General features: G+C 44.7%; 2 protein-coding genes across 4 annotated transcripts; one reads left to right on the top strand and one right to left on the bottom strand.

Annotated features, from left to right (window-relative positions):
* Positions 1–50,235: 50,235 nt before the first annotated feature.
* On the bottom strand, positions 50,236–109,994 carry GPAM (glycerol-3-phosphate acyltransferase, mitochondrial). Of its 3 annotated transcripts, none has more exons than XM_080640435.1 (21): positions 109,775–109,994; positions 82,707–82,837; positions 81,681–81,803; positions 78,741–78,814; positions 76,568–76,681; positions 74,122–74,268; positions 73,083–73,179; positions 72,023–72,159; positions 69,005–69,104; positions 68,486–68,698; positions 66,131–66,244; positions 63,951–64,036; positions 63,306–63,418; positions 61,371–61,441; positions 60,071–60,335; positions 59,364–59,506; positions 57,934–58,011; positions 57,173–57,313; positions 55,675–55,864; positions 54,524–54,582; positions 50,236–53,839 (listed from the first exon to the last, which is right to left on the bottom strand). In XM_080640435.1, the coding sequence occupies exons 2-21, from the start codon at positions 82,806–82,808 to the stop codon at positions 53,723–53,725; spliced, it is 2,484 nt and encodes an 827-aa protein (XP_080496561.1). In that variant the 5' UTR covers positions 82,809–82,837; positions 109,775–109,994; the 3' UTR covers positions 50,236–53,722. The 3 variants fall into 3 exon arrangements, with proteins under 3 accessions (XP_080496561.1, XP_080496560.1, XP_080496562.1); XM_080640434.1 differs by lacking the exon at positions 109,775–109,994 and adding an exon at positions 84,688–84,828; XM_080640436.1 differs by lacking the exon at positions 109,775–109,994 and adding an exon at positions 84,398–84,414.
* On the top strand, positions 64,858–65,737 carry LOC308233219 (nuclear cap-binding protein subunit 2). Its single transcript, XM_080640082.1, has one exon. The coding sequence runs from the start codon at positions 64,896–64,898 to the stop codon at positions 65,364–65,366; it is 471 nt and encodes a 156-aa protein (XP_080496208.1). The 5' UTR covers positions 64,858–64,895; the 3' UTR covers positions 65,367–65,737.
* Positions 109,995–144,179: the final 34,185 nt, after the last annotated feature.

Below are 144,179 nucleotides of genomic sequence, written 5' to 3'. Positions count from 1 at the left end.
CCACAGGGCTTATGTAAGCATTAAATGAAATGATGCATAAAAGCACTGGCCCAGGGTTAGGTTTTAATGTCTTCAATAAATATTCATCCCTTCCCTTCTTCCTCTTTAAATTAAGAAATTAGAATTCTTTAATGAAGTAGAATTGGGAACATGTTATTTCAAAAGTTAGTGGTAAAATTTCTTTTAAGCAGAAACTATTATTTAAGACAACATTTTTATATTGGTTTTAGAGAGAAACATTGATTTGTTGTCCCACTTATTTATGCATTCATTGGTTGATTCCTGTATGTGCTCTGACTGAGGCAACATTGATGTATCAGGACGATGCTCTAACCAACTGAGCTACCTGGCCAAGGTGAAAACCATCTTGCAGGGCCAGTCTGGATGTGAAAAGATGGGTTCTAAGCATGATATGGAAGATAAAGGAGATAAAAAGTAGTTAGATCAGCAGATTCAATGTTATTTAACATTCCAAAGGAAAGGAGAAAGTATCCTGGTAGAAATTGACATGAATTGGTCCTCAAGAAAAGGAAGACGGGCCCAGCAAAATTGAGGGAGACTAGAACTTGAGCAGGAAAGACAGCCTGTGAGATGTTCCTGGTAGTGGGAAAGTTCTAAGGGAAATTTACAGACCAGAAAAACCTAATAAATTATTCAAGTTTTCTGTCGGGGCTGTGTGCTGACTCCTCCTCAGTAAAAGTCTACTATATCTGCTATCTTGAGTTGGGGATGATTTAGCAAAATTTTTAAAAGGGTTTGTGGCACATGTAGGTGAACATAGGGAAAACAGAAATAAAAGTCAAATGAGGTAAACCCAGGTCAAGATCAAGAATTATTCAGTAACAATTATAAATTGGAAAGAGAAATGAGAAAGAAACCGTAAACCTCCTGGTGTTCATAAAAATATTAAGATTGAACCTGGGCTTTCACCACATGAGAGTGGGAGGGCAAGCCTTTTTTTCTTTGTTTTTAAATGTCAAAAGACAGGATGACCCCATAAGTTCTCAGGATGTGGATTCCTAAACAGCTCATACTTGAATTATTTATGTAACCCAGATATCAACTACGGCTCCTTGTCTCTCAACGATCAAACTGAACTTGGCTTGAACTCTACTTCCTGAGCATGAGAATCCAAAAAGCAACAGCACCCCTTTCTGTGAATCCCCAGCCACATTTCCTCAGGGTCTCTCCATTCCTGCTCCTTTGTCAACACCTCCCATCTCTGTTTTGTTCCCTATTTATTCTTATGAAAATGTCCTCTTGAGCTGATCATCTGAGTCTAACCACTTCACTGCATAGTGATGTTCCCACCGTGTTACGCCCATTGTTCACAAATGCTCCCCCTCACTGCCTCAGCTCTGAGATGTAAGGCCACCTTGCTCCTCTATGGGGACCAGGTTCCCAAGATGTTCTGCCCCAGCTGATGTAAGCAAGAATTTATACTTTAGGACACCCTGTATAAAAGCTTAAGAGTACTATTATATTTGGATATATATATATATATATATATATATATATATATATATATATATATTTAGCTTGATACAGAGAATCAGGCCAAGAGAAAGTGCTAATAAGAAATGGATCCATGAGAATAGTTTTTATGGTTCCAAAAATTTTCTCCCAAGCCCATCTGAGACTTCTCAGTACCTCTCTCTCTCTCTCTCTCTCTCTCTCTCTCTCTCTCTCTCTCTCTCACACACACACACACACACACACACACACACACACACACACCAGCCCACTAGTTTGTCCCTAAGTGAAATACAGGACAGCCAGGGCTACTGGACGTGTGTGCATCACTCTGACTAATGGCACCAGCCTGAGCTCTCCAGTTATGTGGTCAGCAGAGATGACATCCAGGACAAAGGCAAGGCAATGGAAGCAAAAGAAGACTCAGGAGCAAATTCATGTTTGTTCCTCTCTGCTCATGGTTTTCTTATCCCCCACTCTGAGCTGCTATGTGCTTGGCCAGCCCTTCTCCTGACATAATTCAAAGGGTTATTTGTTGCCTGTAGAATGAGTAAGGCTTGAAGAGAACTCACAGTCTTCCTCTTCCCACTTCTGGTCACATTCATAGAATCTGTAGTCTGCCTCTGCCTCTTCCAGGCCACGCGTTTCTGGATGAGCCTTGCTTTCTGAGTTTGTTTTCTCATCAGTAAAAGCTGGGAGTTGATGGGAGACACCTAACGTTCATCCCAGTTTTAACATCTTAGGACCATGATCTCAATGTTCACAAGCCAAATATTGAAACTTCTGTGCCCCCAGATGGGAGGAAGCACTCTGTTATAATTACTTAGTAATTTGTCTAGAAAGTTCTCAAAGAAAGGAGGCATTAAATCCTTGGATCAAGTATTCCCAACACAAATGCATGTGTGTGCATACACACCTGCCCTCTGGTACCCAGTTCTGCATTTCAAATATGTACCCTTTTGAAGTTCTTAAGGTTTTGTCATTCATATATATATATATATATATATATATATGAAATTCCTCAACTTCTGAGATAACGGTGACACTTACTACATTTTCTATGTGCCAGCGGGCACCGTCCTACACAGCAGACCTATGAGAAAGGCGTCTCCCCAAATGGATCCTGACAAAATGCTTGATGGACAATCAAGATGGACAGAGATGCCCTTTACCATGCTGCAGAGAATCCTCTATCTCTGTTTTGCCTGCTTGGGGTGCCTCCCTCTGGAAAAGGGAGGCCGGGAAGGGAGCCTGAGCTCTGCATTCTTGCAACCCCACGCTTCCCACACTGCCACCCACATCTGTACCCTAACATCACCTCTGACTTGCATGTCACTGCAGAAGCACCTGCCTCTGAGCCGATCTGTCCTCTGGATGCATATCTGTCAGTTACAAAGGTTGAGACCAGAGCTCAGGGGATTGCAAGCAGGAAGCTGGACCAGAGGAAGCACTCAGAGCTCACAACTGCGATCAGATAGAGAGGTTAGGAAAGACTAAAGGGATATGAATCTCCACTTCCCTAGCAATGCCTCTTTGCACTTCCTTTTTCATAAGCTTATTAGTTTATCTGTTTCCACCGCCTTAAATCTTTTTCATCTCATCTATCCCATCTCCCAAACTTTCCACAGGAAAGAAGGGTGTCTTCATAGTTTTCCTTAGAACAAATAAACCCTTCCCATTTCAGTGACTTATTCCCATCATTACCAGAAGCATTTCTTAAGTGTCTCGTGGTTATCTGCCCCCAGAATTAGGAGAATTCTAGAGCCCAGATGGTTGCCTCCTACAGTTACAGGTAGAATTAAGTGTTTATATGTGTTTGTTCCTATCATTTTGTTCCTTCCGCCTCTGGGAGGCTTTTTTCAAACTCCCTCCCATTTTCCGTGAAGACTTACTCCTTCTCTCTGCTATATACACACCCCCATTATTTTATGACAAATATTTGTTTACACATCTGTCTCCCCTCAAGCTAGATTTCCCAGTAGCAGTGACTATTTGTAAAATACATCTTTGAAATTCTAGGCCTTGGCATAGTTTATGACACTTGGAAGGTGCTCTGTAAATGTTTATGAATGAATGAATGAATGTCTATCCTTTACATAATTCTGTAACACACATTATGTCAACAGAAGTGTCTGAACAGTTTCCACTGTTCCAGCTGACACTAGTGTGTCCCATCCCCTATGTCCCAGATTTAGGGTCCTTTCTTTCCTTCAAGGTCATTTTTTGTGTGTGCAGTGTCTTTACTTTTCACCATGGTTGTCAATGGTTTATGGGGCATGGTGCTTATCCTGCTGCTGATGAAGTCATCAGCTGCCTGCATAGTACATTCTACAGATGGTTCAAGGCTAGCTTTCCCCAAAGTATGCCCCCTTCCCACCTGATCCTTTCCAACACCAAAATACCTCTCCAGCCAAGTTGGAACTGACATAAGAATTTCCAGAGCAGAAACTGCTAGAAGCTCTCCCATCCATCCACCCAACATACACAAACACACACAATTTCAGAGGGCCACTCTTATAATATTTAGATGGCAAGACCAGAAGTCACCTGCATGAAAGTCACCCTTGCTTATCATGAGTTAAATGCACAGACTGGTTTGTAGACCTTGACAAACAGAGACCCACTGTGGACAAATGCCGAGCCCAAAGAGCCCTTTGTAGAGAGAAACAGGGCCCCTATCTTGGAAGTGAACCTGACCTCGACCCCAGAGCATGTTGTCATTTCCATCTCTGCTCAGATTTTTCATACATGTTTCCCAGGGTTCCTTTAGTTGCCTCCATAGTCTGAAATCAAATCTGCCTGCCACACAAGAAGGGCGCAGCTACCCCACCCTCTGATGTCTGCAGCAATCATATTGCAATCTCTTCTAAAAGGGTCTGCCAGGCTTCTCAGAATTGTGCAGAGTCTTTCTGTGTTGGCAAAAAAAAAAACCACATTTCAAGCTAAAGCAGGTACTGTGTCTAAAAATTTAAGTGATTTCACATCTTATCATACTGGAAACAAGTGACAGAGTTGTAGATCTCCCTTGTAAAATGCCCAACTCAATGCATTTCTCTGCTTTCAAGGGCAGCCTCATAGGATTCTTCATTTGTGGATCATATTTCCTGCCATGAGGAGGCCCCCACATCCAGCCAGGCCCTTTCACAATAGATGAGTTGCGATTTGATGTTTTTAATGAACTGACACACATATTTCTCAAAATGCCCAATAAGCTAAATATGATTCCCATTTTACAGATGAATAAACTAAGGTTTTGATACTCCCCTCCCTGCAAGGTTCTACAAATAGAGAGGGCAGAACCAAATCTTGAATGCAGGCTGTGCACCCCAGCATCAGTATTCTTTCCACTGCTCCATACCCAGAGGTTTGGCATCCAGGATCTCCCTGAAGATCATGACTTGTTCCTTTTCTGGCAAATCTCTCCTTACTGCCAGATGACACCTTAAGCAACTAGGAATCAGGTCAGTTTTGACATATGTTATTTCCCTTAGGAACAAGCCTCCAGGATCTGGCTAGCCACTAAGTGCTCACCAAGGGTCAGGTATTTGTCCAGGCCCTGGGCTTCTAGCAGAAAGAAGACAAATTCCTCTCTTAACAGAGCTTCCTCTCAGCCTCCTGTTAGATGGACCTCATTCATAACATCAGGACTGAAGAGTAGACTTGCAATCATTTTCTTTACTTAATATACACTAACTTACATAGCAATTTCTATGTGCTTCATGCTATGATAAGCACTTCACATAGCAGTCCATTTAATTATTATAATAAACCTATGGAGTAGATGCTGTTGTTGTTTTCATTTTATAGATGAGGCAACTGAGGTGTAGAGCGGAGAAATAACTCACCCCAAATGACAGCTTTAAGGGGCAGGGCCAGGCTGCTAAGTCATGCATTAACCTCTTTGCAGTGTTACCTGTGACAGCTGGGGGCTGACCAGAGAGCATTCTGAACAGCATGGCTTCATAGTAGCATCTCTGCCAGCCATGACTGTTACCATCATAATATGAATGTGGATAGCACTTTGCATTATTTGATGTCATGGAAAGTCACTGCCATGGCTGATGTTGCCCAAGCTTGTGGCCAGCGGCTCATCTTACTCAGCATTTACTAAAAGTCAGGTGCTATGCCAAGAACTCTTCATGGAAACTCCAATTTAACACTAACAATCACAGTCCTGTGGCATAGACCAGTGGTCGGCAAACTCATTAGTCAACAGAGCCAAATATCAACAGTACAATGATTGAAATTTCTTTTGAGAGCCAAATTTTTTAAACTTAAACTTCTTCTAACGCCACTTCTTCAAAATAGACTCGCCCAGGCCGTGGTATTTTGTGGAAGAGCCACACTCAAGGGGCCAAAGAGCCGCATGTGACTCGCGAGCCGCAGTTTGCCGACCACTGGCATAGACTAACATTATCCCTATTTCAAAGATGGGGAAGCTGGGATTTAGGGAGCCGGGGTAGAGACTGCTAGAAGCTCTCCCATCCCTCCACCCAACACACACACACACACACACACACACACACACACACACACACACTTTTTCTTTTCTTCGTCTCTAGGAATATTTGTCTGAATGGATACACCACCTTCATTGCAGTGCCAGGACCATGTGAGTAGGGTCTAGCTGGTGATGTGTGAGCAGAGATGATGGGTGTGACTTCCGAGGGATAAAATAAAGGACATGTGCCCTTTTCCTCCTCTCTCCCTCCACCTGTGGCAGAAATGTAAACTCAGTGGCTGGTCATTTGACCATGGAAATGAAGGCAAAGTTGACAGAGGAGCAAGATGGAAGAAGCTCATTTTCCAGTGTTGCCAAGCCACCATACCTGCACCCCCCACCCCATACTGTCACATGAGAAACAATTGTAATACTCATCTTGTTTAACCCAATGTATTTGGGACCAGCAGCCAAGCCTGTGTTTTCAAAACTGTGTCAAAGATCTCTCAGCCACAAGCAGAGGAGCTAGGACTTAGACCCAGGTTGTTGCATATTTACCTTGACCTAGAAATCTTTCTGTCCCATATTGGACAGTTAGTTGTGCTGACAGGGTCAAAGTTATAGTCATGGCATGATTCATACCTTGGAAGCGAAGGGCACACAGAGATGGCATCCTTTCTTTCTAGCCCACTACCCTCCTCCTTTCCATCCTTGGCTCTCTCGTGCCCTGTCCTTACCACCAGCTGTTCTGGGAAGGGGCAGTTCTCTAAGCTAAGGTTGTACCTAGCTAGGTTACTGGCATTTGTGAAGGGTTAAGAGGCCCTAGCAGGGCTTGATTTCAAACACGTCTATAAGATACAGGTTCTCCAAGAATCTGAAATTTTCCAAACTTTGGGTGAGACACTTCGCATAAATCTTGGTGGATATTTGCAAGTTTAAATTTTGAGTTTGAGCATTGCTTCTATTACATGCAAGCAATATAAAATACAAATAATTGTATCCTAGAGCTGCCCCAAGATACACTTCAAAGGTTAAAAAATGAAAACAAAAACTGATGAATGAATGAGAAAATGTTTGTGACATGATGTAAAAAGATCAAAGCCATGGCATGGAGAACCCAAAAGAACTAAATTCATGTTGAGGGTGATGACTCAGTTTCAACTAGCCAACATCACCCAACATATTAAATACAAATAAAACTATAAACTCAATAAAATTCAACTCGAATAAAATGCAATCCTTTAATGTGTACTATAGCTTTCTAGGAGCTATAAAAGGGTTTATACAAAGTTTTGTTTTTACACATATTTAAGTAGCTTTATAGTGAAAATAATTAAGTTAGCATCGGAGGTCATCAAGTTTGAGAATCAATCTAATATTTCAGGTCAACCATGTAACACAGCAGCTGTGACTGTTCTCGTTGTTGCCTTGGAAATGTCTACATCACATGACCAAACGTTAGCCTTGGAACATCAATATCCTCCTCCCAGAGATACTAAGCAGACATACATCCGCCTCATTGCTAAATGGAAGCATTCAAGTCACTGCTCTTGGACCACTCGAGGGCAGTGCCCATCTGTGGCTTTCCAGACTTTCTCGTTCCAAGTAATTTGACATGAGAATAAACATCTTGTTTCATCCTTTTCAGTTAGGTATGAAATTGTTTCCTCTGGTAATTAACATGTGGGACATAAAAGGAAATTAACTGATGACTCGCAAACATCGATTCACCGCATTCAATCAATCTTCCTTCCAGAAAGCAAGCTATTGCCATTATCTTGGGACTCATTTTCGCTGGTGTTCGGTGACTCTGTTTGAATGGATTAGGCCAATTAAATGAATTCAAGAACACAATCCTACCAAGCCTACAAATCTATGCTAATCAAATTGAAGACACAGATTGGTTTCCCAGTCCTGAAACGAATAAGAAATAGGTGGAACAAGAACTAAAAAAAAATGATACAAAGTGGCTAGAATCTCAGATAAACCTGAAAGAGGCATGTTGCCCTACCGGCGTAGCTCAGTGGGTTAAGTATCAACTATGAACCAGGAGGTCACGGTTCAATTCCTGGTCAGGACAAATGTCCAGATTGTGGACTCAATCCCCAGTGTGGGGTGTGTAGGAGGCAGCCAATCAATGACTTTCTCTCATCATTGATGTTTCTATCTCTCTCTCCCTCTCCCTTCTTCTTTGAAATCAATAAAAACATATTGTTTTAAAAGAAACTGACTTCCTTCTCTGCATCCCCTATATATAGCTGTACTACATTATACAGACACACGATACTGCATTTCTAGTATAGAAAGCATGCAATTCACAAGCTGTTTTAATATATTTTCTGTAAAGTTTTATATAAAAGCAAAACACTTGTTTTAAAAGCAATATAAATTCATTACAAACAAAAATAAGCAAAAATAGATAGGCAAGATATTAAAGTTTTAAGTACCCATGATTTTAACCATCCAGAGCAAACAGCTGCCAGCACTGCAGTGTGCATAAGCACCAAGAATGAAGAAATGACCTGGAAAAATATACCCCAACCAGAGCACACATTGGTGCATCTCCTGGGAGAAAGCCACAGGACCAGCCTGGTGTCCCCACACACAGCCAGCTTTACTCGGGACCTGGACATGGGGGGCGTTAAATAATTTCACTTAAAGCATGATGCTTACATTAAAAACAATGCTTATTATAAGAGGTGGGACTCATTTCTAAAGGAATAAATTCATTCAGTAAGAAAAAAAGTTTGACAAGCACTACACTGTTTTCATGTGGGTAGAAAAATTATGGGTATTCTATAGTTTCTTCTTTGGGATCCTTTATGTTTGCTGATTTTTTTTTAATCCTGAAATCAGTCAGTACCATATTTATAAATAAAAATAATAAAACAGTATCTCTATCAAAAAGTAAAATTAATGACCCTTGCCCTTTCCCACCACTTGTTGACAAATTGGGACTAGCTCATGTTGAGGATGGTTAGCAGCCAGGATTCACCATGAACTTGACCCTTACTCCCACAACCCACACACTATCCACAGGCAGGATTCCTGGTAACCGTGGGTCTCTCCTCACCAGCATCAGGAATCTGGGGCAGCTTTCTGAGGCCCACTTTTCCATCAGGTTTGCCCAAAGAATCCCATCAGACTATGTCGGAAAGAACAATAAAAACAGGGCTGTTTGCCACAAATCACACAGTTGTAACTGTATGTTGTAATTTCCCTGAGAAGGAAAAAAAACATTTATTGAATGTGTACCATGTGTTCTATTACTTTCTCATTTCGTTCTCACCACAATCCTGCTGCACCCGTCCTATTGTTCAGATGGGGAAATTAAAGCTCAGAGAGGTTAAGAAACTTTCCCATAGTCACACAGTTAAGACAGGAACAGGATTGACATCCAGGTATGTCTGACTTCAGACCTGGAGTCTCTGTACTATCCCCACTGGAGAGCCTTGTCCCAGAAATGAGTATTTCCCCACCTGCCTTCTCTCTTACTTGTCCTCTCGCCCTCTTCCCTGTTCATTTTGAAAAGCAGCTTGCCTTGCCTTTCTCCCCAAGATGTTTTGTGGGGGTTTTTTTGCTAACATCTTTTAAGCAAGTGTGGGTATCCTCAAAGATTTCCAACATTAATGAAGTAAGGAGGCATCTTCTCACCTTTCACTGTTCTGATTTCCAATAAATGCTTCTAGTTTATTGAGACAAGACCAAAAGAATAGCCCAGCTGGTGTGGCTCAGTGGTTGAGCATGAACTTATGAACCAGGAGGTCACTATTCCGTTCCAAGTCAAGACGCATGACCAGGTTGCAGGCTTGACCCCAAGTAGGTAGTGTGCAGGAGGCAGCCAATCAATGATTCTCTCTCATCATTAATATTTCTGTCTTTCCCTCCTCCTCCCTTCCTCTCTGAAATCAATAAAAATAAAAATTTGTTAAAAAGACAAAAAGAATAGACACCCATATTCAATGCATGGCCTCAAAACCTCAGAAGTTCAACTCCATAATCACCTCATCACTGGGATCTACCCCCCACCCCCACCCAACAATGATACATCCACTTGCTTTTTAATTTTCAAATCCCATTCTATTTCAGTTCATCATTTTTTCTTTGCCTCCTTCTATCTTCAGAATTTGTCTCCTGCCCATGTAATTGCTTTAAAAAAATATTCATTTTTTAATCTGCCTTGTAACTGTCCTCTTAAGATAGCAACCAATAATTGCATTCTTTTGTTAAATGAGATTTGCTACTTAGAATAAGCTTCTGATCAGACAGGGTCCTCAGAACATTATAACTAATCTACAGACAATGTAATAGCAGAAACGGCAACGCTCTCATTTCTAAATGCTGTTTCATTAATAAGATTTGCATCTCAAGTCCATGATATTTTCAGCTCTACTTTACAGGCTAAACAAATAAAATTCTAAATCATGCTAAAGACAGGAGCAGCTTTAAACATGAGTGTCTGTTGGAAATACGAGATGTTTATCAGGCAGCCCCGAGATCCTGGCATGTGACATTGTAGGTCTTTTTTATTTATTTTATTTAAGTAGAGTTTGTCAACAATACTATATCCTGAATGTGCATCAGAAGGCATGGGTTTGCACCAGTAGGCAAAGCCCATAAGGTGTTTGTTTTTCCTGGCAGGACAAATAAAACCCACCTCTTCTTCCTAACTTGATGCCTTATGGGAATAACACACCTGAAAAGTATCTCTTGTTTAAATGGAACACAGGATGTTTGTTCTAGATTCTTCCTTACATTTTTTTTAATAAGAGGTAAAATGGGGAGAAAAAACTACCAAGGGGGAGTGTAGGAAAAGGAGAAATGGCCAGAAATCAGCCTATATTTCAAAGGTAGAGAAAGTCATTTCAGGGACTGGGGGAAGCATCCCTGCTGATTCTGTTCCCATCACCTGGAAATCACCTGGGGTCCTCAGACTCTACCATGCAGCTATCCAGGTAAATTAGGGAGCTGGCCACTTCATGAGTGGTTCAGCATGCCTATTTGTAGGGCTGGGCTAGAGCCAGTGTGTCCTATAGCATCTCATACTGGCTCCCAAGAGTTCCTAGTTAAATTTTTATGAATTTCAAGAATTGGTTGACATCCCATGGCTAGCTTAAAGTCATCCATGAGGGTGGAGGTAGGAGGATATTTACAAAGAAAGCAGCAAATACAACAAACCAGGTTGTTTTCCCTCCAGGGAACCCATTGTCCAACCTTCACCTGCACACCATGGCTTCTTTCTCAGACTCCCTGTGGCTGACCTTGGCAGATGCCCAGGCCTGGGAGCATCACCAAAGCACATTCACAGTGAAAGAAGAAAAGAAAAGTAGTTGCCACCCTCCAGAAGCTTCCCACTAACTGAGACAAAGCTGAATAAACACAGGGCAGACCTCAATGCTTTCTGGAGGAGTCAGGCTAAAGCAGGCCTGCCCAGCAGACTTCTCCTGGGAGCCAGAGTTTTCTAATTCCTCAGCCCTTGCCCATCCCCACACTGCCCTGAAACAGAAGTGTTGGCCCTCAGAGAGGCAGCATGTTCTGAGGTCCCAAGACATTGCTCTTACCCACTAGGGAGTTTCTCACAGGCCCCACACCCTAAGCCCTGGTTTTTCTGCTAGATCCTGGTCTTCTCTGCACCCTCTGCAAAGCAGACTCTGGCCTCCTTGGGCCACTCACTAACCATGTCAGTCCCATTCATGACATACCCAGAGGAGTGGCTACAACGAAAGAAGTGAGCAGCAGGAACCCGCCCCCCTTTTGCCCACCACTGTATACCCAATACCTAGCACAGTGCTGGGCATTTAGTAGGTGCACAAAACTCTTTGACTAAATAAATAAACTCAATAGGTAAATCTCTGATAAACTACTCATTGCTCACATCAGAAAATCTTGGTTAGGGAGAGTCATTTAAGAAATGCAAGACATTAAGAAACTTGGATTCTAGACCAGTCTTGGCAATTAACTTGCTTGTATATAAGTCCCCTGATTTCTTTTGACTTTCATCTCTTTCACCTGGTTTCTAGCTTTTCCATACTGGCTTCACCACTAAATAGCAGACAGATCTTGGCAAACTGTTTAACCTTTCTGAGCCTCAATTTCCCCATCTTTAAATGATGATAACACAACCTTTTAGACTCTCATGTGGAGTTAAAAGATATGTGCAGCATATAGAAGAATGAACATATAGAATGTAGCATCTAGGATGAGTTTATAGCTTCCCTTTCTCTTCTCTAGGCTGAAGAATTCATGATTCCACTAGACCCAGTCAAATTTTTCTGTGAATAAGCAGGATGAACTGGGCTTCGAAATGTTTCCCTGGATAGTGGCTTGGGACAGGCTGACATGGAAACCTATTTCTTTATTCCACTTCAGATATCACTAGTAAGAACATAAGGGTCTTCCTCTATACTTAAAAAGAAAAACTCAAGTTTAAACTCTAGGTCCCCATCTGACAGCTTCTTGCATCAGATAGGATGCCTTTAGCTGCAAATAACAGACAACCCACATTAACATCGCCAACACAATAGAGATGGATTAACTCCCCAATAAATGTCTAGTGGTGAGGCCATCACAGAGTTGGCTAATTTTGCAAATAACACCACAATGCAACAGCCAGATTTCTCATCTCTTCTTACAGCAGGTTCTCCTAGGAAAAGCGTTGGGACTAATTTTACTCTTGGTCCAAGATTTTGCTGCAGTTCCATGCATCTCGGGACTTCTTCTGCACACATATATTTTGAAGGGCAAATAAATTTCCCCAAGAGTCTCCCAGAAAAATTCTTTTTTTGTCTCATTGACCAGCACTTAAACCAATAATTATCAAGAAAATTGGACCATTATTATTGGCTTAGACCTATCCAAATTTATCCAAGTCACTTGATGGAGGGTGGAACAAAACCGGAGCTCTGCCAGCATGAAACACAGGGACAATAGGTGTTGGACTGGCAATATATACCATCTGGTGAACAATCCCCACTTCTAAACTACCCCCCAATACACATACACACACACACACACACACACACACACACACAGCTGCTACATGGACTTTCCAAATCATGTGATAGTTTGACCTAGTATTATTATCAACAAAAACAGAGATGAAATTGATACTTGTTGAACATCTACTATGTGCTGACCCATAAGCTAAAGCAATATACAATCCTATTTTTCATAAAACCCTATGAAACAGGGTTGATACCCATTTTATGAATGACAAAACAGTCATACAGTGGCCAAAGTAGAAAGATTTGACTGACTCCAAATATCATAATCTTTCTACTATACCAGACTCTCTCATGAATGAGAAGCTAGGAGTGATGAGCACAGTTTCTTTGGACTAAGTGCCATAAAAAGGGCAAGTGCTCAGCCCCCAGGCTCACTTGCCCTAAGCTCACTCTGAGTCCTGCCAATATATTGAGTTATTTTTTTTTACAGTAAGGGTTAAAAGCTTTGTGAGCCACATATCGCTTCTGTCCTTTCTTCTCTGGTTGCTATTTTGGAGTTTTCTTCTATCCATGCCATTTTTAATATATTCCTCTGTCTTGCTAATGATAGGAAACTTGCTGCTCCATGGTTCCATAAAACATTATCTCATTATCCCATTTTCCCTCTCACTGCAAAGCACTTTGTACGCTGAAAGTGGTGTAAGAAAAAAATTAATTTAATTAAATTAATGGAGAGTGTCATGACTGCTCTGTTATGACTCGGATGCATATGTAAAGGGGGTTGTATGCATCCAAGCTTGTCTTTTATTCTGTCGTTTTTCCTCCCACCTGCACCCACCAACCTTCCCCAGGAAGGATGCTGTAATTCTAAATAGCTTGCTTTAAAGAAAGATTGTCCCCAGCAACCTGGAAAAACCCAAATGTAAAACCTGACTTTATACAGTCAATCAACAAACTGCAGAGCCATCAGCTGCTTCTGCCATCTCCCTAAGACAGTGGTCCGCAAACTCATTAGTCAACAGAGCCAAATATCAACAGTCAACCATTGAAACTTCAGAGAGCCAAATTTTGAGAGCCAAATTTTTTAAATTTAAACTTCTTCTAATGCCACTTCTTCAAAATAGACTCGCCCAGGCCGTGGTATTTTGTGGAAGAGCCACACTCAAGGGGCCAAAAAGCCGCATGTGGCTCGCAAGCCGCGGTTTGCCGACCACTGCCCTAAGAGATATAAATGCCTGGCTGAATACATCACATTATAATTCACAGTAATGCATAAGATTACCCATGGGAATAACCAGCTCTCCTAGTCCTTCAGTATTCAAAATAATATTTTATAAAGTTGTTAACCCTTCCAAAGTGTTCACTTCCCCTTTCCTACAGAGTCTACTCATGCTTCCGGGTGTTTCTCAAGTGTCGCCTCTCCTAAGAAGTCTTCTCCATTGGTTCAAGCCCACGGCATTCTCCTACCTCTAAGCTTATTTATTCGTGGGTTCACAAACTATCGACTGAGCAATGAGAAATGCATACCTCTGGTCTAGGCAATAAAGGTAGCACCCAGAAAAAGACAGGTCGGTCCCTTCCCTCCTGGAGCACATTGTATCTGTACCACACAATTTACCCCCAACTAATGGTTCCCATCACCAAAAAGGAAAAAAAATAAAATTTTTCTGGAGAAGGTAGATGTCCCTCAACCAGTTTAACATAGTCTAAGACTTATAATACTCATCTTATTTTAGCTTCTATATGTGAAATCATTCCTATATTAGGTAATGCTGGCATCCCTATAAGGTTGCGCTAGATATTTGCACTCCATTTTTTTTTTAATTCCTTCAGGTGACCTTGCATTTCCTAATTCAGTTAGTTCTTGGTCACAGCTTTCCTGGATCCCCCAATTCTCTGCTTTGACTTCATGACTGAACACCATCTCAGGTCAAATACCCATTGAGTACCTGCTATGCATCAGGAATTGTGCTTAGTGTCCTATGGACACAATGTCTAATTTTCACAACAACTTACAAAGGTGATGATGCTCTCTGCTTTATAGAGGAGGAAACTGAGGCTTATCAAAATAAGGAATTTACCCCCAGGGCAGTCCACTCCTAGGTGGCAGCATCAGGATTTGAACCCATGTCTGTGGTGCTAGCCATCTATTATTCCTCATCTCTGCCTACTTATTCACATGCACAACAAGAAAAAGAATCCCCATAGAACCTTCTCATAAGGTAGCTATGATTATCAATTGAGATTTTTTAATAAAGGGGTGCTAATAACTCCTTTCTCCTAGCTTCTGAGTTCTAACCAGTAAAGATAAATATCCAAAGCCAAATGGATATCAATGGCTCAGCTTTGTTAACCATCATCTGATAACTAGGGTCCCCTAGTAAAGAAGCATTGCAGAATGTTACTTGGACCCAAGGCCAAAGGGTGATTCTTACTAATGCCCCTCCCTAAATCTAGGTAGGGATCTGACTATGGCAAACTCTGCAAATATGCTCTGAGTTTATGTCAAAGGCAATAATCAGCCTTTTTCTAAAACCCAGAAAGCAGAAGAATGAGAACCTGAGAGAATTAGAGATGGATGTTGTTACCTGTTCAATGCAGGGACTATGAACTCTGAGGGAAAATGTTTTCTCTACAATCAGCTGGACACTCATTCTCCCTTCAGGAAATGAATGGGGAATAAAGAACATGCCCCCTTCAGCACTTTCCTGTCATTTGGAAGGAAGCAGAAATCCCCTCCAGTAGAACCATGAGTAGAAAAGATCAGAGTTGCTCATAATGAAGATGGAAATGCCATAAGAATGCCATAATGGCTGTCATTTTCATATCACTTTTTCAAGACCATTCCTATTACACTCTATACAGTTTTATATTATATTGCTAAATAATTAGCTATTTTTTATCTGACTCCCCTATCAGACTAAATTTCTTCACAAAAATAATTTTTTATTTAAGTTGAAATACCCATGTCTAATACCAAGCCTATAGCATAATAGGCATGAAATAAATGCCTGTCCAGTTAATAAGTGAATGGATCAGATTGGTATATGAACACCAAACTCCATGGAATGGATCGTCTTTCAATTACAAAGCATATTCATATTGATGCTTCATTTTGCATTTTTTTTCATCTTCTCTGTTTACCTGTCTGCAAACAAGTTAAACTAGATACATAACTGTGTCCTTAAATCATTTTTTTAATTCCCTATCGATGTGAGGGGTTCCTGGTTCACAACACTGGGCTCATAAATTTGCTATTTATTTAATTATGCCCTTATTCAAAAAAGAAAAAGAATTTAAGAGAACATACAATATCGTAAAATAAAAATCTATTAAAATTAAGTAAGAAAAATGAGGCAAAGCTACCAATGATTTTTTTTATTTACATATAATGTTCTTATGGGGAGTGCTCATTTCTCTACTTTAGTGTCAAAATAGCATGGCGAACAACTTTTCAAGAACAACATTTCACAATTTATTCATAAACAACCCAACAACTTCTCAAAATAAGCTCAGGCAATGTTGACAGAGGCTGGTAGTAAGGTAACATGTTTCAGCCTTGTTAGCTATTAGCAAGTCTAGCAGACTTCACAGGGATTCTCTGAAGACACCAAACAGAGACGTTCTTAAAAATAAAACAGCTTTTAGTCTGAAAGCATTAAAAAAAAAAGAAGAAGAAGAAGAAGAGGAGGAGGAAGAGAAGCCAAAGGTCAAGGCTTCAGTGGGTCGATAAAAGCACTGTTCTCTTGAAGATACCCTCTTCCCTCAAGAGGCACTTCCTGTTCCCTATTTCCACTGAAGAACAGATGTCTTGGCAGTTATTAATGGACTTAGAGAGTCTGTGTGGGTTGGTTTGTTTGTTTTCTTTGCCAACAGGTCCAGAACTGGAACTCATAATGGTGCTACTTAGATCACACCCCAGTGGGCAATCCCAGTTGAGAAACCCAGAAATATTAGAGAAGCCAGATGAGGCTTCTGACGCTAGGAGGGGCCTGAATATGTATGTAGCTTGTGTTTGCTACAGATTGTTTTCATAGTACATGAAGGAGGAAGAAGAAAGAATCAAATCCCATAAAATCTTTTCAACTTTTATTGAGCTTCCTGAAAAGTTGACTAGAACAAGGTATCACTAGGGCATTTAAAAAAAAAAAAAAAAAAAACAACTAGGGAACATTTTGGAATTTGCTTGCTTCTACCAGTTATTTTTTGGAAAATGAGAGAAGGCAATTCAACTGCAGCCAGGACAATGGTGTCAGCACCCTTAGGAAGCCCTGATTTGTGGATTCCCTTTTGAAACACTAAGTAACACATTCTGTTCAAGAGAACAAGGGGCAAAATTCTACTTATTGTCTTCTGTTCATGGAATACTCTGCCTTCTCCAGCTGTGATACTTCTTCACAACAATCAGGCAGCATCTAAAGTCCATTCAGCTAATTAGATCAGTGGCCTTCAACAAAACAAATAACTGGAGCACTGCAATGGAAAGTTCACTGAACCTGGAGCCAAAGTCCTGGGATCCAGTCCACAGGTCACAATGTCCTAGACCCTCGTTTCCTCATCTTTAAATCAATTAAACACTTCTACTTATGTCCAAAAAACATTGACAAGGTCAAATAGGATGATGTATGACAATGATTCTCAACTTGGCTACGTTGTCCCTCAGGGGACATTTAGCAATGTCCAGAGACATTTTCAGTTGTCACAACTGGTGGGTGGAGAGGTCAGGGATGCTGCTAACCTTCCGCAATGCACAAAACAGCCCCAACCACAAAGAATTATTCGGCCCCAAAATGTCAATAGATATCACAATGGAAAAACCCTGATGTATGTCAAGGACTATAAAGGCACAATGATTTTATTGGTTAGCATTGCATTAAGCCAAAGTAACAGAAGTAGGTTAAATAGTAAAGTATTTGTTTTTATCACACAATAAGTAGTTAGGATGTAAGCAGGTCAAGACCCATGCAGTTGCTCAAGAGAGTTATCAAAGACTCATTTATCTCTATATTCCTGCTCTACTACCTTAGCATCTGGCTTTTGACCATGTGGTTGTGAGATAGCTGCTATAGTTCAAGTCATTGCATCCACATTCAAAACAGGAACCCAAGTAAGGGGGGTACATGAAGGATCTGTGCCTATTCTGGGAATCAGCAAGAACCTTGAGCTCATCTCTCATTGGTCAGAATTATATCACATGGCAACCCTTAAGTGCTAGGGAGTCTGGGTAAGTCTTTTATTTGGGCAGATTACCTACTCAAACAAAGTCTATTGGTAATAGAGAAAGCAAGATTAGCTGTTGAGTAGGCAACTAAAATGTCTGCTGCAAAAATTATAATCTCCATCTTCATTATCATAATGGAGAAGGAAGCTGATGAGGTGGTTAAAACAGCAGGAGTTGGTCAGGAAGATGTAGATTCATATTCCTAGTTCCACTATTCCCTCTCTGTCTAGTGAGTTGTTTAATTTCCAATCCCTGAGTACAACTCCTAGAAAATAGAGGTATCAAAAAGACATATATGAATGGAGTATTTTAAAGATTTAATAAATAATGTAAAATGTTTTCATTCATTAATAAATGGTGTGTATATATCATCATCATTTAAGCACACTGATTGGCTAACTCTGAGACACCAAATCACTCTTTAGTTTCCAATCTCTCTCTGTATTTTAATCTGAGGGACCCAATCTTGTCTTCCCTCTGATTTGTGGAGACCCAGCATTCAGGTCATAAAATAAATTTTAAAAGGGAGGCAATACTTTAGTTATTAACTCAAAGAAATCAATACACAAATAAAATGGGAAATATCTATAATACTATCCTATCTAATAAAAGAGTAATATGCAAATTAACCACCACTCCACTACACTCACAAGCCATGCCCACAAGCCAATCAGGAGGGAATATGCTAATAAACACAACCAAGATGGCTGCAGCCACAGAAAGCAGGAGGGAGGTTTGGATTTCCCTGGCAATGGAGGAAGCCAAGCTTTCTGCCTGCCCTTGCTGGCCCAGGCCTCTACTCAATGCTACAAAGTTTCAATTATAGAAGATAAATAAAGCCCAACAGAAATGGCGGCAGCCACGGAGCTGGAGAGAGCAGGAGGCTAGGGTTGCCCACGGCAATGGAGGAAGCCAAGCTTCTGCAGCCCTGGCCTGCTTTGGCCTCCGCTTAAGGCTATAAAGTCTCAATTATAGAAGATACATAAATCCCAACAGAAATGGCTGCTGCCACGGAGCGAGCGGAAGGCTTGGCTCCACTCCAGGCTACAAAGTTTCAATTGTAGAAGATAAATAAATCCCAGATCCCAGGGCCTCTGCTTGGGTCGCCAGGGGGCATGGCTGGCCTGTAAACCACCACAGGCCCCTCGCCCAGGCCACCCCATGCCCCAAGGGAACCCCCACCCTGATCCAGGACACCCTTCAGGGCAAACCAGCTGGCCCCCACCCATGCACCAGGCCTCTATCCTATCTAATAAAAGAATAATATGCAGATTGACCATCACTCCAACACACAAGATGGCTGCCCCCATGTGGTCAAAGATCCTGCTCCCATGTGGGCACAAGATGGCCACCACAAGATGGCCAGCAGGGGAGGGCATTTGGGAGGAACCAGGCCTGCAAGGGAGGGCAGTTGTGGGCAATCAGGCCAGCAGGGGAGGGCAGTTGGGAGGGACCAGGCCTGCAAGGGAGGACAGTTGGGGGCAATCAAGCCTGCTGGGGAGGGCAGTTAGGGGTGACCAGGCCGGCAAAGGAGGGAAGTTGGGGGTGACTGGGTCTGCAGGGAAGGGCAGTTGGGGGGGACCCAGGCCTGCAGGGAAAGGCAGGGGCAAACAAGCTGGCAGGGGAGTGGTTAGGGGGTGATCAGGCTTGCAGGCAGAAGCAGTTAAGGGCAATCAGGAAGGCAAGAAGGCGAGCAGTTGGGAGCCAGCAGTCCTGGATTGTGAGAGGGATGTCCGACTGCCCGTTTAACGGGCAGTCGGACATCCCTCAAGGGGTCCCAGATTGGAGAGGGTTCAGGCTGGGCTGAGGGACACCCCCCCACGCACGAATTTCGTGCACCAGGCCTCTAGTTTATATATATATAAAAAGCCAGCCACCAGAATGCTGTAACGGCTGGATGGTTGCTATGATGCCCACTGCAGCCAGCGAATGGTCCAATCGGGGGTGGGGCTAGCCAGCCAACCTCCCGTGGCCCCACCCTCTTCCAGCCCCGCTCCCAATCAGCCTCTCCCACCCCCATCAATAACAGGGCAGCCGACCAACCCCCCCACAGGTCCTCCCCCCCGCCCCCCGGCCGGCCCGGCCCTCATTGGGCCCCCATCAGGGCAGGCTGGCCGGCCAATCTCCCACTGACTCCTTCTCCCGACAGGCCCAGCCCCAATCTGCCCTGATCGGGGCTGGACCAGCTGGACCCCACCCATGCACAAATTCATGCATTGGGCCTCTAGTCAACAATAAAAAAAATACATTTTTTTTTAAAAAGCACACAAATGACATCAGTGTTACAGAGGTTGGGCTTGGTGCTTGTGTGATCTAACAGTCTGACCTATTGAATGTACTGTCTGTGTTTGCAAAAATGTCAATGCAAGAATATTGTCAGAGGGACAATACATTGTCTCACAGTTTACCTAAGTGAAGCTCTTCATGTTTCATCATTAGCACTTCATTAACTGTATCTATTTACCAAATTATTGTTCACAAGAACATTTGGATTGATTAACATCTACAGTTCATTTGGAACTCAAACTAGAAGCAATTATCAAGAATTATATAAAACCAACCACAAGTTGAGTCATCATTGGGAACTTGCAAGCATCAGAAGACTCGAGACTGGAATATGTGTAAAGGGGAGGCAGCAGATCTTTCAAAAGCATGCTGGAAGAGCGATGTTTCCAAAATATGACTCCCTCTCACAAGAGCCTACGATGGCTCCCTGTAGTCCACAAAATCAAGCAACAGCTCCTTTTTATATACCTTGGTTCTATCCCAACCACTAGAAATACTCACAGGAGCTGGGGCCATTTGTTCTTTTGTGTTCCTGTGATTGTGTCCTGCATTAAGGGGTATATCTTATTTACAAATCCCCCAACAGAGCCCCCAATGTCATTTCCCATTACCCCAGGATGTTCTCCAATCACTCAAATCCCTTTCCTTTCTCCTCTGCACAACCCGGCCAGTTCCTACCTCTGTGTCTTTACTGCTAAAGCTGCCCTGCCTTAAATGCCCTTTCCTTTCCCTCGAATTCCTACCATTTTATCAAGACCCAGCAAAAGGACCACTTGGCTCTACTGTTAACCTTCATTCCCTCATTTCCCTCTCAATAATCTGTCTCTTCTCTGTCCTCTCATAGCATCAATAGCTACAATACATGATTAAGTACTCAATGACTTGCCAACTTACAGTAGGGCTAATTGTTTCAGCACATATGTATGTTCTGTCTGTGAGTAGACTGTAAAGGCTTCAAGGCTATAGCCCAAATAGTCTACAGTTTTGCTAGCCCCCGGGGGAGGAGCATGGTCTGCATTATAGGCACTCAAACATTTCCTCCTCCAATGCTAACCTAGGAAATCCAATCAATAAATACTTATTGTGCATCTGCTGGAGACAAAGCCCTTCTCCCTGACCATTTCATCTCCTTGTTTACAGAAAATCACCACAGGTGAAAATTCAAATGAGCCTGAGATTAGGAAGACTTGGCCAATATTAACGCTCATGAATATTTAGCAGGGATGGCTCATTCACTGGGCTTAAAGTGGTCTCCCTTATAGTCACAGAGCTCTAATAACTGCTGGCATTTAATTGTGCTCATCTGGTAGTAACTAAGCTGCAGAGTTGTGTGAGCTGACAAGTTCAATATGATGTAGAGTAATGGTTTTCAAACCGAACCTCACACAATTCTTAGGTCCTTCCAAGGCAATTTAGAGGCTGCCTGGGGGGCTGAGGGGAGACTAGCAAGTGGTGATGTGATGCTCCATCCCCAAATCAACTCAGGCAGCTCTCTTCGGAAAGCTTCATATATTGGGCTTTGCTTGAGAAAAATGTTCTGTTGCTAAAAATATGGTTAAAAGAAGAGAAAACCCCTGTAGAGAAAGATGGCTTGGAATCAGAAGACAAGATCTTTCCCAGGCTCAGCCAATTATTGCCCATGGGAAACTAGACACACTGTAATTTTTTCTGAACCTTCAGGTAGAAATATGGCTTACACCAAACACACTGGACTGTTGTGAGGACTAAATGAGGCAACAGAGTATGAAAGCCCAAGGCACAGAGAAGGCACTTAAAATATATTACAGGAGAAGAGAGCAATCTCATTATCATCTAGGCAGTGGTCAGCAAACTGCGGCTCACGAGCCACATGCAGCTCGCGAGCTGCAGTTTGCTGCTCTGTTGACTAATGAGTTTGCCGACCACTGGATAGGGGCTTAATCACAAGGAACAACAACAGCCTGTAATTATTGGAATCAAGAGTCTAGGTCAGTGGTCGGCAAACTCATTAGTCAACAGAGCGGCAAACCGCGGCTCGCGAGCCGCATGTGGCTCGCGAGCCGCAGTTTGCCGACCACTGATCTAGAGTGTGGACATGCGCTGCAATTCTGGTCTTCAGACCAGGTGGGGAACAAGAGACCCCATAAATGCACTCAGAGCAGGGGGCACACCATGGTCATGTTCACCTGGCAACTCGTCCAGCCTCCAAATCCCTGGACCAGAAATACCCTGCCATGGCCAGACATCCATTTTATGTTTCCATGGCACTATGGCCTTTTCCATCACTCTACATCAGTAATTGATTATGTGTACAATTGCTTAATGTGCATCTCTGATTATATAGTGAGTTTACATCTGTCTTGTTCAGGGCTAGATTCTGACATCCGTACATACCTAGCATTGAATAGCCCTGAATGTGTCTTGCTGAAAAGCACTAAATAATTCAAGTCAGGATACCCCCATGGTGACACTGGAGACCTAAAAAGTATATAAGACAGGATTCCCTGACATTAAAGGGCTCTCCAGGTCCTGAGAATGACACAGATGGATGTGGATGCTATTGTTAAAATCTATGCCATCCAGAGGAATAAAAGTAGATTTCTATCTATAGTTGTTATCTCATGAAATGAAAAATCGCTGGACTGATTTTCCACAAATTTGTAGGACCTGTTTGGGACAATCTGACTTAAAACACAGGCTATACCCATACATGAAATTCACTCTGAATTTCATAGCTGAACTGGAGATGCAGTAAAAGGACTTTTCATCCAGAAATATAAGCCATAAATATTAAGTTGCTGTGGAAAGAGAAATGCCCTAAATAAAGGTCACCTGGGTGAATGCCCTGAATTGCACATGTGCTGTATAAATGAGCTGCTTTTCACAAAGGTAGCTCTGCTCACTGAGTCATGACCAGTCCTATCAGGAATCGATTATTTCATGATGGTTACTGCTTCTCAAGCAAGGCCAGATATCAGAACTAGCTATGATTCTTCCCCATAGCTACAGTTGAGCACCGCCTATCTATCTCTCATTCTCAGAACACCCCCTCCAGGCTAGGTATTATTGTGCCTATCATCCCAATGAGTTAAATCAGGATCTGAGAAGTTAGTTGTCTCGATGACAACTCAGGAAGTAGTTCAGTTGGTAGTTGAACCCCAAACTCTCTGATTCCAAAGCCCTAGGTCTTGCATTAGGTCATTCTTGTTTCTGGGAGACGAGGGAACTGGAACCTGAGACTGTAGTTTTGCACCAGACACATCCCAGGCACTGGAGCATTACCCATGGGATCTAGAGCTGGAGGCCTAAGAGTCCAGATCTGGGCTTTGATAGCTTCAATTACTGCATGGGCGCCAAGATTGGCAATAAATACGTAAATAAATAAGCAATGCCTCTCCTGGGAAAGCACATCAGTGGCCAATCCTTACAAGTTTTGAAGGAACTCAAGACATTTTCTACAATAAGTAAAAAACAGCTCTTCTGGAGTAAAGAGATGACCAGAGAAAACATGGAATTTCTGTAGAACCCAGTCTGTCTGCTTCTGGCCCAAAGCACACTCCTCTCTCCCTCCGACCTTCCCACCATCCTCAGAAAGAACCACAATCCTGAATTGTGTGCAAAGTTTTTCCTGTGCTTTTTAAGTTTCAGCACTTATATTTGCCAAGAAATCCATGTTTTTCTGACAGATTGAAGCCTTGGCAAATTTTATGCAGAAGGAAAAAGTGAGGCCAAGGTAGATGGTTTAAGAGGAATAGCCTTGATAGTCATGGTTACAATATACTATTTTCAGTCATACATGTTTTCAACGGTACATTTACCCCACACCCTTTATTAGGAAGCAACAGGAGAACGTTCCTCACCCAGATAAAACAATTAGCAAATGGCAAAACATGGCAGTTAGAACTTCCAATACCGAAGACAGGAAGCGGGAATCGCTAAAACAGTGAAGGAGATTTCAAAATGATGGAATCTGTACATACGTGTGTGTGCATGTGTGACTTATCAGTTGGAACTATACATATTTACAATAAGGAGAACACTGGATATTGATCTAACAAAAAATTTTAACTACTGAGAGATAAAGTAGAGGGGAAATCTCATGGTGAGACAATAATTCACTGTCTTCATTAATAGGAAGTCAATAGATAATATCTAATATTGAAAAATCAAAAAAAAAACAGTGTATATGCATGAAAGTGGTTGGGGGGTGAAACCAGTAGAGAACTAAAGAAGAAAGAAGTGGGACATGGGACTGCCTCTGTGTCATAAATCTTGCACCCAAAAGGTTGGATTTGCTAATCTGCAGTGCCCTGAGCTAATTGGGTGTTTTGGACACTATTTTGTAAAATGAGTTGAATTTGAATTCCAAATGTCTTACAGGGATCCCTCTTGCTCAAATATAAACCCTCTTGCCTCATCTTTTATGGAAGGAAACAGCTCATTCTTCCATAGTTGTGCTTGGGGCTGAAATCACACATAGCCCACAATGGAGCTGATTGGACTCCCACGTGATTATTTACAAGTTCCAGCTTTCAGGGTCCCTGTTGGAGCAGAGGTTGGAAGTAGGCTTGTGTATTAAAAGGAAATAAAGCCCATGTAGAGATGCCTTCGTGGAGCAGACCTGAATAATTAAGAAAGTTAAGCTACTTCTTTGAAAAAATAAATCAAAAACTCCTTTTTCTGTCTCATTCAGCCCTCAGTCCTGAAAGGGACCATGTGGAATGTCCTTGACCATCGTGAAGGAGGGAATACTCGCAGGACCCAAAGAGGTTCATGTCCTGGCTAATTTTATTTCAAATGGAAATTTTTCTCTTTAATGATGGAAAACAGGAATGCTAGCATCTCGCAGCTCTTGGCCTCTCGCCTGCCCGTGTCCTCACTGCAGCACAGTGCTTCATTCTTTCCCCACCTGCAGGTCCACTGACCTCCACGTGATGTCATTCATCTCCCTACCTGTCCCCCTCATCTGTTCCCACTTCTCTTTCCAAGGCGGGCACCCCTGGAAAGCAAACAGAGATTCTCTCCTACCCTGCAAATTGATTCCCTTGGGGAACAGGTGGTTTGATTGAGAGGCTTTGTGGAGGCGGCAAGAGGAATGGATGTGAGGGGCATTCATGCATGCTCTCACACTCGGGTACCCAGTTTCATCTTGGTAATGAAGATGCATGCAGTAGACGGGAATAAGTATCTCACTGATGTTCCCTTTGGTAGTGAAGGAGGTGCTCAAAATGCCAACCCCAAGGTACAGGGGTCTGGACTAACTGGGAGTGTGAGTGGCCTCCATAGGAAGGAGGGAGCCCTCAGCACAGCCCTGGTGGCTGAGACACATGCCTACTACCCTCAGCCCCCTTGAAAGCCCCCAAAATAACAGAAATCCAGCATCTGGTTTCAGGAATCTTTGGCTTAATTTTAAGGCAAATAGAACTTCTTCCAGCACAATTCTGGCTCCGATGCAGGAAACACAAGCATGAAACATGTCAAACATTGTCCCTGTTTCCTCTTTGAGTGTATAAAATACAACCTTATGAGCTTCTAGGCTTCTGGCATAAATCATCTCTCACCCCACTCCATACCCTCATCCAGTCACCTCTCCAAAAGATAAACTATGTGTCACCAGAATGCATTTTATTCGCCTATGATGGCTAATTAAATCAACGAATTTCTACACTGTACTTTCCAAGGTTTGATAGGTTTCAAAAATATTGATTGCACGAGGCTAAATGAGCCAAAAATATTAGCCTTCTTAGGAGAGTTCATCCCAGTGATGCCTGTGGGAGATGCAACAGCATCCAGGCTGGGTGCTTGGACAGAGAATGCTCACCAGACCTTACAGATTCTACTCAGCAACTGTTTCTTGGGGGAGGGCACTGTGCTGGACACTCAGGTTTCAGAGAAAACTTGTACAGACATCCACCCTATAACAAACCTATATGCCAGAGAAAAATGAAATAAAGTCTCCTAGAAAGTCACAGAGCCCAGGGGCATGACAAGGAGAGAGCAGTTCAGCCTGGCAGAGGGAGCCTGGGGCATGGAAGGCTGTTCTCGTCATCGTAACAGCCTTGGCAATCCACAGTACTTCCAAGAACTTGGGTATGAAGAGAAGGTGTGCCAGGCAAGGCATGATGGAGGCAAAGGTGCCGGGATGAGTGAACATGACCCACAGGGGAAGGCAAGCTGTCTGAAGCAGACCGCTCCATAGGCGTCAAAGAGTTAGGTTACATCATTGGTAAGGTCTCAGCAGCTTAGTAACTCCGGGAGGCTGGGAAGAGGGTGGAGGAGTCTGGAATTAGAGAGCCTCCCATGCCAGGATTAGACACCAGAGCTTCTCTGAAGCTGATGGAGGCCACACAGGTTTGTGAGTTGAGCTGCGTCCTGGGCTGGGCTGTTTAGAAGGCCACAGCCCAGAAGAAGGAGGAACTGGAGAGCCCAGATGTTGAAGGCAGAGGCAAGAAAAGGAAGAGCTAGAGCTCAGCTTGCAGGCCATGATACAAGGGAAAGCAAACTCCACCCTCCAATCCTTAAGGAACAAGGAAGGTAAAGAGCTTTACTAACTAGACCTGGGATGGGCATTGATCAAATGCTAGCTGTTCAACCCCCTCATTTCACAGATTAAGAAGTCAAAGGTCACATGAACTGCCAGAGGCAGCACAGGACCAGGATTATGTTCTCCAGGTTCCCAATCCCCACATTTCTCAAGGGGGTGCCAGGAGAGCGCATGGGCGCCTTATTCTGGTCCTCACTTTTAGTGAAAGAAAAGACTGGAGGCCCTCACAGGATGGGGTTTTAGGCTCAAACAATCTGGCACCAATGTCCTAAGAGCTTATAGCAGCGATGGAGCTCAGTGTGGTCTTCAGAACAACCACAGCAACAGCATCACCAAGGATCATGTCAGATATGCAAGTTCTCAGGCATCACCCAGACCCACTGAGTCAAATATTCTATGAGTGGGGCCCCTTAATCTGTGTCTTAACAAGCCTCGCAAGGACACTAATGCCTATTAAGGGTCCTGCACTGGGAGCATTAAAAAATTCAGATGCTCACTCCCCAGTCCAAAGAGTCTGATTGGACCTGACCTAGATGGGACCTGGACATCTGTATTTTAAAAGTTCCCCAGGTGTCCAGTCAAAGTGGCTCAGTTGGTTGGGCATCATCCTGTGTGCGGAAAGGTTGCCAGTTCCATTCCTGGTCAGGGCACATACCTGGGCTGTGGGTTTGATTCCCAGTTGGGGAGCATATGGAAGGCAACTGATCAATGTTTCTCTCTCTCTCTCTCTCTCCCTCTCTCTCTCTCTCTCTCTCTCTCTCTCTCTCCCTCCCTCTCTCAAAGCATATCCTTGGGTGAGGATTTAAAAAAGAAAAGTCCCCAAGGTGATTCTAACAGTCAGCTACAATTAAGAGGCACTGCCTTTGGGGTGCAAAGACCTGCTGTTTTGCTTCCAGACAAAGCTACACTTGCTTTCTCCTCCCCTTCTCGCCCCCCTTGTCTTGCTTCCCTGCACGTGGGTGGCTCCTTCTGCACTTAATCTGTATGTTCAGCCTCTGCAGGACTGACTGGGCAGGCCTGTCAAAAGCTTATGTTCAAAGGCTCCCTGAACATCAAGCTTCTTGTTACTCACAGTGTTTCTGCATTAGTTACGGTTGTTAATATCATCATCAAATCAAATCAGGAGATTTCACAGGCTTGCCGTGAAATTGTATCCGGATGTCTGCAACTCTAGCTGAAGTCCTAATTAGGCGAAGTCACATATGCTATCTGTGAGGAATGCATGCACTTTGCAGGGAAAGGACCTGCCGGTGCTAAAACAGAAAGGAGAGGCAGGAAGAACCAACAGACTAAGACACTGGAAGCTGGGCTCTGTCCACGCACCGTGTTCCTGCTGTTCATGGAACTCCACTTAAAACCACCTGTTTGGGGTGGACCCAGATCTAATCAATCAGGGCCAGGTGACCTATTGGGACTGAAACTATGTCTCATCTGTCCCTTCAAAACAATGGTTCTTAACATGAGAACATTTTTAATGACAAAATACTCCTCAGAGCCCCACCTACTGATAATTATGCTTTTAACTTCGTTGGGTTGAGAAAATCCACAAAGAAAACTACTCTGAATTAATGACTCTTACAAATAAATTTGTATTGTCCTTATCTCATGACGCTAAAGATTCCACCTGTGTATTCAATATTTAATTACTCAGCCTAGAAGCAATGCTTGAGGCCTAAATGGATTGCAGGGTCTCACTCAGGGTCACACCAGAGCAACCACTGTCTTGTAAACACGGACCCCTTCACAGAAGTAGAGACAGTGGGAAATTAGCAGCTGTTTCCTGTCAGCTTTTTGTACATAAATGTCACAGTTCTCTTGCAGCTACCACCAACCCGAGACCTAGAGCTGCCCAACCATCACCGGGCTGCCCTGTGTTGTCTAGAAAAGACCCCTTGATTACTGTCTACATTTTTCTGAACCACTCCTTCTTGAAAAATAAATCTGACCTATTTGAATTAATTGCAATTCCTTGAGAGAAAGAACCAAATAATTTAAGGTTGGCTCTTTTTTAGGGGGTAGGGTGGGGATGACTTGAGCCTCCATCTGCAAGTCTGGATCACACCATCACTCTCCCAATCCATTACCAGCCCCCTAAGGACCTCCCTGCCTCTTCCAGTTTCATGTCCTCCTGCAATCAGAATGAACATTCTAAAATGCAAGTCTTATAGCACCCTCTCCAGTTCCCTACCAGCCTTGGGAACATCCAAATTCTTGAACGTAGTATAAAACGTGCTTCATGAGCTGGCCCCTCCTCATCTCTCATCCTCTGCTCAGGACATTGTCTTGTGGCACAAGCTGGATCCTACCTAACCACTCTCAGTTCCCTGCATTTATCACCATCAGCTTTCTCCCACCTCCCTTTAACTGGTCAACTCTTGCTCCTTTTCCTGCCTCATCCAAGCCATCTGCTCCCCAGGGAAGGTCCCTGACCACTACTGGTCTGAATTAGGTTTCCCTCCTAGATGCTCCCATAGCCCTTTATCATTCCCCAATCATAGCACTTAATCATGTCATGTTGTATTTGCTTACTTTCAGTGGATCCTAGAATGTATGCTAGAGTATGAAGAAAGGAAAAATTGACTCAAGTAAGTTGTGCTCACGCATGAGGTGTAGACACTACAGTCCCCAGATAACTGTCTCCTTCTTGGCTGGTTCATTGGGATGTGTCTACAACAAATGCCAAAGATGACAGGACACACAAAGGCACTTCCATCCGTTTCCTCAGCTCCCAGTTCCCATTCTTACCGTCATTTGGGCAGGATATGACCAGGTTGGCCAGTCTTCAGGGATCGAGGAACTGGAGCTGTCCCAGCTGTCAGGAAGAAGTTAAAGGAATGTTTGGTTATATTTCTCCTTTTAGGGTTTGGGACCCAGAGGCCTCTCATTAATTCCTAGAATCCATCAGCTTCCACCAAGGGGGGAGAACAATCTTTGAAGAATAATAGAGATCTCATTTTCATGAAAGGGAAAAGACCGAATGAGTCTGTGACACTGGCCCTTTCCAGGGTCCTTCTTGATATTAAAACAGAACATTCCTATGGACAGTCCAAAATAACACACATTGAAGAGAACCATCTTCCTCTGGCAATCTAAATAAAGCCTTGATAACTGTGCAATCCCCTCATTATGTTCGATTCATGGTGCTTCAGGAAGATGTACATGCCATTTTCAGAAGCTCTGAATCACCTAAATTAATGTCCCAGACAACAAGCATGTCTTTCTTTATTTTCAAACAAACAAAACATTTATAGAACTGTTTCCATTGGAAAATAAAATGTGATTATTATATATATTCAAAAAATATAGACATACATAAAAAAATTAAACTCAAATTTCAACACCCAGAAGTACCAGTGTTACTTTTTTAAAAAACGACAAGCCACGATGAAGTTGGTTCATTTCCTCCAATCATGGGCTCTCTGCAACCTTTTCAGAAGCTATCCGTCTGTCCTCCCTCATGCACCCACACTGGAGATGTGCCCTGTGTGAGAATCGAACCTGAAACCCTCCAGTGCACGGGAGGATGCCCAACCAACTGAACCACACTGGCCAGGGCTGATAGGAGGAAATTTAATGCGAGAGTTTTCTTATGCCTTCCACCTGCTCCAAAGGTCTTTTGCTGCTTACTTCCTGTGTGTTAGCTGCATCTGGATAGTCCACCTCCCCAGGTTCATGACCTTCAGCTAAGTGAAGCCGGGTTGTTTTAGAGTATCTGTAAACTGCTCTTTAGTGATGTCAGCCAGGGGAAGAGATGCCATCCTGAGATAAATACCTCGCCTAGAAGAGGCCACGCAATAGACAAGTGAAACTGACATTTTCTGTGCATTGCCCAAAACCCTCTAGGAGCCGTGTGCATTCCAGCCCTGGAGAGGCTACAGTCCATCTATTTCCTGTCAAATTGGATTTACAGAGCTCGTGCTGTAAGCCCAGGACCATGCTAGGGACTAGAGAGAGGATAAGCCACGCTTTTCTTTTTCCTCTGGGAGCATTCATAGTCTCTTTTAATGACAAGATGTTTATATTAAAAGCTCTGAACCCCCAAGCTTCAATTCCCCACCCTATCGATGTACAAACACACTTGTGTTCACAAACAAACCTGACCCACCTTCTGGGAAAGCAGACGAGTCAGTACAGCGGCTCCCTGAAAATGATCCAAGGGCTTGGGAAATGACTGATTGTGTGCAGAAATGGGTCTTTGGGGCTACAGAACCAAGGCATGAGGAAGCGAAGCAAAGCTGGAGAGCATCATTCTTCATCTAAAGATAAGGATGACATTGTTTGTCAAGTCAGGATGCAGACACACAGCTGAGTAAAGCCTGGAGCTTCCGGGGCCATCCGACAGCGTGGTCTTTACACATTTTTTAAAGCTTTTTTTTTTAAAAAAAAAAAATGTCCCTGCTGTCTCCATGCAAATGGGGACTGGTATTCCCATCTCTGTAGTAGAGGTCATGAGAGTCCAACAAAACTGGAAGCAAAAACTGGACACGCAACCAACATGCACATTTTGACCCAGCACCCTCTTCTTCCTCCAAACTCTGCCTCTACTTCACACTTATCACCTGTTCAGGCAAAGACAGTGGGCACTCACAACATTCTCCATGCCCCCAATTCCATCAAATAAACGATTGCTTCGCTTGATGCTGAAAGCTCAGATTCAGTACAGCAAGTGAGAGCGTGTCTGGGCTGCAAGAGCCAACAGCCTGGATCTGACACATCCCCCCCTCACCCCACTGCCCTAGGGGCCCCCACCTCCGGGAACTGGGGCAGACTCCCCTCCAGAGCTAAGATCTGCCTCTGTCTTCCTATTTCCTAGAGCTGGGAGAAAAGGCCTGACTTCCACCTGCCTGCCCATAGCTCTTCTTTCTCACAGAGGCATGCAGACGGAGGCTGAAGCTCTCCCCGCTGTCATAGGTTACCACACCCTGCAAAGGAGGCGCAGACCCAGCCTCACCACAAATCTGTCCTTCAGAATAATGTCTGGTGCCCATTACCACACACATGCACAAGGCCCTGAGCCAAGAGCTTCACAAGCTCTGAGATCACATTATTACAGCTGAGGGAACAGGGACAGAGACATGCAGCAACGCGCCCATGACCACATCGCTAATGTTTCAGTTACTGCAGAGTTACAGGAACTCCTGAAAATGTAAGCCAGGCTCAGCTAGGCATTGCTTTCTCCCTTTGGCTAGGTTCCTCTGCTGTGTGTGTGTGTGTGTGTGTGTGTGTGTGTGTGTGTGTGTGTGTGTTTTAATACTTTATTGATTTTTTACAGAGAGAAAGGGAGAGGGATAGAGAGTTAGAAACATCGATGAGAGAAACATCTATCAGCTGCCTCCTGCACACTCCCTACTGGGAATGTGCCCGCAAACAAGGTACATGCCCTTGACCGGAATTGAACCTGGGACCCTTCAATCCGCAGGACGACGCTCTATCCACTGAGCCAAACCAGTCAGGACCAGGTTACTCTGCTTTTGCCATCAACGGCAGGTTGATGTTTCTGGATGTTTCTAGGCATCAGTTTCTGCATGTCGGCTGGCTGTGGTCCAGCAGGTTGGCTCTGGCCCATCCATAGTTTAGAAGCAGAGTTCATAGTGAAAGCAGAGTATATAAAACTCTTGAGTCATAGCCTTGGGATTCACACAACATCACTCTTCCCACGTGCTGTTGACTGGGGCAGGTCAAAGGCTAGCCCATATTCATGGGGTAGGAAAACACATTCTACCCCTTAAAGGGAGAAGCAAAGACCCATTGCAGAGGCAGGGATTGGAGGAAGGCCATGAATCTCCCTCAGCTGAAAGTAATGGCCCTGATGGGAGCCTGGCAGCGTGGACTTGAGCCCTGAACTCCGACCACCACATAGTCGAGTAGCTCCTCCCACACCCAGAGATCCAGGGTCTGTGGTTCTGGTTTGAGCTCCCCAAGGATTTTCCATCCAAGGTAAACTTCCAGGTATTAGGCAAACATCTGTTCATTGATGCATTAATAAACAATAATTTATACCTTAGGGAGCTTCTGAGCAGAGACATATTCAGTAGGCTGATGGATATGGGGTCAGAGTTCCTTACAACCAGCACTTATCAAAACAACAACGGTAATAAGCATTGGAAAAGGACTAATATAGACCTGAACACAAATCCCAAAGGCCACGGGCAAAAGCATGCTCTGCTTTCACCACACGGGGGCAGCACAGAGTCCCCTCCTCAAGCATCAGTTACTCTCCTGCTTCTTGACTGCCTTTGGTCCCTAGTTGGTGGCACAGAACACCAATGTCCAACTGCAAGATCGTTCCCAAGAAGGCCCTGTCCATTTGGCCTTCCCTCCTTCAACCAGGAGGCAGCCTGGGATAAAGCAGTGTTCCTCTCAGCAAATCCGTCCTGCCCATCTGAGCCCCAGTGACAGCTGAGGTGAACTTCCCCCTCTGTCTAAACACATTCCCTTGTAGAGACCTACATTGTCCCAGAGGTCAAGTTCACAGGGGTTCATGTGGCCACACGGTCATCAATAATTCCACAGGGCCCCGCATATTTCTCCCTTAAACCTTTTACAGTTTATAGCTACATCTGCACGTGATGATTTTGTCAACATCTCCCTACTATTTCTGCAAGGGTCTATGTCTGTGTGTCTCCCTCATTGTATCCTAGCTAACATATAACATTCAAGAAAATAATATTAAGAGCTTAAAACATGTCAGGTGCTGTGCTGGGTCCTAAGACTATATGGTGGGCTGGGACCCATCCCTAACGTCAAGTTGCTCATAGCCAACTGCAGATGATCCTGTCCTCATGATTAGCCAAGGACGTTGATGCTGACTCTGTCAGAGTTTTCCTCTGGTCTCCCTGCACCGGCCTCAGAGAGGCCTCTAGGTCTGGCCCCAGCACTAACGCCAAAGACAGCAGGGCCCTGGGAGAACGGAGCGCTTGGAAGTCATCACACTAGACTAGGCGAGAGCTGAGATTAGTAAAACACATTGAATTGCTCTCCTAAATGATAACATTTTTGATTCTCAAGTGGGAGAGAAATTGGACTTTAAGAGTCTCATTTGTCCTCTTCTGTTTTGAGCTGTGAGGTGCCTCCCAGTTCCTCATAATGAAAGGGCACCACCCACTTCCCACAGCAAACAAGGTCTCAGGAAACTGGACCATCAAGATGAAGATTTACATATTTGTCTTTGAAATTGAGAATTTTAAAACTTCCTCTTCAAAAACAAGAATTGTCATGAATTAGTATAAAGAATTAGAGACCTGCCCTAGCTGGTTTTGCTCAGTGGATAGAGCATCGGCCTGCGGACTGAAGGGTCCGGTGTTCAATTCCAGTCAAGGGCACATGCCCAGGTTGCAGGCTCGATCCCCAGTAGAGGGTGTGCAGTAGGCAGCCAATCAATGATTCTCTCTCATTATTGATGTTTCTCTCTCTCTCCCTCTGCCTTCCTCTCTGAAACAAATAAAAATATATATTTTTAAAAACTATTTTTAAAAAAGAATTAGAGATCTAACATATGATTAGTTATTAACTGGGGGGGGGGAGACATTCTACCATTATTACTTATGAAATAACTAACACTGGATCTTTTCTTTAGTTAATTTCTATAGTTCTCTCTCTCTCTCTCTCTCTCTCTCTCTCTCTCTCTCTCTCTCTCTCTCTCTTCATATATGTCCATTTTATTGAAATATAATTCACACCCTGTCTGGGTCTTCAGTTAGTTGAAATGTCATCCCATACACCAAGAGGTTGTGGGTTCAATTCCCAGCCATTACTCCAAGCTGCAACTCATGCCTAGACCCCCTCAGTCACCTTGATCCCACCCCAATGACCTTCCAACAATTCCTGGAACATACTAGTCTTGTCACTTTCTCGGAGCTCATTCACATGCCCTTCCCTCCGTCTAATAATGTGATCTTCACATGGCTGGCTCCTTTCCGTTTTCCAGAACTTTGACGGCATGTCCTTGGAGGACTCCTCTTGACCTCTATTGAAAGCAATATTGTCCTTCAATATTGTCCCTCTCAGCATCCTACTTGTTTTCCCCTCCTTCTCCCCTTCTCCCTGCCTCCTTCTTCCTCTTCTCCATCAATGTAACTAACATTCATTGGTTATTTATTCTGTGTTGGATGGAACTCTAAAGTCATGACAGGGTTTATCTCACTTAATCCAATACCAACCCTTGGTACCAATCAGGAATCTTGATTTCACACAATAGAAATCAAGCCCATTTAAGCAGAAAATTAACTGCCTCAGTTAACTTGGAGTGTTCTTGCACCTTTGAGGCACTTCCTTGCTCAGGTCAAAGTCTCGGACGGAAACATCCATCCTCCAAGCTCAGGCCAAGGCCCTTCCCAGGCTGCCCTGAGGTGGGATGTTATCTGACTACATCAGCTTCCATGACTGGCGATAAGGCTGCCCAGTGAGAAGCATGGGGGGTGGTTCCCACAGCATTTGAGGGAGCTTCTGACACTGCCCAGCCCTAAGAGTGGTGAGTCCCCACACTCGCTGAGTCAGTCAGAACATTCAAGTCACAATTTTTAAAAGTCCTTGCCAAAAGCAATGCCACCTCACTCAAAAACAAATACTGAAAGACTATCCCTTTGAAGAGGGGACAAATTATGAGACCAACGGGGGAAACCACACTTTTCTGTTTCCTTCTGCTGATGAGGATGAGCGGAGAAGTGTCTTTGATGGACACCTGCAGCCCGAGTTTCCCAGGAATTTGTGGTTTCTGCAGCAGAGCCAGATGCTGAGCCTTACTAATCTTTTTTTAAATTAAATTAAATATTTACTGTTGAAAGTATTACGTGTCCCCCTTTTCCCCCCATTGACTGCTTCTAGCCCACCCCCACTTCCCACCCCAGGCCTTCACCACCCTATTGTCTGTGCCCATGGGTTATGCATATATGCATACAAGTTCTTTGGTTAATCTCTTCCCACTCACCCACCCGGCCCCGCCTACCCTCTGAGATTCCACAGTCTGTTCCATGCTTCCATGTCTCTGGATCTATTTTGTTCATCAGTTTATTTTGTTCATAGATTCCACATAAGAGATCATATGGTACTTGTCTTTCTCTGACTGGCCTATTTCGCTTAGCATGATGCTCTCCAGGTCTTCCTAGTCCTGCTCCACGAAGTGCGGTCCCGGATCCAGCAGCAGCATTGCCGGGGAGCTTGTTAGACATGCGGGCCCCACTGCAGCCCTCCTGGATCAGAACCTGCATGTTAGCAAGAGCCCCGGTGACTCCCGTCCACATGAAAATTTAACATGGGCTGTTCCTGCACGGTGATTCTCACACTAGCTCACACACTGGAATCGCAAATTACTGATGCCTTATCCCAGGCCCAGAGATTTTGTTGTAACTGTTGCTAGGTGTGGTCTGGTCATCCAGTTTTTGAAAAGTTCCCCAGACAACTCTAATGAAAAGCCAAGGTCAAGAACTACTTAGGAAGGTACGATTACATCCAACGCAGAGTACCCTTGGACTAAACAGATATTCTTATGAAAACTGTGTCAACCCATAAAGTCATTCTCAACCTCTCCCCGCACTGGACTGGCTAACGGTCTACTCCTGGAGAAGTAACTTTAAGGGTCAAGGGCACTGCTTGGTCCCCGCCCCTCTGAGCTCCTTACTCTAGCTCTGGGAGGTTTAATTTTTTCCCTAAAGCATTCAATTCCAAAAGGCAGTCAAAGGGACCCCAGAGGTCATGGGGTCCAACCCTCTCATCTTACAGATGAGGAAACTGAGGCCCACGGGGAGGAACTGAGTCTTCAAGAATAACTGAGGAACGGAACTCCAACCTTCCAATTTCCGGGCAGTGCGTTGCGGCCACACACTCTGCCTCTCCAGTGACGATGAGCAAAGGATGTTTGATGTGCGCACATGGTCACAAGTTCATCACTAACGTGGTTATTAATAATAACGAGGTTAAAAGCTTCAAGGCCAACCCAGTGCTGGTGGCTCCCGGGAAAGCCATTTTTTTGGTCTGCTCTCATCTAATTATGCGTAGGTACGGTAATTGGAAACAGGCGATATCCGATGGGCAGGGTTGCAGGAAATGGAAACCTCTAACACAGTTCTGCCTGGGAAAGTCAGCCCCCACTCTCCCCTGCAGCTGGGACGCGCTCAGCTTTGCCCTGGGGAAAAGGAATAAAAGGAGTGGGAAAAGCGGGCTTAAAAGACAAGATCACCAAGGTCTGGGAAAGTTATGGTCCCCCCCCAGGAAAGCCATGTGCTGGGCTCCTGCGCTGGGGGGCACTCTGGGCTGTGTCAGCTTCCTGGGGGCTGTTACTATGTCAAGGGTAAGGTACACCCCTGATGGGTGTGGTTTGTGGTCTTGAAGTTACGCTGACTAGGTACTAGGTACTCGGTACCAGGTACCAGGTGCTGAACTAAGTACTGCTGATATGGCCCCATTTAATCCCGGCATCCATTCCATGAGGTAGGTGCCCGCCTTTGATAGAGGAGGAAACAGGCTTAAAGTGCTTGGGTCACTTGTACACAGTCCCACAGAGAGAGGAGGAGCCAGGATGTGGGTTCAAGTCCATTGGAGCCCAGAGCTCTCGCATCCATGATGCTCCGGGGTCATCCCTTGTGGTTGCACAGCCTCCGTCCCTCATCCAGACCAGCCTGGTCCTCGCAGGGGGAGGGAAGCAGGCGCACGGGCTCCCGGGAGCTGAGGGGCAGACGCTGGGCAGAGGACAGTGGACGTGGAAGGGAGAAAAGGACACACACGGAGTGAGCAGGAACAGTTGCGTCTCTCCGAGCGCCAGCCACGTGGGTTCAGCAGACCCAGGAGCTGCCAACCCAGGCATCTGCCACAGGCCATGGTCGCTGCCGTGGGGCCGAGGGACCACCGCCACCATCTGCGCCATCTGGCCGTCCGGAGGCAGAGATGGGCCATCCGCGGCTGTGCGTGGGCTGAACAAGTCTCCAGTGGGTACCACGAAACAGGCCGGTGGCTCGGCGTTTCCCAGACGGATTACTCGCGGCCCCAGGCCCGGGAGCCAGGCTCTGGGCAGAGCTGCAGGTGGTTTCCTGGGGCTGCCAGCAGCCTCATTAACAGGACCGATCTTCTGCGGACGGTCCTTTCCCCCTGTGCCCACCAGCGGGGCTGCCAGCACTGGGGGGCTGATTTCCACTCCATCTCTTTCTACCCCCCCCCCCCCTGCGTTTTCATTCCAAGCCAACTCTCTCATCAGCTCAAAACTCCATACTCCGTTTTGTTCCCTTTTTAAAAATATATTCTTTTTTATTGATTTCAGAGAAAGAGGGAGAGAGAGATAGAAACATCAATGATGTGAGAGGAGCATTGATTGGCTGCCTCCTGCACGCCCCCCCATTGGGAATCGAGCTCAGGCATGTGCCCTTGACTAGAACTGAACCTGGGACCCTTCAATCCAAAGGCAGACACTTTTTTTTTTTTTTAATTTTACTGATTTTTTTACAGAGAGGAAGGGAGAGGGATAGAGAGCTAGAAACATTGATGAGAGAGAAACATCGATCAGCTGCCTCCTGCACACCCCCTACTGGGGATGTACCCGCAACCAAGGTACATGCCCTTGACTGGAATCGAACCTAGGACCCTTTAGTCCACAGTCCTACGCTCTATCCACTGAGCCAAACCATCTAGGGCAGTGGTTCTCAACCTTTCTAATGCCGAGACCCTTTAATACAGTTCCTCACGTTGTGGTGTCCCCCAGCCATAAAATTATTTTCGTTGCTACTTCATAACTGTAATTTTGCTACTGTTAACGAATCGTAGTGTAAATATCTGTGTTTTCCGATGGTCTTAGGCGACCCTGCTAGCGGTTCTCCACCTGTGGGTTGCGACCATCAGAAAACACAGATATTTACATTACGATTCATAACAGTAGCAAAATTACAGTTATGAAGTAGCAACGAAAATAATGTTATGGTTGGGGGTCACCACAACGTGAGGAACTGTATTAAAGGGTCGCTGCATTAGAAAGGTTGAGAACCACTGATCTAGGGGCAATTTGTTCCCATTTTTAAGTCCAACCTCAAATTTGCATCAGCCAGGGGTGTGCAAATGCTCTTTTTTTTTTTTTTTTTTTTTTGTCTAATTAGGATGGTGGATGAACATCAGATAACTCAGGCCCACCCTCCTTTTTCCCCTGAAGTTGCACAGAAGGTTCCGGAAGGCCAGTGCAATGCTGAGGTTTGGTGGGGGGAGTGAGGGGACGGGCACCTGGACGTTGACATCATCGTTATGCAGGTCCTGCCCGAGGTCCTGTTGCTCTCAGAACCCCTCTAACATCATCTGCTCCTTTCCCATTTTAGGCTGAGGGTGGACGAGGCTGGCCGGGTGTTCCTCAGGAAGCCACCCTCCCTGAGGTCCTGCTGCTACTCTGGAACCAGACTTGAGTCTCCTCCACCCTCCGTCCCACAAACACCTCTGGCAATGTTGCCACTTCTCCAGGGCAGAAAGCCAGGCCCCGTGGGGTTCTCATGTCTACGCCTTCCCGGCCTCCCCTCCAGCTGCCTCCCTGCCCGCATCCCTGTCCCTGTGTCCCCTCCAGCTGCCTCCCTGCCCGCATCCCTGTCCCTGCATCCCCTCCAGCTGCCTCCCTGCCCGCATCCCTGTCCCTGCGTCCCCTCCAGCTGCCTCCCTGCCCGCATCCCTGTCCCTGCCTCCCCTCCAGCTGCCTCCCTGCCCGCATCCCTGTCCCTGCCTCCCCTCCAGCTGCCTCCCTGCCCGCATCCCTGTCCCTGCCTCCCCTCCAGCTGCCTCCCTGCCCGCATCCCTGTCCCTGCCTCCCCTCCAGCTGCCTCCCTGCCCGCATCCCTGTCCCTGCCTCCCCTCCAGCTGCCTCCCTGCCCGCATCCCTGTCCCTGCCTCCCCTCCAGCTGCCTCCCTGCCCGCATCCCTGTCCCTGCCTCCCCTCCAGCTGCCTCCCTGCCCGCATCCCTGGTCAGAGGCGGGAGGGAAAGAGGTCCTTTCTCTCGTGTGTCTTGTTTCCTTCTAAATACTTTTCCTCTGATATGAGGCCTTTCTGTTCCCCAAGGGTCTGAAACTCAAAAGCCAGGAAGAGAGTTCCTGTTCGTCCCCTGCCACCATGGGGAGGCATATGGAGAAAGACAGGGCTTTCACCAGCAAAGGGAAGGAAAGACCAAGAAGGAGAAAAAAATACAATTCACTAATATTCGATCAATATGATCCTACCACAGGGTAAGCAACAGGCTCAGAGACGTGGGGCACATTGCCCAAAGACACAGCGAATGCTTATGGAAGAGCTTGAACCAGAAATTAGGATCAAGAAGATGAGATGTGACAGAGCATCCGACCCCTTTCATCCAGTGGGCTCGGCTGGGAGTCAGAATCACCAGGCCTCACGTGGGAAATCTGACTTTAACAAGAACTCGGGGAAATTGAGGCGTCGCTCTACCCTTTGGAAACCGCTTCCCAGAGGAAGAGACCAAGGCCCAGGGAGGACATACTCTCACAGTTGGTTATAACTTACAGCCTGCCTACTTCCAAAGAGATCCAGGCCGTTCCTACCAAGTTCACGACCTCGAGACTGGAACGTCCTGCCTGGCTCAGGCTCCTTCTTCCAGAAACCAGCCTGTGGTCTCTTCTCCATCCTGTCTACTCCTCCTGGCAAGTTTTATCCACGTTTTAGCGTTTATAACCAACGCATTGCCCCAAATTATCCTGCCAGGACACAAAGTGACAAAAATACACAGAAAACATTCATCTGTCCCACCTTCCCGGGCGGTTGGGGGGGGGGGGCAGTCTCTGTGTGTTTGGGACAAGGAGGCTAATGATAATTCAAGAAGACTAATCTGCCCAGTAATCCATTACTCAATTAGACCCACGCATGCAGGCCCCACCTGTGTCCCTTCCCTGCAAGGAGTCGGAATTTTATCCCAAGGGCAATGGAAAGCCATTGACAGTTTCAGCAGAGAACTGATATGATTGGAGAGACTTCCATCTAACAAGCATCACCCCTTGCCCGGTCCTTATGGCTCAGTGGTTGAGCATCAACCTATGAACCAGGAGGTCAGGGTTTGATTCAGTCAGGGCACATGGCCAGGTTGTGGGCTCAGTCCCCAGTAGGGGGCATGCAGGAGGCAGCTGATCAATGGTTCTCTCTGATCATTGATGTTTCTATCTCCCTCTCCCTTCCTCTCTGAAATCAATAAAAATGTATATTGAAAAAATTAAAAAAAAAAAACGCTTTTAAAGTTGTTTGTGAAACGTGGACTATATGGGAATCGAGGTGTCAGCGACCAGTAAAAGGGCTTCTTTGAGGAGCCGGGAGGTGGGGGGGCCCCTGGGCTGAGAGGGTGGCCAAGGCGATGGAGAGCAGAGGGGCATTCAGATGGGCAGGGAGAACGCCCACGGGTCTCGGAGGTGGATTGCAGGAGGAGGAGAGATATTGCACGAGGACGACTATCAGGTTCCCCACCTGAGCAGGTGGGTGGGGATGGGCTCCAGGTCCTCCAGCTCTGAGATGCTACATGTCTGTAAGTGAGGGCGACTATGGGGATGCGGCATGTGGGTAAGTTCCAAAAAGAACCATCTAAACTGCAGGTACTCACACCACCCCTGCCTGTTCATGGTCACCCTTAATCAGGCACCATCTGTGTGCCCAGCACAAAGCCAGGATTTTAGGCCTCACCTGGTGGGGTGGGCAGTCTAATGAGATGAGACATCCGCAAGGTGAGTGAGGTCCCAGGCCTCCGCTGTGCCCACGCTGCCCTGCTGCCTCCACCCCATCGTCTCAGGTCCCCAGACAAAGGATCAAAGGGCAGCGAGGGGGGGCAGAGGCTGCAGACGGACAGTGTGACCCACCAGCATCGGCTATGGCCGTGGGAAAGCTAAGAAGATTTGAAAAGTTCCACTTTAAAATGAAATAGAACTGACACCCTTATTATCATTAAGTAAAAGCTGGGTCAGCTGGAGCGATTCAAACACCAAACTGGCAGAGAGCATAGGGGTTCTCCACTTGGATTTTGCTGTTTTTCTAAGAGGAGAGACCTGGGGGAGGCATGAACTTCCCCTTCTTCCTGCTGCTCACACAGTACCCCAGCTGCTGAGCCCATCCTGCAGGACCAGCTGAGCGCCGGGAGACCCACCTCCTCACCCATTCACTGTCTCCCTGGGCACCATCAGCACCTGACCCAGCAGCTGGCCAGGAGCCGACACCCAGTAGGCACGCAGGTCCAGTGGATGTGATGAGCTCCCATGAGTGCAGGGCCCAGCTAGGCCTGAAGGGCAGACAAAAGGACATGACAAATATGCCAAAGACAGGTTCTCTTTCCCAGGAAACTCACCATCCAGGGAGGAGGCCATAGGCACCCCCAGGCTCCTGGGCAAGCAGACCTGACTACACACACTGGGGCAGCTGGGGGAGCCTCTCTGATGTTCATCACAGCAGGCCAGGGTCCCAGGGCTCTGGCTAGGGTCCGCAGTCCCCAGGGTCACGCCAGCTGTGGTGGGTTAGAGCTGGTCTGTGGGATGTTCGAGGAAACAGCAGCCACATCTAAGCAGCACACGGGAGGAGGGGGTGCAAAGGGTGTGGGGCACCAGTTCCAGGCACTACAGTATTTCTGAGGTTCTGAGACACCTCGAAGGTCTCCCACTATCAGCAACTTGGAAGCGGTCACCCACCCTCCAGGCACACGGAGGGTGCAGGCGCCCTCTAGTGGCTGGAAGGGCCCTGCGCCCTGGGCTCCACCTGGAGCCTCCAGCTTTAGGACCTGCTTCCCTGTACCCAGAGGGAGGATTAGTTCCAGAGAGGCACCCCCTCCCACACCCCCTCCAGGGCAAAACTGTGAAGCACAGGACACTGCCTTCTGTAAGTAAGACTCAGTGTCCTTGTCAGAAGGGAGTCAGCCCCCAGCTGGCAAAGCCGGTTAGGAGAGAAGCGCCCGTGTGACTGACGCTAGGAGGTTTCTCCCCTCCTGCAGGGCGCACCCATCCGTAGGCCTCCTGAAGCCACTGGCACCCCACTCGCCAGAGGAGAAGTAGGCTGAGGGACCAGAAGAGGGGGGAGAGGGATTGGCACTCTCTGCTTCAGCAATAGCAGTGGGGGCCACGCGGGCTTAGGGTCCCGCTCACAGAGCAAAGGAGGAGCCACGGCCGCCCTGGCCCCCTCTGCCACCCTCTGCCACCGTTGCAGCATCCCTACATGCTCCTAAGACAGCCCGTGGCAGGCAGCGAGGGGCCTGCTTCACCCATTGGTACCTGTATTTCCAACAGTATCAAAGCTTTACGGAAGTTTGCCAAAGGGAGGCCGTGCCAGAAAATTCCTTTTAGGGATGCTTTGGTCAATCAAGCAGAGTCCCCGCCCTCAAGGAGCTTTGAGTCCATCAATCAAATGTGAAATCCATGGTCCACGCGATGCTGCCCTTCCCGTGCCCACAAGAGCAGGCTGCTCAAGCTGTCACTTTGCCACTGGAGTTGGTATGCAGCGTGACTCTGGACCCCATCCCTTTGGGATAAGGAGGACCTGCCCGTCCATCTCCAGAACATACCCAATCCACCTGCCTCCCCCCACCCTGTCCCAGGCGCCACCGCTCTCTCTGCACTGCAGCTTCATTGCTTCGCCTTCCCATCAGGCCACTGTGCACACCCTTCAAAACGCTGGTGCCTCCATGGTGTCCCTTCCCTGGCTTCCCTGCCTGTGCTCGGCGCCCTCTTGGCTCAGCTGCGGGATCCCAGCCTCCCGCCAGCTCCTCTACCGTCCAGTAGGGGGAGAGATTGTCCCTGTCCCCCTGCAGGAAGGACCCACACTCCCTGGCCCCTCCCCAAAGCTGGCTTTCTCAGCCTTCACCTTGCTGGGAGAAGACTGCCCCAGCCCACATCCCACAGTCACACCCTACAGCCCCCCCCTCTACTCCCCAACCCCCCACCCCCGCGCCACGAGGCTCAGCCGCTGCCCCCATCACAGTGAGCACTCCTGTCTGCTCCTCGGACCCGTCCCACCACCTAGAACGGGAGCTGCCTGAGAGGCAGGTGTCAGTACCCTTCATTGCGGTACCTCCAGCCCCTTGCTGCATACAGTCGGCGCTCAATTAATACTGCAATGAATGAATAAAAAAGGTCATGGAATGAGAGCTCAGCAGAAGGAACAGTCGCCTCCAGGTGACTCAAGGCCAAAGGTGGTGATGAACTGCAGCAGCGAAGGCGCAGAGCGGGGCTGGGGGGGGGGGGGGTTGGGGGGGGAAGGGAGGAGTGTCTGAGAAGCCCGGAGGGGTCGGGTTTGACAGAGGTGAACAGCAACAGCAAAGAAAGGACAAGGCATCATGGAGGCCTTCAGGGGGTCACTAACAGAGGGGCAGGAAGGCTCATGGAAGATGGACTGTAAGGCAGAGGTGGATAGGGGGACCAAAGAGGAGCTCACCCAGGCATCCCAGGGAGATGGAGATAACGAAGACAGGAGACCTGGGCCCCACGGCTGCCCCTCAATTCCCAGCTTCCCCACTTCTTCTCTTCCCTTCCCTTCACTCGGAGGATCCATCCTGAGGTCTCACTTGTCCGCGAGAAGCCCCACTGCTAAGGAGCACCCCAAGGCCCTCCTGGGAAGCACACTTTAGTCCCCTCTGCTGGGCCTAGAAGCCCTTGGTGGAGTTCTAGCGCCACCTGGTGGACAGAGCTGGAATGCGCGGCGTGGCCACACCCTGCACCCTGGGGCAGGTGGGCCAGATTCACGCAACTTCGCCTCTGAAATGTCCTGATGCCCAGGAGGCTGAAGAGGCCGGGGAAGCACAACGCACTCGTCCTGAACACAGCTGCCCCTGTCTCCACCGTGGCTCGCATAGCGTCTGTCAGAGAATTCCAGAAAACCCTGGCCGAGGGAGCCAGTGGGCATGGGGAGGCAGAAAAAGCAGAGGGCGCTGCGGAAACTTTCTGAGTTACAGGGAAAGACAGACTCTTAACAGAGCAAACATTGATAAAGCATCCACTATGTGCCAGGCTTGGTGCTGTTTCGTGAAGGTTCATTATGTCACTGTAACCCTCTTATGTGGGGGCAGCTAATCAAGAAACAGGGTCAAGGTCGCTTGGCTGGCGAGTGCAGAGCTGGGATCTGAACAGGCGGCCTCCGCCCGATTCTAGGCTGAATCACAAGCAAAAACCAGCTCAGCGGCAGGCACGTCACAAACACGGTTAACCCGAAAGACCCCGGACTCCTGCGCGGGACCCTACCTGTCCAAACTCTGATCTGTTGGCAGTTTGGGGTGCTGTACCCTAAGAAAGTCATGGAAATGGACTCACCCTTGACTTCCGGGGCACAGCCTTCTTTTCAGCTGCCCGAAACCCCAGTCATGGATCCGTTCATCCAGCACCTCCACGCCCGCCAGGCTGCCCCTCCCACAGCAGCTGTGGCCACTTCCCAGATTGCACGCTCAGGCAGATTCGTGGGTCCGGGGAGGTGGGCTTTAAGTAAAGGGGGTAATCAGGAAGCCCCACTGCCTAGGCCCTAGGGCATCACCCCCCCCCCTTACTTCTCCCTCCACCCCCATTCCTATCCCCCACAAATGTGGTGACCGTGACCCTGCTAATATCATTCCTGTCACAGGACTTCAGATTTAGAAGTGATTCATTCATCGCGTTGGAGAGAAGAATATACCCGCTGACCCGTCCAAGGGGCCAGGACTGCAGGCTGGGTGTACAGCGTGGTGTCTCCCTTGTTTTCCCACAAGACACAGCGGCTTTTCCAACCCAGTGAACACAGTAGAAGAATTCAAAGCGAGCCCTGCACTCAGACCACCTTCCAAAATAGCTCCATCTGCAGACTCCGTTTCAATGTGTTCTGTTCTCTCCTCCAGACCTGGACCCACCAGGGATGCTGAGGGCTCGCACTGAGCATTTGTAAAACGCAGTATTGAAGATTAAGTCTAAAAGCCAGCCCTCAGCCCCCAGCAGTGTGACCTTGAGTAATTGTTTTAGGGTCAGCATGAGGCTGGCACACAGAATAATAAAAATATTATCATATGGTTGGGTCTTAAACTGGCCCTCGTTCACAGAGTAAGGAGAGAAGGAAGGAAGAAGCCATCCGTCCAGGTGGGCAGGTGGCAGTCTTACTAAGAAAGGGTCTTACATACCAGGCTTGACCTGGGCAGCCACAAGACAAGCAGACCTCTGCACCCTCTTGGCAGAATCATGAAAGTCTACGTAGAGGCCTTAACTTGGCTCTTCGGTCACCTGCACAGTCCAGATGGTCTCAACATCACCTTCCTGTCTCAAGGCTGTGTCCTGCAAACGGCTGCTAGTGCAGGACTAGTGGGCGGGCCATCATTCTAAGGCCAGGGATGGGGAAGGAGGCCCCCTTTGCAGGATCCTGGACTCTGGTCAACCAGAGGTCTTGTCCTCCCGATGCCTCCCTCCAACACCTGTGCTATTCACTGCTGAGTTTTGGCTTTAAGAAACATGCAACACATGGGAGCAAATTCTAGCCATCTTCAACCTCAGAAGCACAGACTCAGAGGGCTTCTGCGAACTCCCTGTCACCTCGAGGAGCTTGGTTGTCCTCTGTGTTCTGTGAGAACCATCTCACAATGGATCCTGGAAGAAGAAATTGGGTGGGATGAAGGGAAAGAATCCTTACATGATCCCCACCACCACCACCCCACCCTGTCCTGAGAATACGTACTACACTCTGCACTGCCCCCCAGGCCTCTGTCAATTGACCCAGAGCTTGGAAAGCCCCAGGAAGAAGTGTGTCACCGTGGTCTAGAGCAAGTCTGGACTCTGCCTTAGCAGACATCTTCAGCCAGCCACGTCACCCTGAGCCTCAGTTTCATCCTTGGTAAGATGGGGCTACGAGCACCTGCCCCGTGATGCTTAGCACAGCGCCTAATTCAATACGCACAGACACCTCCTAGGTGGGAGCACGTCTAACACACTGTTTTACTGGAGCCAATTAATTTCCTTCCAGATGCACAACATGATGTAATTTTCCATGTTCCACACCAACACATGGATGATCTCTACTTCACTGGACAGGAGCTAAACATTCTGTTTATGTATTTGTTCACATTCCATTTGGCTGGTGGTCATGGGACTGAAAGTCAAACATTGATGCTCCTGTCTGAGACGGACTGTGGGAGCAAGGGATTTTCTCTTCTATAAACTTGAGGACTGGATACTTGGTGACTCTAATTTTACTTTCAGAGCGAAAATTTGTCCTAAATAGGAAATAGTGAAAACCAAATACCCTTGGTTGCAACTCTTTCATACATGCCAAACGCTTTCATTCCGCCTGATTTCTTCTTCAAGAATCCACTGTGAGGCCATCTCCATACAACACAGGGGACAACTGTGTTCGCTGAGGTGACGTGACTAGCTCAGGGTCTTCTTCCTGCACGTGCACAAGGGAGTCGGAGTCAACCCTAAGTTTACTGCTCCCCGAACTCCATGCTCTTTCTGTTATACTTTTTATTTAAAATACCAAAAACTGATTGGAAAGGCTATATAAAACTCACGCACAGAAAACTTGAACAAACTAGACTTTCTTTTCATAGACTGAGGGCTGGGAAGCACCCAGATGACAGGTCACACATTCAGGAGGCTGTGCTGTCAGCTGGAGAGATGGCTAAGCAAAGAACAGGTCCAAGACCACCGAGTCCCAGTGTAATAGGACCTGGACGTTCATCGAGGGTCCAAGCACCGTTGTCTTAAACCTCAATTTGGTCAAGTGAGCTTGGTGGCTTTAATTCTTCTCTGAGAAGAAGCCAGTTGGGAAAAGACGTTTATCCCCCTCCCTTGTTTCCACTTCCTGAATACACAGTGCAGAGCTGCGAGACTCCCGTTTTTGCCAAGGAAATGTGTCTAGAGCAGGGGTTCTCAAACTTGATGTGCATTGGAATCACTGGGGGATTATTAAGACAGATTGCTGGGCACTGGGGTGGGGCCCAGAGTATCTGCGTTTCCAACAAGTTCCCAGGTACGGCTGATGCTGCTGGTCTGTCAATCATGCTTGAGGTCCACTGAGAGACCAGTCAATCCCTCGAGTTGCTCATGATGGCTGTTCTACCTTCTTATGAAGAGACAGGCAGCTCTCTGCCCACCCCCCATGCACACCTAGAGTCACACAAATAGAAGTGGGGGTGTTTTGCTCACCATTGCAACAACAGAGAAATGATGAAGTGTGTGAATGCGGCCTCAAATCTTACCAAAGCACTAGATGAGGTGCACATTGTGGGGGTCTGTTAAGGGGAGTCATTACGGGGGGAACATCTGGGCTGTTTCTCTGCTGTCTCCCAATATGAGCCAAGATGGATCCAGAAGCAGCTGTTCGATGTTTATAAACAGTTCCTTCCAGGTAAATTTGAAGATGGTTCAAGTTCTCAGGTGATAAACACGAGGGTGTATGTGTATATATGCATGTGTGTGTTTGTATACATATAATCTATATCCAAACGTAGCCCCCATTGCAGGCAGACAAGGATCTAGGTGTAGGATGAGCCCACCTATAAAGACCCCAGAGAGAAGCAAGAGAAGGTGCCTATGCCGGCTCTTGCCTTATGCGGCCACCTCACGTCTACTGAGTTCTGTATCTCAGCTTTGTAAGTTGAGGGCTCTCAGCAGGTGTTTGAGGGCAAGTTCTTCTCCTTCTAATTTTCAACTAACCTGCAATATGAAGAGGCAGGCATTTTCCCAGAAGGCCGGAAGCTGACTTTGCTCACTCATTTATCCTAATCACTTGGAGTCATAAGCAGCTTTTACACCAGTACCAAGTCCACGGACAGCGGCAATACTGGCTTGTTTTGACAGAGGCTTTCCTTGACATGGGGAAGGCATTGAGCTGGGTATCAAAGGCTGACTCGGATGCCCACCGGCGGTTAAACATTGCCCAGGGGCCTCCGTAAAGCATTGCTTCGGACTTCAGCCCAGATGAGCATGTCAGCCTTCCCCCACCAGAGGACTGCCCTGGAAGGGGCAGCGTGAGCAGATCCTCCCCTTAACCTTTCTCCTGGGCCAGAAGGCATGAACTGGCAGCGAAGACAGAAATGGCCCAGAGAAGCAGTTTACATGATCCACATAGTTTGTTGTACCGACATGTAAACATTGGGGGCTTTCATATTTAAAAAATACGAATTTTAGACAAAACTTAAAAAAAAATAGAGAATCCAGCAGCAGCACCAGGACCGTCTTATAAAGGAGAGGAGGGGAGGAAGAGTTGGAGAAGAAAGTGGTCTGGACGTCACGGCTGCTGAAGCAACAGGGAAGAAAACAACCCTTTTGTCAAGAAGAAACATTGGAATTTTACTAGGCACACGAGTACAAGACACACTGCAAGGTGTTAGAAAAGGACTAAATTTAGTGAGTACAGGACTAAACATTAGACGAGGCTTCAAAATTAGTATCTACTTAGAGTGGCCCTACCTAGTTGGTTTGGCCCAGAGGGTATTGCGCCAGCCTGCAGACCTAAGGGTCCCGAGTTCGATTCCAGGCAAGGGAGGGACCTCGGTTGCAGGCTCCTCCGGGGCCCGGTTTCCTAGTTGGGGCGCATGCAGGAAGCAACCCATCCATGTGTTTCTCTCACATCGATATTTGTCTTTCCCTTTCTCTTCCACTCTCTCTAAAAATCAATGGGAAAATATCCTTTGGTGAGGATTAAAAATAATAATAATAGTGGTCATAAAAGTTAGAATTTTGCTATAAGGGAAGGTCATGTTTGGGGACAGCAAGAGAGTTGCTAAAGCAAAAAAAGGAGTGAGTGGGCCAAAGGGTGAAGGCATGGTCACGGTAATGACATCCAGAGGAAGTCAGAGGGGTTCGAGTCCAAAGTTCAGGGAGAGAGGCTGGCAGAGAGCGATGGGGTGGTCTTGGGTGTTAGGTTCCCAGCCAGGCCAGGCACCCAAAGGTCACGGGCAGCATCACAGGGCACATGTTGACCACCCCTGCCAGAGGGTGCTCACTTGAGGGAAGGCTGCATCTGAGTGCTTTATAAGGATCCACAGGAAACAGTGCTTTAATAAAATGCTTGCCTTCCTTAAACTAGTATTTTTGAGCAATTATAATGAATTAGTAGGAAAAAACCAACACTTCAGTACATATTTTCATAAACTTTATAAAACTATGACAGAAGTACCAAGTGTAAAGGAGTTTTTACAGACACCCAAAGAACGTACCTGTGATGTGAACATTTATTTTCTAAGAGGAGCAACAGCTGAGACGTAGCTATATACCTACCTCCCCGGTGTTTGATCACGGTTCCAGAGCTCTGAGTCAGTAATAAACCACTCACCGAAGGCTCGTAAATTTATGTAAGAGAGTTTCTTCTAAAGCATTTTAATAAAGTTCTGTGTGAAGTCAAACAAGAACAATTGTTTGTATAATGGATTACATGTAGGGGACTTTTAACTACAAATGCAAGACATCAAGAATGTATTTTTTTTTTTTTGGTTTATTAAAACAAAACTACAATTCTGTGCTTCTTACAATACATTATTAACAGGCATAAAAATCAATTAATGTTTCCAAATAAGTGTTGCTCACAAAATCACACAGTGTTATTTCACAGTGAGAGTAATTCCTTTTACAATTCAATGTTTCTTTGTACAACAGGCACATAGTTTAACACCTTCCCTCAGGGCATTTCTGTGCTTTAGGTGTTTACAAAGAAATTCAAAAGCCTCTTCCAAATGCAATCATTAGTTTGCATTAAACTAAAATGCCAGATGCCAAGTCTCCAGTTCCTAAAAAGAGTGTTTTAAAAAAAGATTTACATCCCAATTAAGTTTTATAAACTTCAGTCATAGGTCTTGTCACTTCTAAACACTAGAACTATCTGTGGATAAAAATCTACATTCAATTGTGCAATTTTTTTTTTTCTAAATCTGAATGAAAATCTTACCCCAGTTAATCTGTGTTAATTTCGCTTTCAGTGAAAAACCCGGGACCGCTGAAGGCTCATCTTCCCACTGAGGACAGGGCCTGACCACCTGTCTTAGTTTTCGGTGCTGTCAGTAGGGGAGGAAATAGCCACTAAATGTAACACCTGACACGAAGTTCATGCCTCATCGCCCTCTGTTACTGTTGTATCCCCTTAAAGAACTGCCTAACCTAGTGTTTCCCAAAATGTTTTCCAGGGGGGACCAGTGAGCGGTTCCCAGATGTCCTGAAGCTTTGGGAAAGGATCCTGGGGTCCGAGTTCGGAAACGCTGGTTAAACAAGCTGCAGACCCTGCGCCCTCACTGTGCTGAGTGCACGGAGAGTTCCCAGGAAGAGGACCCACGGCCAAACTTGCTTTCCCAGGGACACTTTCTCTTGCAGAACAGCCCCGACATCCCGGAGCACGCTCCCCGGAGAACTACGGGAAATGCTTTCCTCCAGGTGACGGGAATTCCACAGCTGAGCCTGCATTCCCGCCTTTCCCAGGTATTCTCTCCACTCAGGAGGAAGGCTCCTGGTATTTCTGTTACTAGTCCCACACATGCCACTCTAGTTCTTTCCCTTTGTTTTTCTTAAAATGTAAGAGATCAAAAAGTCCCTCCCTTTTTCTGAGTGACTTGGGACATTCTCATTTTCAAAGAGTGCAGTTTCATATCGTTTATTATTGGGTTTTTTTTGTTTGTTTTGTAACTTGACTCACAGCCTTTCCCTGGAGGCATGCATTTCAGGTTCAGAGAAATGCAGAGTAAACTGTAATAAATTATTTACAAGCACCTAGTTTGTTTTATCGTACATGGACGCCATCCGCTTCGGGGAAACAATGAGAATAAATCTAAGCAAAACTGGAAACCTTACTGTCATGATACAGGTGGTTCTCGCAATGAAGCCCTGAAGAATGGGTTGTGCTAAACAACGCGAGGGTCAGCTTGCTTGGGTGAGCATAACTTTGGTTGAGATTTTTCTTCCTTAAAAAGGGTTTGAAGCACCAGTTAATTACAAAAAAGGCATGCATATTTATTCTCACAGTGAGCTGAGTGGCGAGAGACCTAGTGAACCATACATTGCATTCCCCAAAGCATCTGATTAGATTCCTAGAAAACAAACCAACCGAGAGGGAAACAGAGCCAGAGAAGCTGAAGCCGTGGTCCCTGCTCGGGCTGGCCCAGCCGCGGCTCCAGCAGAATCACAAGCAGGGAAGCAGCGTCAGCCACTAGGAAGTCTGCCAACCGTGACATTCCGGAGAAGCAAGAGGCGGTTTGAGTAACCCTGTTCGCTAATTTAGGGGATGAATGCAAGAGTCTAGCGAAATGTTGGCTGGCCCACATAGGGAGCACCCGAGGGGATAACTAAGCCGCCCTGTGTGCTCCCCCCGATGCAGAATGCCCAGTTAGTAAAACGGAAGCCACAGGGTGAAGCCCACACTCCACCCGGAGCCAACAGCACTGACGGTAGCTGAACGGTACACAAGTTCCTACTAAGAAAGTATGTTCCAAACGGGGGATCTGCAAAGGGTGGAGGTTGCAGCAGCACAACCTTATTGCTGTGAGTTCCAAACGAGATATTTCGTTCAAAGTGAAATATCAGTCAGTGCCCTTCCCTCTCCCAAACACAGAATATTCATGAGATACGATTAGTGTTTAAAATCCAAGCTTATGAAAGCACAAACTTCATTCTCAGTACTTCTATATTAAATTCAAAGACGATATGCAATATTCATTAGGAGAGTTCCTCATTCCATAATACCTTGGAGAGGAGGAACAATGAGCTGTGAGAAAATGTTTTAATATCACATCTTTAAGAAATCACCAGAAATTACCAAAATTAATGAACACTTATGCTCCCCGCTCACAAAAAGGCACCTCTATTATGAACAGACAAGTTTTCATGATTTGCCGCTACGTGACGTCAGGGTTGAGGCATATATCGGCTAAATTTTTAAAGAACCTTCATTTTGCCTCACAGCTAAAGATCCATAAATGTCTCCAACCATTCACCAGGCAGCAGGCCACCACGAAGGCCGCACGGGTGGCACCCTGCACGCCCCGAGTGGGTCCCAGGCCCCCGACCAGCCTCATGCACACACTGTCTGCAGCACAGGGCGCCCTGCGCTGGCAGCCTCAGCCAGAGCCCTTTCTGCCACGAGTCTCCCAGGCCGAGCCAACCACACCGCGACAGCGGTATTTGTGAGAGGCAGGGACCACCTGAGGGGTGGGGGAGGGCACAGCCATGAAACGGAAGTCATTCCTAAATACTTGCTGGTCATTTAAAACGCAGTGGTACGTTTTTATCTGAGCAAAAGTTTTCCAAGTCAGTTTTCTGGCCAAGTTCACCTTGAATCTTGCCAGCCAAAGGTACTTCATGTTATCTCCATCACGTTATGTCATCCTGTTATCTCCATCCCAGACCTAATTTAACATTGTGTTTTCATGTAGCTCTGAAAACACATCCTAAATCTGACCAGCACAGGCCAGCACAGGGATACCTGGGTGTGATGTACCCCTGCCCATTCTTTCGTAAAGCACTTTGGGTTGACAATTATTTTTAAAGGAAGATTAACAGTTAATCAGAAAATATACCAATGAATTCCCCGACAGCATTACGTAACACCAAGATTCAGTTCAAGAATACTAGTACAACTACATTTTTTTGTCCTTCACATTAATTAGTCCTTAACAGTTATACTTAAAATGTAAATCTTTAATAAACTCCAAAATCTTTTCTGAGATTTCATTTTGTAATCTACTGATTAGGAACTGCAAGCGGAGGCTGGGGGCCCCCAGAGCGTTATCTGCAGGCCACTGTGCGCCTTAGAGTCGGGATGGTCACAGGCCCACGGCGGGGAGAAGGCACTTGCTTTCCAGGAGGCCACGTCAGGTCAGGGCAGGGCAGGCCTGGCCACAGGATGCACCTCCCACCTGGAGCCATAAAGGGCTGAGCCCACCAGGGGCCATGCATGCCCTTCACCTGCTGGCAGCTCGTTACTACAGCACCACAAAGCTCAGAAGATATTCCAGGAGTTTCTGCCGGTTGCACTGAGGTAGGAAAGTGCTGCTGAGTTCCAAAATAGACACTCTCTTTTGTTTGGTCTCTTTGAAAACCTAGAGAGAAAGTTTCAATTAAATGCAAACACACACACACACACACACACACAAAAAGGACATTCCCGTCACCAACCCTAACTGGTGTCCAAAACCCCCAAAGCAGTAAGACACAGCAAACTGTCTCCTGCCTTTAACACGAGCTCTGCCCATGTCTGCGAGCTGGGCAGGGTTGTGGGTGCAGGTGTGGTGCTGGTTTCGGGGAGGGCAGCCAGTGCACTAGCCTCTAACATTTATGGTGGAATAAAGTCACAGTCCCTGACAAAGCCCACTGGTACTTCCATGGAACCCAGCGCCACGTGATAGCAGAGAAAGTAAAGCACAGCTGAGGATTCTCCTAGCAATACTTAGAGTAAAATACAGCGAAATCAGTCAGAACCATGGGGCACCATCAACACCCCTGCCCAGCGGCCCGGAGCATCTGGAAACACAGGGACACATTCTATGCAAACAGGTTTAGAATGGAGGTGAAAACCAGCAAAACTCTGGAACTTTCAAGGAAATCTGCACTGGCGGGCCTCACCTTCAACATGCCCCACCCGTCCCCAAAAAGGCCTTCGGGGCTAATCCAGCAGAAACGGCTCCCCTTGGGGTCCACCCAACCCAAAGGTGGCAGACCAGGTCTAAAGGGGAAGAGGACAGAGGTTAACACATGCTTTTCTACCACAGGGGGCGGGCACTTACCCCAATATCCTTAAACATTTTCACAGCATTCTTCACGAGACAGTATGTGGCACTCTCAGCTGTAGAGAAAGAGTGAGACCCTGTCAAATGTTCAGGCCCAGCAAAACCCATATCCACAGTGAGAAGTGCGGAGGCCAGAGCATCAGAGCGAGTCAGCAGCAGGGCAGCTCCACGTTAAACCTACTTTACCATCTTTTAAGAAAAAAAAGAAAAAAGGGAGAGAAGAATAAGGAGAAAGAGAGAGCGGGAGGGAAGGAGGAAAAGAGATAGGAAGGGAGAGAGGAGGAAGGAAGGGGGGAGGAAGGGAAGGAGAAATACTTAAACATCTGCCTTAAAGGGGTTTTGTGAGAATCCAAGGAGATGCGTAGAAATCCCTTTGTTTAATGCACAGGTGATTCCCGCAGCAGTGGGGCCAGAAAGAGCACAAGCCTGGAGGTCAGAAGGCCCCACCCAGTTCTGCCCATTAACCAGCTATGTGACCTGGGTGGCCGCCTCATCTAGAAAGTGACTGATCTAGATCGGATTTATACATCTCTCTAGGTAGAGCTCTACCTCTAGGTCCCTCTGTCTCTGAAAATTCCTGTCCACAGTAGTTTCAGTTCTAAACCCTAAGTGTATAAAATGCTACCCCCACCCCAATCACACCTCTTACACAACAGACAATACCGAGTGCCGGCCAGGAGGTGGAGCAACTGAGCAGGCATAGCTGGTGGGAGTGCCAACTGGCCCACCAAGTGGGCAGCATCTGGCAGGATCCACTAAAGCTGAACCTTCACACCCGGTGACCAGGCAACTCTGCTCCTGGATATGCACCCAACCTGATGCGAAACATGTCCACCCAATACATGTGTGTGCAAACCTGTGCCAAAGAGCACTACTCCCAGGGGCTCTGAACTGCCAACAGCCCAAATATCCATCAACAGCAGAATGACTGAATAAAATGTGCTAAATATTCATACAATGGGCAACTACAAAGCAATAAGAATAAACAAACAAAACAACTACATGCAACCACATGCAGGAACCTCACAAATGATGGCACTATAGACTGAGAGGTCAGGATAATTTTGCAATTTTCCCCCCTATAATTAGCAGTCCTGTAATCTAAAAAGTCAGAGATTTAAAAGAAGCCCAACTAGTGGCATGCGTACCATAGGCGGCAACATTTCTTTCTGTTCTGGTTATGAGGTATTTGTGCAGCCTCTGCAGGTACTCCGGCTCCGGGACGGGCCCGCTGAAGTTGTGGATGAACATGGCAGCGGAGCTGTAGGCCTCCAGCAACGGGCCCAGCAGCCTCTGCAGGAAGGTGATGAACTGCTGGTGCTCCTTGGATTGGCTCACCTGTGAAAGAGCAGAGACAATGCATGAGGAGGCACAGGAGCAGAGCACGCTGACCGGGGACCCTCCTGGGAGAACCAAAGACTGAGAAGATGGCTCTCACGGTCCCTGCACAGAGCCGCCTGCCACTCGTGCGCACAGGGAGAGCCTCTGTGGGAAATGACTCTCGGAGCTGAAATGCGTTCTTTTTTGCAGTCATTGACTTTTACAGGACTTGGGATTTGCGTTCATTGAGCAGCTGCCTAGATGGAATCGTGGTATTTGAATAGCATAATTATGACACATTGTCATCACTGAAAGTGGCTGGTCCTGAGGTTAGTCTCTGCAGGGCTGGAAGCCTGACTCAAGAGTCACTCAAGGACACAAAAAGGTCACATGACAAGATCACAAGATCATCTCTGTCCTCCCTAGTCCCCACTTCCTGGCACCCCCCGTCATCCTTCAGCCCACAGTCCAGCGAGGACGGGTGATGGTGAGGCTCTCCCTGTACCCCCCCAAGACATGCATGTTCAGATAAGTCGCTCTCGTGTGTGGAAGCAAGATCATTGGCCCATCTTGAAACTAATAAAACCCCAAATGGAAAAATTTGTCATTTGGAATCTCCAGAAGCCATACCTCCTGACTGTGTGTGTGTGTGTGTGTGTGTGTGTGTGAGAGAACTGGGCGTGTCATCCCACTGCAGAGAAAGTATCCACTTAGGGTATTCAGAAAAGATGGGTCATTATTACTGATCTCTAAAATTATAAGTTAGACAAAATTGATTTTTCTAAATGAGGGACAACCAAACTTCTAAAAATCCAAATTTTCTCCTGTGATAGGATTTGTTTTCATTGAAGGCAAACAGCTGATGTAGAACATTCAGAAGGGATGGCAAGACTGACAATGACTCAAAAGGAGCAGCCAGGCCAAGGACAGCGGGGTGTTAATTTTCTCCCACAGATGGTGTGGTAGCCCCTTGCTTGGTGACTGAACACAAACACGCCTCTTTAGGCGCGAGTGCCGGTGTGGGCACAGGTCTGCACCTGCTTGTTCTGTGCAAGGTCATGAATGGCACCATCCAGGACATTCACCTTTCTCAATGTCCACTCTTGTTTCCTCTTCCATTCAATTATACTCAAGCTGAACAATTTCAGGTATTAATTCAACAGCTCAAGAGCCTTTATTCACTAGGCAGAAAGCACCATGCTGGGTTGTGGGTGCTTCGGCTATGAATGAGTCACCAGGGTCCCAGTTTATCAGCCTCATTAGCTAGTGGCAACATGAACCTCAAGTCATCACTGTAAAGTCCTCCAGAATTCTTCCCCAAAGTACCTTCAGGTAGCAGTCTCGCTGCTCCTCACCGAAATCACTGTCTTCGTCTTCTTCATCGCTTCTCCAGGACAAAGGTTCGGGAAGCTTCTTGTCCCACTGCTGCTCAGCAAGACCAGGGCTGACATCTTCCTGGTCATCTTGCTATGCCAGGGGACAAGCAAGAGTCGGCAAACAGGCACAGGCACACGCCACTGCCAGCTGGACCCACCACGGCAGCTTCTCTCATTCCCTTTCCACTCCGCTCTGCCCGCCACTTACAAGGTCCAACCACCTCCCTCTCCAAACTCGGAATCACTCGGGAGAGAGCGAGGAAAGAACCAAGGAAAGGATGGGGGGAAAGCTACCAAACACATCAAATAAAAACACCTTCACCTTTTCCAGGCCATGCTCACTCTACTAAATTTACCAACATTGAAACAAAATCTCAAAAGAGAAAAATGCATACGTGCAAGCTACAAGCACACTGAGCGGAAAAACATCTCATCTTAGAACAAAAACTTCAGGACCCGGAATTGTCAGGATATGTTTCAGACAACACCAGTTACACAGAAGGAACCAAAATGTCACACAATCCCAAAGACGTTTACTCTCCCCACGCTGATTTTTCTCTTCTGTTCACCTGGATTTGACTACAGATCTAATGTAATTATTCGTTAAAATAACTGGTTGTAATAATGGTTAAAGTACTTGGTGGAAAGGACAAGGAAATGAAGAGCAAGAAACTAAACTAAACAAAGGCAAACAAAGGCGATGCTCCTGACCTCTGCGACCGTGAGAATGCCGTACTGGATGAACCTCCCCACTGTTTCATGGCAGACTTGGTAGAACGTCTGGCAGGGCTGGAAAGAAGAGACATTTCAAGGTCAATGTCACGATCCTATACCTCTTTCAGTAAAAACAGAAAAACATCGCACAAAGTAGCTGCCAAATATTTCCATGATATAACCTACCTTAGGACTGGGCAAGTCCTAAGATTTCCAATGCCCACCCTCCTGATAATATGGGTGGTCATAGGCAAAGCCACAGAAGAGGCCTCGTTCTCCGGACTGGCAGAGCACACAGTGTGGCAGCACCTGAAAAAGGGTGCTCCCAAGCTCAGCCTCCCCCCTACCCCAAGGGAAGCAGCCCTTAGAGGGGCCGCCTGTCACACCCCACCACCTATTCTTCTTTATAAGACAATTTCTCTGCAAAGGCTGTCAAAGCTTTGTGCAGATACTGTATACAAAGGTGGTGGATGAGGAAACACAATGTCCAATATTCAAAAAAGATCCAGGAAAAGGATGAAGGCAATCTTGAGAGCCTTTTACCCTCTCCCTTCCGACTCTGCCCCCCAAGGCTGAGGCAAAACAGATTCCCCAGCAGGCCCAGCAACATGCCTCCTATGAAGAAGCCCATGGAGGTGGGCCCTCATCACACACGTGCTCACAGACGTCCCAAGTGCAGGACAGTAGACTTTAAATAGAATATGAGTTCTACCTGTTGATGACTTTGAGGAAAGAGCTCTCTCTGCTGCTTAACACGTATGCCTCGTTATAAATGTCTGCAAGTGCGGGGACATAACATGCATGCTCATCAGGACCGCTGAGCCTCAGTCTCCCCATTTGTAAAGTGAGGGTGGGGCTGAGCAGATGATTTTAAAACTGTTTCTGACTCTTATCGTCTGTGGTTCCATCATCCACGAGTGAGCGTGTTAATTATTTACAATCCTCTGACCCAGTGCCTTATGCGGAATAAGAGCTCGGTAACCTTGGATCTGACTGATGCAGAACGTGGAGCAGTTGCCCAACACACCTCACAGGGGCACAAAGCGGTCACTGGAGCAGTGACCCCAAAAGCCACATCCACATAGTAAACAACATATTAGTCTGGAGGTCAGGAGTAGAATGTAAAGCCTCAGTGATAGAAAAAGACAAAGTTGGTTTATCCTATATAATTAGAGAGGAATATGCTAATTATCTGTCATGCCCTGAGGCGTAATGACCAACTGCATAACCACTGAATCACAGATCAGCAGGAGGGTGGGGCGGGGAGCTACAGGCAGGGGCGGAGAGCTCCAGGAGGGCGGGGCAGCGAGCTATGAGCAGGGGAGAGCTACCAGCAGTGGTGGACGGGTGGCCAGCTGGCAGCAAGCTACTCCTATTTTCATAAAAATGCTCAAGAAGAAGAGAACAGGCAAAGAGTTGTTACTTACGAGAGAGATGGTGCCCTCGTTAGAGAGCAGGTAGCACAGGCTGGCCGCCTTCCGCACCAGCTGCTCCTGGCTGATCAGGGTGGGGGCCCCACAGGCAGGCGAGCCCGCACCCTTCTTGTTCAGGACTGCGTAAAGGCTGCAGGCTGAGGAGATGAAAGCATCAATGAAGCCGCAGTCTCAGAGCTCCAAGGAAAACTTCAACTGGCTCAGATAGCTTGGACTACCTTACCAGACTGCTACATCAAACATAATTACCTGCATTTCAGGGTGAAATTTAAGTAAATCCCCTCAGGACTTACTTCTCATTAGTTCATGTGATCCCAACTCCATCCAAGGCCTTCCTCTGGGTCCCGTCCCCTCTGTTCTCTTTCTCCCTGCGCCCCTGATCACAACTGAGCCCCATCACTCACATCACCGCCACGTGTCTGTCTCCTCTCCCTCAGTCTTTCAGCTCCTGGTCATCAAGACACCTTACCTCTCTCCCTCAATCATAAGTGTAACACTATGCCGTAATTCATGAGCTACTTACTGAATAATAGCTGTAAAAATAAGCTATAACAGTGATACAGCAGATTATATTCTTACTTGAAGTTTAGAAATAGAGCAACACGTTCCCTCAACCAGGGATTATCATCCAAACTGAAGTAGACCCCAGGGTGTTTTAGGCCCTTGTATTTTCTATGAAAATGTTCCAGGGCCCAACATACCTATGATGGCCTCCATGATAAAGACGTGCAGGACGCCGTTGCTGTAGAAGTTAAGTTCAAAGACCGATGGGACAGTTGTACTGGGAGTAATAAAAAACTCATCGTTCCTGCTGGTGTGGGTGATTGTGACGCAATTTCCCAACAGTTGTATGGCATGTATGACCACATCTTCGGAATTTCCCGAGAACCCCAAGTCAAAATCACGGGCCAGCACTTCCTCCTTCATCACAAAGAAGTCCTCCACCAACGTGGAGAGATCGATTCCCTAGAGAAACACACAGGAATGGCCTCATGACAGTGGAAAACTACTTCCCAAAAGGCTGAGAGGCCGTTCAGAGGATTTTTTCTTGCCTTGGCTTTCCTGCAGCTTCATGTCAGCACACACAGAAAAAGGGTCACACCACCAATGCAGAGAAAGTAAAAAAAAAATCTGATTAAAAAGCTAGTCCCCCAGAACGTCAAGAAATTGATATTCCGCATCCAGAGAGCACCCTAGCCACACACGTGATATGAGCACATAAGATCACAGAGAGCAGAAGCCACCATCTGAAAGTAAGAAGTGCTTGTTTTTAGCAAGAATTCCCCCTATTAAAAACCTAGCTGACAAATACTTATTGGGTGCCTACAGATACTGGCACTGTATTTGGTGAGAACATGACAGACACAGCCAGTCCCATCATAGCATAGGTGCATTGTGGGAAGGTGGAAAGTGGTCCTAAACACAAATCAAATAGCAGGGAAGCCATTCGCTATCTGCATGTCAATTAAAATGTGCCTTAACTATACCACTCAAAGTATATCTTACTATGACTGTGTGTCTGTGTGTGTATATATATGTATATGTATATATGTATATAGTTATTTACATTAACTATACCACTCAAAGAATGCCTTACTATTACTGTACCTATAATAATAAAAGCGTAATATGCTAATTAGACCAGACGTCCAGAACAAAGCCACGGTGGATAGGGGCTGAGGCAGAGGCGGCTGCCACGGCAGCAGGGGAGCCCCTTGCACGAATTTTGTGCATCGGGCCTCTAATATATATGTGTGTGTGTGTGTGTACATATACATATATGTATACATATATATACATAAACACAGCCTCTGAGTTTTTTTCATGTAGATTTTGTCATTGGATTTGTAAGCTCCTGTGGGCAAGGTCCTTAGCTTATATTACTGTTTGTCTCACAGTCCCCGCCAGGAGTGGGCCAAATCTGTCCGTGAATCGGATCTGCACAGCTGACAGAGCAGTCTCACGCGTAGTCGTTAGCTGCAGGTGACGCGGGGGACATACCTGCCTGTGTCTGTAGAGGAGCAGGCAGGCCACGATGTGTGTTGACATAATGGCACAGGATTTGCTAGCGGCTGAAAGGCAAGCGCAGAGCTTCAGTTGCATGTTTAAAAAATAGATATACAGCTGAAACTTTTAAAAGTACCTAAATCTTAAAAAGGAGTATTTAAAACTATAAAAGTCCTCTACCACATTCCCCATAAAGGTGATTTATCAAAAGGAAGTTACATTATACTGTGTTCTGGGCCATTAGAGATCACTATTTGTCATATAACAGAATTCAGTCTAAGGTAGGTGCACCTTCAATTGAGGATAATGGAGTTTAGTTATTGAATGACCTAGAGACACCTTTATGAAAATACCAAGACCCAAAGCCTGAGCCTGTTCTCCGAGCTCTACAGCACATCCCACTGTTACTTCTTGACTTGTCCCAGGTTACAGTCTACTGTAACTATACTTCTATACCCATCCCACAGGACTGAAAGTCAGAAAATCTGGGCTCAAAACCTAACTTCTACACTGACTAATTTCACAACTTGGGGGAAATTACTTAAATTCCCAAGCCTCAGCTTCCTCAGGGGTAAAATGAGAGCACTGCCTCGTCCATGGGCTGCGTGAGAATGAAATGGACGGCCTGCCACAGGGACCCACAGTGATGCTGCTCAATATATTTTCCCCTCCTCTTTCAACCTGGCCCAGAGGTAGGTCAGAGGTGGGGAAAAGGGGACGTAAATACATTTGAAATGACTCTAGTCCATACACAATACTCTGAGTTTGTGGAAAATTATGGTCATATAAATCAAATACGAGAACATCTGTAGAATAATCTGAACTAAACACCATTGGGGAGTTTTCTGAGATGATAATGAATTCAGGAATACTTCACTCACAGCTGATATTGTCTCCAGTGTTTAAAAAAAACAAAACAGTATCCAGTACTATATTTATAGCCATCAAAAAGAACGTTTATAAAGAGTATTTTAAAAATATAAATGTATATTTGTGTTACAAATGGAAGAGAGCACAAGACGAAACTGCCAGAAGGATTTTTAGAGACAGCAACACCGCTGGTTACTTGGACAGTGGGTTTTGTCTTTGTTTTCCAACTCCCCAGCATAAGGATGTATTATTTTAGCATCCAGAATCCAAGCACAGGAGACACGTCAGATGTGCCTGAGAAAGAACGCTCTGTGCTCTGTCCGGCAGCAGCAGCTGAAGTGGAAGGAGCCAGAGGAGGCGTGGACACCAAAGTCGGCAGGAAGTGCTGAGATTTGGAGCTGATGGGGGATGGGCAACAGGAAGTGGAGACAAGAGCCTACGGGGCTGCATACCAAGGGACCCTGATGCTGCCCCAGGACTATAAAGCCACCTCATGACAGGACACTGCACTCTGGTCCTTAAGGAAGACTGGCTCTGCACTCACCGCACTCCGCTCTGGATCCCTTCCACATACAGTGTTTGTGTACAGCTACCCCCCTGAGAACAGCACAGGCTCAGTAGGTGCTGAACCACTAGCTCCTCAATCTGTAACCCCACAGCTAAAGCAAACTTTACACAGAACGGCCCCTCAATATTTGCCGAATAATCATGGGGTCAGAGGAGGGAGAGACATGCAACTATAAACCTAGAGCTGCACTCCAAGTTAGTTCAAGGAAACACATTCATGAGCAAAAGAGATAACAAATCACTGTGGCAGTGCTGTATGTTATTAAAGCATGAGCACCCACTAGTCATCGGGCACTGTGAGAGAGGTTTTACTCCAATACCCCAAATCCCCACCACATCACCTTCTGGCTAATAACCCATCTATCACCACCTGTGTATCAGGTACTAGAACTAGAAGTGGAACCAAAGCAGAGCAGATTCCCGAACCTGTACAGTCTGCCCTGCACCACGCCGATCTGCACCGCAAACCACAGAGACTGTTGTTCCACTTACTGAAGAGGATGTGCTCAGCCAGATTCGCGATCAGTCTTCTCCGGAACGACTCCGTCTCCTTGCTGGACTCGTCAGGGGACGGCTCGGCACCTTCAGCAGCAGCATCATTGGGTCTGAAAAGTTTCCTTAAAAATTAGACTTCTACAACCCCACTCTTTCACAAAGCAAATTATGATGGCCTAAGGGATGAATGTATAACACACTGTAAGTTACTATATATTCTAAATTTAAACCACAAGTAGATTATTACTATGGGTTGTTTTTCTCCATGATATACTCTACTATGCCCAATACACTCTCTTGGAGGAAATACATTATTTAGTTATAACTAAACAGTCTACTGATACATCATTTCCAAACCCACTGGCTGAAAAACAAATGCATAAAGCAAGATACTTCATTTTAAAACATTTAGGAAAATTTATCAAATAGATTTTAGAATGCAAATAAATCAAAAAACCTCCAAACTTTGAAAGCACATCACTTCACCATCCCCTATACAACCAAGAGGAAAGTTACTCAAGCTCAGAAGTGAATATAAGAACATGCATGTTCTCATTCAAGTTAACCTATTTTTCTTTGCAATGTAAGACATAATAGATATCTGATGGTTTAGCGAGTATAAAAAACTCCCCCAAACCTCACCTTGAAGGAAGTATAGCTGGGAGCAAGGCCTGTTCCATAGAAAGTGGGGCAGACACAGGTTTCTGACTCTGGCTTTCTAAATATTCCTGGAGGGGAAAAAACCAAACATTTGCTCTCATTGTCTCAAAAAGTAAAAAGGGAGTTGTTTCATCAAATCAGCTATGCTACAGAGAACTACTTCTTATATCCTAAACCATCTTCAGGAGTTCAGAATGACCCGTGTCATTTCGTGTCAAACACGAAATCTAAGAACTGAAAATACAAAGAACAGAATGATGCTTAAGCAAAATCATTTATAAATTAAAGGAGAACATTTAACTTTTCTCACATCTTAAATTATTTGACATTCCCAATATTACTACTGGAAACTGACATAACCATGCTTTATAAAGGAAATCTGACAACCTGAGAGTCACATAATATTCAAAAGAACTTCAACCCAAAAGCAAATCATAACAAGAGAGAGAAGCTGTGCAATCTTTTTTTTTTTTAAAAATAGTAAGAATGATGGGGTTCTTAAGAATTGGAAGCATTAAGGTCAGAAAGCATCTAGCACAGTAATTAGAATCTTTTAGAATAAAACCAGGAAGTGGAACAGCAGGAGCAAGACTCTGTCCCTGACCCCCTGGGTTCCCAACTCCATCACCCATTCTTCTCTTTCTCTTTAACCAATTGGAAAATCTTAGGAACTTACACTGCCAGGACCTCAGGGACCCGGCAGTCCCAGGCTTCCCACGAGGACAGCCCCACCCCTCAGAACACGAGGGACCTGGATCCCACTCGGTAAATCAGAGGATCATCCTAGTTTGACTAGGACCCAGCTTTTAAGAATTGTGCTTTGAAAAACTTCCCCTAAAGGCAATTTAAAAACACGATATAAAATATTGATATATGGCGTCCGCCGGTTCTTCCCGTAGTGGCGGCGTCCTCGTCGACCTCTGCACTATGTCCAGCGGCCTCCTGAAGGCGCTGCGCAGCGACTCCTATGTGGAGCTGAGCCAGTACCGGGACCAGCACTTCCGGGGTGACAATGAAGAGCAGGAAAAATTACTGAAGAAAAGCTGTACATTGTATGTTGGAAATCTTTCCTTTTATACAACTGAAGAACAAATCTATGAACTCTTCAGCAAAAGTGGCGACATAAAGAAAATCATTATGGGCCTGGATAAAATGAAGAAAACAGCATGTGGTTTCTGTTTTGTGGAATACTACTCAAGAGCAGATGCAGAAAATGCCATGCGGTACATAAATGGAACTCGTCTGGATGACCGGATCATTCGCACAGACTGGGATGCAGGCTTTAAGGAGGGCAGGCAGTATGGCCGTGGACGGTCTGGAGGCCAGGTACGAGATGAGTATCGACAGGACTATGATGCTGGGAGAGGAGGCTATGGAAAACTGGCCCAAAACCAGTGAGCAAAAACCATCATGAAAAACTCACTCCTTTGGCCTGCTGAATTTGATGTACATTACCTAAGGTCTGCAAACCTGCCGTTTTTACAAATATTTGATCAATGTCTCTGCTGAGCCAGACACCACTTCATGGCTTTCCTCTGAAAATTATTAAAGGACAGAAGCCAAAAGAATGCCTTTAATTCTAGTCTTAGAATATTGGGCATGTGTAAGTTTACCGGAATGATTTTTTTACCAGGTCAAAAATCGTGTTCCCTGGCAACGGAGTTTATCTATAATGTTGATTTACCAGCCAAAAACACCACACGTCTTTTAGGAAAATTGGAAAAAGTTTACAGTTTTGTTTTCTGTGTTTGTGTGTAAGCAGGTTCATGTTCTACACATTGGGGCCTGTAATTACTATTTAAAAATTTTTTAAGTTGCCTTGAGATAAAGTTTAATAAATGGAAAAAAAAAAAAATAAAAAAAAAAATAAATAAAATATTGATATATATCATAAAACAATATGCAAAAGTCTCATGAGCTTAAAAAAATAGCAATAAACGTTGAACCCAATGGCGCCCAAAGATAGATATTTACTGTCCTTTGTTAGCAGGTGTACTTTGGTGGAAAAATTTAGGAAATGCCATTCTTGACATAGTCCTCATTTTCCAAGAGAAGAAACTGAGGCTACAGAAGCAGGGCTAGAGGCAGGCAGGACCAGGGCCCAGACCTGACCCCGAGCCACCCCAATGCTTTAAAACAGCTTCATTCCAACAGACACTCACCTTCAAGGAAAATGGCTGTGCAAAATCCACTCTGACACACCCATAGTTTTTCCGTAACATTCTGATGACGCCTCTGGCTACGCTCCAAAGGCTCTCGTTCTTCTTAGGTTTTCCCTAAATTCCAATTTTGAAAGAATGACATGGTAAGAAATAAAGCTCACACATATGCAAACATTCTGTTATCCAAAGAATAAAGTTTTTGGGGTTTTTTTTGTTTCTTTTGTTTTTCATGGTTCATATTGAAGGAAAAAAAAAACAAGAGCGCATGAACACGGGAAATAAGTATTCATTGGCCGAGACCTGTCAGAACATTTAGAATTCATAGAGTCTACAAGATGTAATCGTGTCATCTGGAGAGGTGATTTGGTCAATGAAAAACCAAACACTTAACACTAATTCATTCAGCACACTATTTACAGCATTCACAAAAACACAACTGCAAACTAATGAAGGATAAAAATGACATCGGTTGAACAATATTCTGCAGTGCTCAGAAAAAATAAGATGTCAGAGGTCACTTATCGGAGGCCTGATGATCACCAGAGTCCAAATACCTAACATTAGACAGCAATGTCAAATCCAGCCCCATGGTGGCCTGTTAGCTAACTATTCATTCAGTAAGCACTTACTGAGTATTTAACATGCATATGGCACAATGACGGCCAGATAATGGATGCAGGACTCAGATATGACCTCATGAGACAGTCAGCGTGAGTGGAACACACATTCAGAACAGACACCTAACAAAGCTGAGGAGGAATCTCACAACACGTACAGATAATAATCTGTGTCGATCACTTAACTTTTAAAGCCTCCAATTATCAAGGGTCCTTGAGCTGCTGACATGTTCTGGGCAGCAGGCCTGAAATAAGCACCTTGCCCAACACGTCCACACTAAATAAGGACAACACTAAATTCCTCTGGAACTCTCACAATGCCGGCAGGAATGGTACACTGGTAACAGCATTTTGGAAAACTGTTGGGCAGTATTTACGAAAGCTGAACATGTATAGACTTGATGACCCAACAATTCCAAATTCTTAGATACATGCCCACAGAATGCACATATGGTCATCAAGAGAAATGTACAGAAATGATCAGTCAAAAACCAGAACCCAAACTGTTTTTCTACAATAGGATAAACCCGTGGTTGGCAAACTGCGGCTCGCGAGCCACATGCGGCTCTTTGGCCCCTTGAGTGTGGCTCTTCCACAAAATACCACGGCCTGGGTGAGTCTATTTTGAAGAAGTGGCATTAGAAGAAGTTTTAGTTTAAAAAATGTGGCTCCCCAAAGAAATTTCAATCGTTGTACTGTTGATATTTGGCTCTGTTGACTAAGGAGTTTGCCGACCACTGGGATAAACTATGGCATATTCATGCACGGGAATACTATGAGAATAAACAAACTATAAGCAAATGCAACAAGGATGAATCGCACAAACACCTGCCTGAGCAAAGGAAACCAGATACAAAAGACCACACAATACATAATGCCATTTATTGAATTAAAAAATAAGCAAAACTACTCTACTCCTTAAGAAGTCAAGGTAAGTGGTTACCCTTGAGGGGACAGCAATGAGAGGGGCACAGGGGGGTTCCTAGGGTCCTGATAGTATTTTCTTTAGTTCAGTGCTGGTTACAGGGGGTTGTTCACTCTGGTAATTCAAGCTCCCTCTTATGATTTGTGCATTCTTCTATAACTCTTATACTTACTTCAGTAAGAAGCTAATAAAAACATTACTGCCATTTCTCAAATTACTTTATAGTTGCTTTGTCGACAGGATCCCACCAGTCTTTCTAGCTAAAGTTAAAAAAAATCTGCACATAAGCAGTAAGGTCTGGGGAGAAGCCACACAGTCTCCCCCCTCCCCCCGCAGCAGAGATGGCCGCAGTGCCACGTGTTCTCCCACTTCCCAACCCCATGACCACGGCCAGCACTGGCTCATCTAGGCATGTCACCTCCTCCAGGTGCAGGTAAGCGCCGCATCAGCACCACCAGTTGGGCTGAGGCGGGAGACGGCAGCTACTCCCCACACCATTGTTTGGCAAACTCATTAGTCAACAGAGCCAAATATCAACAGTACAACCATTGATATTTCTTTTGAGAGCCAAATTTTTTAAACTTAGACTTCTTCTAACGCCACTTCTTCAAAATAGACTCGCCCAGGCCGTGGTATTTTGTGGAAGAGCCACACTCAAGGGGCCAAAGAGCCGCATGTGGCTCGCGAGCCGCGGTTTGCCGACCACTGCCCCGCACCCACCCTGCCGTGTTTCCTACAAAGCTTTAAAACTAGGTGATTCTGAAAGCAACAGACTTGAAAGCAAAGAAGCGTTGGGGTAGGCAGTCCTCTTACCAGCTGTTCGCCATTGTAGTGACCTTCGATGATACGATCGTAGGAGATGCCGACGGGTATTATCAAGATGTCGGGGATGGTATTGGTTGACAGAGTATCTACCACAACTGACAAGAGTCCTGCCCGAGCGCAGGAGGTTTTCCCACTCCTGGAGCGTGTGCCTTCCAGAAAGATCTCCAAGAACTGCTGCTGCCGAAGTAGCTCCACTATGTGCTGGGACATCAGGAGAAAGTCACACATGAGTTCAAGACTGCCCACCTTACAGAAGGCTCAGCAAAGTAAACCTTAGAAACAACAAGCAAAAGCCTACGTAACTTCACTACCGGCAACGTACTTCACTCACACAAATATTCACAGGGCGGCTCCTCTAATGCCCTATTTGGTGATGATAAAAAGTAATCATCAAACCCATGCCCAAGCAATAATCAATCAAATAATGACTCAGACAACAGTCTCCCTTCTTCCATCTACTGTGGTAACGACCATAACGGCTTCAAGGTAATTAGAGATGAGACATACCCCGTGGAGCAGAGCTCTATAGAGAACATCCTTCCGTCCATCTGGTGTTTCATCCAACCGCCGTCGTATGAAAAAGCCCCCAAGCTTATGGATCAAGGTACTAGAAATACAAAAAGTTACAAAGAATACTCAAATTCCAAGTTACTTCCAAGCATTCGCCAGGCGACTATAAACCACATGCTGCTGGAGCCACTGACAGCAAGCACATAGACATTTTCCCATTTTCCGGTCATCGACGTTCTTCGTCAGCCTTCAGAACCTCACTCCATATACTTCGGCTCTACTACATCGGCTCCCAGCCAAAAAGAAGCCTCACTGACACATCACCCTGCAAAGTCGATGCCACAGAGTTTCAGAGGGTTATGAAATACTGCTGAATTTTAAAACCCTGTCCAGGCTCTCAAGACATTGACCGTTAGACCTCCCCAAATCTTCCTACGGCACATTTACTACAAAATGGATGTGATGTTTCAGAAGCTCCTTTGGAGAAATTTCTCAAATAAATATTGCTCAGAGAGTGTTCTGTGAGACAAGGACACTTTTATCAAGTATAACCATCCTTTCAAAACACGAAACGGGAACCTGCTTCATGTTCCTACTCACAGGAATGAAACAACATTTTTTCCCAGCCCCAGGTCTCTTTCTATAACACTGATTGATGCGCCTAGAGCTTAGCATCACTCTTTGAGAGTAAAACCTGCAGAATACGTTCATATTGAATGAGACGAACCACCCATTAAAATAACCCACCCTGTAAAGTGGTTTGTGACGAAAGAAAGGCGCCAATAAACAGGCCAGGTTATCTAGTCTGTCACGTCTGAAGGACTGAGGGGCTAAGCAATGACTGGCATAGAGTTACATGACAGGACAGCTGAGTTAAGAGAAATTATCAGTGTTTGGTGAGCACTTCCAAGAGATCCAAGTTGAGAAACTGTAGAGCATGAGTACATACGTTATTCTGATTACAAAAGAGGCAAACTTTTATGGGGCAAGACTTTTCTAGAACCCAGACTTTGCTCTAAATCTATGCCGACCAGCAACTTTCTGATGACTTTCTAATTCTGCTCCCAGGTTCCTCAGTAATGGGAAGAGGTGTCCAGGAAAAGTAAACTATTCTAGTTCCTGGAAAAGCACGTCTGCTCTGTGGGGTCATATCACACTGTCTGATAGATTAGAGAGCTATTTGAAGGCGAGGTCTATGTATCTGTTCACTCCTGGGTACAGCATAGCTGAGTATCAGCTGACTTCACAAATGGATGGCTTCTCATCCGTCGTCCATGTGAGTCTGGTTGGCCACAGAACTCTGAGCTAAGCAATTAGGACGGAGCTCCTTGGACTGTGAGGCTGAGGATCTGACTTCACAGCTTACATACCTGCCAGCCCACTTCCTTCCAGTCACTCTAAAGCAGCCGCGGGCCAGATCCGGCTGTTCTATCCGGTTCTCTTGCTCTCCCCTCCGCTCCTTTACTTTGAATTTGTATTAGTTCACACAAACACTCCATCCATGCTTTTGTTCCGGCCCTCCGGTCCAGTTTAAGAACCCATTGTGGCCCTCGAGTCAAAAAGTTTGCCCACCCTTGCTCTAAAGTCATCCTCTTACTCTCTACTACTCACAGAGCTGACCTTACAGGTGTTTTAAGCAATGACGTTTGAAACTGCAACTTCCCTAACTAACAGAACCTACTCCTCACCATCAAGTCTATACATGTTCAGCTTTCGAGGGGCACAGGGGGGTTCCTAGGGTTATGATAGTATTTTCTTGAGTTCAGTGCTGGTTACAGAGGGTTGTTCACTCTGATAATTCAAGCTCCATCTTATGATTTGTGCATTCTTCTATAACTCTGATACTTATTTAAGAAGCTATTAAAAAACATTACTGCCATTTCTCAAATTAATTTATAGTTGCTTTGTCGACAGGATCCCACCAGTCCTTCTGGCTAAAGTTAAAAAAAATCTGCACATAAGCAGTTTGGTTTTTCATTGACCAAATCACCTCTCCGGATGACACGATTACATCTTGTAGACTCTATGAATTCTAAATATTCTGACCGGTCTCGGTCAGTGAATACCACCATTGCCCATTGGTGAACAGCTGCCCTACCTACCAGTGGTAAACACCTGGGAGTCTTCCTCCCTCCTCCCTCCCTCGCCCCCTCTCCCCCTCTGTTGAGCCCCTCATCTGGACTAGCATTTGCCCTTGTAAATTCAACTTAGTACACTTTTTAAGTCAATGCCCACCTCTCTAACAGCATTACAGTGCTTTTAATTTAAGCCTTCATTACCTTTTGCCTGAATATTGCAATAGAGTCAGAATTGCTCTTACTCCCTCTAATCCAGAAAGACTTTTCGAAATGCACATCTGACCATGTCATTTCTCAAGTACAGGATACACTCTAAACTCCTGGCTTATAAACCGTTTGACCTAGTCCTCACTACCTATGCAGTCACCACCTCCAGCCTCGAGCCCTCCAATGCATCCTACATTCCAACCCTACTGAATCGTCTGCCATCGCCTGAATAAACCATGCTTTTGCATTTCTGCCTTGTCACATACTATTTCCTCTGAATGGAATGCACTTCACTCTCCTGAAAAACCTCCAAAATACACACTTTCATGTGATACTGTAGTGGTTACAGGTTTTTAACCCTTCTAAATTATAAGATGGAAATTAATAGGTATAGTTCTTCTTAACTACCTTTACACCATCACCACCATCCCACCTCCCGATTGCCAAGCCTGATACAGTAATTTGCTATCTTGTCTTTCTAATTGCCCTTTATCCATTTGGTAAATATTGCCCATAAAGTTTAGGTAGAGTTCACCAAGTATCCCATATAAAACACAGAAATAATGGTGATAGTCTTAATGCTTTTTTGTACATTTCAAATTTTTCATAATGATCGTGCATTACTTTTATAACGAAAATAAAAAAATTTCAATATCATGTCAAAAGGTACAAAAAAAATTCAGAATATAATCCTTTCCATACCTTAAATTACAAAATAAGCTCATCTTACCTAAAGATGGGGATGTTGAGGTTATTGCCCGACGCAATGTATGGTGCTTTGATGTTATGACAGAAGAGAACGAAGGTGAGCAGCAGATAATCAATGTGGGATCTATGAACCGGTAGAAATATAAGCGGCAAATTCATCTGGTGAAAGGAAAATGCCAAATATAAGTTCAAATGTCCAGTTCAATCATATTTTGCAATTTCACATTTGGTTAGTCACTCAGACACTGGCTAATCTGTGACTCATTCTTTAAAAACATTTTCCAGTAACATGAATTCTTTCAATTTAATATTTATGTAGCTAAAAACAACTACAAAAAATAACATATGTGTGTGTGTGTGTGTGTGTGTGTGTATGTATATATATATATTAGAGAAGGAGAAAAGTAATTAAGACTTCAAGTTGCACTCTGGCCGGTGTGACTGTTAGTTGGGCATCATCCTGTGCACGGAAAGGTTGCCAGTTGGATTCCTGGTCAGGGCACATGCCTGGGTTTCAGGCTCAATCCCCACTAGGGGGCGTGCAGAAGGCGGCCAATCCATGTTTCACTCTCACATCTATGTTCCTCTCTCTCCCTCTCCCTTCCTCTCTCTCAAAACCAATAAAAAAAAAAAAAAAAAAAAAAAAAAACATTTAAAAGAAAAGAGTTCAAGTTGAGCCCACATGTCTCTGAGAGCAGCTCTCATCATGCGGCAAGAGCACAGGTTTTAGAGTCAAGCCTGATTCAGCCTGAAATCCCAGGCAAGCCACCTATTAGCTGTGACTTGGAAAAACATCTTAATTTATCTGAGCCTTTATTTCCTCATTTGTAAAATAGGGATTGTTCTACCCGATATTCAGAATCGTTGCAAGGTAATTTCTAAAGGAATCCTGCATGGCTGGCAGGTCCTCCTCTACCCCACTGCCCCTCGCACACACAGCTCTGCAGTTAGCGTCATGGGGGAATCTCCCAGATGGGTTGGATGGAAAGCACAACAGTATACAAGGGAACAATTTCACAAGAATTATAAAATCACTCTTCAAACATGGAGAAGATGGAATGACACATTCCCGTATTTCTTGCCTCGGTTGCAGCTTTAACCATCTCAAGTTGACCCTTGTGAATTTGAATGTTCCAAAAGAAGCTGTTGAACAGTTTTAGCAGCACCCATCCAGTCAGTCTGAAATTAAAAACAAATTTAAACGTGTGTGTGTGTGTGTGTGTCTGTGCACATAGTGCTTGTAAGTGACTCTGTGTGTCTGTGTATCTGAATCGTGGAATTACACAGCTAACTTTACATACGTGGTACTTATAAAAGTATCCATTTATTATGGACTAAAATCTTACATTTCACCTAACACTTAGACCTTATAAACAAATGGCCAAGTGAGTATTTCAGGGAGCAGAACAACAGAAAACCACTCCCTTTTAGACATGGGTATGTGAAACCTGGCTCACACCTAGTCTAGAGAGTAAATATCAGTAGGAATGCAATGGCTGCTTCATTTAACAGAGGTGGAGGCACCTTAAAGCCAACCACAGTGCTACTTCCATAAAAGACGAGTCTATAATAATAAAAGTATAATATGCTAATTAGACCAGACGTCCTTCCTGACGAAGCCAGGGCTGCAAGGGAAGCCCGGGTCCCGGGGGGCTGCCGGTGGCTAGAGGGAAGCCCGGGTCCCGGGGGGCTGCCGGTGGCTGGAGGGAAGCCCGGGTCCCGGGGGGCTGCCGGTGGCTGGAGGGAAGCCCGGGTCCCAGGGGGCTGCCGGTGGCTGGAGGGAAGCCCGGGTCCCAGGGGGCTGCCGGTGGCTGGAGGGAAGCCCAGGTCCCAGGGGGCTGCAGGTGGCTGGAGGGAAGCCCGGGTCCCAGGGGGCTGCCGGTGGCTGGAGGGAAGCCCGGGTCCCGGGTGCCAGAGGGAAGCTGGTGCCGGCAGCCGGGGGAAGAAAGGCCTACTCTTGCACAAATTTCGTGCATCGGGCCTCTAATAAGAATATAAAGAGTTGGGTGTGACATCAGACTATGTTAAAACATCTTGGACCCAGAGAAAGTCCAATGGTTCCACCCTGTTTGCTCACAACAGATGGCTCTCGTTGGAAACTTTCTGCCTTGCCTTTAATACCTGATCATTGCTGGTGAGACAGTGGCGACCATTTCTTCAAGGATCTTTTTGGCTCTCTTTCTCACTTTACTGATGGCTTTGGATTGCTGCTGAGCAGAGCCCTCGGGGTTTAATTCAGCAGCCACTTCTGCAATGGCATCTTGCACTCTGATTTGGAAGTGGAAAGACAGACAATGTAACTGGTTCTGTACTATATTCGGTACTTAGCATTTTGTAGACCATAGCTGTAAGTCACAAAACAAAATGTACCTCCTCTCTAATGTGTGGCAACATCTATATACATTAAAGCCTAAGCAACCGTTTGACCATTCAACTGGTAGCTATGACGTGCACTGACTACCAGGGGGCAGATGCTCAATGCACAGGCATGGAAACATGGAACAGACTGATGAATCTCAGAGGGAAGCGGGGAGAAGAAAAGGCGGGGAGAGATTAACCAAAGATCTTATATGCATACTAGAGGCCCGGTGCATAGATTCATGCACCAGTGGGGTCCCTCAGCCTGGCCTGCGGGAATCGGGCCAAAACCAGCTCTCCGACATCCCCCGAGAGGTCTTGGATTGCAAGAGGGTGCAGGCCAGGCCGAGGGACCCCACTAGTGCACGGATCTGTGTACTGGGCCTCTAGTGAGATAATAAGCTCAAGTTTGAAGTGTTTTCTTTGGTTGTCTATTAAATATTAAGGCTATCATATTCCTAAAGCAATGAGCCCCTCAGGACTCTGGAAAGCCTATTTAGGAATTTAATTCAAATTCACTGGGTAACAGCTATGTGAGTTTGAATGTTCCAGCTATGCTGGGAGAGACACAAAGCTGTACCCCCGCAGAAGAGAAAAAAAGGAAGATTACCCATTGAGGCATATGATTCAGAGGCATCCAAAACTCTCTGTCAAGTAATGTCTAATTTTAATTTTGAGGGATTAATTAGTCACATTAATGTGACTCTATTAGAACCATATATAAAACTCTCTAGGAAGGATGCAAGAGGGACATAAATATTGACAAGTGTCGCCAAAGCCGGTTTGGCTCAGTGGATAGAGCGTCGGCCTGCGGACTGAAGGGTCCCGGGTTCGATTCCGGTCAAGGGCATGTACCTGGGTTGCGAGCACATCCCCAGTGGGGGGCGTGCAGGAGGCAGCTGATCGATGTCTCTCTCTCATCGATGTTTCTAACTCTCTGTCCCTCTCTCTTCCTCTCTGTAAAAAATCAATAAAATATATTTAAAAAAAAAAATATTGACAAGTGTCTTCAAATAAAACCATTAAGTTCAAAAAGGCAAAGCTCAAGACTACAAGAGCACAGAGCAATAAGCAGTGAGATAAAGGGGAAGATTCTATCCAGTTTAATAAACCTCCCACATGACGTAGGGAAGAACGCATGAGGTTAAACCTCCTTAAATCACTTCTGACATTCTAGTTACTAGTCAAAATACCTGCATAGAATAAAACATACTAGAAGGTTTTTACCTAGAAAATAGAATATGTAACAATCCAAGGGAGTTTCAAATAACTGTGTTTTCTCCCACCATTGCTACTGATATTAGACTCCACAGAGCCCCACAATTCATTAATACAAAAAGACCAACCCCACAGAACACTGATGTGCCGTGAGTCCATTCTTTGAATGGCATTTATTTCAATCTGGCCAGGAACATTTTCACAAGTAATTGACATGACTATTACATCTCCATTATCAACTATTCATTCACTCATTCATTCATTCAATAAACATCTGAATACCTATTCTGAGCCACACCTGCATTGATGAGCATCTTTCAATCCACCCCTGTCTCCAGCTACCCAAATCCGGGGAGATGTGGAACATGGGCCACACCAACCATGTGGAGCAGAGACCAACCTTCTTCCACATCCCCATATTCTAATGCCTGATCTCCACAATGATTCACTGCCCCACGCCACCCGAGTTCCAGCAAGCTCCTCCAAGAGCACGGACGGTATCTTAGTCTCGTCACTGGGTAACAGCTATGTGAGTTTGAACGTTCCAGCTATGCTAACAATGACTTTCCAGTACAAAAGTTTCTGCCTAAGTACACAGTAACTATTTGACAGAAATATCAGACTCGCTTCTCTTTTGGCTACAAAATAGAAAATGCAGTGTCTTAAACATTCATACTATAGAATACTTAACAGAAAATTCTGCAAGTTATGTGCACAACTGACTCCAACTTGCTTTCATGAGTTAGACACCCATTCACTTGTTAAGCCATAAAACAGGCCTGCCACTCCCGCAGGGCAATGCCCACCAAAACCACCTGCTCTGCCTTTCCTTGGTTTCCGTGTGGAGCTGAACATTTAACTTGGAAATGCAAACGTCTCTGGAGACAGAGTCCCAGAGGCACTAAAGGTTAATAAAGGAAATTACTTCCTGGCTCCCACTGCTGCCGCCCACCCATGCCTCTCCCCTTTACCAAGGTGTCCCTGCCCTTACCGACTGCTGTTCAGTACGTTTTCTGCCACATTGGTGGCAAACATGCCTTTATGGACGTCTCGCTCTTGAACAAAAAGCACGTAAGAAAGCCGCCTTGCCAGCCATCCTCGGTGCCTGCAACGGGAAAAACCCTTTAGCAGAGAAGTTCTCTAGGAACACTTAAAACAGCTGCTTAAAGTACACAGTGGTCTCTCCTGTAAAAAACAAGGTCTTGTTTCATCCACTCCTAGGATTGGGCTTCTCCTGTAGCAAATTCTCCCTAGAAGTTCAGACAATTTTACTCCGATTTCTTTCATGTGCTCTCAGCTACAATTTAAACCTGGAATTTGCGTATTAATGCCTAGATCGTGCTACTATGCCAAATAATAAACCAAATGTATAAGCAAAAGAAACAGAAATATATTACTTTATTAATCCCATACAAAGAAGCAAATATGTTGAAATATATATCTAAATCTATATCTATATCTATGTCTATATCTATATACATATATATGTATAGCTTATAGCTATAGCTATGGGCTATAAAAGATAATTTGGACGTTTTCATACCACCCAGGGCTAATTTTGGATGAGGGGTTGGGGACAGGTATCTCAGAATAAGAATGCTACAAACTCTCATTATGCAATGATTCGATACCATTCCTACTAAGTAGATAATGCCTCATTATCATTTCCTCCGTAATGATATTGATGTAAATGCAAGATTTCAATTATAAATCCATCTATTCTGAAAAGAACCAAAAGGCCCTCGAGCGAGGAGAAGTCAACTGAGGGGGAACTGTTTATGAGGCACATGCTCCTCCAACTCTCGTTCCTCCTCCCTTCCTTCGTCTCCATTCTCTGGAAACTTGGCCCAGTATGTTAAGTGTTTTATTCTAAACTCTTTCTTTAATGAAAACTTTCAGAATTATTACCAGAATGTATAAAGTCTAACCTCTCTATGAAATCCCTTTAATGGACTAAAAGCTTTGTGTGTGTGTGCATGTGTGTGTGTAAAACTGTTCAGACTTTGCTTCATGTAACACACAGAAGATAAATAGCCAACTCAACTGCACAGGTAGCTTATCACATTGACGAATTTCATTCTGCCTTGTCAATATAACTTTCTCTTAACTGCCTCCAATTCAGGGCAACAGATGGACCCCTTGGCTTTATAGATTAAATGTTACTTACGTAAAGAAGAGACCCTATGAGATCTCTTTTCTTAGGATCTTAAACATGTCTACCAAGGGAAAGAAATAAAAGAAATCAATGAACCAGGATCTCTCCTCTCACCTTTAAACTCGGGGGGTGGAGAGGGCAAGAGGAAGGGGGAGGGTGGGAATGAGAAAAAATATGTCCCCTGACTTCAGCTCTATTTTAAAAAAAAAAAATCTTGAATATACATGTCATGATCATTTATAATTTCATCATCAAAATATGAGCAGAAAGACTTAAAATCTGAGTATTTGGATTACTTCCTGGGTCAGTTTTTCATAGAAATTCAAGTACTTCTCATCACCTGAGCTTACTGCTTCCCTACGCTTAGAATTATAAGAACTGGTAGCATTTTTGGCTGCTGTTCCTCTCATGCCTCAAAGACATTCACACAACCTTTCCACCCTCCTTCCTTATCCCCTCGCCTAGATTCACATAAAACAAAGCCTCTTTTCTCTCACTCTGGTGCCTAATAGCCTATCCCCACTTGCCTGGAATTTGGAAGTAAGAATTCTAAATAAAGTCTTAAGCTAATAATAAATCAAAGAACGTTTGCGCCATGGAGGAAAATATCTTCTAAAACTCTAAATTGGCTATACTTGTTTTAAAAGTATGAAATAGTTATTCTTTTTTTAAGTATAAAATAGTCATAATAGATCATAAGACATTAAAACCTATAACCCTCTCCTCAGACAAATCTTTACCACAATGGAACACTTCAGATGCAAAATCAATAAAAGAGTAAGTCAGAGAAAGCTATAAGTGATAGCTACATGCCAAGAAAATATTTATTATGTAAGGACAGCAGTGGTAATAGTTATAGGTCTCTCAGGTGACTATACTGTTCCCAAATTTTAGATAAAACCTATGTCAGAAGCTCATAAAAACATAATGACATTCATCTTCTAGTGCATTACTTATTATAGAGGTGTGTTTTTTTGTGAGATGTATTAGAAGTACAAGAAATTTTTACCTCGTGTGAGTTTCATTGATATAAATGACATTCCGCAAACCCAAAGACGGGATACTGGGGTTGAAAAACTTATCCTATGTAAAACAAAATAAACAGAAATATAAATATACAACTGGGTTGCTAGTGAAGAGCTCACATTACTAGCACTTGATAACTTTCAAAATTCAAGCATAAAGTTAGACATTGCTTCAAAATCAAAATATTGAAGAAAAACTGTTTTGCTAAAAAGTATCTTTTAGCCTTTAAAGAAGGTCACAAATTCAAAATTAATCCTTAACACCTTGCAAAGGAAACAGCACCTCGCCCTTTCTTGACCCCCACCCCTCCAACCCAAAACAGTCGAAGCTACAGGTAGCTTAAGTCATTGACAGAAATACTGGAGATTCCAGTGTTCCCAAAACTAGGAAACTAAAAAAAAAAGAAGCAAAATAGGAAAATTAGAAGTTTTCCCCCACTGGAGCACTAATATATCATATGTTCCAAACTCAACAGGAGATTCACTACTAATTGTATTTGAAAACTGTCAAGTGAGGAGGTACTTTCATATGTAAATATGGACTTAATCTTTGATGTTCAAGGGAAGTGATTCATGGCCAGTTTCCACAATGTGCCTAGGAGATGCTTTATATCTTGGTGCTGACACTTTATGTATTAGGCTATAATCAATATTATTGGCTACATGCTCTGTCACTGAAATAAAACTGTGATTGTTCTGCAAATAAAATTACTAACAACAAAAAAAGTAACATGTAGTTATTATTAGACTACTAAATCTCTTAATAATCCTGACACATCAGAGTTCTTATCCCTATTTTACAGACAGGAAAATTGAGGCTGTCAGAAATTTAGGATTCAATCCTAGATCTTGCTCCAAAGAGTACAGTCTCTCTATTCCCTTAAAGTGCTTGTTCCACTTAATGAGATAACGTATGGTTAAAGGTCATTCTCTTTACATCATTGAGATAATCCAGAAATAACTGCTGAAAAGAAAGTCTATAACTTGGGACAAAGAGTACACTTTGCACAAATAAATGCTGAGAAAGTATAATGTACCCTCAATAAAACATGTAAAAGTACTTAGTGAAATCTTTTTAGAGAAAAGGAAAATAGGACTTCAGAGAAAGGGTAGCAAATATTTAAAAAATTACTATAAAAATATTGTCAACCAAAAACTATTTTAAGTGAACATGTAATGGAAGAATTTTAAGATCAAGTTCAGCTCCTTTACTTAGGCACTATCGTACCTGAAGTTCAGATACCATGTACGCTTAAGCAAAATCAATTATCTCTTATACTACTCACCTTTCCCCACCCCAAACCATCACCACCACCAAATAATTACTTATACTCCCCTGACTTAACAACACATTAGAGCAGTGGTTCTCAACCTGTGGGTTCCGACCCACAGGTTGAAAACCGCTAGCAGGGTCGCCTAAGACCATCGGAAAACACAGATATTTACATTACGATTCATTAATAGTAGCAAAATTACAGTTATGAAGTAGCAACGAAAATAATTTTATGGTTGGGGTTTACCACAACATGAGGAACTGTATTAAAGGGTCCCGGCATTAGAAAGGTTGAGAGCCACTACATTAGAGTAAAGGTATTGTTTTGGTCTTTTAAGCATTCATAATTAGAGTTATATGAGATGCTAAATTTTAAAAATTGAAAAGGCACATGATATTCTATTTAAATCTTTATTGGCCTATTAATTTGAATGGCATTATTCCTGGTCTAGAAATTTCCATGATTTTTCAATGCTACCAAATTCTTGCAGCAAGACACTTGTGATTTGAAAGGAACAATATTTATATCAAGACATTCTTGAGTAGACCTAAATATCCTATACAATGTTCTGGTTTCTCTTCAGACCATATAAATCTTTCGCCTTTTAAATATCCTATATAATAAAAGCCTAATATGCAAAATGTCCCCTCGACTGGCAGTTTGACCAGGAGTTAGACCAGGGGGCGGGGCCAGTCGGCCAACTGCCCAAGGCCCCCCAGGAAATGGGGGCAGCAGGCACCCACTGGGGACCCTACCCATGCACGAATTTCATGCACTGGGCCTCTAGTTTAATACAAACTGCTTGGGTCCCACATGAGTCTCTCCCAGGTTAGTAAATCCCTTTATCCTAGACTCAGAATTCTACTTCCTGACAAGCCAATCCTGAGTAGAAAATTCACACAGGTTATAAGCAACCTCTATACTGCAAATGACAGGCCCTTAAATGGCAGAATTTCTAGGCCCTGATAATTGACCCATCTCAGAGAAAGCTTAACATCCAGGTATACCTTTTAATAGGTAACTCTACTACTTTAGGACATGGCCACATTAGATTCTACCATCCTGTGCTAACTAATCCCTCTGGCACCATGACATCAGAAGCATACCTCTCATCTGATCAACTCTTCTCAAATAAATGCTGAGAAATGACACCCATACCATAATGTAGAAGATTTTGCATGGCTTTTGTTTTGTGTGGGTTTTTTTTTAACCAAAATACAAACAACAAGTCCATACACATTCTTTTTTAAGCCTTTACTTAAGCTTTTAATGACCATTCTTCACTATCACAGAGTCAACAGACACCCTTCCCCCATCAGCCCAAAATAGAAACATAGCAAGAGTACAGCAAAGACACAGGGCTGAAGAAGTTACATGAAGGTTCCCACAAACTCTTATGAAAAGTTAATTTAAAGTAAGATCTATTCTTCCCCTAAAGTCATACCAAAATCACTAAAGAACCCAAATCTCGCCTAGCACCAACTACTGGGCCAACATTTAATGAATATATGAATGGAAAGAAAAATTGAGTCAACATCCATGAATGAAGTCTATTTGGTATTGGCCCAATACCAAATTCACACAAAGTTGGAGATCTATGCCACATATTTCAAGGGTTTATTAAAGGTCAACAAGCAATAGCATTCTTACCCAGCTCTGGGGAGTACAGGAATAACAACATCTTCCGACAAATGGCCTTTTCCGGCTCATCAGGCTTTCTCTCCATTTTAAGGTTGCAGATCTGAAGACAGTAGGTCTGAAACCATACTCACCCTAATAAATATTAAGGGAAAACTGGTCACTAATGGCAACAGCATTATACTTGTCCACGTGATCTCTAAAACTAAGATATTTCAGATAGAAGAGAAACTGATAACATACTTTTCTTTGGGCAGTGGTATTATTATGTGTTTCTCACAGTGATTTTCATTCAAGGTACTCCCTCCATGATCAACACTTGGAACATGAGCAAAAGCTGAGCACCTAAGAATAGTAATAGCTGGCAAAAACTATGATTCACTCAAAGCAGAGTTCAAGGTTTCAAAACAAAGCTGGAAAAAGGTGAAACAGCTTCTGAAGGTGTCAGAATGAATAAAATCAGACTCCTGGATCCCAACACTCAATCTTACTCTCTCTTAAAGTACACACTCACACAAAAGAACTACAAAGGCCTTATATAGTAAGCAAGTTGTTACAATACAGCTTAAAATATTTTGCTTTAAATAAAAAACAAGGTACACTTACAGAATACTCCTTTATCCTAACAAGAAATACTTTAAACATGTCATATTAGTTGAAATAGGGAAAACAATACAAGATAATGTATGCCCTTTGGATTGGGTTCATACTAAAATTTATTTTCTATTTTTAATTTTTTTAAATAAACTTTATTTCCATCACAAAATTTATACTTATTAGGTATAATTATGGAAAATCGATATTGAAACATTTGTACACCAGCTTTATAATTACAACACCCAAAATAACTACGAGTAGGTTTTTTTCCCCTATGCAAAAGAATTTTACTTTTTAACAAAGTGTCTGTAGTTAAATTTTTTTACCCAATTTATTCTTCCCAGTTATTGATATTAACTTGGCTCCAGCATTCCACCTTCATAAACAACACTGAAATGAGCATTTTAGGTTGACAGCTTTTAATCCACATCTTAAACTTACCCATTCCTCACTTGCATGCTTACAAGGGCCAACACTGTATTCTGATGAACTTGGCAGGTAAGAAACATCTATCGTGTCAAGGGTCAGTGCAGATTCCTCCATGTCACAAGGTGTTACTCCTAAGTCATGTGCTATAGAAAATATATATGCCATTTCAATTAATAAAGAATCCAGACAGTAAATACCCAAACTCAAGTCTTACTTCTACATCAAGCATGTCAAACTCTCGGCCCACGACCCACGGGCCACATGCCTCATTTATTTGGCCCATGTTAGCCTTTGAGTTTGGCATGCTTGTTCTACATGATTTTGCTCCATAATAGGATGTCAAATGAACTACTGGCAGACTTCCACCAGGTTCAGTCAAAGTGTAAAAACGGACTTTGATGTGTTTATATGAACTCAGTTAGGCAGCCTTGATTTAAAAATAATCAATCTTTCTAACTTTAGACTTCCTAAACAAAACAGCTATGAATTTGTAAGAGTAAATAATAGCTTATTTCGAAGAATTATTTTGTTTGTGTTAATAATTGAATAGTTTCCTGGGGGGCGGGGGCATATTTATTTAATTAAATATAAGTTACATGTATACACATTAAGTAGATCATTTTTTAAATTATGTGCTGGGAATTTTAGGTCATACATACTATGCAGTAATGCAAACAGGGTAAAGGCAATGAGGACTCCTAAAGTTTCCCACTTAAACTGAATTAAGCTCTTAATTTTCTTGTGACGCCTTAAATGAAATATTTGCACGTACATCTACAAAGCTCTAAAACCAAACCACGCTATTTGAAAAACCTGATTTATACGTTTTCATCCTTTTCAACATGACTTTATTTTTCCTACCCTATGGGAAAATGTTCACGAACACTGAATGACTAAAGAAAACGGATAGACAGTAATCTAAAATATAAAAACTTTCTAACATAACTTTTAAATTATTTTGAGATAACTTCTGGCTATTTGTTACCTAGCCTTAAATTACTCCTTCAAACCCTTGAAAGCTCAGTTGCAGGTTAACAGGGCTCCGTGGAGGCCATACTGGGACTTCTTTATAATCCCCACATGGGTTTGCTGCGGTACCTCATCATAACCACTACATGCGTCCTTAACAATTTATCCTCATCATAACTACTACATGCGTCCTTAACAATTTAACATCATCTTACACGATGGGTGAGAGGAGAGACTAGTAAAGCAATGCACATGGCATGAAAGCTGTCCGGGATTATACAATTTAGCTCTCAGTTTCAGGTGCCGAATGGAGCCTCGACAGGGGGAGCCCTTTGCTGCCTGAGAAAATGAAGACAGTGAGGAGAGGAGGGAGAATCTGTGCCAATAGGAAGTCTACCCTTCGCTCCTCCCCGCCCACAGCGTTTATCCAAGGTCGAAAAGTTAAAAAAAAAAAAAAAAATCCGGAGGTGCCAGACTACGGGGCTGTGGGGAGCCAACTGTGGGTTCTGAAAGGGGCAGTTCCGCAGTGAAACATACTCGCGTTCAAATCCCCCCGTGGGACGCCGGACAAGTTGGTTAACTCCTTTGCCCTGGTTTCCCTGTCTGGAAAATGTGCACAACATGATCGCTTCTACCTCCTGGATGGCCGGAGGACTGGGAAATACATACAGAGCGCCTGGCACAGTGTCTGGCACAAGGTGAGCGCTCAGTCCAATCAGTCAGTCAGTGGTCACCTGTGGTCGGACTGTCCCCAGCACCTGCCTCTCTGCGCGCCCGGGCTGCCCCAACGCCAAAGCCATGGCCCCCACGTCCCATGCAGGCGCGGAGGGTACTGAGTCCACAGAGGAAGCCTGGCCTCCACCTGGTCTCCCGGAAGAGCACGACCCCGACCCCCACCCCTGCACGAGCCGGAACCCATTTCTCAGAGGGTCCCCGGGAACTCGGGGGGACAGGCCAGGGGGACACACCGCCCCGGCCACTGGCAGGAGTCCCGCCAGCCCCAGCGCGGAGGACGACCACGCACCTGTCCCGGCGACCCGGCCCGAGCAGCCTCCCGCAGCCCGCTCCCGCCCGGCGGCTCGCACTCGCAGCTCCGCGGGCGCAGGGGCTGTCGCTGCCGGCACTTCAAGCCTCCGCCGGCGCTCGCGGCAAAGTCGCGTCCCGATGACGCAACGGCGCCTGCGAGTGACGCGCAGCCGTGAGTCCGCCGGGCGGGGGCGGCGCGTGGCCTTGCGCGCTGCACGCGGGGCGCGGGGGCGAGTGTGTGCGCACAGGTGTTGGTCCCTGTGGCTAAGGGGGGTGTGGCATGTGTGTGTCCCACTGGCTAAGGAAGGTGTCAGGATGTCCAAACGAGTGGTTATTCTGCCCGCGCGCTGAGTCGCGTGAGCGCGTGTGTACCTAAGTGTGCATCGTGTCACCTGCTCATCTGGGATGTGGGATCTCCACCAGGCTGGGCGTGTGCGTGCGCCTGGGTCTCTGTGTATATGCGTGGTGTGCCTGGCGAGATTTGTTAAGATTATGTAGAATTTATTAGGGATGGGGCCCGTGGGGATTGGGAATGGCCCCGTTGTGTAATTTCTGTAATAGTGGCCCAGTGCCTTTTCCTTAAAGGAAGAAAATGAGGAATTCAAAAAAGAAACATAAGACTGGAAAGTCTGAATCCAAGTTTGCCTGCGTTCAGCCCTTCAAAGTACCAGCGGACACAAAGAGGTTCTTTCACAGTATGTGTCTGCCATAAACAAGGCCGGTGGTTATGCAGAGCATTAGGAAGTTAGAAGGGAAAGATGACCTTTTACATGCACTTAAGCAGCAAGCTAAAGCTGAACTAGCAGCCGGGAATACAAAGATGATTGAGAAATAGTCCCTGCCCTCAACACCTCTGCCACCAGTCCTCATCTCTGCACACATTAACCTTAATCCTCTCTTCAGAACAAATCTTTGTCCGTGTCCACCCATCAAACCTCTCAGAGCTCCCTGGCAGTCCAAATGCCTGAGCCGGACAGGTGAGGCATTCCCAGATAAGCCTCCACTTTTCCCACGGTTCTCCAGCAGGAGTCCCTTACTTCAACCTCTCTGACTGTCCCTAGCCACACCATGGATACTCACGCTCATAACTGGGCTCATGCCACCACTTTCCCCAAAATCTATTGCTCCGTGAACTAGGTCTCCAAGGCTTCCTTAATCTCTCCAGCCCTCAATAATGATACTTTCCTGTGAAATCTCACAGATTTACTGTGGTACCACACCTTGGATCTTACTGTGTCATTCTTCTACAAGATAATAAACTCATCATCAATGTAAGTGACTTGCCTCAGTCTCTTAGGTAACACTAAGGTGCTTTGCTGTGTTGCACTCAATAAATAACTTGTTGAAGCCGAGGAACAAGAAGGAAAACAGGAATTCCTGATCTTGAACTTTCTATTTCTGTTTCTAAATCTATTCCAAAATGCAGGTGTGGACCTCTTGTTTTTTGTTTGTTTGTTTGTTTGTTTGTTGTTAGTTTTTGTAGTAGCAACAAACTTTATTATTATTATTATTATTATTATTATTATTATTATTATATTGATTTGAGAGAGAGAAAGAACATCGATGTGAGAAAGAAACCCACAACTGACTGGGAGTCCACGACTTTCCAGTGCATAGGACAGTGAGCCAAAATGAAGGTGTGGCCCTTTTTTAAAACAGTAGGTGTGGTTATTCATCTATAGTTCTTGAAGTTAAAGACCCTGTTTTTATCAACCCCATGTGCACCTTAGCTCCAAGCACACAACTAAGTACACAAGGACTGTGTTGACTAGATTACTGATACCTGACCAAAAAAGGAAAAGAGAAAAAAAGGGGGGGAGGGGCACAGAGGAAAGCCTCAGAGTTTGATTCACTGCTAAAGAGAAAGTAATGAGAAATGAAGCAGAGAAAACATTACAGGAATTAAAAGGTAAGCCAGAAGGAAAAATTAGATTGTCTTACATGAAGCTCATTTGTAGGACTCTTTTGTAACAACCATTGCACAAGGGTTCACTGTACTTGCAGAAGATGTGGATTGCAGATCTTCAGGTTATTTAATGAGAACAAGTGACACCCTTGGCAATCTGTCTTATCAACGGAACCACAATAACTCAAAGTAATCCAGTCCAGCCAGCCAAGATGGAGCAAGAAGGACTGGATTTACTCTCCTGCTAAAACAAATAAAATAAGCAAAGAAACAAACAACAACAACAAACAAAACAGGCAACAGTGCAGGACACGCGTCCATAAGGGAGAAGAAAGAAATGAGGTGAGCATCATGATTGGTTCAGCTTACCGTTTAGAGAAAGTTGCCAGGCTGCTGTGCAGAGAAGGTGAATCCAGTAAGAACTAGGCAGACTCACTGAGTTGAGATGGAAGAAGACCAGGAAGGCCAAAGCAGGCAAAGCTGGGAGTAGAGTACCAGAGAGAGAAGAGCTATACAGAGAAAGAGGGAGCTCTGGAAACCTGCAGAAGATCTTGCTCCAGTCTTCACCTTATTAGCTCATGAATGTGAGGAAAGTACTCACGGCCAGGGAAAGAACCACCGTACAGAGAAAGAGAACAGACACCAGAGCTTGCATGAGGCAGGGAATTGTTCCTGTTCTCACAAGCCAGAGTGGGAAGTACAGAACAAAATGGAAGAACAGAGTGATCATACAGGACAAGGAATGGGGCCTGATCCTGGCACCCAGACTGGAAAACCTCATAATTCATGACTCAAAAGATCTTGTCTCAGTAGTGGGATAAAATTAACCCTAGAGGAAATGCTGTTCTGGTCCTACCTAGCAAATCATACAGCCAGCCCCAAAAAGATCAAATCGTTTCTGAGAACAAATGCCCCAAAACAAAGGACAAGAATACTTACAGGAAATCAAAATTATCTAATATCCAACAAGGTGAAATTCAAAATGCCTAACATCCAATAAAAAATGTATTATGCCAAAAGGAAGCAGGAAAGAATAACCCATAATGAGGTGAAAAATCAATCAATTGAAAGAGTTGCAGAAATTATAGAATTAGTAAACAAAGAATTATTATAATAATCTATAAGTCCAAGAAAGTAGAGGAAAGATTGAGCACATTAAGTAAAGATGTGGAAAATCTTAAAAACACACACAAACTAAATATCTAGACATTATAAAACTATAATCTGAGATTTTTAACACACACAAACCCCACTTGTATGGTACTAACAACAGATTAAACATTACTGATTAAAAAAATTAAAGAACCTGAAAACAGTGCAGCTATCCAAAATGAAACACAGAGGGGGAAAAAAGAATGAAAATAAAAATAGACAGCATATCCATGAGCTTAATAAACATGCAATTGGAGACCCTGAAGTAAAGGAGAAATATGATAATGAGGAGGGGTAGGGGAGACAGAAAAAAATATTTGTAGGAATAATATCTGAAAACTTTCCAAATTTAATAAAAATTATAAGCTCACAAATCCAAGAAGCTCAACAAACTCTAAGAAACATGAAGAAAGCCACACCAAAGAACATCACAATTACATTCCTTAAAACCAGTGATAAAGTGAAAATCTTAAAATCAGTCATAGGGGAGGGGAGATACATTACTGTGCAAAGGAACAAAAATAAGAATGGCATCAGGCCCTGGCCAGTGTGGCTCAAAGGTTAAAGCATCGACCTGTGAACCAAAGGATCTCGGGTTTGATCCCTGGTCAAGGGCATGTACCTGGGTTGGAGTTTCCATCCCTGGCCCAGTTGGGGCGCATGTGGGAGGCAACCTAGGATAAGGATTAACAGAACAAAAAGAATGACATCAGACTTCTCATCTGAAATTTACAAACAAGTAGTGAAGCAGCATCTTCAAAGTACTGAAAAAAAAACTGTCAACCTAGAATTATTTCCCCAAATATACATATTTAAAAAAAAAAAAAGACAAAATAAAGATGCATTCTGTCATACGAAAGCTGAAAAAATTTATGACCAGCAGACATTATAAGAAACTAGAGGCCTGATGCATGAAGATTCGTGCAAGAATGGCCCTTCCTTCCCCTGGCTGCCGGCACCGCCTTTGCTCCAGCCCGGAACCACCTTTCTGCCTTCGCTCCAGCCCTGGAGCCACCTTTCCGCCTTCCAACACTGCCCAGAGGCCCTGAGCAGCTGGGATGGTGTGGAACATCTGCATCCCGCCCCGGGCCGCTGGGGCACCTGTGTATGCAAATTAATTTGCATACTCACTCCTGATTGGCTGGTGGGTGTTGCGAAGGTATGGTCAATTTGCATCTTTCTCTTTTATTAGTGTAGATATTAAAAATATCCTTCAGGTAGAAAAAAAATACAATCAAATGGAATGCTGGGTCAAAGGAATTAAGATCTCAAGAACCTATATGTAAGTAAATAAAAGTTTTTCTTCCTTTAAAAACTCTTTTAAAAGATAATTGCTTAATGGAGTTTATAACATAAGTAGAAATAAAATATAGACGACAACAGCAGAACATCCAGAAAGGGGGAAGTATTCAGTTGTAACATTCTTATACTAAGCATTAAGTGGCCCAATATACTTAGAGGTAAATTGTAATAAGTTAAGATGTATACTCTAACTCCTAAAGCAGCTACTATAAAGCAAAACAAAGAGCTATAGCTAATACATCAACAAAGAAAATAAAGTAGAATCATTTTTTTAAAAAACTCTCATGAATCTAAAAAAAGGAAGTAACCCTGGCTGGGTAGCTAAGTTGGTCAGAGTGTAGTCCTGATGTGCCAAGGTTGTGGGTTCAATCCCCAGTCAGAGCACATACAGGAATCAACCAATGAATGCATGGATAGGTGGAATGACAAGTTATTGTTTCTCTCTGTTCCTCTATCTCTCTCTAAATAAATAAATTTAATAATAATAAAAGAAGGCAGTAAATGAGGATTTTTTAAAAAGAAAGAATAGATGGGGCCTCCGTAGGTAAAATATGGGATAAGCATGACATTGAAGTACAAAAGCCAGGGAAGGAATCTTCAGCCTTATTCCCCATCTCTATCTGAAGAAAAGCCAGGGAAGGAATCTTCAGCCTTATTCCCCATCTCTATCTGAAGAAAAAAACTTCCTGGAGTAAAACCTTGGGACTATAGTGTGTGTGGGAAAATCTTCATGCATTATTTATCTCATAATAGGCACAACAGCTGTCCAAGTATCAGAAATATGGACAGAAGCCATATAAATGTAAGGAATGTAGGAGAGCTTCCGTTATCTCCAGTGTATTGGAAAACATAAAATAAATCACAATGGAGAAAAACCCTACAATTGTAAGGATTTGGGAATACTTGCATGGCTTCAAACCCTTCAGTTCTTCACTTTGCTTCAAATGTGTGAAATAACCCACATAGGAGAGAAGCCCTATTAATGGAATAATGCAGTAAAGCATTCAGGTGTCCCCATCATCTTCAAAGACATGAAAGAACTCACAGTGCAGAGAAACCCTATGGCTTCAAGGGGTGTGGGAAAGCCTTCAGATCTTATCGTTCCTTTCAAACACGGAGGCAGGGGTTTGGAAAAGCACCTTCCCTGGAAGAAGCCCAGAAAAGATCTTTCCAAAAAGAGGAAACTACACCTTCCAATGCTTGAGAAAGGGCAGAGGTTGGCAGAGAGACCCGAACAGTGTGGGAGAGGGTGGAGGAAGAGGAAAGTGGCAGAGAGAAGAGTTGGGAAGCCAGATGGGCCAGATAAAGCAGGGCTTTTTAAACTATAGTAAGAAGTTTGGAAAACTAAAAATAAAGTTGTAACATCTACACTAATAAAAGAGAAACATGCAAATTGACTGTCCCTCCGCTCTGCCCACCAGCCAATCAGGAGCAAGTATGCAAATTAACCCAACAAAGATGGCGGTTAATTTGCATACACAGGCAGGAACAAAAACTGAAGACAGTGTAGAAGGAAGCCAAGCGCTGCAGAAGGGAGCAAAGGCAGCGGAGAAGGGAGCCCTATTCTTGCAGGAATAGGCCCGAGGAAGCCCTATTCTTGCAGGAATCTTCCTGCAATGGGCCTCTAGTGTATAATAAATGTTGTGGAGGAATTTACATGCCCTTTACCCTGTAAATATTAGAGAAGGGCGAATCTAAACAGAAGCCCAGACCTGTGGACATGAAGGAGGAATGGGCAGTGACTCAGGAGCTATGATGTAGGCAGGGGTCTGCCTAGGACAGATTGGCAGTAGCAGAGAATCTAGGTAAGAGGGAAGTAAGCCATCATGTAAGCTATTACTTACTGAGCACTTATTATATGCCAAGTACTGTTCTAAGTATTTTATGGGCATGATCTCAAGTAATCCTCTGTACCATCCCTGGCACAAATTGGAAAACATAACTCATGTCAGACTGTCATAGTGGGACTTTGGTACTGAGACCAACTTAGAAAGGTCTTGGAAGAGCTGAAAGAATGAAAGGGAATGGTGAGGCAGCCCAGAGATTAGCAACAACAGATCACTACCCTTCCCGGAGTAGTGGGGACACTACCATCCAGCAGGGCTGGAGTGACAACTCAGGTTGTTGACAGAGCCAGGATCCAGAGCCACTGAGGTGACAGCTGGGACTAAGGAGAGAGGGGCCTCCCAGAAGGAGCTGAATGCACAGAACTGTCATTGCTGGAGACATCGCCTGAGAAAGAAGGATATACCCTCCCGGGCTTTTCCCTTTTCCTGCCTGCCCATCACCTGCCAGCCCCTCTGATTGGCTGAAGCAAACAACAAGGTAGCCTAAAGAATGGGTTAGGCCACTCCCACCCGCCCAAGACATAGAATAGCGGGAGAAAGGGCGGGGAGTGGACCTGAGAGTAAACAGGCAAAAGAGGGGCCCATCCTCCTAACAGCTCCATGAACTAGGAACTATTATTGACCCCATTTTTCAATGGGAAAACCGAAGCACAGGGAGAGGGACTGGTAAGGGAGAGGCAGAACTCCAATTTGAATTCATATCTATCTGACTCTAGAGTCCAAACACAAAACTGATATATGGCAGCTTAAGTGAGAGCCTGGTAGCTAGGACTGGGCCACCCGATCCCAGGCCTGAAAAGCATATATTAATGTGAAACCTCACTCTATAGAGTACTCATATAGGATACTGAGTTGCTCATTGGGACATCAGTGGATAATCCTGAGTCTTTTTAGCAGAATGTCTAAGGGCTCTGCCCTGGGTTCCAATCTTAGTTTTCTCACATACTAGCTGTGTGACCCTGGGCGAGTTATTTAACCTCCCTGGGCCCAAATTATATCATTTTAATTTTTTAAAATGTATCTTTATTGTTGAAAGCATTACAGATGATGTCCTCCCCTATTCCCCCATTGGTTCCCCTAAGATTTGCTAATATCCACTTACTGAATTATTTTGAGGTAAAAGGAATAAGGTATAAAAATAATTAGCACAGTGCCTGCCACCTGGTGAGATTTACTAAATGGTAGCTGTTATAATTGACTAGAAGCCCGATGCATGAAAATTCATGCTAGAATGGACTTTGCTTTTCCTGGCTGCCGGAACTGCCTTTCCACTCCGGCCCAGCCCCTTTCCACACAGGCCCCGAAGCCACCTCTTTCTGCTCCAGGAGCCACTTCTTTCCGCTCCAGCCCCGCCTTCCCACGCTGCCCAGAGGCCCTGAGAGACTGGGGTGGGACAGAACACCTGCGCCACTCGGCGCCTGTGTATGCAAATTAACCGCCATCTTTGTTGGGTTAATTTGCATATCACTCCTGATTGGCTGGTGGCGTAGCGAAGGTACAGTCAATTTACATGTTTGTCTTTTATTAGGTAAGATGTTAGTCTCTTCTTGCAGAGACTCTAAGAACAAAAGAGAGATCCTATGTCTTTGAGCTTGAATTCTGGTAAAGAACTTGTCCTAAAATCTTTGGAACGCATGTGCACCCTTAAAGTTTCTTTCTTCGGGGAAGAGTGTTTCTGTATTAGTTAGGATGGGGCTAAGTTATGACACAGTAAGAAATGTCACATTGTCTTAAGACAAATTTTATTTCTTGTCTATGGTGCATATAAACTGCAGGTTAGGGGCTCTGCTCATAAAAGTCACTGTGGGGGCCTCCCTCATGACCCTTGCTTCCTGCATTGCGGAGGCTGGGAACATCCCTTCTATGCCCATACATCCCTTCTATGCCCATTTCATTAGCTAAAGTGTCATCTAAAGCAAGTGGGTGAAGAAGTCTAATCCTACTATGTGCCCCAAACAAGATAACTAAACATTCATGAACAACCCCAATGACTATCCAGTGAACCTTCTGGTTGGGCTGGATAAAGCCAAGGTTCCAATTGGGAATGAGGAGATGTAGTTACTTCTCACAGGCTAGACTACCCTACAGGACATCATAGAAGTTTGTTGTTGTCGTGCCCAGCATTGCATCTCTGAAGACAACATGTCTTTTAGAAAAAAACTTTTGTTCCTAAATATTGCTTAAAACCACTCCCCTGAAAATCAATGGTGGTTGTTGCAAGATACTGTCCAAGATGCTTTGTGGAGCTGAGATGCTGGCTGGAAACGAAGCATCTTGTCTCTGGAAGAGGGATCCTAACATGGACTAGATTGCGTGTGCCTAGTCTTATCCAGAATCTTTCTACTGTTGTGTAACCTGGTATCAGATTATACAGCGCTGATGGCTTGTTGAGCAAGTTCAAGATCTTGGTGTTAAGGAGCAAGGCCTTTTCTCAGCTTTCACAACCCCATGACCTCCTGGATTTTTCCCCACCTACTTTATGGTTTTTCTTGGCATCTTTTTCTGGTTCAAGAAGATCCTCTTTCATTTTTACTCCATCCTTTTTCCTTAGCAGACCAGGAACGTAGGAGTCATTCTTAACCTCTTCCCACATCCAATCCAACACTAACTTCTAGCAATTTTACCTTCTTACTAGGTTTAAACCTTTGTCATCCCTTTATCTCCACTTGTACTGACCTAATCCAGGCCATCACCATCTTACCTGGGAAGCATAACAACCCACCACCTGGAATCCTCATGGCTCCTTCCCACTCACCACCCTCACAAACATCCCACACACTGGGCAGAATGAAGATTTAAAAATACAACACTGACTATGTCAAACACCCCCATGTCTCTGCCTGATCCCCACGTCAACTAATTAAAATCCTTTCAGTTATTCCAACTGACTGGTTTTAACCAAATATTTTCTGACAGTCATTATCACATTATTCTATAAAACATTTAAAATTTGCCCAGCCAGCATGGCTCAGTGGTTGAACAACAATCTGTGAACCAGGAGGTCACAGTTGAATTCCCAGTCAGGGCATATGCCCAGGTTGTGGGTTCGTTCCCCATCGTGGGGCAAGCAGGAGGCAGCTGATCAATATTTCTCTTTCATCATTGACGTTTATATCTCTCCCTCCCTTTCCCTTCCTCTCTGAAATCAATAAAAAAAAATTTTAAAGCCACTTGAAATGTATTACAATGATGACCTCCAACATGAAAGTAAGATATTGGATATTAGGTTTCCATAATCCAGGGTCTAATCCCCTCATCTAACCCACTCTGTTATACAGCTAATTGGGTGGGTCATGGAGCCTGATCTCCACTCAGGGTGACAGTTATTTCACTCATTCCTATTGCACATTAACTTCTGCGAAGATGGCAAAACATTTGCCCCCGTTATCAAATTATTTCAGTTACTTTTTCCAGAGGCTATTAGTTCTGGTCCAGGGTTCCTACTTTTCCGCATAAATCACTGGACCACATATGTAAATTTAACACATATACACGAATTGTAGAATTCCTAGTCACCACTATAGATACAGGTGGGGTTAAATCAACCTTAATATCCATAATGCTGGCATTTCTCTAGCAGGCCTAAGCCGTCAGTCAGACATCCCCAGGGGCTCCCAGACTGTGAGAGGGCGCAGACTGGGCTGAGGGACACCCCCCTCCCCAGTACACGTATTTTGTGCACTGGGCCTCTAGTATAGGATGCTTTTAGAGGCTAGTCCCTCTAGAATTCCATGTCACCTGCTCCTTAACTATTTGGATAAATACAATCCAGGTAGAGGATGAATTATATATGAAGTCCCATCAATTGATCAAATCCTGGAATGACTCCATTTTAACTTCCTAGAGGTAAGGCTTAGTTAAATTTTACAAGGTTATGACATGCCTTCTGTACAGTGTGAATTTTTTAATGGTGATAAGAGTTATAATAATAAAATTATCTGCTTGGTCAGTAACCCCATTTCATAAACCATAGTGACTCAGCCAAATTGTAATTAAGCAGAATAGTCTGCTCTCAGGGTGACCTGCAATCTGTTTCTATTTACAAAACCAGAGACAGCACATATAGGAATCCTGTTATTAATGAGGCCACTATGTTGTAATCATGGCCCCATATGGAAACATCCAAAATGATAATCATTCTAAACCATTCATTATAGCTTGACAAACTACATTAAGCAGAACTATGAAGGGTCTTGGAATATTGCATGCAAAGTTAATCTATGGTTTGAATCTCTCTGTGTCTCATTTTCCTCATTTGTAAAACAAGGTTAATAACAATGTCTACTTTATAGGTTGTTGTGAGGATTCAGGGCTCAAATATGTTAGTCGCTGGGACAGCACCTGGCACATGATGGGCACTATATAATGTTTGTATTTATCATAAAATTTCTAGAAAAATGTTCAGTCCTTGAAAAGGAAGCTTTATTTGACCCATGTATCACTCCCTCTTGCCTTCACAGATCAGAATGAATAAATGTGTTATTTTAGAAACTCGGGCTTCTCCAGATCCAACCCCAGCAAGTTTTTCTTTTCTAGTTACAGACTATAAAGATGGTCCCAAACTTAGGATGGTTCAACTTACAATTTTTTGACTTTACGGTGCTGTTAAAATGATATTTATTCAGTTGAAACCATACTTTGAATGTTAAAGTTTGATCTTTTCCCCAGATAGCGATATTCTGTAGGATACTCTCGTGACACTGGGCATGGCCGGAAGCCACAGTCCCAATCAGGAGACCACAAGGGTAACCAACCAATACCCTAGCAGGGGTCCTCAAACTTTTTAAACAGGGGGCCAGTTCACTGTCCCTCAGACCGTTGGAGGGCTGGACTATAGTTTAAAAAAAAAAAACTATGAACAAATTCCTATGCGCACTGCGGGCCCAGGACGAGTCAGCTGCTAAGCAGGACAGGCAGCAGCACCTGGCGGGCCGGATAAATGTCCTCGGCGGGCCGCATGTGGCCCGCGGGCCATAGTTTGAGGACACCTGCCAGTGTACTATATTGCCAGCATTTTTTGGATATTGTATTATGAACAGGTTTAGGGTGGGCTAGGCTGAATGATGATGCTCAGTAGGTTAGGTGTATTAAATGTAATTTTGACTTAACCATAGGTTTATCAGAATGTAACCCCATCACTTGGCAAGGAGCAAAATTTATACTTTGATTTAGTCAGTAAAATCTTTTACACAATACCTCCTAAGAGGGAATCTGATGAAACTCTAGACTCCCTCTGGAGGGGGAAAAAATGTGTATGTAAAAGTTTACATTCAATTTCAGGGGGTTCAGAACACCCCTCTGAGGTCAGTCATGGACCCCAGATTAAGAATCATAGTTTGAGAGAATGACTTGGAAGATAGCCAAATTGGATCTTGTTCTTTTCACAATGTCTAAAGCAAGAGGAGAAAGAAACACATATTTGCACATTGTAAAGGAAATATAAAGGAAGTATCTTAGCCAGCTAAGTACTTTCCAGTAAAGGGTTTTGATGATGATGAAGGAGAGAAATGAAGAGGAGAATAAGAGGAGGAGGAGGAGTCCTTCAAAATGGATAAAGGTGGGTAAACTGAAGGTGTACTTTTACCTGTGAGTGAGCCAAGTATGCAGCAGCGCTTTGAAACTGGGAGTACTGTATGGCTGTTATTAGAGCAACCAGGAGGCAGTTTGAGTAACTGATTGTATCTAAAGCTTCCTTTTAAACCTCATACAGGTAAAATATTATCAGTGGGCTCTTCACGCCTGTGCAAGGATTCAGGCACAAAAGAAATGTTAATGATGAGAACTGAGCTGTGGATTCTGAGTGACCCTAGGGACAAAATGATTATCTGGTGGTCTTATGTTGCTGGAAATTTATTAGAGTGTTTTAAGATTACATTAACTGATTTTCACCTTAAGTGCTCCGCCTGGAGAAGCATTAAAGGCTCCTGATAAGGAATGATTTCAGAGAGGTAATGACATCAGCCAGAAGGTCTTCTGGGTGAGTCAGGGGTACTGTAAGGAGAAAAGCCCAAGTGAGGTGGCTGTGTCCAGCCGGGCGGTGTGATGGGCTTGCTGCAACCCAAAGCTGCCATCTGACTAGGGCTCAGCAGGCCCCCTCTCGTCACCTGTTCCCAACAGTCACCCGTGCCAGAGCCCAAAGGGGAAGAATAATATATTTATAATAAAGGTCACAGAATGAGGCCACGGACCCAGTTACATTTCTGCCCCATTATGGTCTCAGATTTCACCCCTGCCTCAAAGAGCCAAACATCTTCTCAGGGTCTGCAAGTGTCGACGTGCTCTTACCCGTGCTAACCCCTGCTCCCTCATCCTCTCTCTTCTCTCCTCCCTCACTCTGTCTCCGTCTCCAAGCCCATCTCTCTGTTCTTGGACCATCCCAGGTGCAGAGCCTCTGTATTTATTGTCCTCTCTGCCAGGAACATTTCTTCCCTAGATAATTGCATGGCTGACTCATTCTGAGTTCCGGTCTTAGCTTGGTTACCAACTTTCTGTTCCCTGCCTTGTCGCTTTCTCCCATATCATTCTATTTTATTTAATTTATAGCACTTATCACTATCTGAAAATAATCTGTTGATTTGTTTTCTTCATATTGTTGATATTCTGCCTTAGAATGTGAGCTCCCCTGAGAGTAGGCACCTTCTACATCTTGATCCCTGCTGTTGGCCCCAGGCACAAAGAAAGCAATTGATGTACGTTTGTTGGATAAAGGATTGAATGATCATCATAATAGCTGCTATTTATTGAGCATTTACTCTGTGGCTGGCCAGAGCTGCAGGTTTTTATAAATATTATCTCACTGAATTCTCGCAGCATAGAGTATGTATCTATCTCTTATCCCCATGGTACAGATTAGGTTGCAGAGAATTCATGCAGCTCTTTCAATGTCAAAGCTAGCTTGCTGCAAGCTAGCAAGTAACCAGGACCTGACTTGAACCCTGGCATGCTTGACTCCAACACTCCTGCTCAAAATCAGGAGGCAGCACACTTTTTCTAGAAAGGACCAGATAGTACACATTTAAGGCTTTGCAGACCAAATGGTTCTACATGTAGTAAGCATACAACTCTGCTGTGCTACCAAAGCAACCATAGACAATACATAAACACATGGATATGGCTGTGTGCCAACACAACTTTATAAAACATGTGGTGAGCAGGATTTGGCCATAATTCACAGATCCCTCCTTCATGTCATCTCTTTGCTATGCTTAAAGGATTAAACAACAATTAAAAAAAAAAAAAAAAGGAGAAGAAGAGTAAAAGAAAAGCATGAAAATCTGTGTTCGGTCGTCAGCCCGCTGACTGAAGGGTCCCAGGTTCGATTCTGGTCAAGGGCACATACCTCAGTTGTAGGCTCGGTCCCCAGCCCTGGTCAGGGTGTGTGCGTGAAGCAACCCATCAATGCATCTCTCTCACATCAATGTTTCCCTATCTCTGTCTCTCCCTCTCTCTTCCACACTCTATAAAAAAAATCAATGGGAAAATATCCTCGGGTGAAGATTAACAATAACAACAACAAAAATGTGTGCTCGGTGCATGGAGAGCCCTCTTCAAATAAGACAGCAGGTGGACAAACTCAGCTTAAAAAGACAAAACCAGCTATAAGATTCTGATAGGAAGTATGACTACTGATTCAACTTCTTGACTGAATTATAACCGTCACTTAAGACTACAGTAGAGTTTAATTGAAATAAGGCATTCCATTTTAACCAAGATTCCATTCATACATTAATTATACATGATTTCACATGCCAACACTTGATCAGATCCACACAACCTTCCACCCCAAGCAGGTCCCAAATGGTCACTATTGAGGGACAAAGCACATGGATTCACTCTGACCATTTAAACTCTTCCTCTTTCAAACACTGAGCCAGCAAAGTTGTCTTTCCTTCTCAAGCAAACGTATGAGTTATTGGCAAGAGGTGAAAGACAAGATAGGAATCACAGGGTGGAGAAATCTGTGCAGCCTCACTGGGAAGGTGACCCCTATTGGGTTCAGTTGTCCAGTCATTCCGAGTGGCTCTCAATGCTGAATATCAGAACCAAAGCAAAAGAATCAGCTCCCAGTCCCTTGGGTTTGGGCTGGAAGGCAAACACTGAACTTTAGGAGGTGGGAGATGAGGGACAAAGGCAATGGTGTCTATTGTCCTTGTCTGTGCATAAGTGACAGGCTGGTATGGGCTGGAGCCTTGTTGGGGGAGCAAGGCCTCCTCTTCACAATCTGTTTTTCTCACCTAGGCCATTAGAAACACTTTAGACAAAATGTTTACTTCTGTCCTGCCCTGAAGAAAGAGTCCTCTGGAAACAGTACACGGTTCTTAAATCATAGGCACATTTTCCTCCTTTTGTTTGCAATTTTCTAAACACGTCCTAAATGTTTGAGCAAGTGACGCAGATTAAACTTTTGTTGGGCTCTGAACCTCCTGCTAGGCTCATCTATGCACTTGGACTATGTGCTTACGAAATCCAGTTTTAGCAAAACCCTGCTAAGTCAGTTTTATCAGAACTGCAACCTTTGGCTTCTTCATCCTCTGTCATCCCCCAGGAGATGTCTGATCCCCCTGGCCTGTCTTCAGCAAAAATCCTGATAGTTCACATTAGCCAAAATCCCCTCTCCCTTAATGTTACCTCGTAGTAATTTTCCCTCCACTGACCTCCGCACCCTGCTCCTTGGCTATCTATTCCTGCTTGTTCATGCTATATTTGGACTTGAGCCCAATCTCTCTTGCTGACTGTAAAATCCCACGGCAGTAGTCCCTACCCTATTATGATGGGTTTGATCCTCTTTCTTGGGTTCTCAAGGGGAAAGACCATGTGTTGGATGTCCACGGCACCTCCTGCACCATCTCCTCTAGGAAAACATCTCCATTTGGTAGCTTGATGTGATGAGATACATTGTGGAGCTCAGGGCACATGGAATAAAGTCTGCCTTACTATCTTTAACAAGTATTGATGAATATATTCTTCTCTAACACAGCAAAGCAGCCCCAGCATCTAGAACCAACATCTAGAGATGCAAGGTCTGACCCAGCCCTGCCATTAGCCAGTGGTGATGTCCTGGGGTCCCCTTCCCCTGGCTTCCCCTTTCTGAGCCTGTTTTCTTATCAGTAACAGAATGAGTCAGTCTCACACCTTTCCATCCACCCCAACATCCATCATTTTTCATCTTTTTGGGGGACTGTTTAATATCTGTTATATTTACTATGGTTCATAGTTCCTGTTTAAGATGATTCACGTTATTAATAAGAATGGATTTCTATTGAGCAGTTAGTATTTACCAGGATTGTGCCATATGCTTTCCATGTGTCCTAGTACTTAATGCTCACAGGCTCCCTGTGAGGAGGGACCCTGTGATCGCAGACTTTATAGATATATCAGCTTAGGTTCAGGAAGGTGACATATTTCCCCAGGTCAGAGAGTAAGTGGCAGAGCTCTCTTTCCTCTCTCTCTCTCTCTCTCTCTCTCTCTCTCTCTCTCTCTCTCACACACACACACACACACACACACACACACTTTCTTTTTAAGAACTACACTCTTTTTTTTTATTATTGATTTCAGAGAGGAAGGGAGAGGGAAAGACAGGTAGAAACATCAATAATGAGAGAGAATCATTGATCGGCTGCCTCCTGCATGCCCGCCCTGGGGATCGAGCCCCCAACCCAGGCATGTGCCCTTGACTGGAATCAAACGCGGGACCCTTCAGTCTGCAGGCAGACGCTCCATCCACTGAGCCAAATCGGCCAGGGCAGAACTACACTGTCTTCATATGCTCTGTAGCCCTGGTCAATGTCTGACCTAAGAGGAAAATGCAAATTCAAACTCCCTGGCCCTGAACTCCATGATGTCTCTTGTCATGTCAGGCCACGAAATAGAGATGTTTTCCTAGAGGAGAAGGTGCAAGAGTTGCCGTGGACATCCAACGCATGGTCTTTCCCATGGAGTTTGAACCCAAGAAAGAGGATCCAACCCATGACAAAATCAGTGCCCCAGGAGGAGCAGTGCCGATGACTCGCACAGTAGGAGCTCCTTCATCCTTGGTTCTTCCTTATTGTCATGTTTGTGTATAAGCAAACATGAAACAATGGCAAAGCTCCGGTCATTAGAGAATCTGTTTCTTTGCTAGGGAGAAGGAATCCCTTCAAGGGTGGATCAGGTCAACAATCTGGTGATACAAGAGACTGGGGGCTCTCCTTAAAATAAACCAAGATTTTTAAGAAGACATGTCAGTGCTGGCCTGATTCGAGAGGGGTTTGGAGACATATGGTGGAATAAGAGTAGATCCCTAGAGATAGCAGAACAAGGCTGATAAAGTTGATGTTTTGCACAGATCTGGTTCCTTTGGGGCTGGGGGAGAGAAAAGGGGGATGAGTTTAATTATTGGATGTCTACTATGACCTAGGTGCTTTTATAGATCTGAGCATTAGGTCCTGACAGCATTAGGTAATGTTGAGATTTTACAGATAAGGCTAGTAAGAATCTAAAAGGCATCCTCTCTCTCTCTCTCTCTCTCTCTCTCTCTCTCTCTCTCTCTCTCTCTCTCTCATTTTTACTCTACTTCAATGCTTGTGTAGACACCAGTCTAGCTCCAATTCAGATTTCCATGATGTAAATGGCATTTTCTCAATTGAATACTGGTTAAAAAAATATTTAGACTGCTAAACCTAATTCATCCTATTTGATTAACAACTAACAATGTCATTTCTGAAAGTGGGGTCGATATCATCTGACCCAGTAGTTCTCATCTGGGAGGTGATTTTGCTCCAAGGGTGACATTTAGAAATGTCTGGAGATATTTTTAGTTATCACAAAAGAAGGGCGGGGTACTAATGGCATCTAGTGGGTAGAGGTCAGGATGCTACTAAACATCCTACAATGCACAGGACAGCTACCCACACAAAAATGATTTGCTCCATAATCTCAGTAGTGCTAAAGTTGAGAACTTCTGATGTAATCCAACCTGTCTTACAGATGTGGCAGGCAACCATGACACAGAGAGACTTACCCAGGCCCATACAACTGGTTGATGGTGAAGCTGTGGGATGAGAAATATCCCCTGAAACCTTCTACAATGTTCTTGCCAGACCTCAAGCTGCTGATCAGCCAGAGGGCTGCTGCTACGAGAGAGATGGGTTCAATGGGAATGCTGTGTTGGCATAACAGCCCAGGCAAGCCAAACACAATTAGGTAAATTCAAGTGGATCGAGCCTGTTGCTCCTCAGTCTTGGCCATCTTCTCAATAAGCAGCCAGGGGAGGTTCCAGAAAACAAAGAGACCAAGCTTTGGAACTGAGTGTTCACCTAGAGCCCTTCGCTGCTCACCAGCTCCACTGAACTCCTTCCTTCCCTTAGGGTTGCAAACCAATGATCACAATGATCAAATCAAAGAAAAGAATTTTCTTTTAATAATTAAATAGGCAAGTTAAAAATATTAATGATTATAGGGTCATAGTAAGTCAAGAAAGAAATAGCTAGCAACTGACTCTTTCCAAAACAGATGAGGCATTTGCCTGATTATTATCATCAATGACAACCTTTTGGCTTCCTATGAGCCAAGAGATGTGTTGCGTCCCAGGGAAATGATGGGCAGAAGGAGAAGAGGATGACCCTTGACCTCAAGAAGTGCTCAGTTCAAACACAAGAGTCTCCTCTGCAATTGTCACCACGGAGCAAAGCCAACACTGCAAAATGGATAAAACAAAACCCCGTACAGCTAAATACTAAGCCTGGTGCAACCCACTTATTTTAAACAACTTTCAACACAGAAACACTCCACTGTAGCCCACGAATTTGAACTTTTCCAGATGTATTATTGGGACTTGTCCTGCCTGACGGGCATGTTTTTCTCTCCATTAAGCTTCCTGGGGGACTTCCAATGCCCTGGGCCATATCTAAAATGTCAGGATAACCAGATGCAATATGGTACTTCATTGAATTATAGATCCTTTGACCCCCAAATCCCTTAACCTAAGCAGGTGGATGGAGGGCCCCTAAAAGGCTACCCTAGGCCAGGGCCTGGCATCTTTTCCTGCAGTCTCTATGCTGCATCTAAGTGGAAGCTGGAGATCTGGGTTAACACAACTCTGAAGATTGACTTGTATCTTGAAATTTCAATGAAAAATTAAACATCCTGATAACACCGAGTACCACTAATGGCTTTTATTTCCATTGCAACTGCTTTCTGAGATGGATAATTCCCCTTTAGCTTTTCATGAGTTTGGCCCAGAAATCGGATACTCAAGGCATTAAACATACAGGAGCCTGGGACGCCAAGAAAACAGTAGTGTCTATTTAAGGATTTGGCTGCCGCAGCCAGCTGAGTGTCTTGGGGAAGTGAGTGGAATTTGAATATATCGGCTCTGCCACTCTGCTACAGGCCGGGAAACCAGACACTCAGAAAGACAACCCAGGGGCTCCCGCTTGGGTTTGGACATGGGTGTTAATCTTGGAGACAAGCAGCTTGTTGGGCAATGCTTCCCATACTTTGAGCTATCACCATGCAGTAAACTAAGGGATGCTAACTTTTTCATTCTGCCCAGCCATAATATTAAAATTAAAGTAAACATCAATTGGCAATCTAAAAACACCATCATTTAATAAAAGAAAGAATGCTTTAACATTTCAAGAAGTGGGAAGAACAGACTCTCAGAACAAACAGAAGTTCTTCAAATTAAATACAGATAGCCGTAATAAAGACTTGACTACTTTGGCTCAGTGGATAAAGCGTCAGCCTGTGGATTGAAGGGTCCTGCATTTGATTCCGGTCAAGGGCACATACCTTGGTCACAGGCTCAATCCCCAGCCTGGGGACTCGTGCAGGAGGCAACCAGTCGATGTGTGTCTCTCACATTGGTGTTTCTCTCTCTCTGTGTCTTCTCTTGCCTTCCACTCTCTCTAAAAATCAATGGAAAAATATCCTTGGGTGAGGATTGACAAAAAAAAAAAAAGACTTTACTACTTTGTCCTTAGTTCTTACATCCCCTTAGACTGGAAAGACCATCATAGACCAGCAGCCATCTGCAGTCTGGAAGGTGGGGACTGTGAGTAGCCACTGGAGTCTCCTGGAAAAAAAAATTAGATTTGAGACCCAGAAGGTATTCCAGGGTGAAGGCGTGGGACTGGGGGGCACAGGGGTTACCCTGAGAATAAGCCTCTTTGCTCTATGGTGGCACTTTCCACACTGTAATGCTATACTAAGTAACCTGTTTAATTACCTATCGCTTCCCCTGGGTTTTGAGTTCCTTGAGAGTAATGCCTTGTTGCCCTGGAGTTCATTAGATGTGGGGCAGGGACAGCGGTATAATAAGCAGCCCTTCGTGGGAGTTGATGGAAAAGCACCAGGGACACAGAGTGCTGCTTCACGAAGCCATAAAAGCTGAATAGAGGGCACATTTTCTGTTATCTAACCCTGAGTACCATTTCTGGCCGGTGTAGTGGAGGAGGACCCACCTCCATCCTACCAGGCAGACTCATCCTGAGCACCATCCCATAGGATCATTAAAATGTGCCCCAAGGAGAGGATGAGGGAGGTCCAGACTGCTGCTGCCCCAGGAGAGAGCCAGGAGACTGCTGAGCAAAGGCTCGGCTCCTCCCCCCGGGGTTCCTGGGGCTGTCTGGGCAGGAGCAGGGCTGGGGTGGGGAGCGGCCAGCCTCCTGGCCGCCTGCTGATTGATCCCCTTGTTTTCCCATTGCCAACTCCGAAAAGAGCTCTCCGTCCCAAGGTTTGCAATTTTCCCAGCCCTTGTTCCTCAGTCACTTTTTGGAACTGACTCAAAGAAAACATCATCCACACTGTTAGCAGCAGTCTTGGGGTGAAATTCCACAGCAACCGCCCCTTCCCTGCGGAGAAAGTCCTCCCTGCAGGGAAATGGATGTTGCTTTCTTTCAAGACTCATTTTGGGTGGTTTTTCAGCCAACCTGATTTCTGGCAGGATGTTGAAGCTAAACTTCCCACCAGCCCCAGAGCACTGGGCAGAGGCCAACTGCAAAGCTCAGTGAGCAAGTGCGCTGAGGCAGCGGGAGGATGGGCAGGGAGAGGGCGCCTGCCCCCACACGCTGCTTGAGAGCCCAGAAGTGATGATGGAGTGTTTTCATTAGCGCTGGCTCAGCATACAACTGGGAGCCCCATAAATATCTCTGAAATGCTGCTCAACCAGCTCCGTGTTGAGGGTTAGCAAGGGAACTGAATGGTGAGCGTGGGCTTCCCATTGCAAATATCCTGTCATTTTCCCTCTTATGACCTGTTGGGAGGATTTGCCTTAGGTACAACTTGCTATTTAAAGTCTCTTTGGAAATGCTTTGGGTCTAATGTATTATGTATTGCATGGAATCTCTGTTCCTTTCTCCATCAATCCTCTCTGGTTCTCCCACCAAACAGAGATTTTCAAATCCTGAGTTTATGAGTTTATGTGAAGATAGTTGTGTGCCTTGAAGTATCGATCTTACTGCCTGTCTTCCCCCCATGATTGCTCCCTTCAAAAAAATCACTGGCTAAAACACTGACGCCCCTGAGAGGATCTACTGAGCACTCTGGCCAGCAAGCAGTAGGTGGGGATTGGCTAAAAGACATCTAAGGCCAGAGGGAGCCCCAGGTAGGGAAGAGAAGATGGAGAGATGAAGACATAGGTCAAGGGGACAGGGTCGCCCCCAGGGGAAGGTGGGAGAGAATTGAAGATGCTGATATCACCACACTTTCAGGAGCCTGAGGCTGACCATTGCCTTCCTCATTCTTTTCATGCTTAGCCTTCTCATCACCTCCCAGGGCTTCTGGCTTTGTCTGGGAAAAATGCTAACCAGCACTTCACAAGAGCTGTCACCAAAGCCCTGGCCAGCGAGCTCACAAAAGACACTGTGTGCAATGCAAAAGGAACATGGTGCTCCTGGTGAGAGGCCCAGTGGGTGGGGGAGGGGGCAGCCTTGGGCAGCCAAGGAAGACAATAGGCTCATCCCCAAATCCTCAGCTTCCTGTTCCCTCCCAGCCAGCCTGTTCTTGAATTTTATTACCAGAGAATACTTACCCAAGAGAGTTAATCATCCTAGACATGGATGAACTTGGGGGAGAAGGACACACAGAACCTGTTTGCTGTCCCCAGTCCCTGGCTTAGGGATTTTCATTTTAGAGGTGATCCCAGGGGTATGAGGATGCTGGGCTCCAGCTGAAGAGCAGGAGGGAGGTGTGAGGAGAAAGGGATTCTGGGAGACAAATTGGCCAGTTCTTCCTTTTGCCCTCTTTAAGTTTGGACCCAGCTTCTTTCCATCCATGGAAACAACTGGGGAGAAGAGCACTGGACAGGGAGCCAGGAGGCCTTATTCAATCTGGCTCTGTCCAGTTGTGAGTTGAGAGAATCATAAGCATCAGAGATGAGCAACTCAGTTCTAGGAATCATTCAATGCAACCCCCTCACCTTATGCCCACTGACTCTGAGTCCCAGGGAGCTGCAGGTGCTTTGCCAGGGTTGCAGGTACTGAGCACCTACTGTGTTCTGGTCCTGGTGGCATATTAGATGCTCACAAGCTGTTGGTTCACCAAAGAGGTTTTTCTTCACTAGCTCCCCACCCTGTCTCAATTAGGTCCTTTGTTCTTTTTCATGTCACAGATGGGAATGACCTATTAATTCTTGTGATTTGTTTAATGCCTGTTATCCCTCACCCCCATTCTACAAGGGCAGGGAGCTTTCTCTCATTCCCCAGTGCTTCACACACATCAGGCACAGAATCTCTTAAACTCAGAATCTCTAATTTCAAAGTAACCCCATGAGAGAAGTATCACCCATTTTACAGATGAGAAAAGTGGGGCTTAGACAATTTAAGTAACAAGTGGAGAGATTCAGCAGTGGAACTGAATGCCTTTCCCCATGCTGTACTTCAAACAAAGACGATCAAACTTGGGAGATTCCCTTAAACTGAGGGTCTTGGATTAGGCTTTTTCAGTTGTGGTGCTGTAGGATCAGATGCCCCAAAATCACTCTCCGAGAGAGGAAGAGAGGGGGAGTGTCACTCTAGGACTGAGAGTAGCTAAGACCTGGGTCCCCAGGCAGGTGTCTGGTCTTGCCAAGCCAGGTGCTAGTTGGGATCCAGGCAGGGAAGATGAGAAGCTGAGGACCACACAGCAGTGAGGGGTTCCCCATTTGGCAACTGGGGAAGCAAACAGAGAAACAGAAATATCTGCCTGGCGGGAATGTTGGAGGGGACCAATCACCAGGTGAGTCGAAAGCTAAGGGTCTGGTATTTGGGAAGGGCGGGCTCTGAGCCTAGACAAGTTGGAAATTGAATTTCAGCTCAAGCAGTTACCACCATCTTGGGCATGTTAGTTACATTCTCTTAGCTTTAGCTTTTCTAAAACATAGGATGATGCTAACCTCACTACTTCACAAGGAGGATAAATGAGATACACCAGAGAAAGCCCTCAGCACAAGGCCTGATCCCCTGTGAGCCTTCATCCAATGTGGTCTCCTCAAGTACTTCCTTCAAGGCTGAACCGAATTCCTGACTTGGAGCCCCTTTCCGGCTATAGGTGAGAGCCCATGTGTGGTTAAGCTGGCTACAAAGGTAGGTGAGAGGACAACAGGGAAAGCAGATCCTGATGGAGAGAATAGAACTGAAAACCTCCCAGGCCATCTATGCCCACTTACTGCCCCCAAAATCTTGCTCACAACCTGTCCCATGGTTCCTGAGCAGTAGGGCTCAGCTGAGTGAATGGGTCCAACAGAGCAGGTGGGAGAGCTTCCGTGGTCTCCCCAAGAACCCGATATCATCATTTGCTTACCATTGACTCCTTCAGTACCAGAGAGGCACCGCAGCATAGGACTGACAGCTTGGGCTCTGAAGTCCACCATTTACTGTTCCCTCTTAACTTAGTTTCCTTAGCTGTTAAATGGGTTGATACTCACCTCACAGGCTTTGTGTAAGGCTTGAGAGAATAAGTGTAAAGCACTCTGACCATGCCAGGCAGGTAGAAGGTGCTCGACCGGTGTTAGCTACTATTCCCAGTAGGTCTGCTGAGAGTCAGATACTGCTGGGCTCTGGGGGGCCTGGCTGGGAGCAGGTCCCTGCATTCACAGACCTGCCAGTCTCATGGGGGGTGATGGATCAAGAAACAAGCTATCTTAAGACAATATTATTAATGGCCCGATAAGGTGAATTCCAGGGGACTTTAACCTAGTACCAGATAAAGTGACTTTACTCAGATACCTGACTAATCTGTTGACTTGGCCAGACCAGGGGCCCGGGCAGGGTAGAGAGTGCTCCAAGCAGAAAGGTTAACGTGAAACAAGGTTGACCACGGTGGGTGGAAGAGTTTCCACAGGGCAGGACAAAGATGGAGAATGATGAGCAAGCAAACCAGAGAAGCAGGACCAGACCATCCATCCAGTCAATGGAAAAGGAAGGAAGTACTCCCAAAAGAAGCATGAGGTCCAGGAGGTATAATTCCCTGCACAGGGCTTATCTTCCACCTCTTGACATGTCCCTTAAAATTATGAGGGGGAAGCAGGATTCACTTTAATGAACTCAGACTAACTACTTGGGAAATCCAATGGGGCCTCACCAGAGAAAACTCCTAGGGAACCACAACATAGTCAGCAGGAAAAAGATCCTCCATCATGCAGAAGCTGTGCAGTACAAGTCCTCGGGAGCATCCCACCAGCTACTGAAGCAGGTACCACTGGACACAAACACTGGAGGACTAAGACATTATGGTTGTAAACACAGGGAATTAAGACAACCCCCAAGACTAGAGAAAGGTAATACAGTTGGCATGGTTATTTCTTCACCTAAAATGCATAGGGAGAAATCCATTTTAGGAATACCAATCTCTATATATATAAGCCTAAGCGACCACCTGACCGGTGACCGGCCAGTAGCTATGATGCGCACTGACCACCAGGGGGAAGACACTCAACGCAGAAGCTGCCGAGTGACAGCAACTTTGCAGAGTGCCCTCTCACACTCCGGGACCCCTCGGGGGATGTCGGACTGCCGGTTTTGACCTGGTCCCCGCAGGCCAGGCCAAGGGACCCCACTGGTGCACGAATCCCCACCAGTGCACCGGGCCTCTAGTTTACCATAAAAGCATTATTTTCCATTTAATGTCGAAACAAAACTTTTCCTTGTTTTTACATCATACCCTTCCTTCCTTGGCTACCTCCAGCCAAACCTAACAACCAGAGAAGACACATATGTCATCCTTTCATCTTTCACCTTCATTCCGGGTGGTCAGATTCCTGCTGGCACCACGGGGCCCCAGCTTTCATCTGTGGTAAGTCCTTTGACATACAGCATCCCAACCCAAACTCGGACAACACCACTGAGTTGGGAGTATGATGGGGTTGAGAACCGACAATGCATAGCAAACACAGATCCCAAAGTGGGAAACAAAGTCTCACAAATGGTGCTCAGCCCCACTCTTCTCTGCAGCCAACATCACAAGGCTTGGTGCCACCAAGCAGAGCCTTTGAAAGCCATGTCCCATTTGCAAACCAGGCTTGATGATGTTTCAAGCTAAAGCAATTGGATTTCTCATAAAGGGTCCAAAGCCCTCTGAAGACTTTGGGGTTTGGAGCCTGAGGGAAGAATGACAAGGAGGCGGCCAAGAGAATAGCCATCAGGAAAGGTTCCACAGGGAGCAAAAGCATGCAGACGTGAATGTTGCACCACCATCCAAGCTCATGCCTCTTTCCAGCTGCAAATAACTCATATCTTGGCTTAGTCTTTGCAAAGAATTCCAAGATTTTGAGTTCTCTTTCCTTCCACTTCCTTCCTCCACATTCTCTGCCTCTCCTTTTCACTTTGCTGCCCCAGCCTCCCCCACCATGCTACCTCCATTTCTAATGTCATGACATCCTAAGAACTGTTCCCCACACACACAAAAAAAAATTTTAGTACCTGTATCCTTGACTCTGTGGTGTCTGAGGAATTATTTCCAACCAGTTGCTTAGCAAAGCTGATCGAAACTCTGGAGAAGACAGCCCCAGCCTGCGTGGGAGTGAACCAAAGGCTCCGCTGGGTGCCTGTTTGTATGGCCAGAGGCTGAAGGACTTTGGGTGCTCGGCAGTAACCTCAGAAAAATTCCCTAGGCAGCAGCAAACTCTCCCAGCACAGTTTTGAAACACCCCAGCAGGAGGAAGCCTCTTTAATCAAATAATAACCAGCCAGAGATAAGGCCTCCAAGGCCGAGCTCTGCCAGCCAATCACTTGCTTCCTTCCACTGCAAGGACAAACAGACCCGGGCTTCTGGAGTGAGTTTCAGAGCTTGTTACAATTTAATGATGCTACGGGTGCTGTCTTCTTGGCTGTGCCTGGTGGGGATTGTCTATCAAAAGAGGGAAGCTCTGAGCTCAGGAATCTCATTCTCAGTAAAGGTGCCTGGCCCGGGGCACCCAGCTCCAGCCTGAAATCTTCTGCATTGCCCAGAGTTCTGGCTGCTGCCTAGAAGCCAGGCCTGAGTGGAGCTGAGCAGGGCTGGGTCACCAGGGGTGAACACATTTGACATGGGAGGTGCAGCTCATTGACTGTGACTTGCTCTCATATGTTGGAGATACTTAACACACGTTTCCTATGGGTTCTTAATTGGCAGTGACTTTGAACTTCTCTACATTCTTCATCCTGTCCAGCCACCCTCCCCTTCCAATGCTGTCAGAAGTATCACAAAAAAAGTGGGTTCTTGGGGCTATCCAAGTCAATAATAATGGTCCTATGTGTTTCTAGTCCTGTGACTTTGAACATGCATCTTAGCCCCTTCCTCCTAAGTTGCTACAAGGATTAAAAAGAACTCTGGCAGGCCCCTGTGAGGTTCTTAGAGGCCCTGAGGAGATGTAAACAAATGCTTACATGGTCTGGATATAATAAGAGGTCAAGATTTAAAGGAACTTACTGGAGAACCTTTTCATTATGTGAATAATAGCCATCAACGGAATCAATTTTAGGACATTTCATCACCCCCAAGAGTAACCCGTTCTCATTAGCAGTCATTCCCCATTCCCGGCCATCCCCCACCTCTGCCAACTCGAGGCAACCACCAATCTGCTTTGTGTCTCCTGTGGATTTGCCTGTTCTGGACAGGTCATGCAAATGGAATCATTTACTATGTGGCCTTTGTGACTTGCTTCTTTCACTTAGCACACTGTTTTCAAGGTTCACTTGATCCCTTTTTATTGCTGAATAATCTTCCATTGTATGAATATACCACAATTCATTTATCCATCCATCTATCCATTGATGGAAATTTGGATCATTTCCATTTTTACTTTTTGTTATAAATAATGCTACTATGAACATCTGTGTACAAATGTCCACTCTCTTTTATATGCAAATTCATGGCCCCAGTGCAGGAAAACAAGAAGGAAACAAAGCAGGTGAGAGAACTAGCCTTTGAAGGGCTCCTCTCCAGCCAGGAGTTAGAATATTACAGCAGTAGCGAGTATGGGTTCAGGTTTTCACGATGCATGAAGCCCTATTGCAAATTCCCTCTCATGTAATCCTCCCACAACCCTAGGCCTAAGGAAGGTATTCCTTTTATGGCCATTTTAAAGATGAGATCATAAGGAATAAGAAAGTTTGAATAACTTGACAAAAGTCCCCCAGCCAAGAATTGAAGCCAGAATTAAGTCCTGTGTTCTTACCACTCCAGCTCTTCAAACACAAAAAAGGTTTTTATTCTTCTCTTACATACTCAGTCTCAGTTTCTAAGACTCATAGTTCAAGGAGAGAAAAGAAGAAAGAAATTTAAAAAAAAGAGCTTTATTATAATTTATGGAGAAAATGGCAATGAAGGCAACAAATAGTTGTTATTGTCTGTATTTTTAAAAATTGTATGTAAGGCTCAGAAGGATTAAATGTCTCATCTAAAGGCACAGAACTGTTGGGGATGTAATGTACAGCATGGAGAATATAGTCAATAATATTGTAAAAACTATGTATGGTGCTGTGTGGGTACCAGAAATATCAGGGGAAATACTTTGTAAAGTATATGATTGTCTAACCACTATGCTGCACACCTGAAACAAATACAAAATAATATTGAATGTAAACTGTAATTGAAAAATAAATTTTTTAAAGAAGATAAAGACACAGAGCTAGTAAAGCAGCCGTTGATGATTCAAAGACAGATATATGATTCCCCAACGCAGGCTAGGTTGGTGTGCTTTCTTCCTAGCATCTAACAGAGCAGTAGGGGTCTTGGCTGTTCAGCCGGGAGGAAGAGTAACTCTGCAGGGGGCCCTGCAGGTCAGAGTAGGTCTGGATGAAGAACATACACAGCAGGGGGGTGTGGAGAGGAACAGGGAACATAAGAGAATGAAGATGCAGAGAATGGAAGGCTACAAAGAGAAGAGCAGGAAAGAAAACGGAAGATGGGAGAGTTCTGTTGAAAGGCTGGCCAGCTTCCCAGATTGTCCCATGGCCGGGAATGTTTTATCCAAATCCTTGAGGTCCCTTGATCAACAATGTGAACATTCATTTGATAAACGCTAGAAACAGATGTGCTGGGTGGAGTGATGGGGAAAACATCCGCCAGGGGAGTGAGTGTGGTGACAGAGCCTTAGCTTCTCATCACCCATCCACCAACCAAAGAGCTCAGCTGTGGTGGAGCAGCACCCGAGAAGGATCTCCAGAAGCAGGAGGGCAAAGCTCTCCATGGGAGAGATGAGACCAAGCGGGCCAGGTGAGCACAGGTGATGGGCATGGCCACAGCTCACCTCTGAGGTGGAGATTCCGGTATAAAGTGTTTCTCACCTGAGGGTAGGTATCACAGACTAGACAGCAGGGACATGGGAACCAGCCAGGCATCTCATGGCTCCCGGATCTTGACTCATGGTTTCCTTGGCCCATTACAGATTTCAGTACACACCACTGCCAGAAAAAGTCAGTTAGAAAAGCTCTCTAAGAGTAGGAAGCAGTCCCAGGCTAGTTCCAGCCCCTCGGATCTCTGCAGTCTACAAGGTCCACCTCTGGAAATGAAAAGGTGTCTTTAGGTCTGCTCTCGCTTCAGAGCACCCAGAGTATTGGGCAACGGGGTGGTGCAAAGCAAGACAAGCACCCATCAGTAGGTTCATCAGGGTGAAAAGAAAAACCATCTAGTGGCACTTGCCCTGGGCCAAGTCCTGGGTAGATGCTGCCCTGTCACATTTTCTCACAAAAACTGTATAGGGTAGGGATATTTATACCCATTTCAGAGAATGAAAGAGTAGAGCTGAGAGAGGTTAATTAACTTGCTTGAGCTCACACTGTTAATATGTATTGGAGCAGGGACTTCAGCCGAAGGCCACCTGACTCCAAAACCCATGATCTTTCTATTATTTCCTGCTACTACTCAAAAGAGAGTCTTAGATTCTTTTTAAAAAATATACATATTTTTTATTTATTTTAGAGAGGAAGAGAGAGGGAGAGAGAGAGAGAGAAACATCAATGATGAGAGAGAATCACTGATTGGCTGCCTCCTGCACGCCCCCCACTGGGGATCATGCCTGCAACCCAGGCATGTGCCCTGACCAGGGAATCGAACTGGGACCTCCTGGTTCATAGGTTGACGCTAGATTCTTCTTCTTTTTTTTTTTTTTTTTGTCTCTCACAAGCTGCCACTTAGTCCCATTATTCCTTCAGTGATTTTTCTTTTTTATGTTGTGTGTGTTAATATGTAGCGCATATGTATCGAGATCTATACTCATATATATCTGTGAGGATACATATCTGTGTACATGTATATGTGTGTCTCCTTGGTTTTAGCTGTTTGTGTCCTGTTGCCTTTAGAGAAGTGTGCAAGTGGCTTTAGTTTTCATTTCCTCAGGGCTGTGTGAAAGATTGTCCTGAGATATTTGATTGATGGCAGTTTTCCTATTATACATTAGCTCCTGTGACCAGACAATTTCCCTATTACAGTCATCTTCTGAGTACCTGGTCCCAGGATGGGTCTTTCATCCCACAGAAGAGCTGTACAAACTTCCATTAATGGAGGTACCCATTGATGGGGACCATGGATGTCCATGTCATAATCAAACCATGTCATGGATTTGGGCTTGATCTGCACTGCCCAAGGACAGAACACACACACACACATTTGTCAAATGAGTGGGAAGACTGTCAAATATATCACAAATTCCAAAGCATCTTAGTACCAGCAGTTACTATAAATGACAAAAATAGACTGGGTGTAATTAATAGGGAATACTGGCAGCTGAGGTAAAATACAGGGTACATAGTCCATCTAAGGACATCTACCACTTCCAGCCAAATGTAGGCTCAGGGTTGTCAGATCTTATTATCTTCAAGAGAGACTGGAAATACAGATTTTAATGTAAAATCTCAAAAAATTTTAAAAATTAACAACTGTTCAAAGAAATTAAATACTGTTCAATGCAAAAAATCCACACAGATTTGCAAGAAAAACTCAGCCCATGGGAATCCAGTTTTTGTTCCCTAAAGTAGGCAAAGTATGCATTTACATGCATTCACTTACTAACTCATGCACAGTAACCAAAGATTCTAAATCATCTGTAAGGGCCAGTCCTCCAAGTGGCTTGTGGGTTTCTCTCTCTTGTTCCCCCAGTTTAGACATGTTGAAGTGTGGTCAGAGAACCCCTGCATTAGAAGTCTCCAGGTACTCACTAAATACACTGACTTCCAGACAATACCCCAGAAGCCCTAGGGACAGAACCCAGGAATCTGCACGTTAACAAGGTCTTCACGTAATCCTGAGATGCAAGGTAAGACCATATAGCTCCTCACTGGTTTCTTCTCAGGAAGAGCTCCTCTTTTGCCTTCCATTCGAAAGATGCTTTTCTGGTTGGGACAAGTGAGCTCGAATAAAGTGGGTAAAATGTTAGTCTTTTTGTGCCCATTGACTTCCTGCAAATGAAAGCAAAGAGGGAAGTATCTATGCAAATACAGAATCCGATGGATCTTCCTGTCACAAATGGTGACTATAATAAAAATTGAAATTTGAAAAAGGGAAATTGGAAAACTCATAGTACTAGGGGCTGTGACATAATAAGAAACATGGACTTGGTCTTTGCCCCCCTTTCCTGGCACACAGCTCCTAAAACCCTTGAATCACCTAAGTGACAATTGTCTCTTTGTATGCTAATGAGATGACTAGTGCCCAGATGGGTCTGGTTGCCACTGGAACTAACCAGGGGATTAGAGGTCTGGAACTTTCAGCTGCATAGCGCCCCACCCTAGAGGTTGACTTGATCACTAATGGACAATGATTTCATTAATCATACCTAAGTAATGAAGCTTCCATTTAAAAAAAAAATTAACCAAAAGGATTTGGAGAGCTTCCTGGTTGCTAAACACATGAAGATGCTGGGAGGGTGATGATCCCAGAGAAGGCATGGAAGCTCCGAGCCCCTTCCCCACACCTTGCACACCCAAGCATCTCTTCCATCTGGCTGTTCCTGAGTTATATCCTTTATAATAAACTGGTAATGTAGTGAACAAGTGATCTTTTCTGAGTTCTGTGAGACTCTCTAGCAAATTATTAAACCCTAGGAAGGGTTATGGGAACCCCCAACTTATAGCTGGTCCGTCAGAAGTACCAGAGGCCTGGACATGCCATTGGCATCTGAAGTGAGGGGTAGTCTTGTGGGACTGAGCCTTTAACCTGTAGATCAGATGCTAACTCCAGCATCAGAATTGAATTGAACTGTAGGACACCTCGGCCTACCCTGCAGGGATCGGGTCAAAACCGGCCCAGTGCAAGGATTCATCCAGGGTGTGTCCGGACCCTCTCACCTAGTCCCCATGGGCCTGACCCCAGCAGCAAACTAACCTACCGATCAGAGCGTCGGCCTCCTGGTGGTCAGTGGGCGTCATAGTGACTAGTCAAATGGTCAAACAAACCCTTGGACACTTAGCATATTAGGCTTTTATTATATAGGATATTTTTACTTGCAAGTACTTTCTGTGACTGGCTTAAATAATTATGGAGTTACTTTTTTTCTCATATAACAAGGAGTCTTGAGATAGGCAATTACTGGCAATGAATTAGTTACCCAACACCTTCCCACTCTTCTGTCCTTATGTGTTGCTATTATAGTCAGGGCAAGCAGTAAAACCTCCAAATTTCAGAGATTTAAAATTTTCCCATACATGCCACAGGTCCATCACATATTTGTGGAAGACCTCTGCTTATTAATAGATACTCAGAGACCTACAGTGATTCATGCCCCAACTTGTCAAATGCTTCCATAGTTGCTGAGGCAGGAGAAAAAATGTTTGTGAAAGATGCACAAAAAAGCGATACGAATTTTGCCCAGAACAGCTACACAGAGTTCATCGGCCAATGTAGGTCACATGACCAAACCTATTTTCAAAGGGGGTGGAAAAAGACAATTCTATTAAATGGCCCCAAGAAGGACCATTGAAAATATTTGGCAAATAGCACTAATGACCACCACCTGGCCTCATGCTTGCAACATGGCTGCCACCATTTCATACAGCACATCCACATTCAAGAACAAGAACAGAGGAGAAGGAGTAAATAGAGACAGTGCCAGGCTTCTGTCCCTCTAACAGCAAAAGCATTCCTAAGGACCACCACCATCACCTCCACTCCTCCCCCCACCATTAGATTTTCACTTACATCTCACTGGCAAGAACTCTATGACATGACCTCCCATGGCTGGAAGGGAGGCTGGCCACAATGAGGGCCTCACTTTTCTAGCCTCATAATGAGTGGAATAAAAAGACTTCCTTCTACAACTGCATTATGAATTTCAGAGCTTACCACATATATGGAGTTAAATGAGTGGCTTTGCCCATTGTTTGTGCCTCACCATGAATACTAGCAGGATTCCAGTCATTAGGAGTCCCACACAAACCCACACATACTTCTATAGACTTGTTTTTTTTAAATGACTCATCAGTCTATAAGACCCCTCAATATCATAAGCCAGGGACCCACAAAGAACCTAGTACTTAGTAGGTATGCAGTGAATGTGTAATGCGTGGAGCAATGTGGGAGTGGGGATGGCTGAAATGAAGCAGAACACCCAGCACATCCGCCCATCATAATGCCTAATGGGAACATTCAAAGAACCTCCAGCACATATTGTTCCTGACAATCTCAGACTGCTCTGTCACTCTCCATGGATTATTGCTCTTGCCATTATTTAACACATATTTGCTTGTTCAGGTGTGCATGTTTGGCCTTCCCAGCTCAACCATGAGCTGCACTGTGGTCCGAGGCTTTCCCTACCCAACCCTTCCTCCCCTCCCCCCTTTCACAGGTCTCAGACCTGCATCATGGCCCAAGGCCTGCCTACTTCTGCTCCCTCTGGCTTCTCGGATGACCCCAAACTGTTGAACATATGAAGTTCCTGATCTCCACTAATAACCAGGGACTTCCATACTTACTTTCTTGCACATAAAAAAAAAATGATATAGACCTCTCAGACCTCTCAGTTTACATTTGAAGACTTGGTGTAAAATTCATCCTAGCCCAGCCGGCATGGCTCAGTGGTTGAGCATCGACCTGTGAACCAGAAGGTCATGGTTCAATTCCAGGTCAAGGCACATGCCCGGATTGTAGGCTCGATCCCCAGTGTGGAACTTGCAGGAGGCAGCAAATCAATGATTCTCTCTCATCATTGATGTTTCTATCTCTCTTTCTCCCTCTCTGAAATCAATAAAAATATATTTAAAAAAATAAAAATAAAAGGAAGTTCATCAAATATATGGGAAGGCCTGGGGTAAAGAAGCCAGGTTGTTTTCCTGAACCCATGTGATCTTAGACACAGCACTTTCCTTCTCTTGGAAGTTTTCATATCAGAAAAGGCAATTGGTGGCCTAAATGACCTCCAAATCTCTTTATGTGCAAACATCTACAGTCCTTTCTAATTCATTCAGCATCTTCCTCCTTTACTTCTGTGCCCCCCCTTTATAGAAAATGACCATTATGTTCCCATATATGTGGTCTTTGCATAGAGGAGGATCCATTAAACCTGAACTTTTACTTCTTAAAGAAAATAAGTTTGAAGGATAAAGGTACATAACAGAGCTCAGTGGTTTCTCTATTCTATTCTTTCCAACTATCCTTGGAGCCCTTTCTCCTGCTCCAACCTCCTCTCTCACACCTGTCCATCCTAGGACCCTACTATTGGCTGTCCTGGTTCTTCTCTTGCTTAAGTGACTCACCTGATTGACTATGAAGCCAAAGCCCAGTTATTTTCATCAATTACCAAAGGCTTTGGCTCTGGCTGTCTGGCCTCCCACAAGGCAGAAGCCAGTAAGACCAGCCTCTCAAGTGACCTTTTTCCCCATCACACTGACCCCTATGGCTAATGAAGATGGGTTGAGCCAGGCAATGAATACATGAGCTAAAGATATTCATTGAGCATTTGACTTTCATCCTATTGCTGCAAGTGGACAGGCAGAAGTCAAGGTTCCCTCCCGCAACCCTAACTATTGCCCAATTGGGAAGTATAAACAGCCTGGATCAATTTATTCCAAAGGTTCATTGGGCAAGCACACTGCCCTCTTCCCTCTTTGTCTGCTTGGCCATGAGGCTGCCTGCTGACCACCACCTGCTCAGACAGGCAAGAACACCAGCCCCTCAATTATAAAGGTCTGGAACACACCAAGAATAGTTCACCTAATTGACTACATGTCATTTGCAATCATGGTCTCCTCGTTAATAATTTGCAGGTCTTTCTGAACACAACCTTTCTTTCAAAAGTGTTATTTGACCACTGGACTGAGCTATATTGCTGGTAACATTAATTAAGTGATGGATAATGGGCAGCTTAAAATATTCATGAACCAAAGAATATAATAATGTCATTTTGACTATTCTGCTTAGCGCTTTAAATAACAAGCATTTTGATTGGTGTTTCTAGTTTCTTAGGATCCCTAGAAGTGGGATCACTGGGTCAAATGGGAGTTCCATTTTTAATTTTTTGAGGAAACTCCATACTGTTTTCCACAGTGGGGCTGCACCAGTCTGCATTCCGACCAGCAGTGCACTAGGGTTCCCTTTTCTCCACATCCTCAACAACATTCATTGTTTGTTGGTTTGTTGATGATAGCCATTCTGACAGGTATGAGGTGATAAGTCATTTTCATTTTAATTTGCATCTCTCAGATGATTAGTGACCTTGAGCATGTTTTCATATGTCTCTTGGCCATCTGTATGTCCCCTTTGGACAAGTGTCTATTTAGGTTCTTTGCCCATTTTTTAATTGGATTATTTGTCTTTGTTTTGTTAAATTGTATGAGTCCCTTATATACTTTGTAAATTAACCCCTTATCAGATGTATCAGAGGCAAATATATTCTCCTAGCTAAAGTTGGAAACAGCCCAAGCAGATGAGTGGATAAAAAAGCTGTGGTGCATTTACACAGTGGAATACTATGCATCGTAAAAAATAAAGAACTCTTACCACCTGCAACAGCATGGATGGACCTGGAGAGTATTATGTTAAGCAAAATTAAAATAGTCAGAGAAAGGTAAGTATCACATGACTTCATTTATATGTGGAATCTGATGAGCAAAATAGATCCAGAGACATAGAAGCATGGAACAGACTGAAGAATTTGAGGAAGGCGGGGGAGGGGAGGTGGGTGAGGAGTGATTAACTGTAACCAAGAAATCAGGGAGTTAAAATCAGACAACTAAAGCACTAATACTTATTATTTACCATTCACAAAACACGGTGCTATGGGTTGATACACAAAAATCTGAAGCTTATCCCTGGGCTTGGGATGGTGAGTTGGTCATTGAAGGGGGTTTGAGGAAAGAAAAGTTATAAACCTACGTAAAGGTAATTGAGTAAAAATAGCCAGATCTTATCAATTCCCCACTGAAATGAACATGTGAAACAGCCACCTTGCTGGATTCACCATATTATCGTGCACACGGTCCCATCAAGTTCCGAGATGAGCTAGTAATTTTACATGGAGGATGAAGAGATAAAGGACAAATGTAAATAATCCTGAATTTTGTAGAACATCGTACATCTTGAATCAGTGAGAAGAGCATTCAGCTACAAGTGACAGAAAACTTACAAATAGTGGTTTAAACAAGATGGGCATATGTTTCTCACTCATTATGAATTCCAAAGGTAGACAGCTCAGAGCTGAAGAAGTTATGAAAATCATCAACAATTGCTACTATTTGTCTTCTATACTGTCCTCTGCTTGTGGATTTTGTCCTCTTGTTTTCAAAATGGTTGCTGCACCCCAGGCATCATGTCCATATCCCAAGAAGAAGAAAAAAGATAAATGTGAACAGTAAAAGTCTTCTCTTTTTTAGTATATATATATATATTTGGGAAGTGAAGCTTTCCTCTGATATCTGCCTTTATCTCATTGAACAGAACAAATCACATGGCCACCCCCCCCCCAGCTGCAAGGGAAGCTGGGTATTTTTTATTTTCCAGGGTTCATAGTAGGGAAAGGTGATTTAAATAAATTTCACTTGGCCAATAGCATTTTTCATATACTTATCACATAGTATATGCATAAAATATACATTATTTAAAAAAATATATAAAGTATTATATAAAATATACTTGATTTTAAATGGTCATATTATAAGAGACTGTTTCCCTATCTTCCCTGAATGTACAATGTGACCCTATTTTTACTTTTTTTTTTTTAAAAAAGGGCTTTTAAATATAATTATATTTTAAGAATATGTTTTTAAAGATAATTAGATATACATCTTATAGTGATTATCACTAGTGGAATGACAGGTATTTTTTGTTTCTCTGTGTTATTTTTTGTTTATTTCATTTTGTTTTCTGGTTTTCTACAACAAAAAATGTAGGATTTTGTAATAAGCAAACAAAAAAATGTTCTTAAATAAGAATGCTCATGATTGTTAATGATGTCTTGTCAAATGAAAAAGCAGTGTATATGACATGCTCCCAATTTTCATAATTATATTTGAGAAGCAAATAATATATGTATGAGAGAAATAAAAGCCAGAAGAGTTGCCTCTGAGTACTAGGAATATAGATTGCTTTACTTTTCTTCCTTTTTCTATTTGTATTTTCCAAATTGATGACAGTAAAAAATGTTAAAAATGAACAGCAATCACGGGTTAAGCAGTTTTCCACCTGAACCTGGAGGAAAGATAGCTTTTGAGCATAAACTGAACAAAGGCTTTGAAAATAAAAATTGCAGTCAAAGAAAAGGCTTTCTACTGAGGAACAGGCCTTGTTTGTTAAGACCAAAAAGGATTCAGGAAAATGCTCCCCTCACTCCCTATGTCCTTTCCCCCAAAGCTGAGAAACATTAAACCCCCTTAACATTCTTCAGAGGATTCTCCAATCTGAGGCTCCAAGCCCCATAGAGGGGGTATTTGTTCCTTCCTGGTGAGTCCGCTGTGAAAAGTGGCTCATTGTTTTTCCAGAAAATGTGGCCCCTGGAAGGGCCTTTTCACAGCCTCCATTCCAGGAGGTTGAAGAGTAGACAGACAGTTTGGTGGTTCCTTTCCCTCTCAGGTGGCCTAGTTTACATACAATCCAGCCATTTCCTTCCTCTTTGTTTTATTTCTTTCCAGTAAACACTCGGCTGGATTGCATGTGAACTAGGCCATCTACAATTCTCCTGAACTTGCAGAGTCAGAGGTTATAATCCCAAAGGTTTGGGAGATTAAAAATCCCGTGAAAGGGTTCTCCTGGATCAATCTCAAAGAGAGACAGCCCACGTCTTAGGCATTCATTCATTCATTCATTCATTCATTCATTCATTCTCTCACTTACTCATTTATTCAGCAGCAGTGCCTGGCCTGGGGATACAGTAAGAACAGCAGACTAAATGCTGCCTTCAGAGAGCTTATACTTAGGGTACATGGGGGTGGGCAGTCACAGAATAAGAAAGAAGGAAACATCAATAAATACTTTCAGAAGGTGGGCACATGGCATAAAAAATATAAAGCAGGGTCAGGTTCTAGAAAGTGGCAGAGGAGCAGGGTGAGTAGTCAGGAAAGGATGTTCCAGGAGGTGACATTTGGGCTGAGACTGGAATGATGGGAAACAGGGAGCTGAGAGAAGCTGAAGCAGGTGTTGACAGGCAACAGCAGGAGAGGAGGTCAGAGCACTAAAAACTGGGGTCTTAGGGGCCACAGGGAGCAGGACAAGTGGCCCTCAACAGGTACTGGGGAACCAGAGCAAAGGGTGCAAGTGGCCATCCAGTCGTTAACAACTATTTTTCAGCCCTGCAGGATGGGAATATAAAGGATTTGATTAAAATCTTATTTTCCAGGAGCCAGAAACCACGCCTAACACAATTATGACAAAGTCAGGGCTAAGTCGTGTGGCTCTGATTCTACACAAAGACATTTGAAGAAGGTGAGATCAGTGTGAGCAGAAGCAGTCAGAGAGCTTTATGGGGAAGAGTGACTAGACCTAGAAGAGGGGAAGGATCACAGCAGGATGGCACAGGGTTCGCTGCCCACACACACTCCTCCTTCCATTGCAAACAGCTTTAACCACGCACAGCCCTTTCCCAACTTTGGTCTCAAAAACCTCTAACTAGCGTTCCAGGTAGATGCCTCCAGTTAATCAGAGTTAGCACAAAAGGGGAAATACAGAGTTATGCAGGGGAGGGGAGTGATCTAGCCTAGCTCCAAACATCATTCTACCAGGGAGGGTGCAGGAGGCTGGTGTAGGAACCTGGAAGAGGAGGTTCGAGGTACAGGACTAGGGTGGTGTCCAGTGGAAAGGAGATAAGTGGGTGGCTTGAGGCAATTTAGGACACAAAATTGCTCAAAAATGGTGATTAGATGTGAGGGTAGAGAAAAGAGTCAAGAATAGGGTCTAGCTTCCTCACATGAGTCCCCAGATCTCCCCACTGACAAGAGAGAAATGAAAACTGGCAAGCCCCACCAAGCTGTGCATTCAGACCTAAAACATCCTCAGAAGGCCATCCGTGTCTGAAGCTTTGCCAAAAGAGGCCCACGTCTTTCCTGAGAACTCGACACACCAGACATACAGCTGTTTCTCACTTCTGCTTTAGGTCTCAGCAAATGGTACGCCAAGGCCACTACGTCCAGGGCAGCTCATTTGTCATGGAGCAGCAGCTCAACTTTTGAAAACTACTTGATACTTTAATTTGCCGGGGCCATCTTTGTAGAAGATAATCCAAAGGCTCAGAGAGCGGAGTATATTATTCAAGGACACACAGCAAGTTGGAAGTGAGTCGAGAGTTGGACCCAAACATTCCCACTTTATTCGACTACTTGTTACTCAGGCCCCAAACAGATAGAGCATCTTAAGTTATGTCACCTTAGCAATGGTACCAAATGTAGGAGAAAATGACATAGCCCTCACCTTCCAGGTGTTGTGTCAGCACGGCTGGTCAACCCCCTTTCATGTTATAAACAAACCTCAGGTTTTGGCCTGGGGTGCAGATGGGTGGGCAGTGATCCAGGACATCTATGCCCATCACAACTCCTCCTGATTCTGGGTCACCCTTTCTCAACTAGCTTGCCATAACTAAGAGAAGGTGGAATGGGGTGTGGTCAGACTGTGAGACTTAACATTTGAATAGCACCTTGCTCCTTCCATCCAGCTGTGAAGTGAGATAGCACCTCTGAATCTCAAGTGTCATGATGGTTCCCCTCAGCAGGCACCTGAGCACCTACTGTGTGCAGGTGCTGCCATCAGCACAGCACACTTATCTACATGCACTTCCCTTCAGTCCTCTGAGAAGCATTATATGCAGAACAGAAAAAAGAACAAAAATTTAAATTTGCCTTCTCCTAAACTCTCTGACCCTATTTAACCAACCTCCTCATGTGGGGCAAATTCAGAGGAGCTGAATTTCTGTGCAAAAGTAAATGATGAGACATCTAGAAATCTAGGGGCAGGATAAAGGCAAAGGGAGGGGAAAACCAGAGGCTCAGAGGCTGGGAAGTCTCTAGATAGGAAATCCCCTCTGGGGGTGAGCTCAGAAGGCAAACAGTGTATATGATAAGCTGGACCATATAGCGCCCCCCATCTTCCTTCCTCCCTCCCTTCTTTCCTTCCTTCCTTCCTTCCTTCCTTCCTTCCTTCCTTCCTTCCTTCCTTCCTTCCTTTCTTCCTTCCTTCCTTCCTTCTAAAAATACTTACAAAACAACTTCTAAAGTGTTCTGTGTGCTGGAACTATAATAGCAAACACAACTCAATGGATCAAAATGTATTTTCATGTAGCTGATGTTGTGGTAGGGTAACAGATGATTAAGAAGGACATCAAATGTAGGATGGACACATGTTGGGAGAAAACCTAAGTCAGGGAAGGAGACCTATGGAGTGGGTAGTATGTGAGAGGGGAATAGGAGTGGTGTTTGGGCAGGCTACGGAAAGCTTCATGGAGGAGGTGAGTTTTCATAAAAAAAAACAACTAAGGGAAATGGGGGACCTAGCCCTGCTGATATCTAGGAGAAGAGCATTCCAGTCAGAGAAACAGAAAATTCAATGATTCTGGAATGGGAAGATACTCAGCGTATTAGAAGCATCAAGTTGGCTATGGGGCTGGAGTGGAATGAGGAGGGCTGAGTGTAGAAGCATGGTGGTGATCGTCCAAAGTCCAAAATTGCTAAGTTTTTGTGTTGAAGTTAGAAGAGGCTCAACCCATAGAGATAAGAGGGCCAGCGGGCTTTTGGGAGACATGTGCATTCTAACTCATCAACACTATAACACTATAGAATAGATAAAGACAGAGAGGCTCAGGAGACAGAAAGGAATTGTCCAAGATCACAGGTTGGTAGAACCTGTATTTGATCCTGTGACTTTGGATCGAGCCTCTGCTCTTCCCATTACAGTTAGCGAAAAGGTCAGGGGAGGAGAAAGAGAGTCAAAAGACCTGTGAGCATTCGCATTCTCCTACATAAGTTTGCAACACCTGAGAAGGTCACCAGGCTCCTGACAGTTCTGGAAGCTGGAAGTCCAAGATCAAGGTGCCAGCAGATTCGATGTCAGGTTCATAGACAGCCATCTTCTCACTGTGTCCTCACATGTGGAAGGGCCAGAGAGCTCTCTGGGCACCAATCGCATTCATGAGGACAGACCCCAGGCATCCTCTTCACCACTATGAAATCTGACCAAATCTCAGTTTCCTCATCAACAAAGGGAGTCTGTGGGCCCACTGGTCCATACAGTCCCTTCCAAATACACATGACATTTAATCCATTCCATCACAAGGGAAGACACAACAATGGTAAATGCAGAGGCTCTGAAGCCAGTCTTGTCTGAGCCTATAATCCTAGCTCTTCCACTCACCAGCCTAGACTATTAAGCCTTCGTTTCTTCATCTGAGAAATGGGGATGATAGGAGTACTACTTCACTGGGCTGCTTTGAAAAATGAACACGATGATGTTTGCTAAGTGCCTCAAACACTGTTCCACAACTAGTAACACTTAGAAGTCCTTGTAGAAGGTCTGAGAGGGGCAAGGAGCCCCTGGGTCAGGGGTGTGAGGCTGGGGGCGAGCAGGCACCAATCACAATGTAGACCTTCTCAAAGGTCTCCTGAAATATCCAGCCATACTCTGCTTTTAGAGAGAGAAAAAAAAAGTGATTTCTTTTGGCTTTATTTCTAACTACTAAGAGAAGGAGACTCTTCTCCTTGGATGTTTTCAAATCCCTGGAATTCACAAGGGAGGGCCCCCACTTCCTCTAGGCAGCAGGGTATCCAGATGGTGCTTCAGGATGGTGTTGTCTACAAGAATGAGAAGGTGACATTCTCACCACCCAGGGGAGCCTTCCCTGAGGACCACACACCTGTTGCTGAGCCGACTCAACATCTCCCTGCTTCTTTCAACCATTGAAAACGGAGAAGCAGCCAGTATACAGGAGGCTCAAGACCAGCCAAGAGGCCTCACTCTGCTCCTTCACCCCTCCTTCTGTGCCACCCCCACCTCTACCGCTTTTATAAATCCAAGAAATATCCTGTCTTTCTTCTTTTCAGTTTCTCGTGTTTTCTTATAACACCGGAGGCTGTTTCAGAGGTTGGAAAATGGCCACTTTTAGCCCGAGCCTCCTCTGCCCTCCCACCCACCCCTGAAAAAAAGCTTTTCTGTTAGAAGTTCAAAGTCAATGCAGTCCTCCCTCTATTTTGGCCTTGAGAAGGAGGGGGCGGGGAGAGGGCTGGCCGAAGTGAGACAAGGGAGCCAGGCAAACCTCTCAAGGTCTCCCCCAGGTTCCCTTCTCGTTCCCACCACCCTTGGAGATTAAAAGTGGACTTTTTGAAAAGCAGAGAAAAGCGACACAAAGCCTGGGAACTATGCTATAACTGTTACAAGGTCCCTCTACTAATATTGGGACAGGAGCCAGGTGATGCCAGAAAGGAATGTTCTGTATATTCTCACACATTTCTGCCCCCAAAAGTATATCCATTTGCAAGGGGGCGTTAGAACAGCCAAGGGAATCATTGTTCATTACACATCCTTGTCCACAGGCCACCAAACGTGGGCAGATCGGATAAGTTGGCCAAGAACCTGTTTTTCATGCAAAACACAAGGTTTTTGAGTTTGTATTATTAGCTTGCCTTCAGCAAGAACTAGCACAGACCCCTGGATAGACAGACTTATCAAAACAGACCCAAGCACTACTTGTAAAATAATAAAATGTCAGCTTTACGAAGCATCTTCAGAGAATCTTTATTCCAAACCCTTCATTTTACAAATGCGATGCCTGAGATTCAGACAGATGTGGCTTGCTCCAGGTCACACATGGACATGGTGACCAGGAAAGGAAGGTGGCTCCTCGCCATTGGTTGAGGAGGCCAGGGCTGTGATGAGACCCCAGAATATCACAAGCAGCCCCCACCCCCACCACCAAAAATGAAAAGAGCATTAAAAATTCAGAACTACATTGGATCCTTGCTATCTACGTTATCGTTTAGTATTTATATTTTGAATTACAAATAGGAGAGGGAGCAACATGAGCTTTGGGGGGGCTAAGGGCTCTGCAGTGCCTGATGCAGCCTTGCTCTCCACACCTCCCCAGACCCCCAAATCTTTATCTCAAACATCTGCCTCCTGACCCCAAACACTCACATTCACAACCCACTCGGGCGGCACACGGCTTTCTGTGACATTTTCCCCTGTCAGGAGGCTGCCCACACTAATCTCCTTGACCTTCAGCTGTGGAAAGAACTGGAAGGGGGAGGGCAGCAGAGAAGAGGAAGTCACGTGGGTTGTCCCCTGGTTGCCCAGAGAGGGGGGGTTTAGAACTAATTCTGCACAGAGAGAAGGGGAAATGGGGCCAAGATCCCTCATCCTCATGAATCACATCTTCAAGGGCCCCATTTCCAAATAAGGTCACATTCTGAAGTACTGGGGGTTAGCACGTCAATATATCTTTCTTGGGGACACAATTCAACTCATAAAAGATGGCTAATAAGAACATCAAATCTAACAGGCTTGAAACCAAGCTCTGGATTTTCTTCCCAGCTCACTTTCCTTATGGTCTTCTCTTTGTTGGTAGGTGGCAATCCATTCTTCTAATTTCAGTATGAAAAACCTGGTCATTACCCTTGAGTTTTCTCTGTCGCCCCTCCCCCCACCCCCTCTTGTTCCTCACTATCTGCCCATGTAAGTTCTGATGGGATCCAACCAGGGTGGGGCTATTCAGGTTTTCACCAGAAGAGCACAAGCCGACACCCCTCCCACTCTGCAATGTCATCTGCAGTGGCAGCGCTTTAGCTTGTGTTGTGTTTAGGAGACTGTGTGTGTGTGTGTTTAATAATTTATTATTTTAGAATTATTATTGTTTTATTTAAAGCAGGCATTGCAAACACAAATGCCTACGGAGTTCAGATGGAGAATACGAATGTGAGAAGCAGAAGCAGGTGGCGGCACACAGACAAACCCTGAGCGGTAGGGACTGCGGCACCTGGGGACTGTGCGACCTATCAGGGGACAGCGGATGCTCTCCACCACAGCTACCACTGCAGAAATGTGGGCCCAGTGTTGCTAGAGCTTATTGTGCTTCAGACTAAGTTAAAAGCTAAGTTGTGTAAAATCTCCCAATTTTCAAATGCTGGCTCAGATTCATAAAACCTGTGAAGGCCAAACAAGTCACACTGTCTGCTGATTGGATGAGCCCATGGCCTGCCTGTTCTTGACCTCTGATCTTTTGTAAATAGTTACAAATTAGGGCAATAGGGGGAAATGACCCTGAAAAGAAAATAGGAAAGGAGGGAGGGAACCCATAGCAGAGTGGAAATGCTTGAGCAAAAGCTGGTGTTCAGCCCTACCCAGTTTACTCAGTGGATAGAGCCTCGGCCTGTAGACTGAAGGATCCTGGGATCGATTCCGGTCAAGAACACATACCTTGGTTGCAGGCTCCCAGCCCTGGTCGGGGCATGCGGGAGGCAACCAATCTATGTGTCTCTCTCACATCGGTGTTTCTGTCTCTCCCTCTCCCTTCCACTCTTTCTAAAAATCAATGGAAAAAAATATCCTCGAGTTGAGGATTAAAAAAAAAAAAAAAGCTGGTGTTCATCAATGAAAGACAATGGAGATACTGTGATTAGGTTACTAAAGGGATGGAGAAAAAGAAAAGCAAACTGGAGCATGGATTGAGGGAGATCACTGAAGGACCCTAATACCGATGTCTAGGGATTTGATTTTATCCTGGAAATAATGGAGAGCCAGGAAATACGTTTGAGCAAGGGAGTGACTGGCACTGGGCTGTAGATTTTACAAACTACAGTCACCACTACGTGTATAAAACTATGTTCCTCCCTGTTTTTTACTTTCACTAAGCCCGTAGACTGAAATCAGAGGAGGAGCAGGGAGAACCGCTGCCCTTTTTGTGGTCTTTGGACACTGAACACCAAGCCCAAACCAGCCTCACCGACTCTCATTTGACTTTGTTTTTTTCTCCTAAAGCCACTTTCTTGTCACTCTCACTTGCAATGTGTAAGCAGTCTCCAACCGGCCACCTTGAAGTTACTTAATATGGGTTCCAAAAGGCCTTGGACAATGAGGCCCCTCTGTGGGGGATGATGCTATCGGCGCCCTTGAAATCACAAACGTAAAAATACAGGGATTGCGCAGCAGGTAATGGTTTCAGTGTGTTCGGGAAAGGCGGCCCTGGCTGAAGTCATGGGCTTAAGTGATGTGGAAGAGAGCATTGCGATTCTACTCAGGACAAGCTCAAGTGCAGAGGACAGAGGCTGACATTTGCATTTTTCACTTTTCCAGTGGCCATTTGATAGGGAACTTCTACTTGGGCCTCAATGAGAGATTCTGGTGAGTGTCTTAAGATCACCTTGCTGTTATCCTCTCCTCAGTCCTTTTCGCCAGCTGGAAAATAAAGACTTTTGCTGTGGGTCACCCCTCCCTGGATGGCAGTGAGGCTAAGTGAGGTGATTCTCTGAGGCACCAATTCTCCAGACTCCACCTGGGAGATTAGAAGGATGGATAAGAAACAGAATCTTGAACTGCCTCTCTTACTCAGCAGTCCGGGGTTGAGGACACCTTTGGCAGTCACAGTTGAGTACTTGAGGTTTAAACTGTTCACAGGTGATCATGAACATAAAAGGCATGGAGTCATTTGTTCTTTCTGGTCATGTGAAGGTGAATTTCTAGTAGCAGGGGTCTGGGTTATGGGATCCAGTTATTGATGGAGCCCAGTCAACAGGCCGCTGTACAATGCCGTTATTATCCCCCACATACTAGTTCATGGAAAGTAGCAGGAAGTAAGCCTGAACCAGGAGTCAACTGCTGGTGATGTAGGGAAAGAAGTTTTATCGGGGAAATTATATTCTACACAAATGTCAGCAAATAGGTAAGGGAATACAACAAGATCCTGAGATCCATTCCTAGAGATCACCAAGGCTCTGCTATGGTGCATTCAGAGAAGAAGTTGGGCAGGGTACCAAAATTCCAAAGCAGTGGGTTCTCAATGATGTCTTTAAAATGCAAGCTCGAAAACAGTAACAAAGACAAAAGAAAGGAAATAGACCATATCTTAGCAGTTACCTCAAAAGGATGTAAGTATGCATTTTACTCTGTTTCTTTAAGATTTTATAAACTTCCTAGCTATTCTGCAAGGAGCAAGTATTACCTCTATAGTAAGAGAAATTTTAAAAAACACAAAAGCAGAGGGAGAATGAAGGTAAGAAACATTAAAGAAAGAGGTCCAAAGTGGATGAACCTAAGAAAATGTCTCATCCTAACCCCAGCCATGCGAGCCACAGCTCAGTCATCACTCAAGGCCCAGCTCCACCTGCTCATCCAATAAATCGTAGTCAGCACAACAGTAGAATCAGTCACAAGGCCAGCTTCACTATTAGAAATGGTCATCTCTAGCAGTGCCTTGCATGCATATGGGACTTTGTGGTTTTGAAAATACTTCCACAACCTCCCCCTATCTGTCTGCTCTCTACTTAGTAGCAAGAGGTGTCACAAAATGGATAGATGATAGATAGATAGATAGATAGATAGATAGATAGATAGAAAGATAGTAGATTTTGCATAGTATCTTATATGTAATTATATACTTTGATATGCAACTTCTAATTGTATGCCTCTCCTCTGGCCCTCATGACAACCTTAAAAGGAGCTTGGTGGAAATGAATAGTCAGAGAAGTAAAGCCATTTGCCCAAGGTTGCACAGTGCAGTAAGGGCAGAACCAGAACTGGATAGGAAGGGGAGTGTATCCAAGTCCTTCTCAAGCCCAAGCCCTCTGTTTCTCCAAGGAATGATGATATTGTGCTGAGGTTATCTTGGAGTGTGCCCAGAGCTGCAAATGGCTTTCCAGTCAATTTTAAGCATCTTGAAGTCCACTGGACATGATCAATTTTCATAGCTTTTAAATCCAACTATAAAGAGAACAGAGTTGTTTCAAACTAGAATCTGAAAAGATGTAAATAGTCTAAGATAACCAACTAGTTAAGGTCATAGGATACAAAGGTCAGGGCACACAATCACAAAACTTTCTATTTGCAATACTTGAAAAAAATTTCAAGACTGACTATGTATATCCTGAGTCACTCAAATTCAAATTACTGGGCTACTCTGTGTTGTTTTATTTTCTTTCAAAAGAAAAAAAAATCGCCTGGCTGGCGTGGCTCAGTGGTTGAGTATTGACCTGTGAACCACGAGATCATGGTTCAATTCCTGGTCAGGGCACATGCCCAGGTTGCAGGCTCAATCCCTAGTGTGGGTCATGTAGGAGGCAGCCAATTAACTGTCATCATTGATGTTTCTCTCTCTCTCTCTCTCTCTCTCTCTCTCTCTCTCTCTCTGTCTCTCCTTTTCTCTCTGAAATCAATAAAAATATTTTTTAAAAGAAAAAAAAATCATTGCTCTATATTCTCCCATAAAGGATCTCACAGTTGTACATACATGAGCACAATTCTGGATGGTCCCAAAATATCAATTGCGTTATTTGGACCAACCTACTGGCTCACTGGGTCACTAACAGATAAAGCCCTTTGACTGTAAATTGTTAATGAGTTGGGGAAATATTTAGTGACTACAAAAATCACTAAATCAATTGACTCTGTAAAGACAGCCTATGAAGATAAAAGCAAATGGCAACAAAACCAGAAAGTTATTTCATCTGTGTCCCAATAGTACAGGTGAAAGGTGGTGGACCTAAATTTATCCTGCCAGCTTAGGCCCTACGTGTTCTTCTGCTTTGATCTGATTTCTCAACACATGAGCAGGCACAGGCTACCGAGACAGAGTTGGTGGACCCATGGTCCCTTCAGATGAGATGTAAATGCCAAGTTGGTGTCGGTGTCAGAAAGACAGCACCTTGAGACTCTTGAAGCATCCAGACTCTAGCTGGGGAGTCCCTAGTCTATCCAGCAGAAGCCCTATGGGCTCAGATGAAAGGTGTGCTTCAAATGAAGGGAATTGAGCCCCACAGAAGAAGAAGCCAGAGAAATTTAGGGACTTTGAGTAAAGGTGATGAGATAATAGCAATAGCTACCACGTATTGTACCACTTGCTAGCTGCCTAGTACTTGCCTTTCCTCATTTAGTCTTTTTTTTCATTTTCTTTCTTTTTTTTTTAAAATATATTTTATTGATATTTTACAGAGAGGAAGGGAGAGGGATAGAAAGCTAGAAACATCAATGAGAGAGAAACATCGATCAGCTGCCTCCTGCACACCTCCCACTGGGGATGTGCCCACAACCAAGGTACATGCCCTTGACTGGAATCGAACCCGGGACCCTTCAGTCCGCAGGCCGACGCTCTATCCACTGAGCCAAACCGGTTTCGGCTCTTTCTTTCTTTTTACCTCATTTAGTCTTTACAACAACCTTGGAGGCAGGTGTTGGCATTACCACCTTTTTCCAAATAAGGAAAGTGGGCGAAAGACAGGTTAAGTAATGTATCCATAGACACACAGCTGGTCTGTCTCACTTTCCTGCTCTAGCTCCTAACAACCACGCATGCCTTTTCACCACTGTGCCCCCTCTCCATCATTACTGAAACAATGACACCATACTTCTCAGCACTCACTGAACTTTCTGATGAGATATTGGTGATAGTAAGAAATGCTATTTTTTCTATTTGTAATGAAGTGTGTCAACCTTTGGAAACTCTGCATAACTCAGCCTACCAATATTTTCCAAAAGACTAATGAGTGGTATCATAAATCCTGCATGAATAAGAGATCCATTAAAGTATAAGATAACCAGTTTGTTTCTGAAGGAAAGGGAAGCCAATATTCTCTTATATGTGATCCATCTTGTATTAATCTTTTCACTTTCTAATCTCAACAGATTAGACCAGGAATTGGTTCATGTATTGGCTGGTCAGCAACCATTGAGTTAGCTGGCCTGACAAAAGAGGTCTCTTGGGGTTGACCAGTAATCTACAGAGGGACTCAGCAGACAATTGAGTGGGCAGAATGTCTGCTCTGGGCATGAGAAGAGAACATAGCAGCATTGTGCCAAGATTAATTGCTTTTGGCCAGAGAATCACCCAAATCCCTGCCAGTTCAGACAGTCACTAATACATTTAGCCCAGGATCCCAAGTTCTTCTGTCCCCCAGCTTCTAATCAAAGCCCACCTGAGGCCTGAGACTTGCCTGCCTTGGTTCAGAAGGTCTGGCCATTCTGAAATGTGAAGTTTTCCCACTGAACCCTATTCCCATGATCTGAGGCCTGCTCTTCAGATTTCAGCAGTGGAGAATAGAAAAGGCAGAATGAGTCCTTTTACTGTTTGCTCGTTTGATGTCTCCACCTCCCCCCCGCAACACACACACACACTCAGCTGCCATCAAAGAAACCCCACTGTCTGCAGCTCTTCTGCTGGGCCAGGGCCCAGGATGTAGCCACCAGTGGGCACTTCTAATGCAGATGGGACTGACAGGGAGAACCTTGCAATGCTGCCAAAAGAAACAGAGGTGGGAGTATAAGGTGGAAAAAAAGGCGGGGGGGGGGGGGGGAGGGCTGCTGAGAATCTCACACTGCAAAAAGCATTTCCTGGACTGTAGTGCAAAATAATAGAGTGGGCTGGGGGACCTCAGCTCATCTATAACTCACCATTTCAATCTTCTCTATGAACCATTGAGATTTTTTAAAAATTTTTATGTAAGTTACCCTTAATCACGCAAATATCCATGTTTCAACTAGGTTGCTGCTTTAAATCCCTTCCTTACCCTATCTAATAAAAGAGTAATATGCAAATTAACCATCACTCTGCTACACCCAGAAGCCACGCCCACAAGCCAATCAGGCGCGAATATGCAAATAAACTCAACCAAGATGGCTACGGCTACAGAGAGCAGGAGGGAGGATTGGGTTTCCCCGGCAATGGAGGAAGCCAAGCTTTCTGCCTGTCCTTGCTGGCCTAGGCCTCCACTCAAGGCTACAAAGTTTCAATGATAGAAGATACATAAATCCAAACAGAAATGGCAGCAGCCATGGAGCTGGAAAGAGCAGTAGGCTAGGGTTGGGATCGGGCCTAAACGGGTAGTCGGACATCCCTGGAGGGGTCCCAGATTGGAAAGGGTGCAGGCTGGGCTGAGGGACACACACCCTGTGTCCGAATTTCATGCACCGGGCCTCTAGTAGATAGATAATCTGCTGCCACCATTGCGCATAAACAAGTTCTTCTGGGTAAACCACTGGATTGATTAAACAGAGCCCATACATGAGCTCTGGAACCTTCTCACACCCTTTCCCTGCCGACCAGCAGTGAAGAGGCTGGTGTTGGCATTCACTAAGGATGTGCAAAGGAGAGGATTCAAGAGCTGTATGGCATGTCCAAAGGTAGTTTCTTCTATTCTCCCCTCCTCCCATCCTGCCCTCCTGTCTCTCTCTTTCTCTCTGCTAAAGACAGAGGCTTTTGTGGCTAAACCTAAACATTTTCAGGGTGTAAGAGACCTAATCCTTGCTAGATTTCCATCAGGGAAGCAGTCATTCTTTAACAACCCAGAATCCATATCTCTGAGCACAGCCTTCTCTAAGGCTTACAAACACAATGTTAGGACACTCTGGGACTCAGTGTATACTCTCAAATTGTTTCCTCATAATTCTCTAATCTCTGGTCTTAAACCCAAGCCAAGGTCTTTGTTTTTTATTCATTAGGGAGTCGGTTAACAAATATTTACTGAGCATCTATTCAAGATATTCAGGCTGTGAATTGATAAGGTTATTGTGTTTTAGGAAGAGCCAGGACCATCTGTCAATAATCTGCCTGGTTGACTGAAGTCAAGGAACATAGCTTGAAGCTATTATAGAAGTTTAGTTAGGATGTTGTGAGGCCTGAATAGGAATGGTGACAGGAAAATGCAGAACAATAGAATAGTGTAAGAAAGGAGGTTAATAAGCAAATACAGTGTGGTGGCTTTAAAACCATACAACCATGGGTTAAATTCAAGCACCTGTCTTTACCCCAGCAAGTAACTTAATCTTCCCAAATTTCATTTTTCCAGCTTGTAAAATAAGAATAATAAGCCCACTGTCCAACACGTAGGTAGGTAGGCAGGTAGATAGATAGATAGATAGATGATAGATAGATAGATAGATAGATAGATAGATAGATAGATAGACAGACACATACACAATCTTGCAAAAGGTAGCTATATATATTTGATTGCTATCTGTTCACCAAAACCCATTTTCTCTACTCCCTGGGCAAACAGCTGAAGTTAAATATTGCCACATTACTGCGTTCTAGCCAATGAACTGTAAATAGAGATGATTTTGCCATTTCTAGGCCTGGCCTCTTCAGATTCCTCCATACTCTTTCTTTTTTTTTCTTTTTTTTCTTTTTTAAATATATATTTTATTGATTCTTCACAGAGAGGAAGGAAGAGGGATAGATAGTCAGAAACATCGATGAGAGAGAAACATCGATCAGCTGCCTCCTGCACACCTCCTACTGGGGATGTGCCCGCAACCAAGGTACATGCCCTTGACCGGAATCGAACCTGGGACCTTTCAGTCGGCAGGCTGACGCTCTATCCACTGAGCCAAACCGGTTTTGGCCCTCCATACTCTTTCTTTATCTGTTGGCTTAATATGGAGACCTCTTAGGACTCAGAGGAGAACACAGACGTAAGATGCAAGAAGCTCAACTCACTGGATAACCATAGGAAGACCACCTACCAACTGGGAGTACTTGTTAGAAACTTCACATGAGTGAGAATTGAATGTCTATCTTATTAAACCACTAAGATTTAGGGCTTTATATCTATCTTTTATTCTTGCACAGAACCTGATATCATAATTCCTCAATAAGTGACTATGATTTTTTTTTTTTTTTTGGTATTATGGGAAATACAAAGACCTACAGATGTAGGGGAATTGGAGACAGTGTCACATAGCAGGCAACTTTGAGTTTGTCTTTAAAGAATGAGTATAAATTGTCTGGATATTGGAGACTCCATGTATTTATCAATATTTAAAAACTTTGGCAAGAACTCGCCATCATCCAAAATCTACCCCCCCGGCCTGTAGGCTCTTACCCAATATTTCTTCATTGCTCATGTCTTCTACCAGTGATGTCCAATGCATTCTGCTTTCCATGCAATAGTCTTCAACCAGCTACAACCTTCTGAAATTACCTAATATCCACGCTCCATCCCCAGAAGACTTAGCCCAAGAAAGAAAGGACCTCCAGCTTACTAGTATTTTTGATACCTTTCCCCTTGGGTTCATCCCAGTCCTGGGTTTGTGGCTTTAAGAAAATGGCTGGTAAATGAGACTGTAATTATGCATGTGTATTGCTGCAGTATTATTCTTGCTCTTACAGCTATTGATCAATTAATCAATTTTCATTACCATTTTCCTCTGGCTATGTAAGCAAAGAGCTTCATTTCAGAAACCAAAAGACTGACCAATTCAATGAAAGGATTTTGTTTTTTAATCATTACCCTGCAAAGAAAATGTACAACATAACGTATTACTCTAATTTCCTTCTACCAAACAATGAATTCTAGATGATAGAATCGAAATTCTGCCATGATTTATAACTTGCTTTAATCAACACTCTTGTGTTTTAAGTCTTCCAAAAACAGTTGGGGTGCCTATTGTATATGAATAATAAAAACTACTTGTAACTTCCCAAGTTTTTCCAAAATGTTTAATGCTGACATAGTAATTCTCTAGGTTCAGAAATGCACAATGTATTCATTAAGATGCAAAATAAACTGAAAACTGTCACATCATTCTGCCAGTTTATTAAACAAGAGGCCCACATGTGCAGGGTCAGGGAAAACAGAAAAATCGCACTATCTGCTACTTTGGGACATGAGATCCTTTGAAACTCATTTGTTCACAATGTCAATCATACATTTTGCAGAGTGAATGCTAATGGAGCTGCAGAATGTTGAAAGCACTCTCTTCCCAGACCCCAGGACACAATTTGGTTCTTAGAGCAAAGGGGAAATATTGGTAGGTGCATATGCTGCAGTAATACAGAAACTCCTTTGATGCAATGTGGAAATGGCTCTCTCTTCAGTAACACTTAAACAATGGTGCCTACAGGAGCTGCAGTAATTACAACTAGTGGTGAGAACTAGTTTTGACTGCAAAGATCTGGATGAATTGTTGTAGGTGGCAGGAACAGCACCAGGTGCCTGACCCATGGGGTCAGACCAAACCTGGGTTCAGCAATCTTGGTACTTGGGCTCTGGCTAGGAAAGAATTCAGAGCAAGACCCAGAACTGTAAGAGAACATTTATGGGGTAAATTACAGAGGTAGAAAAAGTAATTCCTAGAAGAAATGGGCTTAGGAAACAAGTTATAGAGGAAGAGCCCTTGGAGCTTAGGAGTGAGGAAGCTAATGGTAACATGCCTGGGGGGTGGGGGTGGGAAGAGTAGAGGGGGAAAGGAAAAGGAAAGGCAAGGGGGAGAGCTACCGGGTCCTCCACCTTAAGAGTTTTAAGGGCAGAGATTTTAGGGGAGGTCCCAGGGAAAGATCTTAATAGGATATTCAGTAGTTTTCTAGGTGTGTCCTTTCAGGATTGTGGTCTCCACTGAATGAATAGCTGGCACCAGGGCAGAGAGTCATTATTCTATGTAGCTAGTCCTGACAGTCAGCCATAGCTGGTTTTGTTGCTTACCTGGGCCTGGACCTGAAATACAGCTGAAGCCTAGATGTTATCTCTAGGGAGGAAATGTCAGGAGGTCCAAACCTCAAGACCAGAGAGATATGCTAGGGGAGGAAAAGTCACCCTGGGGCAAGGTCCCACCCTACAATTGATTTGTCTATTGCTAGGCACCTTTCCACCCTGGTGACCTTCTGTACCTGGCCCTTGGTCCTTGCTCGCTCATGTCTGTCTAATTGCCTATAGCAGAAGGAAAATCAGAGAAGCACATTTTCAGGGCTTCAGAAGGAGTCTGACTAGGTCTCTATATACCAACTGGTCAAAATCTAAATGATTTCACAAAGAAATACAGAATAATGCCCTTTGGCAGAGGCTAGTGCTTAAGGACAGTTGCATCGCAGTTTGAAAAGTTCTTTGGTTTCTTCCAAAAAACAACTTTGTGTCATTCATCCATTTGGTAAATATTTTCTAAATCAACTGTGTGCTAGGTACTGTGCTATAGCTAGGGATTGAATGCTAAGAAAGGAAGGCTTCATGCAAAGAAGTGAAGTCACACTATGATAAATGCTGTGTAGAAGTGCACAGTAATCCTGCCCTAGAAGCAGTGCAGTTGCTTGCACCACAGATAAATGGGTTTCCATTCATATGCTAATTCCAACTGATTCATAGTGTCTGTTTGGAGCACCATGTTGAGAATGCTTCTGAGGTCTTGTTTGAGATCAAAGGGGAAGAGTTTTTTGATTGTTGATGTCTGACATGGATGCAGAAGGGGGAAGTGGCAGTATGTGTGACATATCCGATATGCCTTTTCTCCATCAAGAGCATGTAGGCATTTGAGAACAATATGAAGTGTGGTTATAATTGCACAGTTGCTAGAGAGCAGTAGTGCTAAAGATAGAGAGGATCTTTTCTTCTAGTACTTCTTTCTTATACCTATCTCTGGCTATCTGAGAACTGGCTAATACCTCTACAATAAACTGTCATAAACATGAAGAAAAATGAAACTTACTCCATCTCTGGTATAATTACAAAGGCATCAGGCTTGGTTAGACTTTGGCTAGGAGTGAGGAAGAAGCCTCAAGTGCCTCCTGGGTGAGAGAATGGCTTCCATGAAGCCGTGGAAAGAAAAGTCAGTCAACCAAAACAGACACAGTCCTAGAGGGTAAATCTGTGCCTTAGTTCTAGTTTCTATCAATCCAACGGACAATTACTCTGATTTTACTTATAAATCTATAACTAAAGCAGCACTAATTTGCCAAAGAGAAAGAAAACCCTGAATGGCATTGTCCACCAAATATGGAAGCTCTCATGGCATGAAAATCAAATAGGAAAACTTGCTTGGGTATCTAGGAAAAGAGCTTTGAAAAGAAAAGTGTGTGTCGGTTAGTGACTGTATCATCTCCATCCTACATCAGAATCTCCTTAAGTGCCAAACCCCCTGCCTAAAATACTCTGTACACACACTCACACGTGCATGGGTACACACGTGCATACATTCCATCAGCACTCACCTCAACTCCTTCTCATCTTTCAGGCCCCATCTTAAGTCTCTTCAAATAGATTTCCTTGATCATGCTGTTGAAATTAGATGTCTTGTGGAAAGAGATTAACTAAAAACTTGCATGCATATATGCATAACCCATGGACACAGACAATAGTGTGGTGAAGACCTGAGGCGGAGGGCAGGTTGAATTAAAAGGGATTAATGGGGTGGAAAGGAGGCCATCTGTAATACTTTCAACAATAAAAATTAAAAAAAAAAAATTGGATGTCTTTTCTCTGTCCCATTATTCTTTATCTTTAAAGCCTATTTGTGGCCTTCCTCAATATTCTTACATTTGCCCTAAATAGATTGTATATATTACATACTAGAGGCCCAGTGTACAAAATTCATGCACTGGGGAGTGGGAGGGGGTCCCTCTGCTCGGCCTGCACCCTCTCACAGTCTGGGAGTCCTGCAGAGGAAGGCCCTGCCCACCCACCACAGCGCTACGGGCCAGGTAGCCTGGACCTCCCTCTTTGGGATGATAGATAGCGGGGCTCCACAATCAATTGATTGCCCCAAAGAGGTAGGCCCTGCCCGCCCAGCCAGGGCTCCACGATGGATTGCCCCTGCAGAGGAAGGCCCAGGCTACCCGCCACAGCCTGCTGGTCAGTGGCCTGGGCCTCCCGGCCAATCGCATCGCACCCTCCTTGGCTGGCCTGGAACCAGTGGGTGTCATAGCATGGTTGTCTGGATGGTTGTTCCACTGTTCAGTTGATTTGCATATTATGCTTTTATTATTATAGATGATCTACACTAATAAAAGAGAAACATGCAAATTAACCATCACTCCGCTACGCCCACAAGCCACACCCACCAGCCAATCAGGAGTGAGTATGCAAATTAACCCAACCAAGATGGCAGCCGGCCACGGAGCTGGAGCAAGCAGGAGGCTTGGGTTGCCCCGGCAATGGAGGAAGCCAAGCTTCCCGCCCACCCTGGCCGGACCTGGCCTCTGCTCAAGGCTACAAAGTTTCAATTATAGAAGATAAATAAATCCCAACAAAAATGGCAGCAGCCATGGAGCTAAAGCAAGCAGGAGGCTTTGGTTGCCCCCGGCGATGAAGGAAGTCAAGCTTCCTGCCCACCCTGGCTGGCCCTGGCCTCTGCTCAAGACTACAAAGTTTCAGTTATAGAAGATAAATAAATCCTAGATACTTGCTTCCAGCCGGCCCTGGCCTCCGCTCAAGGAGGTGCTGAAAAGAAAAAAAAAGAAAAAGAAAAAAAGAAGGGGCTGGGACCTTGGGTCACTGGAAGGTGATCAAGCCAGGATGGGACAGCAGGGGACGTTGGGGGTAAGCAGACCAGCAGGAGGGCCAATTGGGGGTGAGCAGGCCATCAGTGGGAGTCAGTTGGCAGTGATCAGGACAGTGTGGGGGGCAGTTTGGAGTGAGCAGGCCAGCAGGGGGGGCAGTTGGGGGTGATCAGGCTGGTGGGGGGGGCAGTTGGGGGTGAGCAGGCCAGCAGGCAGAGTGGTTAGGGGCAATCAGGCAGGCAGGCAGGCAGGCAGGTGAGCGGCTGGAGCCAGCAGTCCTGGATTGTGAGAGGGATGTCTGACTGCAGGTTTAGGCCCGATCCCTGTAAACCAACAGTAGGACATCCTTCGAGGGGTCCCAGATTGGAGAGAGTGCAGGCCGGGCTGAGGAACAAACCCCCCCGCCCCATGCACGAATTTCGTGCACCGGGCCACTAGTATATAATATATACGTATTTGATTACTACTTGGTACATAATAGACATTCATTAAATATTTGATGAACCAATGAATGAGTAAATTAATGAAAGAATAAATGAATGATACTCTGGGAATTTTTAAGAACAGAACAAATTATTGCTTTAGACCAGCAATGAGATCTCTGATCTTGATATGAGGAGGAGCTATTTTTTATTCTCCAAGCTTCTGATTGGAGGTAAGCAGAGTGATGGGGAAACATGCAAGGGTGGGGCTGATGGGTCCTACTCTAGGGAAAGAGGGCAAGGCTTTATTCCTGCTTAGAGATTAGCCAGTTAAAACCCAGGATCTCCTGGAGGGCTATTGACTGCCATGGGCAATCTGGTTCTCTGAAATTGGTGGTTACACCCTCTGGAAAGGAATGGAAGAGGCAGACCTTCTTGCTCTGAATTTCTGATGCACTGTCAGCAGAGGGTCTTTCTCTCTTCTCAGTTCTCCCTTCTAAATCGTATTTTCTATGAGGGGGATACTGCTTTCTCTGGAGAACTGTTAATTCATGGAGGAATAAGCCATTGAAGCCTGCATGGGAACTCCCACTCATTTGCAAATTGGCAAACAGACTCTCCCACAAAGTACAAGAAGGCTTGATTCAGGGCATAGAGGAAACAATGAAGTTCATTTAACAAAGCCAACATTTAATGAACTCAAAACAATGTGCTTCAAAAAATACGTTCAGAGCAGCGTTTTGAGCTTTAATGCAGGCTTATTAGCTTTACTTTGAAAGCACCATCTGTTCACTCAGTAAGAGCTTACCAGTTTGTCATCATAATTTTTCACCTACATGATTTCTGAGCGATGAATGAAAATGTTGATTGGAATTTTGCAAACGACAACCTTTCTGTGTCTGGGTCAGCTTTCACAAATCATACAGGACCTGCCAATAGCATAGGTAGCTTCTATGGCCTGGCAATTCGCAAAAGAAAGATACAGGAGAGACAAGCTCACCTTTCAGATGAGTCTGCCATAAAACCCCTTTTATGGGGCTCTTTCAAGATCCTGTGAAAACCTTCCCATCAGTTTTGTTCCTGTGTCTTATGGGGAAATAGCAATGGGCCTCCCGGGGAGATGCTGCTTTGGGATCTCTCCCAGTGGCCCCTCCTCCCCCTTCATCTTCATCTCAGGAAGGGGGAAGAGTGTTGGCAAGCAGAGAGGGGATGGAGTCAGAGAGTGGAATGGTGGGTAATTACCAGGAAAAAATAGGAGCCTCCTACCTTTTATCAGAGCAAGTATCAAATACTGTTTGGCCCAAGTACATTTTGTTCCATTCTGTTTCTTATGCAAATGCAACATCTAGAAACCAGCCTGCCACAAAAGTTGACTCTGCTTCCCGACTTCATTCAACTTGCCCTTGAAAGGAGTATCATGTACCTGATTGTTAGCTGGGTCCCCCCTCCAAGAAATTGTAGGCGAGATTTTATCATTATCAGGCTTCTCTAGAAATCAAAAGCACCTGTTCTTTGTTAAGGTGGGCTTCTAAAGAGAGAAATAGTCCCATTAGAAAACACCCAGAGTTCATACGGGAACACTATTAACATCTCCAGCCCAAGAATACCAACCTCAAACGAATCAACTTTAAGGCGTTCATATTAAGCACTTACCTGTGCCCAGTACCGTGTTAAGCAATTTACATCTATTATTCCATTAGGTCCTCGTAACAGCATAAGGGATAGGCAGCCTGTTTTACAGATTCGCAAACTAAAGGCTTGGAAAGGTCAAGTTACTAGCTTAAGAATTGTGACAGAGCCACGATTTCGTAATTCCAGAACCTGTGCTCTCGGTTACATATGACATAATTCAGCACCAATGACAATAATGTATACTATCTAGCAGGGACCCATTCCTCATTGGCTCCCCTCTTTGGATTTCTCAAATAGAATGAAGCATAAAATGAAAGTTTTCCCTGATGCCCTGACCCATAGAGGAAAATAAGTCAGGTCTATGCAAACTGATTTACTAGTACACTAGCCACCCCCACCCGCCCCCCACCCCCCTCCCCGGGTCCCCACCATCCACGGTTTCGCTCCCCAAGGTTCCAGTTATCCAATGTCAACCAGATTCCAAAAATATTAAAGAGAAAATTCCAGAAACAAACAATCCATAAATTTTAAATTTCACACCATCCTAAGTAGCATGATGAAATCTCATGCCATCCCACTCCATCCCACCATTGACATGAATCATCCCTTTGTCCAATGTATCCACACTGTATGTACTCCCCACCCATTAGTCATTTAGTAGCCATCTAGGCTATTGGGTTGACTGTCCTCATATTGCAGTGCTTGTGTTCAAGTCACCCTTATTCTACTTAATAATGGCCCCAAAGTGCAGGCGTAGTGATGCTGGCAATTTGGATATGCTAAAGAGAAGCTATAAAGTGGAAGGTATGAAAAGATGAGGAAAAAAACAGTATATACTGTATATTGTTCAGTACTAACCATAGTTTCAGGCATTCACTGAGGATGTAGGAACATATCCCCTGCAGATAAGAGGAGACCACTGTATATTTAATATTCTGAGTAACACGATGTTATAGATAATACTGTATCCTTTTAGGAAAGGGGAAAATTAAATCTCAGAGAAGCTTAGTAATTTGCCCAAAAACACACAGCTAGGAAGTAAGCGAGCTGGGCTTTTGATCCCAAGTCAACTACAGGGGCTATCTGCCCAGTCTGACCCTAAACTGACTCATGGCATCTTGCAGGAGCCCATCAGACATTTCCACTGGGAGACAGGAAACACCTTTATTTTCACTGCAACCCTTTCCATGAGTGAATTCTGCCCTTCTAGGTCAGAGACAAGATGGTTCTGTTGACCTGCCTGGGCCAAGGCTGGCTGGAAAGAAGGACATATTGAAGATGTGTGAAAAGAATCTTCTTGAAATAGAAACATGTATCCCGGCATACACAGAAGAGCAATATGAAATTATCGGTGATGAATAATCATTCATGTCGAATCAGAGGGCATTCCTTATGCAACTAGGCTGTGAAGGCTGCTGTGCCTTGGCTTACTGGTTACTTCCTCTGTCAATCATGTTGATTCTCCCTTGTTCTCTCCTCTCCATCCCATGTTCTCAGCACAGACTTCCATCACTCTGTACATCCCCCCACCCACCTATCCAGTTCCTAGTCCCACTGACTTGCCTGTGTGTTTCCAGAACCTAGCCCAGTGCCTGGTATACTATAGAGGCTCAATAAATATTTTGTATGTTGTTTTTTTTAATGGAGGGAGGAAGAAGCTCAGAGATAGTGCTAAGCCCTGGAAGAGAAAAACTCAGAGAATTCACACATACTTTTTTGCTCAGGAATCAATGCCCCTAATGAACTATAGAGATCAGTGTAAATTTCTGATATTCCCAGAATAAATTCAATCATAGGTAACAGATAAATCAATGTTCCCTCCTCCTCCCCTCTACAGACTAGTGTATCTTTATCCATAAAATATAGTAATTGTGTGTGTGTGTTATACACTATCGATATAACTCATGTTACATAAATCTGCAATGAACATTTTGTGGTACTTTTCTTTGAGGAAGAGAAAAAAACTCAAGAATGAATATACATGTT

Source organism: Plecotus auritus (genome assembly GCF_963455305.1).
Source record: "Plecotus auritus genome assembly, chromosome: 9".
Classification (NCBI taxonomy): Eukaryota; Metazoa; Chordata; class Mammalia; order Chiroptera; family Vespertilionidae; genus Plecotus; species Plecotus auritus.
The sequence above is the reverse complement of the archived record's forward strand: the minus strand, read 5'-3'. Positions and strand labels throughout refer to the sequence as shown.

What these genes read in the sequence shown, in the direction of transcription:
- LOC308233219 (XM_080640082.1), top strand. Translation starts at nt 64,896, where the DNA reads ATGTCCAGCGGCCTCCTGAAGGCGCTGCGCAGCGACTCCTATGTGGAG.
- GPAM (XM_080640435.1), bottom strand. Translation starts at nt 82,808, where the DNA reads ATGGAGGAATCTGCACTGACCCTTGACACGATAGATGTTTCTTACCTG. An exon ending in ATAGAGCTCTGCTCCACGGG is followed by an intron (nt 68,699 to 69,004) that starts GTATGTCTCATC and finishes CTGATGTCCCAG; the next exon opens with CACATAGTGGAGCTACTTCG. An exon ending in TATCATGGAGGCCATCATAG is followed by an intron (nt 59,507 to 60,070) that starts GTATGTTGGGCC and finishes TCATCTCCTCAG; the next exon opens with CCTGCAGCCTTTACGCAGTC.